Below are 144,179 nucleotides of genomic sequence, written 5' to 3'. Positions count from 1 at the left end.
GCAGGAGCAGCGTGTGGTTGAGCTGGCAATAAAACACAGGTCTCCAGTGCCTGCCCAGTTCTTTATTGAGAAAACTATTCTTTCTTTCCCTACTGCTCCTCATCTATTACACTGGGCATCTTACAGTTTCTAAAATAAAGGATATGAGTTTTACAGAGAAGATTTTCCTTAAAAAAATAAACCTGATTCTGATTTAAGAGCTCTGTTCAGTCTGTGCTCTGAATCTGAGAAGGGTCCAATGAAAACAAGCATGCACCAGGAAAGCAAAGATCCATTCCTAATGTGTTTTGGTGCCTTTGGTTACTTCAGAACAATGTGGGCACATTTAATGAAATGCACTGACATTTTCAGAGCAAACTTCCAGATTCTGCTGCTTCTGTGCAAATGGCAGTTAACTGTGGCTTCCACAGGGAACCACAAAAGGATGTTGGAGTTACACTTTGACTTGTTACAAATCCCTGTATTGAACCAAGGAAGAAGTAGAACCAATAGACAGGGGAAAGGTAAGTGTTAATAGGTTAATGTTATTGAAACAATCTTTTCCCCTAAGCACACTCTCACAAACAGCAAAAAGTTTGTCTAAATTTTCCAAAATGTTACTCTTAAAGCTAAGACTAAAGATGGAAAACACTGGGCAAATGTTTTAAATTTGGCAACTCTACAGGCAATCAAAACCAAGATATTATAGGGAAAGCTGGGCAACCAAAATAATGGAATGCTAAAAGGCTCACCCCATTAGAGTTATTACTAAATAACTCTATTACTGAATAACTCTTATTACTGTCATCATTTGCAGGCAGCAATGGCAAATGTTTGCTTATTTTCTTTCCAGAAGCAGAAAGTTTTAGCAGGCTGGTATTTAACTTTGATGTTATGGCTCAGTGCTTTTTTTTTTTTTTAATACAATGATACATTTATCACTGGAGTCACTCAGGACTCTTCTCTGCCTACTGAACACCAGCACGTAATTGCATACTTTCTGTTCAATCACGTATTGCTGGCTCATTTAGGACACAGAGCACTATATTATCTTTAAAAATAAATGTCTGATCATTAACTCAGAAGATAAATGGTATTAATTTTGCAGATCTGACTGGTCTGATACAGTTGTAATATGCTGGCTTGAAACAAATGCAGACTTTCAGAGGACCGGTATATTTTGGGGCAAAACCTGTGAGTGGGAATTGTACAGCATGGATCTTATTTTGCATAAAGCTGGATTATCTTGACTCCTTTGGCCTTAATCATAACACATGGTGACATAATTCTGCTAAAATTCCCCAATACAAATACCTGCAGACAAGGTATAGTTCAGTTAAGGACTTTCAACTGTTGAAACTGTAAATCTCTCCTTAATTTTCTGGAAACTTTTTCTGTATAAACAGGACACCTTATCCATAGATCACAGCTGAAGCCTTGATCTCTAAGCTGTGTCCAAAGGTAGCTAATTGCCAGCTCAGAGTAACTGAGATAGAGACATCCAATGACTTGCTCATGGTCATACAGCAGATTAGCGACAGCTGTGGGAATATCAAGTCGTATGACTCCAATCTTGTGCTCAGTGCGTTAGATCACAATTATCTTATTCATATCGCTCTATTTTCTGAAAGGTTGGTTTTGTTGTTTGGCGCTTTTTTTTCTTTTCTTTTTTTTTTTTTTTAAATCAGATGCTTGTAAATTAAGTTGCTGGCTGTAATCAGAAATGTATTTATCACCAACTCTGGCTCACAACCAAGCACACTGTTATTTTTGCAACAGGACAGCATGTTCCTCTCATTCCAAGGAAAAGTTAGTTATGAATGGCAGGAGGGTATATCGTGATTTTGTTGTGACCAGTTGTCCTCTATTGTGTCCCTGTGGCAAAAGGCAATTAGTTTCCTAATTCTCATCTGGTGCAACAGCATTGACTTCAATGAGCTGCAGTTTTAGTATGCTGATAAAACGAAGTAGAGTAGTTTTATAAAGCTGGTCACCAATGGCAAGAAATAATTCTAATGGGCATGTTTATAGCAGAGGAAGGATGAGAAGACAAAAAACCCCAACCTACTGCTTATGCTTCAATAATCATCATGTACTCTAGCTACATATAATGTTTTTTTAATCAAAGAAGAATATTTTGTGGTCTATAACCCATCAGGTTGTCAGAATGTGAGCTCTAACCTCTGTTTGCTGTGCTTGTCATGGTAGCAAACAGCTTCCACTTGAACGTTGGCTGTCTAGATTTGCCTTAACTAGGAGAATTGTACTGTGTGCCAAGGGAAAGGTCTAGTAGTACTAGTCATTTGGACAGATAAGATGATGGCACTGGTCTGCTAAATGGAATATGCTGGATTTCTGTTTGTCTGTTTCTGATAGCAGTGTTAAGATACAGTTGAGTGGCAGAGTGTTTCCATGCAACATCAGGTCCCATATGTTATCTCCTCTTACAGTTTGTATACTAATTCATTTAACTTAAGTCTATGAATTCCTGTAAGCTCATTAATTCAGTTTGTATATTCATTTCATGAATTGTGAATCTTACCAACTTACTTTAATAGCTAAATGAGTAAGTACTTGTTTCTGTTTCAAACCATATTTTACGCTAGAGACATGTAATAGAAACACCACTTTTCATAAAAAAATACTAACCCAAGAGAACTCAACCACCAGAGAAACATTGACAAAGATGAGATCTGTTTGGAAATAAATTCCCTAATGGCTTATGGAAGCAACTTTTCCATAGAGAGAATGAACAAAGCCAAATTGTTCTACAATGATGTCGTCTTCCATGTTATGAATTGCCTGGTATCAGTGTTATTGTGTTATCTATACCCTGAAATACCACTTGTAATGTCTAAGTTTACATCCTAGAGATATGCCTTGCATTTAATTAGTGTAAGAAAAATCTATTGCATTGGATTTTCATGGCTGGGCAAAATGTCCATAGTATATCTAGACCACCCAGTAAGTTTAAGGGATACAGACCCCCGCTTCAGGGAAGACCGCTCCTTAGCTTCATAAAAAGCTTGTAAGCCATTTGTCACACCAAAATTCTTGCCACTGGATGGTACAGAAAAACGTGTACCAGTTCCCTGTACCCTACATAGTTCTCCAACACATTCGCAGAAGGTGTTTCACCCTTAACTACCTCTTTGTACCATCATAATATGCCCAATGGCATGCAGCACCTACCCACATATCAATAAATGCCATGAATATACACTCTGAGGGACTGCATGTATCTCACGTTATTTGAGACATTTTGAGTAGAAAAAAGTCAGGTACATAATAATAACGTCTTAGGATCACAGAGGCACTTCACGAGAACCCAGGGCCACGCACAGTGTGGAGGCATCCGGGCTGTACCAATGATCCCTGGTCCTGTTTTACTGAGCGATGTGGTTACAGCTTCCACATCACTGTTATTTATCTGTAAAATAAGGGAAATTTCATTTCCTTACCTTGCAATAGCATTGTGGGGATCAATACAATGAAGGTGTAACCAAAGGTACGTGATTTCTCTTTGACTAAAATGTTCTATTATGCAACAAATGATTAATCTCATTAAATAATTGAAAGGAGGGCCAGATCCTGTCCTAAACTATAGTGATATAATTCCAGTGGAATATTTTTCTCTTTTGGAGAGTCACACAGGCTGCAGTTGGAAGAATATCAAAGGTGAGGCTTCAAAGTGGGTTCAAACGAAATGCAGAGCCAAAGAATGACCTACCAAGGATGCTAAGTGTGTGTAGAGGAGAGAGAATGAAGCACATAGATGATAACTAGCAATAAGGACCAATGACTTTGGGAGAACTGGCAAAGAAAATGGTGGTGGAGAATACAGCTTTCACTTGGACCACCTCTTGGACTGAAAACAATTTTGGGAGCCAAAAAGAGCTGCCAAGGCAAAGTAATTGTGTAGATTGAGATCAGTAGTGGAGAAGTTCCAGATGCAGGAGTATCATGTAGCTGGAAAGAATGAAAAATAAGTTTAATACTGGAAAGGGACAAAGAAGGCAGAAAGTTAGAAAGCACCCTTCTAGACAGCTGTTGCTTCACAGTTTTAACAATGTTGTAATAAAAACCCCCAGCATAGTAACTTGGGTTTTAGGATTTTTTTGTTTTGTTTTGTAGTGGATTTGTGAATATTTTTCACATTTCCTTTGAATTTCCCATGACATTTTTTCTCAAATTCACTTGTGTATCTACCTCTCTTAGAAAAGATGTACTAGATGGACATTTAATACATCTGAAATTAAACACTGTTTTATTTCAACATGTCTACCTTAAGCTTTTTGAAAAGCAGAGAAATTAAGATACAACTTCTTGTGAAAAACATTTAAATGGCTAAAGTAAATTTATGCCGAATTCCAACTCACATCAAGCAGAAATACAGGTTTTAAAGCTATATGGCTGATACATTACTGCCTCTGACATATGTTTCCATACATTACAAACACACCTCATCCATTTTGCTACCAAACCAATCCTGCTCTAGTGCCAGCATCCCCAGGGGAATCATGTTTACCTGTCTGCTGTTCTACAGTTGGAGCTATTTCTGTTGACAACCTCCTCGGTTAAATATACGTTTGCAGTATTCGAATTCTTTATTACCATGGGGTATTGGTAGGATCAGAGGGGAATTTAGGCTGGAAGGGGATTAAGGAGGTCAGAGTAGAATATACATCACTTTGTTTCTTCTAATGGAAGAAGCTGGGCCTTGGGGAAGGAGAAAGCAGGCTAGTTGATTAGCTTGTAAACAGCTTGTTTTACATACTTTAGTTGCAAACCAACCTCTGATTAGTTTGTTACCGAGTTTTCTTCTTTTTTATCATTTCTGCCTCTGCGAAGTTCCCCGTTGATGAGAATTTGCATTTCAGAAATCTTTGTGGAGGTTTCTGCTAAATAACAGCCAGACTGGAAGTTGGGCAATTTTCAAAATCACATACGTAACCTAGCAAATAAAAAATGGTTTTAATGAACTAATTCAGTAGCTTCTTATTAATTACATAAAAAGAGGTAGATAAAGTCTGAGTACTCCATACAAATAGTACTTTAATTTTGTGATTCTAAAGCTCTTCTGCAGAATTCTTAATCTTGCTGTAATTGCATAAAGGAGTAATCTTTAAAAGAACCGGGACTATACTTTCAGTTTACATATAATGTGTTTTTCTCATGGCAAGTTCTCTTTTAACAAGGCAATAGAAATGTTAATTAAAAAAATGTATTTAAATTGGTTCCTGCATTTAACAGTGATTTTAACAATTCTGCAGGTTGCATACGTTTTTAGTAAAAATGTTTCTTTAGATTCAGTAGTGTCATTAATGCATCAATAGAATATTTGTGGTGCCATCAGAATGAATGACATATTATGGTAGTTATTTTAAAAGTAAGAACAGAACATATGTTCAGAAACAGCATTAAGAACAGCTCTGCTAAGTCCAAAAATCAGAGTAGATCATATGTTGCTGTATACCTTTGGAATATCTGAAATAATTAAAAGGCAAGCTAAAGCTTTTGTCAGTAAAAAGAAGCATGAAAATAGATAGATGCAGCCTTTTGAACCTTTATTACTTTTAAAATAATTTTTACAATACTGCTTCTAGGTGCTAAGTCCAATGGGAAAGGAAAGTACTGAGTATTCCACAGGCTTGAGCTCTCAGCGATGCAGAAGCATACACAAAATAAGCCACTGCAATTAGAAAGAAATTAAATGCAGATTATGTACTCTGCACAAGCCTCCCAGTAGGAATGGTTAAGGATACCATTTCATTCCAGAGGACCCTAAGAGGTCTGGCTGTCGCTACAGCCTTATCCCGTTGCTAAGGGGACAGTGTTTGTCAAGCACTTTCTTTTGTTAATAGACACTGTCATCCTTCTCTACAGAGACCAGTTTCTCCTCCTTTAAATGCAGAGCAGCTACGCAAAAGTACTCGGCGCAATCCAGAAATGGTGGCTTTGAGCTAACCAGGTTACAGGTGGGAGGGCAGAAAAACAAAGCAGAGGATCAGAGAGTGCACTAAAGGCAATTAGAGGGTGATGAAGAGTGAGAGTGAAGGAAGCTGTTTCATGGCAACGGGAATGACTTCATCAAGGTTAGCCAAGAACAGCAACCGTGGGTAGATTTGGCCAGGGCTAGTCAATAAAAGAGGACTGGCATACATGCTGTAAGTAACTAACACCGTAAACCACTTTGTGATTCTGTTATCATTTCCCCTTCCTTGAGAGGGCAATTAACTCCCTGTGCTGCCACCACTGCCTATGCATGCACCGCTTTTACGAGCTACCTGGGCCACAGGGAGATGAATCTCTCCCACTCCCATATTCTCAGTGCCAGTTGGAGAACAATCAATCAGCTTTAAGAACACCCTGACAGAAAAACCTTTGTACCATTCAAAGCAATTTGAGATTAAAATGTTTTAGTTACCAACACTGAGACAACTTTGACTCTGCCTCTGTGTATGCTACGGTTTTACAGCTTGATGCAGCTGAGTCTCCATTCAAACCATTTGCAGCCTCTCATTGCGCTATTGGATCGGGTGGTGAGAGCAAGGTCATTTTGTGCTGGCATGAACTAGAGCAGTAGGCTCTGTTAGCATCCAGGATCTTGTTCTTTCTAAAAATAGCCCTCCAGGAGAGCTGGGTTGTATCTTCCCATCCCCTTTTAATATTTTAAATATGAATAATGGAAATTGAACTTGTTTTTGTTCCATAGTATTACCTTTGATGGCTTTTTAATGAAGAAGATACATTCCATGAAAAAAAGTAGACATGACTTTCTGAATGGCTGTTTGCTCATACTTCGTATCAGCCTATTTTCATATCATGCTATGGTTTCTCTAATTAGAAGTCCACATAACTGTTTTGTAAGAAAGTACAGTAATTCCCCTCCACTTGTATGTTGGAAGATTCATATGTGATAACTGTCTTTGAAAAAGCAAGGGGATTTTGTTGCTGTTAATTTGTATTAAATTGTATGTTTTGTTTTGCAAGTGTAGCTGAATGGCTCATTTTTCATATTTTGCTGGAGTTGTGTAGGCCATTTTCTGGGCTTTGAGATTTTTAGCCTGATTTCCCAAGCAAATGAGGCTTACGTTAACATGCTCTCTTTGTCAAATGCTTCTACCTGTCAAAGCTGAGGAAAGCTTCAGTTCTCAAATGGTTGGACAAGTTCACCAAGATCCCGAAAATAATGAGGTTCCTTCTAGTTTCATGAAACTAAGTGCTGTGTAGAGGAAAGAGAATGAAATTAGTCCACCCATTGAAGAAAAGGTGAGGAAAATTAATCAATTATGAGAATTCATCATTTATACTTTTTGTTCAGCAGCTTCTTGACTGTTCAAACAGCATGTGCAAAGCTCTGGAATAACTACAACACATCCTGTTATCACTGGAGATATAACAGAGAATGCGATGGGGGTGAGCTAGGGATGTCCCACTGAGGAGGAACGGAGATATGTGGTAAAGAACTACATCTGCAGGAAACCCGCTTAATTAGTTCAGATTCTCATGGAAAAAATGGTATGTCTGCATGAATTTTGCATAAATTTGGAACAGGATTTTTTTGGCGTAACTCTGGTTTGTGATTTCTGTGGTTTGAGCACACGTGCTCATTGATAGGCACATTTCTTTGGGATTGCACTTAACAGTCCTAGCTGTATCTTCATGATGCTTTCATTTTGGAACAGTGCAAAGCAATGCAGCGGAATAATGTTTACTTTAGTAACTTGAGCCAGTTAAGTTTTTTACAAATGTACCAAGAAGAGTCAGTATCTAATTTATCCAGCTCCGAAGCCTGCATGTGACTTGTGGCCAACTGAACATCAGCTAGAATAATTAGGCACCAAAAATCACGTTTTTATTTATGTTTTCAGTTTGTATTTCTGTAGCAGATGCATTGCCCATAGATTAACAATGTGAAACTGAACAAAAATCTTTGCTTTTTGCCTTAGCTCATAGGACCTTTTCCAACTGTATCCCAGTTGGAAATCTGACCTTGTGGAGTCCCAAATCTGGCAGCAGGAAGGTGCTGCTGGAAATATTCTTTTCCAGTTTCTCAATCATTTATGCATGAATATGAAGTGACACACTGAGTGGTATTTGGCCAAATCATTTGCTTCAAGAGTCAGGTTTATGATCCTTTTCCAACAATTGCAGACTTGAGGGTATCTGGTAGATCGCTCTTACCAGATGTAGCGATGCAATTTCTGTCAGAGGGCCCAGGCTGTCTTTCCTAGCTTTCAAAAACTATGGGAAGTTAAGGAAGAGTCACAGACTATTTATTCAGTGCCAAAAACTTGATAATGCAAACCTTAATATTGAAAGGTCAGGTATTTAATGTCCTAATAAAGAACACTTTGTGTGAGAACCTAATCTGGATAGACGTTAAGTTGCACATCTGATTGGCAATGTTTACAAAGTAGCTGCCAAAAAATTCTTAGGGAAAGCTGTAAACTGATATCCCAAATCAACTAGCACACAGCACTGTATTATAATTCTTAGCCATCTTTTCATCTGCTGGAGCAACTTTGGGAGGTATCTCTTGAAGATGTTTCAAAGGTTATGTTTTAATTCAACGTTATGGATTAGAGCTTTTCAGTTTGTCTGTTTGTCTCTTCATTTCAACATTGCCGTACCAGATTTTTTTGCATTCCTATAAATAATAGGTAGGATGGCTCTACAGGGGGATCTGGATAAGCTGGATCAATGGGCCAAGGCCAATGGTATGAGATTTGACAAGGCCAAGTGCCAGGTCCTGCACTTGGGTCACAATAACCCCATGCAGCACTACAGGCTTGGGGAAGAGTGGCTGGAAAGCTGCCTGATGGAAAAGGACTTGCGGGTAATGGTAGACAGCCGGCTGAATATGAGCCAGCAGTGTGCCCGGGTGGCCAAGAAGGAATAGTGTGGCAAGCAGGACTAGGGAAGTGATTGTCCCATTGTACTCAGCACTGGTGAAGCCACACCTCGAATACTGTGTTCAGTTTTGGGCCCCTCAGTACAAGAAAGACATTGAAGTGCTCGAGTGTGTCCAGAGAAGGGGAATGAGGCTGGTGAGGGGTCTGGAGCACAAGTCCGATGAGGAGCAGCTGAGGGAACTGGGGGTGTTTAGTCTGGAGAAAAGGACACTTAGGGGAGACCTTATCACTCTCTACAACTACCTGAGAGGAGGTTGTAGCGAGGTGGGGGTCGGTCTCTTCTCCCAAGTAACAAGCGATTGGACAAGAGGAAATGGCCTCAAGTTACATCAAGGGAGGTTTAAGATGGATATTAGGAAAAAATTTCTTCACCGAAAGGGTTATCAAACATTGGAACAGGCTGCCCAGGGAAATGGTGGAATCACCATCCCTGGAGGTATTTAAAAGACAGGTAGATTTGGTGCTTAGGGTCATGGCTTAGTGGTGGCTTTGGCAGTGTTAGGTTAATGGCTGGACTCAATGATCTTAAAGGTTCCTTCCAACCTAGGCGATTCTATGATTCTAATTCTCAAGGGTAGAATACCCTAGAACTGCACATCATTCTGCTTCTTGTTGGCACTTTTGTAAGGCTCCTAGTTAAGAAAAAAATAAAATTCAATTTTGCGGGAGTTTTGATCTATTCTTTCAAAATCTGTTTTCATTCCAGATTGAAATACTACTAGAGAAGAGGCACACTAACACACAGAGAGGTGCGGGTGCATGCGCGTGCATATACTCTTGGAACACCTCATTAAGTGAAATTTCAACAAAGGGCTGAGTTTTCTGACTGAAAGATTTTATATTGATAAAATCAAGATGGTTCATTTAAATTTCAGTATAATATGAAGTAAAAAGGCTTCGGATTAAAAGTTTTTTTTTTTTAATGAAAGACTTCGCATGTGCTCTGAATTTCACCCCCCTCCTCAATGGCATTTCAGTGAAATCATCATGTTTCTACAAAGTACCTACATCTGAATGACATGGCAATATTCTACTGGAAAATTTACATCCATCTGTTTGAAGCTTTCTTCCATTGTTTTTTTGTTTGTGAACTCATTCACATCATGACATTTATAGATAGCTTATCTGTCTGGCATCTTAATTAGCAGATTTCTAATCTAGGACTTCAACGTTTATGGTTACTGATAGCCTTTCAGTTAGTCTTTGCATTCATATATGCTCTGGTTTTCATATATTCTATGTCTTCATTAAGCATAGGCCCTTTAAACATATCTGTTTTAACACTAAGATGATGGCTGAGGTGGGACAGAAAATCCAAATAGGTTTGCCATGGATCATGCCTTAAATGTGCAAATAATCAGTTTAAACAAGGATCAGATAACTTGGAATTATGAGGTAATCTCCCATAAAATATTTGCTGGTTTTGAGAAAAATCAGTGCAGAGTTGTACTCAGAAAAAGCAAATATTTTTATATAACAAACACACACAAAAATGTATATAAACGATGGCACTAAGATATATTAAACAGGCTTGGACTTAAAATGTAATAATGTGCCCATGCTATATATAAAAATATCTACATCTCATACATAAATAATATTCTATTAGTGTACTTGTTTTCCCAGTAACTGGGACCTTCTTCAATGTATTTATCCTCCTCTGGCCCTCATGCCTAAGTTTCCAGCAGCTTTCAATTTTAATTGCCAAAGTGGCTTCACATCAGTGCAGTAGGAGAAGTTTCTCCTGTGTAGGGAGTTTGTTGAAAGCTTTAAGCCTTATGGGATAAAATTTATCCTATATGTGTCAGTATCAGTGAGGCAAACTGGCTGTCAGCAAATTTGTCATTGCAACAGGTGATAGTTCTTTCCTTTGAAAGGAAACTCCTGATAACCTGTGAATCGTTTGTACACCACTGATTTATCACTGTTACCTAAGGTCTCGTGTTGAGCTGTATTCACGTTTATGTACAGCTGTCTGCTTCTGCAAATGGCAGACTCATGGCATCACATGTAAATGCTTTCAGCAGAATGAATTGCCCATTGGATTGAGTAGAAAGCCTCTGACCCAGCCACAACTGATCAGCTGCGCTCCTTTTATGTAGGAAATGGATGGAGCTATAGCTTATACTGTTGCAATTATATCATGCGAACAAGCCAAAATAGCTGCTTTTGGAAGTTTGTTCAAGATTTGTCCCTCCTGGTAACACTGAAAAATGAGACTCTTACGGTGGTGGGCGGGAGTATATGATGTTTGAATAAAACATGTGCATGTGAAAGTAAAGCACAAATAGAAATTATTTGACTCAGCATAGCTCTGAAAAGTCACATTTTGTTTCCTCACTTACTTTCCATACCATCTCTTTGTTGATGTGACGCTTGTTACTTTTGTCCCGAAACTGGTTTTCCAAATGGAGCAAATCACAACAACTTTGGTAGAAATTGTGGGGTTTTTTTGTGTTTTGAAAACCAAAAGCCTAGACTAAGAGTTCCAATTGTAACGTTATTAATTTACAAACATATATTCATTCCCCATGCTCAAAAAGAGTTTGTCCAATGATACGAACTTCTGCATCCCACTGTGTTAATTGCATATATGAATCACAGAAATACGATGACATGTGAGGCTCTCCAAAAAAATTTAGATGACTTTTTAAACATCTCATAAACTGAATCCCAGATTCTGTATGGGAGAACGTCTGTGCCCTGGGAAGTTTTGCTGACATCAGTGACAGTTCCTTCATATGGGGATGCTGCCAAAAGTGGGGGAGAGAAGCAAAAAAAAAAAAAAGTAGAGAAGAACAATAACTCTAACTACGTACTAGATCCCACAGGAGTCCTCATGCCTGTACTCAATACTGCAATACTGTCCGAATGACAGCTATCAAGGCAAATTGTACAGAAAACTTCAAGGCTGGAACACTTTCTAGGAACAAACAGAAAATCATTGGGGTATCTGAGGCAAATGTCAGTCCTGGTGCAGAAAAATATATTTGCCATTACGCTCTGCTGACATTTTCTCTTTTAAGATCCTTTTTACAGTTGCTCTTTGTCTGGACAAATATCTGTCATTTGGGACTTGTGTTTTCCAAGATGGCCATTTCGCTCAAGCTGACTTTGCTTTTAAACTCTTTTTAAACTCCTCATTTTTAAGTTGCTTTTTCTAACTGAGGTGCAGAATGAAATTGAGAAAACACGCTGATTTTTCCATATGACAAAACATTTCTGAAGGCTGCTAGGCTGAAGGAGATTAGTGCTTCCAGGATTTGAACAGTGACTTAACATTTGGTAGAAAGAGTATTTTGGTACCAAAGATATTCCTCCTGCCGATCTTGTGAAAATTTTCCTATGTTTGGCCAGTCCATACATGCCTGAAAAATTTGTTTGTGTGTACTGACATGTACTGTTTCCTTATAGCTCTGAGTACTAGTGGGACTTTCCTACACAGGAGCAGAGTTTTACGTACATATTGTTGTCTTTCACAATATAAAATCCGTAACACAACCAGTCTGCCTGGCTGTTTTCTCTGTTGGTCACAGGAGCCGTGCACGGTGTGGCTCAGATGTCCTTCTGGCTGCAAGGATCCCTGCGGTACGTGCCGCAGGGCCTTGTGAGACCCTGTCCTCTCTGCTCACCGTGCTGCTCCGAGGGCAGAAGATGGATATTGTGGGTGGGACGACACATGCAGACCCCCAGGAGAAGCGAGGCTGGTCCAAGCGCAAGGGGGCTGAGGAAAAGGCATGGAAGGGAGAAGAAGTGGGTGGGTCCCACAGGTCCCACCTGTGGCAGGTGGGACCGAGGAAGAGTACCAGCAGAGGCAGGACCTGAGGGGTGGAAAGGAGGAGAGAACAGAGTAGCCACAGAAAAGTGCCTGCCATAGCCAAGTTTCAATGAGAATCGCCCCTCCCCCTGTGTAAAGTACTGCAGATCCATTAACCCCTTTCTCATTTCTTTGAATCCCACTTAGCATTAAATTCCCCTCAAGCATTTGTTGAAGGTTGCTGTAAATTCGAAGGTGTCAGGCGCTTCTGAAGATACATAGCGTGCTTGTGAATGCGGCTCCACATGACAGAATGTTATTTCAGCATTACACCCCCAAAACTATGGGAAATTGGACGCTACAGTTACAGAACGTTACAGTTAGAAATGGAAGCCACCAAACCCGAGATTTACGGTATCTTTATTCACCGCAGGATCCTGATTCACTCTCAGATGCCATCTGTCTTGTGCACCAAGTCAGGCAGAGGTACGGTGGGAGGAAAATAAAGAGTGTGTGATCGCGCAGCAGCAGCACCGTGTCGTGATGCATTACCTGCGCAGGGGAGCAAGCCAAGACCGCACAGGCAATTTTAATTCTGACATTTCCTCTCTTTCAGCTGCTTTACTTAGCAAAAGAAAGACTCGCTTTCACGGGGCTGTACGGCCACTCGGTGCGGTCATACCTGTATGAGCCCCAGGGAAGCTCCACACAAGTTCTGGAGATGTTTATGGGACCACAGCCTGACTGAAACTGGTGGTTTAATAGCTTTGTTTTCTGTTTCAACCAATAGCTATGGGAAGAACACCCACGAAACAGAACCAGGGAAGGAGATGAGATCTCCCGTTGACGAACACCACCATTTTCTGCACCCAAGCCGGCAGGTGCTCGGGACCCTCCACACCACCAGCCGCTGAGGGGCGGGGCGGGGCGGGGCGCTGGGGTCTCCCGCCCGCTGTGGGCGGGCGGGCGCGCGCGCCGGCTGGCGAGCCCCGCCGGTTCAACGGCCGCCGCGCGCGCGCGCTCGCTCGGGGTGCGGCGGGCGGTGGCGGCGGAGGGGCGGAGTCACGCGCCCCGGCACGCTCCGCCCCCCCACCCCGCCCCGCCCCTCCCCTCCCCACCGCCCCCGCCCGGCGCTCCCGTCTCGCGGCCGCGGCGCCTGCCAGCGCCTCTCCTGCCTGCGCTCCACTTGGTACGGCCCACCCCGGGGATCATGGCGATTGATGGTAAGTAGGCCAATAACGGGCTCCTCTCGCCCCGAATCGCTTCCCCAGCCCCCTCCTCTCCCTCTCCTCCCCCCCCCACCCGCCTTCCCGGGCACGGGGAGGGGGAGGGCTCCCAGCGCGGCGTGAGGTGGGGGCGTACCGAAGCCGAGCGGCACCCCCGCCCGGCGGTGCCCGGAGCCGGGCTGAGGAGAGAGGGCGGCAGGGTGGTGCCTCCCCTCCTCTTCCTCCCCCCCCCTCACCCCCCCCCCGCCGGCCCGGCGGCTGCAGCAGAGGGGCTGTTTCGTGCGTGGGGGAGAGGTGAGCGTCGCTGCTCCCTGCTCCCGTCTCCGTGCCGGAGAGCCGGGAAGGGGTAGATAATTCCTGGCGCGGTGGCCGGCATCCTTCCTCGCCCGCCGCCGCCGCCTGCCCCAAGGATGCCGGGCGTGCGCCTGTGGGCGCCGCGGAGGGGACCTGAGGCGGACGAAGCCATCCTCTCCCTGCCGTGAGCCGCCCTTGCTCTGGTGGGGGAGGCGGGGGCGGGCGGCTCGCCCCCGGGGCCGGCTGCGGGGCCGGGTCGGTGCCGCCCCTGCCCGCCGCCGGGTCCCAGAGCGCTGGAGCGGGGGGGGTGTCTCGGAACAACCCGCGCCTCGGGTGTCGATGCTGCTCCCTGAAGGTGCGCAGCCTTATCCCTCCTCCCCGGAGAGACTTTGCCAACTGCTTTGAAACTCGTCGTCCCTCCTGGCCCTGAAGTCTCTGAAAACTGATTCCCCAGGCGAGGGAGGTTCCCCGCTCTCTGCCGGTTGCCCAGCTGCTGCTCGCCGAGAGCTAACAGGCTGTGTAGAAGCTCGTGTCCGCAGATCTTTCTAGTCATCACTTAAAAACAACAACAACAAAGGAGTGAGATGTACTAGACACTTGTTGGGTTTGTTTGGAGATGGTCATCTTGAAAGGCAGGGCTTCTGAGCTTTGTTTCCAAACCTTTCCTGTCGGTTCTGAGAGTAATTTTACACCTCCTTGAAAATCCTTAAAAAGAATAAATCCCAGAACTTTATTTCCAGCAAAAGAAGGTCTTAAGCTATGCTGCTTCCTCAACTGTGATGTTTCTTTTTGAAAGCATCTGTTGTTATAACTTCAAAAATCTAGGAAAACTGTGTATGTGGGGGAAACAAACTGTTCTTGTTTGTTTTGCATGTGGGATGCTTCACTGCTGTCAGTTTCCTTGAATTAGTAATTCAGGCCTCTGTAAGGAGAAGTTGCACTGTGCAAGCAAAGCTGCATGTTCACCCTGTCTTGGAAGCTGTGTGCACCAGGAGTCTAAGTTGGCCAGCTTTAAGTTGGCTAGGTTCTTTTCTGCTGAAAAGCCCTTGTAATATTATCAAGAAGATAGCAAAAATTTCTGCTGGGTCTGCACCTTTTACATAACTCAAGCTCAGAAAAGGAAATCGTCAATCCTTCAAAATCTGTCTCTGTTTTCATTTGAGGCTGCATTATCCCAGAAATCTGTGAGAATTTGTTAGATCTGAAAATATGGAATTCATATTTAATATGTTCAGAGGAGTTAAGGTGTTACTTCTGAAAAGTTAAAGCAAATACTCATGAATGAATTGAGCAATCTAGCTTTTGAAAAGAATTCAATACTTCTCATTAGGGCCAGACTTTAGAAATAGCCCAACTATCTTGTAAACTCTTACGTGGAATTGCCAAAATGGGACTTAAACTCTTGAGAAAATTGGGTGCATAGTTTACAGTTAAATGTGAGGTGGGATAAAAAAAAATAATCCAATCATGTAAGTGATCTGCTAGGTTTCGATTTAGTACTCTTCCTGAAGACAGAAAATGCAATGTATTTTTCTGCTGTAGTCTGTAGCAGGCATGCATTCTACTCTTTGTTTTCAGCCAAATAGCTGATTGCTGTAGATTTGTTAGTAGGTGTTACAGTTGTTATTCCTCATCTCGGTGTTCTCTCCCTCCTGTTTGTGCAACAGTACCTTGCCTTGACTCTTTAGCAGTACTATTTCCTGGCCAGCAGTGTTAAAAATATGAGCAGGTGAATACTGACTCTTGAAGTCAGGATAAGCCACAGGACTTCTAGTCTAAAGTGTCAAAAATCAAAAATTACATTGTGTCCAAGTAAATTTGTAAATGTATTTAATTAAGTAAATAGGGAAAATACTTTGCTCAGTTTTATAGATACTACAGTTGTCCATTTTTTTTTGGTAAAGGCATGGGAAATAAGCAAGGTTGAAAACTTCTAATTGAAGAATAAATATAAAATAGTTCAAAGCTCCATCAAAGCAGGACATAGACAGTTATATGTGAAGAGTGCACAAAAATTAAAAAAGCTCAAATTAAAATAGGATTTGTTAGCTGCAAGAAATTAAGTACCTTTGGCTGTTCTTAAAAATCTGTCAGTACCGTTTCCAATATCACTTTGTGACATACCAGTTTACATCAATTCTAACACTAAACCCCAAAGTTTTTGTAGAAGTGAGGCTTTTTGTATCAAGTGTCATAGGCAACCAGGGAGCCATTGGCCATGGTCAATGACCGTTGTCATTTTGGTCAGTGACAATGATTTGTAACTTTTTTCCATTATGATCACTGACAGACTTTTAAAAGACAAGTATTCTTCATGTGCACAAGTTCAAAGCCCTGATTTAGTTGATTGTAGGAACAATTACATCGTTTTCTTTAGAAAGTTAATGTCATGTTAAAACGTGTGGGTTTTTTTATTTCTTTGTAAGGACATCAGGTATATAGTTTGCGTAGGTCAGGCAATCTCAGATTTGCTGGGAAACAGCAGAGAGCAACCCAATTGGAAAAGGTTTGATGCAAATTAAAGACTTGTATTTACAGTTCTTATTTCTCTATATTTTTCTTCCAAACCAAAATCAGTGTTAGTATTAAGTAGGAGCTCTATTTTAAGATGCAAGGTTATTTATTGCTTAATATTTCCACTTTTTCACAGGGAAAGGTTAAATTAAACTAATACAGAGAGTATCAGAACAAGGAGGGTGGCAAATATGGTAGAGAGTAAGGCCAAACTGAAAGCAGTAGTAAGTCCAGACTGGTAGGCAGTCTGTGGTTAAGATTCTCTGACCTACAGCTACCCAGGCCTGGGGTCTTGTGGCAGTTTGCTGGGATTGGGAAGAGAGTTGAGGATTCAGCATCATCCTTCAGCATCACCGTGGTAATATTCCTCATGGCAATATTAATTTGATTTCTTTATGCTGCTTTTCCTCTTTTAAGCAATAGCAAAACTTTGGCACCTTTGGACCTTTGAGGGTCCAGGTGAGGAGCTAGCGATGGAAATCACATTGCAATTGTGTGGAGGAGGGAAAAGAAATGTAAAGGTTGCAGTGGGATGCTTTTTAACCTGAGGCAGAATTGCATGTCTTGCATATCCTCATCCTACTTTTACCATGTTTTTGGGCTGCACTCGAACATGCTGTAGTGTGGTATAGGCTATACAAAAAAGTATGTTTCTCAAGGAGGAGAATACATTTAGAGATGAACCTTTTCAGACTGAGGTAATTATTTTTTAATTTAAACTCTTTCCTGTGGTTTCCATTGTGAGGAGTTTAGTGTTAAGAACTGAGAAGTAGTGTTAAAGAGAACAATAAGCCATACAGATAAAAGGAACCTAGTAGAGAAGAAATTGCAGGGTGGTGCTGTCATCTACTAAGTTATTGATAGAGTAATGAGGCTAATGAACATAGCTTCCCATCTTTTCCCCCTGTGATCCTACCAGTGTAACACTTGGCCTTCCTGATGTATTATGCCAAGGTCCTCCTCATCTATGTAGGGTTTTGAATACCTTTCATTCTGACCTTGTGTCTCTTGGGTGTCTCTGAAGTGTAGTGAGCTCTCCAACGTTTCTGACAAGATTGTCCCCCTTCTCTTTCCTCATCTGCCAGCTGTTTGGTTGGGAGCAAGCAACTGCAGCAGTGTGTGCTGTGCATGGATTTATTGGCTGGTTGGCTGTCCCTGTGTTTGGTGGGGTTTGGTTTGTGTTTGACTGCTGATTTTTTATGAAACATAGAATCCTAAAAGTATTAAGTTCTTAAAAACTTTCTGTCGATTTTGGCTTATTTTAGCCAGTGAATGTGTAAGCAATAGAAGGATAGGGGAGGAAAAGAACTGTTTTATTATATAACCCTAATTTACTTGGGAAACAAAGACAAAGATTACTGAATGAACCCATTTTTTGTTTAGGGATGTAAGAAGAGAGGATTTAGAACACTGCTTCATATAAGTTACATGAAAACTATGCCTATTTGCAAATTTCCAGAATCCAGAAAAGGAAACAAAAGAGCAATGAGCTGTGTACAGTTCTTAGGTAGGAGTATTCTATATGTGGCTCATAGGTTGAATCTGGCCTAGGGAACAGTTTTATCTTGACTTCCAATTTACTTGGGATATTCAGGTGTCACTGCAGCGTGTACTAGAAGGGTGTAAGGTGACATAGGAATCCTCAAATTAGCGCTGACCTGAATTGGCCGTAGTGCTTCCGAGTCCAGGTTGGTGCAGCCAGGGCAGGAGTTGAACAGCAGTAGCAGCAGTATTAAATAAAGCCTAAACATAAGAAGCCAAATTCTGTACTTAGGCCCATGGTTAAACACATTTGTTAAATGTGAGGTGGATCAAAAGTCAGGGTATCAGATTTGATGAGCCACACAGGATCTGTTTAATGCTGTCTTATGCTCATTCACTGTCAATAGTGGAAACTGTTCAGTGAGTGTTACCTGGTATTTATTATTTTTATTGTCATTGTAAGGATGATTCCCTGCATTATTTGCTGATGACAGTAAAACCTTGTGCTGCATGCAAAATTAAAAATTTCCTGGTTGTATTTGTGTTACATCATCATCGCTGTAGTGTTATGGATCTATTGAAATAAGGAAAACAATTAGGTCTCTATTGCCTTTTAGGTAATAGAATGGGCTACCTTTTTTTAAAAAAATCTAACTTCTAATGCTCTATAGACTTCTTTTTGACAAGCTCCTCATGGGCTGAGATGAAACTATCGTACTGGATATAAGAACAGTTGATGTGTTCAAAGTGAAATTCTTGAATTCTGTTCACTTTTAATGCTTAGCACTTGGAACTCTTGGTGTTCAAGATGGGCATGCAGGAAAGCAAACACACAGTTGCTACCTGATTAAAAATGTTAGCTTATATTACTGCCCATCAAAATACAGGGGATCTGAAAGAGAGGAAAGTGTCTTGCTGTCTTCTGGAGAATTTTCAACTGCTTTAACCATTAGGTCATATTTTCTCTTCACCTTCTTCCAGCTTTTGTAATGAATGATGTGAGGGATCCACAGCTGATACTCTCAGGCTTTTTCCTGAATATTGTCAGTTTTGGACTGCATGAAGCAAAGGTACTACAATGTATATAAAACTAAATGTGCACCTGGGGATTGAAGTGAGGATTTAAAGTCAGCATTTAATTCCTAATTTTTGAGTGTTTAACTCTTGGAGGTAGGAGATGTTTTCTGCTTTCTGTGTAAACCTATCTCAAGAGTGAGATGGAGAAACTTTGGGGTGGTTTTGAAAGTTAGTTGTAAGACAGCAAATGAGTGTTGAGTTTGTGAACGAATAGGTCGCATTCTGCAGAGGAACATATTCTTTGATGTGAAAACTGGTAGGTTTGTTTGACACACATCTTACAGGTATTTTTGTTTTGTAGTCTAAATGAAGCAGTTTTCCTACTAACTTGAATCTTTTGAAATATAAATTCTTGGTAGTAATTTCCCTTTGTATCACAGATTTATTGTTTTATCTGAAATATGCAGAATCCAGTTACTGATACCATTTCTGTGAGCATATTTTTTCTCACAATTTCTTTGAGTAACTAAAATTATTAAAATTTACACTTTTAAAATAAATTATACATACCAGTCCATAGATTATTAGTCGTTTAAAAAAAAAAAGAAATATTTCTCAGCTTACTTTTTGTTGTGAAACTTTGGTCTAGAGTGGTGATTCAGTGGTGTTAACTAAAAACTGTAGGAATTAGCTAAAAGTCATTCTGTTATTTTATCCCTTTTTTACTATCCACTTTTGTTGTTGGCATCTTTCTTTTTATTTCCAGAAGATTTGATAGCAATGTACATTGCTTGATAATATATATTTAATCTTGTCATTTGTAGTGAAGTAACAATTCTTCTTGTAGTTGCTGGTTCTCTTTCTATTCTTATTTAAAAATTATCCACAGGTTTTATATCAGGTCAGGTTTGAACCATTTATACTGATTATTTCTGTTGCTAGTTTTATTTACTGTATCTTTTCATTTCCACTAGTAAGACTTATCTGACAAAGTATTTGAATGAGAACAAGACAAAATAAATAACTTATTAATCGTTTTTTAGTGGTCATTATACTTCAGTTGTCAGAAGAGTAGGGAAAGAGAAGTGTCTTGTCATGCTGGGTAGAAAGGAAGCTGAGAATATTATTTTCATGATGGGGGAGAACGTCCCCAAGAACCTCTCTACTTTATGATATAGTCATCTTAGAAAATCTGTGCTATCTCCATTTCTTTTTGGCTTCTGTAAGTCCATGGAGATGCTTCCATTTATTTCAGTGTGGGTAGGATTGGATGCAAAATTTGTTTGAGAAATGGAAATTGCTATGCTATTCTTGATTAATTGTCACTGATTGTTAATTCATTGATCAGTGTCATTGCTTCTGTTGATTACAAATATAATTAAAAATTTAAATATTTTTCATGAGAAAGAAGTTTTAATGTTTGTCACTGATTTTAAGGTCACATAACAACAAATTAAATATTCTTAACTTAAGTCAGGACAGGTAGATGACCCTATCCTTAGGCTAAGAAATTAATAGATAGCAATCATTCTAAATGAAGAGCAAAGGTGCCCAGGAAGGCTGGGCATACTTCAAGCAGGTGCTCTTAAAAGCGCAGGAGAAGGCCATCCCCTTGTCTCGAAAAACGAGCAGACGGGGAAGACGACCAGCCTGGCTAAATAGAGAACTTTGGCTGGACCTCAGGAAAAAAAGGAAAGTTTACATTCTCTGGAAAAGGGGGTTGGCAACTTATGAGGACTGTCAAGATATAACAAAGCTATGTAGGGGGAAAATGAGAAGGGCCAAAGCTCAATCAGAACTCAGCTTGGCCACTGCAGTTAAAGACAATAAGAAGAGATTCTTTCAGTATATCAATAGAAAAAGGAAGACTAGGGAAAATGTAGGCCCACTGGTGAATGAGACAGGTGCCCTAGTGGTGGAAGACACAGAGAAGGCAGAGTTACTGAATGCCTTCTTTTCTTTGGTCTTCACTGCTAAAGCTGTCCCTCATGAATCCCATACTCTGAAGGCAAAGGGCAAGGTCTGGAGAGAGGAAGATTTTCCCTCAGTTGAGGAGGACCGGGTCAGAGACTACTTGGCCAAGCTGGACATTCACAAGTCCATGGGCCCTGATGGCATGCATCCGCGAGTGCTGAGAGAGCTGGCGGATGTTATTGCTAGACCACTCTCCGTCGTCTTTGAATGGTCATGGAGAACAGGAGAGGTGCCTGAGGACTGGAGGAAGGCTGACATCACTCCGATCTTCAAAAAAGGCAAGAAGGAGGACCCAGGGAACTACAGACCGGTTAGTCTCACCTCTGTCCCTGGGAAGGTAATGGAGCGACTCATTCTGGTTGTCATCTCCAAACACGTTGAGGAACAGGAAGTTATTAGAAGTGGTCAACATGGATTTACCAAGGGTAAATCATGCTTGACCAATCTGATAGCTTTCTATGATGTTATAACTGGTTGGCTGGATGAGGGGAGAGTCATGGATGTCACCTACCTTGACTTTAGCAAGGCTTTTGACACTGTCTCCCATGACATCCTCATTAGGAAGCTGAGGAAGTATGGGCTAGATGAGGTGACAGTGAGGTGGATTGAGAGTTGGCTGCGGGACAGAACTCAGAGGGTTGTGATCAGTGGCACAGAGTCTAGTTGGAGGCCTGTAACCAGTGGTGTCCCCCAGGGGTCAATACTCGGTCCAATTTTGTTCAATATATTCATTAATGACCTGGATGAGGGGACAGAGTGTATCCTCAGCAAGTTTGCTGATGATACCAAACTGGGTGGGGTGGCTGACACCCCAGAGGGCCGTGCTGCCATCCAGCGTGACCTGGACAGGCTGGAGAGCTGGGCAGAGAAGAACCTAATGAGGTTCAACAAAAGCAAGTGCAAGGTCCTGCACCTGGGGAGGAAGAATGCTAGGCACCAGTATAGGTTAGGGGCGGACCTGCTGGGAAGTAGCTCAGAGGAGAAGGATCTGGGGGTTGTGGTAGACAGTAAATTATCCATGGCCCAGCAATGTGCCCTTGTCGCCAAAAAGGCCAATGGAATCCTGGGCTGCATAGGGAAGAGTGTGGCCAGTAGGTTGAGGGAGGTCATTCTCCCCCTCTACTCTGCACTGGTGAGGCCACAACTGGAATACTGTGTCCAATTTTGGGCTCCCCAGTTCAAGAGGGACAGGGAACTGCTGGAGCGAGTCCAGCGAAGGGCAACTAAGATGATTAAGGGCTTGGAGCATCTGCCTTATGAGAAAAGGCTGAGAGAGCTGGGACTCTTTAGCCTGGAGAAGAGAAGGCTGAGGGGAGACCTTATTATGGCGTACAAGTATCTAAAGGGTGGGTTGAAGGAGGATGGAGCCAGGCTCTTCTCAATGGTTCCAAGTAACAGGATGAGGGGCAATGGGCACAAGTTAGTACACAGGAAGTTCTGTTCAAATACACGGAAACACTTCTTTACGGTGAGGGTGACAGAGCACTGGCACAGGCTGCCCAGGGAGGTTGTGGAGTCCCCTTCCCTGGAGATTTTCAAGACCCGCCTGGATGCAGTCCTGAGTAATGTGCTCTGGGCAATCCTGCTTTAGCAGGGGAGTTGGACTAGATGATCTCTAGAGGTCCCTTCCAACTCTGATAATTCTGTGATTCTGTAAATGGTGCTAGCAGAGGAGATAGTCTTTACAGTAGGAGTTTGTATTATAGAACCAGAACATTGATTTCTAACTTTTACTCCTCCAGCAAACATCTGGTCTTGAACACATCTGCTGTTAATTTAATCTGATAATGATTTCTCTTATTAGTGGATTAGACAGTAAATAATTGTTTTCTATTCACCTGCTTATGTACACCATGTGTTGTGTCTTTTTTTTTCCGGTCCAAGAGTCTTAGTCTATTAAATCACTCCTCATATGGAAACCATTCATGTTTTATCCATTTTTATTGACTTTTTTTGCCTTTCTCTGTGACCTCTGTGGTTCTATATTATTCTTTGAGGTAATGGGACAGAGAGGAGACCAAAACTGCACAAAATATACAACATGTGGGCACATAATAAGTATATAAAATAGCAAATTTGTTTTTTTTTAACTTGCTGTCTCTTTTCTAAAAAATTCAAATGTTTGCTTTTTAGTGTGCTTTTTGACTGCTTCCAAGCATTCAACTTTATACGTTTCATTTTTTCCAGATGTAATATTATTTGTAGGCTAAAATTGTAAAAAGGGTACTAAAGGAATGCAGAGGTGATTTTACACCATAGGTGAGGATGGGCTAATGAGTGTTTGTAACCTTTTTAGGAAAAATACCATACTGATGCCAGCTGTAGAGTTGCTGTTCTGTGAGGGTCTCTTCAGCTTTGTTTATTTTCCTTTACAGTTAGCGGTCTGTTCATCTAAAACCAGATTCTTCCTTAAAATCAGTTCATGGTATGAGGCAATTTTTCAAGGAGTAGTTTTGCTGGTATATGTGAGCTGGATCATTATAGTTGTATTTTAGAATAAATTTGTAGTATGTTATATGAAACAGTTTGGCATAAGAATGGGTTTCCTAAGTATCTTGTATTCATAGTGAAAGCATTAGCATCCCACGTTTCAGACACGTTAACATTAACAGTGGGGTAGGCTTTTTCACTTGTATCCCATTTTATGTTTCTGCACCATAATACCTCTGTTTTATGCATTTATTGCACAGCACTGTTGTTTCCTTCTCATTTGACAATCCTGCATGCTTGAGGCAGGTGGCCAGCCTTACCTGAGATCTGTAGATTGATTATGGCTGTGTCTGACATGAGGTCACAGAGCAGGAGTGAAGGAGCTCTGCTGAAATGCGTGTCCCTTGCCATTGCTGTGCGTGGGCAGCAGCTACTCCTCTGTAATTAGACAGGGTGGGCTCTCAAGGGCTGTAATGAATGCTGTGCCCCTCACCCTGTTCGTGCTCCTCAACCTATGCAGTATTGTTATTCTGCACTGGAATTTCATGGATTTGTCAGGGGAAAAAATAGTTGTCTAATGCTGAATAAAATGTTAAGTGAATGTTTGTTGAATGTAGTCCAAACTTATGAAAATACTAATTAAAATACAATACTCAGCAGGAAAGTAATTTATCATATAAAAAGTATGTCCCAAGTTACACTTGATGACAAAGACTTCTGTGATACAGTGTAATGTTCTGCTGCAGCTACTAACATGGATTTGTTGCTGAACTGAAGAATGATGTATTTTATATGCAGTACCCTAAGGTGCACCACAGTATTGATGCTGGAACTGAGACTGTGTGACATGTTTGTTGAAGGGATGGAAAGCACCCTCCCTGAGTTTGTGGGTGATGCCATAGGGGAGCAGTTAATATGCTGGAGGGCAGGGCTGCTATCTGGCAGGTGCTCAGCAAAGCTGAAAGAATGGACTGAAGGGAACTGTGTGGGCTTCAACAAGGACAAATGAAAAGTCCAAGCCCATGCAGCACTACAAGCTGCGGACAGACTGGCCAGGAGCAACTCTGCACAAAAGAACTTGGAGGGTCCTGGTGAACAGCAAGTTGAGCAGGGACTGGCCGTGTGCCTCTGCAGCAATGTGCAACTGACCATGTATCTGGCTACTTTAATGTGGTATGAGAGAGACTGACAAACAGGAGAGACTCAAGCAGGGTGCTGCTAAGATGGTGGGGGAACTGGAGTACATGTCACATGAGGGGAGGCTCAGAAATATGTTTGTGTAGTCTGGGGAAACATGAAGGAGACTCTTATTGCAGCCTTTCACTACATAAGGGGTTTAAGAAATGGAGATGAGTTCTTCAGGTGCACAATGAAAGCACATGAGGCAATGCACGTGAGCAACATCAAGGGAAATCTTCCTGATGACACCATCCCTGCCTTGCCCTCGCAACCCGTGGTGCCTGGAGAGGTCATGGAACCTTAGTCCTTGCAGAACTTGGTTGGTTGAGGCCCAGAGGAACCTCCTGTAAAGATGTTCCTGCTCTGAAGTCTCTCAGAGTGCCAGAGGTCATTCCCAACCTAAATCACTCTGTGATGCCTGTGTTATTATTTTCAGCACCTAGTAGTGGAATTTCAGCTAAAGTCCAAATATAGTAGAACTTTGAATTTTGAGTTGTACTAGTTTCAGAAAGACATATCATTTTCCAGTTTAATCAGTGCAAAATTCAGGTGGTGCTTTATCCTCTTTAATGTACAACTTGTCATCTTTTTGGTGTGGTAGTCATCTTGACAAAACGGGACTTGGAGTACAAAATCTCTGTCTTAAATGGAGAAAATTAAACTTCATGAGGTGTTTCAGCTGTCTCTAAAACATCTGGCCATTCTGGTTTTGCTAAATGTTTGAATGATTTAGACTTTAGGGCCACAAGGTGGTCCTTCTTGCTCAAGAAAATTCAAATGTTTTGGTGAATGTGCAATTCTAAAATGACTTCATCTTTCATTATTTTTCATTTTACTTCTTTTGTCTGAAATTATAAAAAGCTTTATGTCCTCAGGTGGGTTTTTTGTATTCTCAGGTTACATTTTGGACAAAGTATTATGTAGTTTTATATGCAAACTCACTTAAAACTTTAAATTGTTAAATAGAAGATCATGCATATAGTCAAGATTAAATACAATTGCTAATAATTTGTATCTAAATCAAACTTAATTTTTATTCAACTACAAAAGTATGGTGACCTACCACTTTAAATGTTAAAGTAGTTGATTTTAGTAAAGACTGTAAATTTTAAAGAGGGTCACGCCACTGAACCTTTGGGATTTGTGGGCTGACACAAAACCAGTCTTTTCAGGATAAAATGCTAAATTAGCAGTTGACATCTTGCTGTCATGCAAAATGTTTTCATATTTTCAATTTAGTTTCTTTCAATGACTAGGTTATTCAAAGATGAGAGAGTTCTTGGGAGTTGGAAAGACAGAAAAACTTGTGTTCATTTGTTAATCTGTGAGTAAAAACAAGGTGTCAATAGTGTATTAGTTCCACAGCTTTGAAGAGCACTAGAGAAAAGAAGAATCTGCCAAGGTCATCTGAGGATAGTATTTCATGTGTATAATAAATTGGTTAATTTGAAATAAAAGATGCTTTCTTCAACTTTATTTTCAAAACATGTAGGTCACTTGATGTATTTTTATTTAAGTTGATTTCCATCCAAAAGCAGTTGGAAAAAGAGTAGTAGATTAATGACTTATTAAATGAGAAATATAATTCAGCATTTTCTAACAAAATAGGAAAAAATTAAAAACCTGAATTAATGCACGTTCAATTGTATAAATTTATTATGTAGCCTTGTGGCCAATAAAAAGTAACATGAGGATTAAAGTAAAGGCTTTATTTAGTTATTTCTTTAAAATGTAAGTTTATCTACAAATACAGGTATCTTAAAACTTACAACACCATCTGTTAATGTTATCAATTATGAGTTTAAATGTTAGTTGATATTATATCGTAATATCCTTTATTATATGGCATAATTCCTTCATTATGGAATGCATATACCATGCATTTGCACATTTTTGAGATGGGAAGAATTTTGTTATCTAAAGCTTGTTTTAGAGTGTTGTGAAGCATTTGGAGCCCTGTAGTGATTAATGCATGTGGAATAGATGTTTTGTGGGTTTGTGGAACTGTCTGTTTTGTATTTTCATGTGGTTGCAGAGAACTGGGTATGAAAACCTAGGCAGTTCCCTTTGGTTCTGTATTCATACACATGCAGTCTTTTGTTGTCAGTGGAAAAAGGCTTAGTGGGCATTAGGGTATGGTTAAAATAGGCCATAGCTTGGTGTAGCTTAGAATTTTATGGTTTGACTGCAGGGCATGTCGTTCTAAAATATATTGATTTAAAAAAGAGGATTGTGAATACTGCAAATGCATTCAATATAAAGTAATCATAATAAAAAAATCAAGTCTTCCAATAATTTCTACAGGCCGTTTAAAGAATGTCTTCTACAGTTTGTAATTGCCCGTTCCTCCTTCTACAAGGCTTAGCAATAACTTATTTCGTGTCCTGTCCCTGTATCACACCTCCCTCTTTCAACATGGTTGACTGAATGTATTCTCCTTCCTTTGTGGATTCTTTCATTGTCCTCACTAGGTCTATTATGTGTTGGTGTTTTGTTTACTCCTGTAATTTTAACATTAAAATGTTTTTTTATTAAAATTTAAACTAAAGCTTAGTATTTCTAGCAACAATTTTGTTATGTCTCAAATGTGTCTCAAATTCTATATGGCTGTTTTTTTAATTAAAAAAAAATAATCTTAAGGAGAAATTCCAGACAAACTGAGCCTTTAGTAACAGACTTTCTTTTTTTTTTACCATGGAAGACAATCATAACATTATTTGGCATTCTATTATATTACAAATAATATAATTGATATTTTGAGAATTCTTCTGTAGATGGTAGTTCCTTCAGAACAGGAAATTATGTTTTGGGAAATATTGTGTGACTTCAGTTAATTTGCTTGCGTTTGTAATTTTGTCTGTATAAATTCTACGTAAAACTCATCAGACTGCACCATCACTAGCAATATTAAGACAAAGGTACATTTATTGTTTTCTCCAGAGGATATCATGTGTAAATTAAAAACTTGTTAAATCAATCTTTTGCATTTTTATTAAATGACATGGTTTTATAACTTTTTCTTTTACACTGTTTATAAGCCTTATTAAGAAGCCAAATACATCTGATTTGTTAATATTTTCTAATTATTTATTTCCACATAGGTGGAGAACGAACTTGCGGTGTACATGAGCTAATCTGCATTAGAAAAGGTAAGCAGTGATTTGTGAAAGTGAATTTAGCTAGTAAATAGTAAGGGTGAGAAATCTGCTAAATTTTCTGAAGCTTAGTGTTGCATCTTTGTGTTGCAAAATCTTTTGATGCTGACACTTTCACTGAAAAAAACAATGCCATAAAATGAAATTGAAAAATAAAAGTTGAATTATCTCAAGAAGGAAAACTGTGCTTTTCTGATATTCACGGAGTTATATGGAAGCTGTTAATGTTGTTCAGCTGTGATAGGAAACTGCAAAAACCTTGGTCTTTGCCTTGTCCAGGTATTTTTAGGATGATTTGATTTTTTTAGTAGTAATAGAAAGTTGTTAGGGTATTTTAAACAAGTGATGTAATGGACTGATATCTCTGCCTTTGTTTTCAGTTGAGACTATAATGACTCAAACTGCTTTGAAAACAACTGTACTGGTAATGAAACCAGTAATTGATAGAGCAGGAAACAGCAAGAAAGGACCTCAAGAAAGGACTTTTATAGGTTTAAGTCTGAGTTACAATGACTGAAGTTGGAGTTGACAGTATAATTTAGCTGATACAATGACTAGATGCAGTTCTGTTTTCTGTCTCCTTTGCCAGACCTGTGCTCCTTTCTGTGGCATTGCTGTTGAATTTCTGTGTTCTGATCTGAAAGCTAAGCCTAACCAAATAAAAAAAAAAAAAGTTTCTTCAAGGATTAGTTCCTTGCATTGACTCACCGTTAGGTCAGAAGAGTCACAGTGCTTTCAAAAGGAAAGGAGTAAGAAAGTGTGGCAGGAGAGGAGAAAGGCTGCAAGACTCTTTTTACAACTCAGTGTTAGACTGCCTCAATAGTATTGTCCAACCACATCATACTTGTTAGGAAGAAATTTTGTTTGGCCTCTGAATAAAGCTTAGTTTCCATTGCATTCACTTAAAGGGGTTTTAGTAAAATCAGGGTTTTTTTTTAAAACATTTACTTAATATCTCCTAACCTCAGAATTAACCCTACCGGTTAAGGTGAAAAATATCTTTATGGTCACAAGCCATCTTTTCCAAATATCTATTAAGAGAATAATTGCATGTTGTGTGTGGTTTGACAGTATTGTAATTAAAAAATATTTTTCTGCTTTTTTAAACTGTGAATTATTTAATTCTTGCTTTTTTATTACTTTTCTCATTTGGGCAGAGAGGTTACTTTTTCCTTTATTTTTGGTGGTTTTGTTTTTTTTTTTTTTTTAAAAAAAAAACTTCTTTCTTGCTGTCTCTGTTTTTCCATTGATGGATAAGTCAGTACACACAGTGCTCTGTATTCCTTCTGTAATAGGCTCTGTTTTGTTTCTGAATTATGAAGCTCATTGGAAGTTCAGGAAGCCTACTGATAAAGTTTCAAAATCTATTAATCTTGCTAATCCCTATTTATTTCAGGGTACTGTAGAGGTTTTAGGAAAAAACAATTTTTCTGCATTATTAGAGGTGGCTCTGTATGTTTTTTAATGTTATTGCTGGGAAACTAAATCTGAAAGACCTGCATTTTTTTTAAGGTTCTGTGTTACATTTGAACATTAGGTTCTAAGCTCTGCTTGTTATTGATACGATTTTATAAACATTTTTTTTAATTACAATTGCATGGAACCTGTATTTTACCATTGGTGGTTATAAATAAGCCTAGGGATAAGTGTGATTGAAAGAGAACTATCCTCTTAGTGCCATTTATACCTACAATATGTGGGGTTCCTTTTTTCTGTATATGAGTTTCCATGTGTATTCTAACCATGCATGCCCCTATGCCCAGCCATGTTAAGAGATAAATTTCCTCTTGTAACGTGTGGAGTGAGTGCATTCTTTTCTGTCCTCTCTTCTTACTCGAGGTGTACATATAAAGCAGAAAGAGCTTTTCATCATACTACAAATCTCCCAGTCGTGTAGTGTTTTGGTTTATTTATCTAAGACTTTACATCATCTGATATGCATTCAAGATGTTTTTATTGTCTGACTAATGGCCACGCTCTTAAGGATTACTTTATTTGCCAGTTGTTGAGGCCTGTTTGTTTGCCAGGATCAGAGTGCATGCTCCAGGTCCGTATTGACCTCCTTGAATAGGAAGGCCTTTTCAAGCGGAGAATTTCTGGCTGCCAGCAGCCTGGAGGTGGTCAAATCAGACCTTCCAGCTCTGTCCTTAATGCCACTCGGTACTCATTTCAAGCTTATACAGGATCAATTTGAAAAGTTTTGTGGTATAGAGGTCTTCCCCTTCACTGTCTCTTGGCTGTGCCATGAAAGCCAAGGCCTTTTTGGTCTGTGAGCTCACTGTGGAAGTTTGATGGACAAATTAAGTATTCACATTGACACATGGATAGTTCCCCATAGTCTTGTCTGGTGCTAGGTAGGTAAGTTTGCACTATTCCCCTCTCCTTTTTCACTGGTGCCTGTGTGACTGTTGTGCCAGGAGAGTACACCCTGGCACTCCTAGCATTCATTTGCTCATTTTCATTGACAGCTGTCTGTGAGGCTTTGAGAGCTGGTGCAGTGTTTGACAAAATGGCTCTGAATTTGCTAGTTGCCTGAAAGCCTCCAATGCTTTCTGTCAGGTGACGATAGGTAACTGCGACTGCCAGGTGACTGTAGTTACAGTGCCCGTGTGGAACCTCTGAAAGAAAGATTAGTTGTAAATAGCCACTGTCATTAACTGTCTTTCTCATAGTCCTTCCAAGTATGTTGTTGTTGAGAAGCAACTAATGTGATATTATTTAGGATATTAGGAAAAATTTCTTCACCTAAAGGGTTACAAACGCCGGATCAGGCTGCCCAGGGAAAGTAGTTCAACTGCCATTCCTGGAGGTATTTAACAGATGGGTAGACGTGGTGCTTAGGGACATGGTTTAGTGGTGATTTTGGCCATGTTAAGTTGATGGTTGGACTCAATGATCTTAAAGGTCCCTTCCAACCTAGATGATTCTGTGACTCTGTGATAAACAGTGATGTTCCGTCTTATTTGTCCTGTACTGAATAGGGAACAGGGGAAAGCAAGCAAGCAAGCATGTCTCTTCTATGAATAATGTAAAGGAAAACTTTCCGGTTTCAAGTGATGGAGCATGATTAGAATTTATATGGGGATTATATGACTTGAAGAACACCTGCTGCTGGTGATTAATTTTTCTTTCTGGTTAGCAAAGTAACACATTCCTAAATTGTCTTTTTTGTTGCCTGCCCATTCATTTTTTTGCTAGGAAAATAGGATCCTTGGGGTATTGGATGATGAATGTAGAAAGGGACCAGAAAGGTCTGCAAGGCTATGTGTGTCCACAGCATTCAGCTTAAATTATTTAATGAAAACTTCTTATCTATATATGAAGGCATAAATGTAAAAGCAAAACCCAAAGCTTAAAAAGGAAATGACTGCTCTAAGAATATCCAGCTGTTACAATGAAAATAATTTGAAACTTCACTTTTCTTTTTTTTTTTTTTTGAAGTTTTGCATTTCTCAAAATAGCTAAAACCATGGAGGTTTTTTTAATGTTTATCTTCAATCTTTTAGGTACTCTAGGCTGCAATACTGGGACTGCAAACAGTTGCATTTTCATTTAAAAGCATCATTAAAACGTCTTTGATGTTAACAATGCTGCCACTGCAATAAATAAAACTAATTTGTTTTGTAGATTTATTTTTAACTTTCTAAGACTGACAGATTTGCAAGTACCAGTTATAATGCTAATTGAATACCTGAGATTATCTGAATTCTAGTGTAAATATGATACAAATACAGTATTGATACAGAACTTAAATTTGCTAACCAAAGATGTAGCAGTTGTTTAGCACAGGGCCTGCTCCCATGTCACATAATGTTACAGCTTCATAGTTGTCCAAGATAGACTGTGGTGGGTCAACTTGTAGTCTGCAGAAGGAGGTTATAGAGTTTTGTTTGTTCAGTTTCCTTTTAGCAGATTCATACATTTTTGAGAAGAATCTACAAAGAGCTGATCAGGATTAAGAAGATTTGATATGCTTTCCAGAAAGGCATAAAAAACTAATTTGTTTGTATTTTTAAATAGAGACTTCTTCTAAATACATAAATATAAAATAAATATAAAATAAATACATAAATATAAAAATGTTTCTATAAATTCATTAATAAAAAGAGGATTAGGGAAAATCTCCATCCTTTATTGGATGCAGAGGGAAACATAGTTACAAAGGATGAGGAAAAGGCTGAGGTGCTCAATGCCTACTTTGCGTCAGTCTTTAGCAGTGGAACTAGCTGTTCCCTGGACACGCAGCTTCAAGAGCTAGGAGACGGGGAGGGGAAACAGAATGAGAGCATCACGATTAAAGAGGAAGAGATCAGTGACCTGCTATGCTGCTTGGATGCACACAAGTCTATGGGACCGGATGGGCTACACCCAAGAGTGCTGAAAGAGTTGGCAGGCATGCTCGCCAAACCGCTTTCCATCATTTACAGGAAGTCATGGCTAACTGGGGAGGTCCCAATGGACTGGAGGGTGGCAAATGTAACACCCATCTATAAGAAAGGCAAAAAGGAGGATCCGGGTAACTATAGACCTGTCAGTCCAACCTCGATACCAGGGAAGGTCATGGAGCAGGTCATCTTGAGTGCCATCAAAACCCACATAATCGGCAACCAGGGGATCAGGCCTAGTCAGCATGGGTTTATGGAAGGCAGGTCCTGCCAGACGAACCTGATCTCCTTCAATGACAAGATAACCAGAATATTGGACGAGGGAAAGGCTGTTGATATTGTATACCTGGACTTTCGAAAAGCATTCGATACTGTCCTCCATACAGTTCTCGTGGAAAAACTGGCTTCGCACGGCCTGAATGAGCATACGATCCGCTGGATCAAGCACTGGCTGATTGGAAGGTCCCAAAGAGTGGTGCTCAATGGATTTAAATCCAGCTGGCGGCCGGTCACAAGTGGTGTGCCTCAGGGCTCAGTGTTGGGACCATTTCTGTTTAACGTCTTTATTGATGATCTCGATAAGGACATAGGGTGTATCATCAGCAAGTTCGCAGATGACACCAAGTTAAGCAGGAGTGTTGATTCCCAGGAGGATAGGGAAGCTCTACAGAGAGACTTAGGATCATTGGGCCAACATCAATGGTATGAGTTTCAACAAAGGCAAGTGCCAGGTCCTACACTTGGGCCACAATAACTCTATGCAGCGCTACAGGCTTGGGGAAGTGTGGCTGGCAAGCTGCCTGGCAGAAAGAGACCTGGGGGTTCTAATTGACAAGTGGCTGAATATGAGCTGGCAGTGTGCCCAGGTGGCCAAGAAAGCCAATGGCATCCTGGCTTGTATTAGAAATAGCATGGCCAGCAGAAGTAGGGAGGTGATTGTGCCCCTGAACTCAGCACTGGTGAGGCCACACCTCGAGTATTGTGTCCAGTTTTGGGCACCTCAGTACAAGAGAGATATCGAGGTGCTGGAGCGAGTGCAGAGGAGGGCAACAAAGCTGGTGAAGGGCCTAGCAAACAAATCATATGAAGAGCAGTTGAAGGAGCTGGGACTGTTTAGTTTGAGGAGGAGGAGGCTGAGGGGAGACCTCATCACTCTCTACAACTATTTGAAAGGACACTGTAGAGAGGTTGGTGCTGGTCTCTTCTCACAGGTAATTAATGACAGAACAAGAGGGAATGGCTTCAAGCTCCAACAGGGTAGATTTAGACTGAACATTAGGAAAGAATTTTTCACAGAAAGAGTGGTCGGGCATTGGAATGGACTGCCCAAGGGAAGTGGTTGAGTCACCATTCCTGGATGTGTTTAAGAGACGTTTAGATGTGGTGTTGGGGGATACGGTGTAGGGGAGAACTTTGTAGAGTAGGGTAGATGGTTGGACTCGATGATCCCAAGGGTCTCTTCCAACCTAGACAATTCTATGATTCTAAGATTCTATATAGAGGGTGTGTGTGTCCTGAAAATGTGCATATATTGTGGCTGTTATATAACATCTAATAGCTGCAAAATACAGAACAAGTCACTTTCCAGCTATAGAAAAGAATTTGAAGAAGTGTGATCAGTTATTACAGAAACTTGGCAATACAGCACTGAAATTTGTGAATCCTGTGTTTAACATAGTTAAGCGTTTGAACTGTTTGTGTGGTTTTGTACTAACTCATTGTTGAATTCTGGAAATTGGAAAAAGAAAAAAAGATACTTTTGCTTTTATTATAAATGAGCTTCTTGTTTACTTCTATTATTTAATGCAAGTTTATTTTATGTAGACAAACGTATTCAAATTCTCACTTCTTGTCTGACAATACAGATTGAAGACTTAGCTAAGGAAAGAAGAATCCTGCTTAGTTTAGTTTTGTGTCATTTTATTCAGTCACTTAGGGTTCTTGACAGCAGAAGAAGGTGACAAGTTTTTTCTTAAATTACTCAGTTAAAGGTTTGCTGTTTTCCTAACACAGATGTTTTTGAGAGAGTTATGAGAGTTACATTAAGTTATTCCTTTGGTTATTTGCTATGGACATAAAAGAATTTAGGGAACTTAAGATCAGACTTCAGAAGAATGTATCTTTTTTGTCTGTGTAGTGCACTGTAGCTAGGCTGCTAGTCTAACTTGGAATGGCTGTTGTTAGATGTATTAATATTTTAATTAAGTCTTTTCAGATTCTGTACACACGAGACAGACTTGTGATAAGTGTTTACAATATTGAGCTGTAAATGAAGAAAAACCCTATATAATATATTCTGATATGTATAATATTCACTGTGTGACATAGAAGTGACATAAAAGCAGAAAATGCATGGCCATATTATTTTTAGGTCTCTTTAACCTTTCATTGTTTCTTTGTGTATTTTTGAAGTAATGCAAAGTGATGCTTCTAACTCAGCAACGTGTTTTGTATTTAATTAATGGAAACGTAGATTGAGTATCTGAGTAAGGTCTGGGTTGTGCAGATTTTTAAAAATTATTTTTAAGCCCTTTTTTCTTATGCAAGATGTTCTTTCTATTGTTGTGGCAGTCTCGCAAACAAAGGAAATTATTCAGCAAACTGCCTTTGTGACTAATAATGGAACAGAAGTGCTCTTTAATATGCAAAAGAAAGAAGTTGCAAAAAGACAATGTCTATGGCTGACAAGGAATAATGTCACTTTTAATAAGAATTTTGAAAAGATAAGAAGGTATGAATTTTTGTTTTGTCAGAAATATATTTTAACTAGAACTATGTCCTCTTTAATGTTCTGGTCAACTATCCTTATCCATTTGCACATGTCTGAATGTTAAGTTGCCAACTGCATTTAATTCAAATTAAAAAAAATAATTTGTTCATGAGTTTTATTGAAACTCGACTGCATCTGATATTCAAGTTATATTCAGTTTTTATGATAGTCAACACCAAGTAAGTGCCTCTGAAAAAGAAGCAAAATAATTTTTCCTCTTTGTCTCTCCTGTCATCCAGTTGGTAGAACTTCTTGTTTTTCATCAAGAAAAGGTGATACCACAGATGGTAACAAATTTCTTTAAATTAGGTAACCTCACATTAATGTAAAACTTTATAAAGATATGTCATTTCTACTCATTTAAGGGTTCAGATGTAGATAGCACAAAGCAAAATGCATATTCTCTTTTTACAGAGATAGAAATAAAACCTCTTAATTAAAAAGTATACACAATTAAAGCTACTTTTATTATATATGCAGAAAATAGTAATTAATCTGTTTGTAATTGTGCACTAGTTAATTTAAAATGGACAAATACTTTTTTTTTCCCCCAGGCTGGAAGAAATTTTATGTCCTTTATCCTGTGAATACTAGACTTAATAGATGTGGGAAATATTATAAAAGTATGGCTACATATTAAAAAAAAAAAGAGAGAAAGTAATAATGTTAAAATTAACAACATTGGAATATATATTAAATTTTGCACTCTGTTGGAAAGCTAATCTTTATTTATACATTCTGGACTGAAGAAAATTTAATATGAAGTAAATATTTTTCTTTGAGATTATTGGTGCCTGTACAGGAAGCAAAGTTATGTTTCTGTGTGTTCTCCTGTGTTTGGAATCTTTTGGAAAGCAGCAGCTACTGGGGTCACTTAACTCCAGCTTTTGCTCTGCCTTTTCTTTCTTAGCAAGCTTTGTGTGTAAGAACTTTCCTATATCTAAACCCTGGCATTTCTTCACTTAAAATGTTCATTTAATCATTTTTACTGTGCAGTACTTTGTGTATCCTAGTTAATCACTGTGCTGTTCTGAAATCGGGATCCTGGATTGTCTCACACTTTGTTGTTAGTTGTAGTGGCTGACAGGAAAAAAGTGGTTTTAAAAGATTTTTATTACAAAGATTTGTTTTCCCTGGTAGTGGAGCGCTACTTTGTAGTAGCTATGAACTTTTAAACCGCAAGCCTCTAGACCCCTGCAGGTCTTTAATACTTTTGCACAGGGAGTATTATTTGAGAGTGCCATTAAAAATCTATAATCACTGCTGGTTCTCTTACCCACTGCGTGGAGAATACGGTCATGTAATATGCTATGTAATTGCAACATCTTATTGGGATTTGGAGGTAATCAAGATGATACCATGATCTATGTCTATTCCAAGTAGCAATGCGACGTTTCCTTTGCTGTTTCTTTTCAGAGACTTATGTTGTGAGATACTACTTAATAGGAGATGAATTCCATATTAGAGAGAATAGACATTGAGGGACTGGTAAATCAGCAGGGGTAAATTAGCAGGCTGACAACTTCCTCAGCCCATAAGGATTTAGGAATTAAAAGATTTCTGTCAAAAGTTTGAATCTCCATCTCAGAGTATGGCTTCTGTTATTCCTCAATTCTTTCTTAGATCAGTGGTATTTTGGAGCCTAGGGTCCTCTATTTCCTATAATTAAATTTATCTCCAAAAGACAATTACAGCATGGTATTTTAAAAGAAAGGGAAAGGAATCCTGTAAATGACAAACGGCAAAGGTGGTACTGAAGTTAATACAAATATTTTTATGCAGTTATGTATGTGATTAGTTAACTTGCTGAACCAAGACCTTTTTAACACAAACTGTAATTTATGAAGTATATTGAACTCTATTTGATGTAAATATTTAGCCAAATAATTTAATTGCTCATAATAAAATTGAATAAACTGAATTTAAAAAATTAAAGTACATTCTAGACTTTCTTCCTGTGTGAAGAAAGTCCTGGAACCTAGACATTAAAACATGTTTTTTCTTATTAGTCCTTGTAATTTGATATTAAGAAAACAAGGGGGAAAGTCCTGATTTATCTCTGTAGCAGTTCAGATTATCCTTAAACCCATGTGAAGTGACATTAAATAAAATGATGAAAAAAGTTGTTATTCCTGATAACTTTCCACTGGTGTAAAAGTGACACTGGAGTTAGACCAGTGTAGCTGTTGTGATACAGTAATTCCAGTAAATTCTTTCATGTAAACAGGCACACTTTTTTTTTTTTTTACTTAACGTTAGGTGTATGACATTTTTTATAAATTAACCTTTACATAACATCACGTATCGCTTCAGATAATGTAAGTTTTCTGTTTTCCCCAGTATTACTTTGAAAGGTTTATAAGTAGAATTTTTAAAGACCATTGTTATTCCAAATAGAAAGTTAAATAAGCACTTTCATCCTGATTTCATTAAAACTTTCGAAAGGTTCATGTTACTAAAAATTGTTAATGATTTTCTCATTTTGGAAATGTTCTTTTCCATTCTGCATTGAAATTCAAATTGTTATTTCATGTTTTTATGTTCATTTAAAATTGTATGTCACTCAGGGTAATGTACTGGATATAGATATTTAAAGTGTTGAAATACAGGTAGCTCATGTTGCACTTGCTTGTAATTTGTAACAGAGAGTGTGTAAACTTGCTGTGTAACAAAGTGCAAGATGCAGGAGAAACAAACACGTAGGAAGGAACATCCTTAGACTAGCAGCATAATGTGTATTTAGCATAATACGCTGACAAATGTAGCCATTAGTAGTGGGCTAAGTTAAGAAGTCTGTGCTGCAGAAGAAAGGCAAAATGCAAGTTTGAATTGAAGGGGCAGTATCTTTATACAGAAGAGCTAAAAAATTAAAAACATTAATAGATGAGTTTCAATTGCATGTTTTAAGTTGATCTAAAATACTTTTCCTGATGCTTGTTTTGGCAAAACATAAAAGAAATAGGTAAGTTTGAGAAAGGAATTACATAGTTATAATGTTTTACATGAGAGAATGAAAAAAGATAAATACAGAATAAAACAGGAAGCATAGGAAATACATTTGGAGTTTTGTCTTTTGACGCATTTAATAAAACGTTTAGAGGGAATTCTGAGTTCATTGTCATTAATTTTTTGCAGAAATGTCAGCTAGTCAATTTTTCTGGTAAAGTTGCTTCTGTCTTTTATATGGGAAAGTATTTTAACAGTAATGTCAGCTGCCACATAGAGTTTACCTTGTTTATAAAACAGTGCGGGTAGTCAAGAATTTAATTTTCTAAGTTTTCTAACACAACACTGGATAAAATATTGTCCCCCTGTAGGTGTAGCATTTTGTCTAGGTGAACTAGGTTCTGTTCACTTGTGATTGCTTCTTCAACTACTCCAGCAAACAGGAAGATAATAATTCTGCTAAATTATTGTGAAACTTTGTGTAGTGAGTTTACTTTGTCAAAGAAAAGCTGTTTAGAAAAAGCACAAAATCTTCGGTAGCCATTAAGTTTGGTTACTTACTTTTAGAGAAGAGACCATCCTATGTAATTAGTCACAAAAGGAAAAACATAATTACATGTAAACGGACACGTGCAAAAGTACAGTTCTAATTTCTGTTGATTAATCAATTAGATCAAAGTATTTTACTTCTGAGCTGACTCTGAGTTATAGAGGGGTTTGTTTCTTTGTTTGTTTCCATTATGACGTGAGTTGTCTGTGAGAAATAAATATGTGCTGTTTGGAGATAAATAATTCAAGCATGGAGAAAAGGCAGTCAAGGCATGAATCTTATTTTGTGGTTCAGTAACCTGTTCAGCTTTCTGAAAATATGTTAATTTCTCATGCAAGTTGGAAAGTTCGTATGAAGTGACAAGTGCAGTGAATAGCATTTGAATGAAAATATTTTTGAGCTGGACAGTACAAGTTATTTTCATGTAAAGTCAAGATGTAGTGATGTAAAAACTAGTAACATAATTCTTCAGGACTAAATACAAAATAAAAGTCCTCTTTGTTTAAAGGGAATTAAAAGGCTAAAATATCTTAGATCAAGTTGTGAAAAACCCAAAAACATAAAACAGGTTATAAATGAAAAACAAGCTTACATTTTTAATTTCAAGTGTTTTTATGCCAGGATCTTAAAGCTAATTGAGGTTCTTTGGATCATACCTCTAGTTACTTAATTTGTGCACAGAAGAGATAGTATTGCATTTGTATAATGAATAATTAAAACATCACTAAGATAACTGTGTGGCTTTGTACATTACTAGCTAAGTGAGCAGTGTGATGTGGAGTATGAGAGCTCTGAAAATAATTAACTGGATATTAAATAGAATTGGGGGGGATAGATACATATTAAAAAATTAGCTGCTTTTAAATTTAATATTAAAAACATTGAATGCTTTTATTATGTCTGAGGATTTTTGTTGTTTTGGTGATATTTATTTAAAGATGCCATTATTTTCTGAAGAGTTTGAAACATCTTTTGGAAAAGAAAAATAGTTTAATAACAGGGAAGTTATTATTTGAGAAAGAGAAGCTAATTTGATACTTAAGATGAAGAGATGGTAAGTGTCTGTATTCTAATAATTCTAATTCTAGTGATGATGATAATAAAAGTGAATTAGTGATGTTAATGTAATACTTCTGTAATGAATATAGCTTTCTATGCCATTTCCATAGCCAGCAATTCAATTATTCTTAATAACTTTGTAGCAAGACATTTGTTCTTTTAATATTTCTGAAACAGTGTTATATTATTATGAATTTCAAACACTCGTTTTTCTTAAGAACTGAGGATAATTATGAAGTTTATAAAAGTAGGACATTTGAATTTGAAATATGACTATTGAGAAAGTATTGCCTTTCCACTGGTTTATGATTGTAGAAGAAACCACTGGGATAGTCTGAGAGGTTTTTTTTTAATGCTTTACATGGTACGGTTAATGTCCAAACCAATCAGAATTTATGACAGTGTGTTCTGAATCAAAATAATTCTGGTGCTAAATGTGGCACAGATGTATTTTATATGCAAAAAACTATATTTCTTTTTTCTGTCTATGAAGATGATGTATAATGATGTATAAAACCTCTATTCATAGATGGGAATCTGTATACATTTACATGTGGAAAATGGAAGTACAATTTTATTTGGGTTTTTTTCTGACTTTGTAATGGTAATACATTAAAGAATTTGAACTTGATAATATACTTAATCTGTGAACAAGCATTCCAAGGTTCTTTACATGGGTGCAAATTGATATGGAAATAAAAATTTCAAGTCCTATGTTCACACTGAATTACATAAATAATTAATTAATCTTGCTGAAGCTAAAGTTTCATTCTTTTTGTAAGGTATCAACCAATGGTTTTTTTTCACTCCAGAAAGATGTCATCAGATACTGTGTTTCCACAGAGAACTGCACAGTTTGCATACAGTGCCTTTTTAGCTAATTAGTATCCAGGAAGTACTCAAGAAAAAAGCAAAAGCATTGTGTTTTCGAGTTACTTTCAGGTTGTGGTTAACATCGAAGCAGCTTTGATTGCTGAACAATATAAGCATAAGTAAAAAAAAAAAAAAATAATTACAATTTAAACCTACAGTTTTAAACATCCAAATGTGACATAATTGAAAGTGTACTTTTCTCTGAAGATCTTGTACAGTTAATCTATCCTATTAAAAGGAAGCCCAGTGACAGGACAAGAGGCAATGGGCACAAACTGGAACACAGGAAATTCTGTCTGAACATGAGGAAGAACTTCTTTACTTTGAGGGTGACAGAGCACTGGAACAGGCTGCCCAGAGAGGTTGTAGAGTCTCCTTCTCTGGAGACATTCAAACCGTGCCTGGATGCTATCCTGTGCAACCTGCTCTAGGTCAACCTGCTTTGTCAGGGGGTTGAACTAGATGATCTGCGAAGGTCCCTTCCAACCCTGGCCATTCCATGGTTCTGTGAAACATTCACTGTCCTTTACTGTGAGTCATAGAATGATTGAAATTCAGTTCAATCTCCTGCTCAAAGCAGTATTGACACTGAATTCAGGCAAAGCGGCTTAGGACAGCCTACTCCAATAATAAATCAACTATCCCCATAGATAAATTTCTGTGGTTCCATTTTCTTTATCTGTCTAGTTTTCCTAATCTGTCTTCTTTTTCTGCCTTCTCTTCACTTTTCAACTTATTCTGTGTATTCCATCCCAATGTTGCACCTTCTTCGTAACTCATACTTCCCATTTCCTACCTGGGCACCATTAACATGTGCCTAATTACCATATTCCACTTCATGCTCACTTTTGTTGGTGCCCGTGTCCTCGTGAATTGCAGTTTCTTCTTCCTGCTTTTTCTGCCACTGCCTCTGTGTTTGATAGGTGTTAGAACTGGAAGTTATTGAAGAATGAAGATTTTCTGCTCTTGACCCAGTCACTAGTCTCATTTGGGTCAGGATCAGTAATTCAAAGAAAACTGGATGTTGTTCCAGTATCCCCAGATATTCTGAGTCTTGGGAGGGGAGGGAGCATGCCTACTGCCAGCAGAACCTTTGGAGATTTCACCTGTTAAACTTTGAGGTCAAAAATGGATATACACAAACTGAGGCTTTTGTCAAATCTCAGAGCTTGCCCATATTTAGGAAGATTCCTTGAAATTGGATACCTGGCGTGCCAAATTTTCCTTGTTCTAAATCAGGGAACACTAGGGCTTTAAAAAAAAAATAAAATTAGTCACCACTATAGTGTTTTTGTTTTGGTTTTTTTTTTTACCCCGCTTATTTTTAGTTATGGCTTAATTTTTTTTTTAACTTAAAAACATGCAAAAACCCTTCAGAATGAGGCAGAGTTGCCATAAACTTCAACTATAACAAGTGGTTTTAATGAAATTTGAGCAATTCTAAACAGACTTCTGAAGGGAATGTCAGGTAATCTTAGTAGGATGTGCAGTCAAGGTCTTAAGTGAACAAAGGGATTTCTTTTTCTATTTGCTCATGATAATGAAAATATTAAAAAAGTTTTAGGGTCCTTTCCTGTCTGGTCTGGAATAGAGGACCTCTCATCCTGAAGGACTGATGAGGAACTTAGTAACTGTATGTGTCTTTATATTTCTGTTGTACTGTCTGAATTGAAAATCATACACACATGCTTCTCCCTGTTGCACTGTTATTTTTTTATTCAGGCTCTATTAAGCAGTTATACCATGTTCTTGTATTTCTTGTTCTGTCTTCGACTTTAGTGGATTGGAAGGTGAAGGTCAGATTTTGAAGGCTGCCAATTATTTCTAGCCTTGCCTTCAGTTCTTCAAAAGACAGTGTTCCCAACTTAACTCAGTTGCTCAAGTTTTTCCTAACTTTTCTGATATGACCTAATAAAACAAGAAAAAATTTTACTCAAGCTTGATGTTGACTAAATAGAGGTCTAATTGGGTTTCTGTTTCATTCTTTTGGGATTTCTTTGGTTGTCATTCTGGTATTTCTTCAGTAATTTTTTCAGGATGGTTGGTTCAAAGCTATTGGCAGGTTCCTTTTCTTGTGAAAATTTTCAGAGTTCTAGGCACAATGTTACATGATCTGTTCTGGTCAGAGGTAGAAAGTGGAACAAAAATAATTTCCACAATTTCAGATAGGTCTGGATGTCCAGCTCAAAGTAGAAGTGCAAATCTGAAAATTCCTTTTAGATTGTGGAAGGTGCATTTCTTTTGATCTCTTTTATTTTTTAAAACACAGCTCTATAATTATTTAAGAACAGCACCACAAACACAACTATTCCCTATCATCCCAGAAATAATACCACCAAAACAAACTGAGGGGGTTGTGGAACTGTGTGTGTTTCTCAGTCAGTGCTTTTACATAAATGAGCCTAGATTTACAAATGGTATGTGTAGACTCGGAGAATGATTTAATTTGGAGGGCTTCTTCGCACTCATCAGAGAGCAAAGGCTGCAGCTCCAGCTGGGGGGTTTGTACCATCTACCCCAGCGTGACTGATGTCTCCCAGATGGAGGTGCTGAAGGGAGAGGCTGTAATGCAGACCTCAGACTGCAGGAGGTGCCTCGACCTTTCTCCTGGGGCAGGGATAGGCGGCACACCTGACTGCAAAAGGTGTGACCAAGTGGAGGATCTCCTGCAGCTGGTGACTGCAAGTGGACCCACAGCCAACCAACCAAAAACTCCCTCACTGGCAGACACAGAGGGGAGAGGGGCCAGTAATGCAGAAGAATGGAAGCTTGCAAGGAGGAAGCGACCTTCCCTGAAGCCCGAGGTGCCCTTGCAGAACTGCTTCACTGCTCTGGAGACTGAAGAGGAAAGACCAGTCACATCAGAACAGATGCTGGAGCTGAGTAAGGCAACCCGATCTGCTCCCCATATAAAAACCAGTGCAACTAAGAAAAAACAACAGGTGATAGTAGTAGGTGACTCTCTTCTGAAAGGTACAGAGGTGTCCATTTGCCAACATGACACACTCTCTTACTGTGCTGCTTACCAAGGGCTCGTATCAGGGATGTCACCAAGAGACTATCATACAGTCCACTGACTGTTATCCACTGCTGTTTCGTGTGGGCACCAGTGATACCACCAGGGGCAGTCTGAGTAGTATTAGGAAGGACTACAGAGCCCTGGGAGTGGCGGTAAAGGACTGTGGAGCACAGGTAGTTTTTTCATCAGTCCTCTGGGTCAAAGGGAAGGGGTTTGAAAGGGCCAGTTGAATCTGTCGAGTCAACATGTAGTTACAGGACTGGTGCCCCAGCCACGGGTTCTGCTACTTAGACCATGTGACTCTCTTTGAGAAAGGTCTACTGGGGGCTGAAGGGGTCCACCTGTGAAAGAGGGGAGGAGCATCTTCAGTCATAGGCTTGCTCAGGTGGTGAAGAGGGCTTTAAACTCAAGTTGCCGAATGGAGAGGAACTTCAATCCATCCCACTCCTACCAGTTTGATGCCAGTGCCAGCAATAGATGCCTAGAGCCTGGAGAAGGATCACAGGTCAGCAGGAGAGCACCTGGAGTGCAGCACAAAGGAATTCCAGTTTCTGCAGCCAGTAAGTCAGTTTCATTGGGGGCCCAACTTAAATGCCTCTATGCAAATGCATGTAGTATGGGGAAAAAACAAGAGGAGTTATAGATGTGTGCACGCCTGCAGGTCTGTGATCTTCTTGGCATCTTGGAGATATGATGGGATGGCTCCTATGACTGTGGTGTTGGAATGGAAGGATACAGGCTCTTCAGGAAGGACAAGCAGGGGAGATGAGGAGGGGGTGTCTCCCTCTATGTCAATGACCAGATGGAGTGCATGGAGCTCCACCTGGGGATGGATGAGGAGTCAACTGAGAGCTTGCGGGTAGGATTAAAGGGAGGACAGGGACAGGTGACATTACAGTGTGGGGGGTCTGCTACAAGCCACCTGACCAGGAAGACTGAGTGGATAAGGCCCTCTATAGACAGATAGGAGCAGCTTCATGTTCACAGGCCCTGGTCCTCATGGGGCACTTCAGCCACTATTGGAGGGATGACACGGCAGGGCATAAGCAATCCAGGAGGTTCCTGGAATGTATTGACTGCAACTTCCTTTTTCAAGTGATAGAAAAACCAATGAGGAGAGGTGCTATTCTGGACCTTGTTCTCATCAACAAGGAGGGGCTGGTACTCAATGACAGCCTTGGCTGCAGTGACCATGAAATGATGGAGTTCAAGATCCTTAGGACAGCGAGGAGGGTGCACAGCAAGTGTGCTACCGTGGATTTCAGGAGAGCAGACTTTGGCCTTTTCAGGGATCTGCTTAGCAGACTACCATGGGATAAAGCCCTGGGGGGAAGAGGGTCCCAAGAATGCTGTTTAACATTCAAGGATCACCTCCTCCAAGCTCAGGAGCAACACATCCCAACAAAGAGAAAGTTGGGCAAAAATGCCAGGAGGCCTGCATGGATGAGCAAGGAGCTCCTGGACAAACTCAAACAGAGGGTGGAAGCCTACAGAGGGTGGAAACAAGGACAGGTAGCCTGGGAGGAATGCAGAGAAATTGTCCAAGCAGCCAGGGATCAGGTTAGGAAAGCTAAAGCCCAAATAGAGTTAAATCTGGCCAGGGACGTCAAGGGAAACAAGAAAAGCTTCTACAGATATGTCATTGATAAAAGGAAGATTAGGGAAAATGTGGGCCCTCTCTGGAAGGAAACAGGAGACCTGGTTACCTGGGATATGGAAAAGGCTGGTTACTCAGTGACTTTTTTGCCTCAGTCTTCGCTGCCAAGTGCTCTAGCCACACCACCCAAGTCGCAGAAGGCAACATTGGGTACTGGGAGAATGAGGTAGCACCCAATGTAGGAGAAGACCAGGTTTGAGACCATCTGAGGAACCTGAAGGTGCGCAAATCCATGGGACCTGATGAGATACATCTGCGGCTCCTGAGGGAGCTGGTGGATGAAGTTCCTAAGCTGCTGTCCATCATTTTTTAGAAGCTGTGGTAGTCCAGTGAAATTCCCAGTGCCCAGAAAAGGGGAAACATAACCCCCATTTTGAAAAAGGGAAGAAAGGAAGACCTGGGGAACTACAGGTCAGTCAGTCTCATCTCTGTGCCCAGCAAGATCATGGAGCAGATCCTCCTGGAAACTATACTAAGGCATGTGGAAAATAATGAGGTGATTGGTAACAGCCAACATGGCTTCACTAAAGGCAAATTGTGCCTGACAAATTTGGTCCCTCTTTACACTATTGCTAATTGCATACAATTATTGAGTTACAGTTCTATCACTTCGTTGTTATAAATTGCAGCCAAATATTATTTAATTACAGTTCTATAACCCTTCACTTTAACCTCCCACATCACTCAGTAACAAATTTGCAATTCTGTCACCCTTTAACTTCTCACATCAAGTCTTTCAGATGTAGACCAAGTGGAGAGTCCAGTGGATAGCCCAAGGGGCTTTCTTCTGATATTCTGACAGCTTTGGTTAATGAAGTAGGTCAGCTTTGTTATCATCTGTGGGCATCTGTGTTCCTCCTGTCAAAAGATCTGCCCTCTCTTGTTCTTGAACTGCTTTTACAACCTGTTCATTATTTCTCATGTTTCTAGACCCTTCTGTATCCCTTTCTCTGCCTAGTCCCCTTTCAAATAAACAAGCTGCCCCTTAAATGCTCTTTCCCCATTGGTCCAATTTGCTACCTCCATGCCCCAATTTTGTATTTCTAAAACCATTTCCTAGGTAATATTGGTCCTAAACAGTATTACTGATGTTGTTACTTAGAGACTGATGGATTTGCAAGATTCTACCCCTGCAAAAGTTGCCCAAGACTGCCTTTCTGTTGTCTGCTCAATATCAATTACATATTCTTTATTTTAAACACTTTCTAAGACATCAGTCTACTTCAACCTTTTTTCCTTGACCTGGTTTTGATTAAGTGTGCTTTATTTCTATACCACTTAGCTCTTTCTTGGTTTATATGCACAGGTACCAGGTTAAGGAACGTACCTTTATGTGCTTTTTATCATGATGGGGTTTTTTTGCTCACAAATTATACTACTTGTCAGGAAGCAGCGAGGGGAAGAGGAGCCAGGAGCTGACCATAAAAAGGCAGGCAGAGGCAATGGCCTCACCAGCAAGGGCTCAGCCCCTCCCTAGCAGCACTATCTCAGAGTTGGCCCTGAGTCCAGGTTGCCAAATCTCCATCCCCTTCCAGGAAGAGAGGGATGCTCTTAGCTCCTTTCCAGTGCTCTCTCTCAGATGTTCTATCAAAAATCATTAGCCTTGGCATCTGCTGATCATCTCCCTGTTTTCAGCAGAGACCCTTTGTTGTTATGGGGTCCCGTACTCCGGCAGAACTTGTTGCTCATAATGTCAGTCCTCCCTTAGATTAGGACCAGATACTTTTCTGTTCTTTAAAGAGATGATTGGAAGTGAAGAAACTGATGAAATTTAACAGTGTTAAAGACGAATAACTCAAATTTAAATGGTGGCTTTTCAGTTATATCTTGCTTATGTGTTTGGAACTTTAGTAGTATTTATTAATGATCAGTTCTGGTTAAGTATAACTTTTATGAGTTAAACTCTTACAAGACTTTTAAAAATGTGTTTCTTTCTGTTTCTTTTAGTATCTCCTGAAGCAATTGGATTCCTGTCTGCTGTTGGGGTGTTCATCGTTCTCATGTTGCTACTTTTCCTATATATTAATAAGAAGATGTGTTTTGAAAATGTTAGTGGTTTCCCAGATCTTGATTCAGGATACACTACAAGAAAGAATTCACAAGATAAACTTTGTAAGTATCTGAAATACAGTATACTAAACTTAATTAGAAGAATGCTCATTTTTACAAGGTTGTGTAAAAATACACAAATAATCACTTGACTCAAGTGATAAAAACAGACAACGTTGACTTTTCTTGTGACTGTGCAGTATGTGGAAAGGAAGAATTCTTTGTATTCAAAAGCCACAGAAACAGCTCTATAACCAAAGAGTTGACATTTACTGTGGGAAGCTATTTCTCTTGCACTATGAGAATACTCTTGAACTTTTTTTTTTTTTTAAATGTTCCGTAATTGTGTATAATTAAATCTTCTCATGTAAATTTGTGAATGGCATTCTTGGATTTTCACTCAGCCTATTAAAATCCTTCACTGACATTTTGGAGAAGGTCTTGCATTTACATTTTAAAGAAGTAAAACATTAGAAACTAAAGACATCTGATCTCTGGCTAACAAATTATTTCTATTTTTTTTTTTTAATAGAAAAAGGTTTTTAAGGATAATGTGAAATTATAAAAAAATAGGCCTTGAAAAAGATACTGAGGCTCAATAAAATAACCCCTTTCTACTTCTGGGCTGTGGAAATTGAATGGGCTTTGTTAGCTGACTTGAGAGGAAGAGACAGGCACCAGAGAACAGAATGGAAAATTTGAGAGATTTTCTTCCCTTCTGCCTCTTTAAAAGGTGCAGCTAAATTTTTATTTTCAATATGCTTGGAGACAGAAAAAGTTCTCGCCCCCGGAAATTAAGTCTGTCATTTTAATTTTCTTTTTGCTACAAAATAGGTCTTCATGTTCCGAAATATCTTACCTTATGTAAAAGACAACAAATATTTTGGGGTGAAGAAGTCTCCATGATGCATGTTTTTGTTCAGCTATTATGGTAAAAGCTTGTTTTAGTGCGACATTGATGAAAGTATGTAATTTAAATGTCTCACAACTTCTTCTTTGCAGGTTAGAATAAAAAAAAAGTGTTTCCACCTCACACAGTTGTCTTAGTTTTGAAAATAATGCATTTAATTATGGCTAGTTGATGCTGCAGTTGATGAAAGACTATATTTTCCTGGTTGATTGTGGCTTCATTTCAAGATATTTACTTAACTGCTTTCTTATTATTTTCAATGCATATTGAATAGAAAGAGCAAAGATGCAACTTCCCCTGGTAAATGTATTGAGTTTGAGATAGCAAAAGCAAATAGCTCTGAAATTGAACTTGGAGAAATGCAATTGATCAGTTTGCGAAACGGAGGACCTTTCTGTATTAAAAGTTGTTGCTGAATGGATTGGACCAATGGCGTTTTTCAGAAACTTCCACCAAAACCTGAGCCTTCCTTCTGTGTCTTCTCTGGTCGACACGCTTAGCAGTGCTGTGGATGATCTGACCAGTGCTGTTGGAGAAGTTGGCTACAGTGTAGCTGATTCAGTAACAGAACAAGTAACAAGCATGATAAATGGCCTTTGTGCAGAAGATGAAAGCTCCAAAATGCAGAATGATAAACCTGTGCAAGGGAGAGAGGAATATACACCATCATTAGCTCATTCTCAGGAAAGTAATATGAAAGCAAAGAGGGGTATTGCAGAACATAAAGAGACTCATTATACTAATTTGCTAGGTTTTGTAAAAAAAGATACTAGTCAAGATGGAGTATCTGGCCGTGTTGTGGACAAAAACCAGTGCCAGTTACAAGGCAGAGATAGTGATAATCAATTAAGTGACACGGAAGTACCTCAGAATTCGAAGAATGTAGGAGGACCTTTAAAAAGGGAAGCAGTAGGAGGAAATGAGTGTTTTGTAAATGCTAAGTTCTTGAAGGATACGAACCTGAAAAGTAACAAATTTACAATGGAGCAATCTATTGAAGAACAAGACAATTGCCTACGTGCAGTATCACATAATTCGAAGAATTACTTACATAGAAAAATCAAACCACAGTCACCTGGAGTTGATTTTAAGGATTCTGAAGAAGTGCACAGTATGAATGTTCCCCAAGATTTAGAAACAAAACTTGTGGAAGTACAGAAGCAAAAATTATCAGACTCCAGCTTGAAGAAGACACACAATGACCGTCCCAATTGCATTAATGAATTCAGAGAAAAGAAATCTGAAGCCTTTTTTGACAGAAAAGGAAAATCTGTATCAAAGTATGAAGATACTGTGTCAACTACAATTGCAAAAGCGGGTAAAAAGAAGAACTCAAAGAAATCAGAAAGGAATTCAAAAGAGCTATGTAGTAAGAAGACAGCAGGAAAAGGTGAGGAGCCCATCAGCAAACTGCGTTCTTCAGCCTTTCCTGAAACTTATGATACTTCCTACTTTTTTTTCACCTAATTTACACATTTAATAATAGTATTTCCTGTGGATGAAAGTAGGTCTGTGTTGTCAGTGCTTCATTCTCTAATTATGTTGATATATCTTGGAAGTTAATTACTTTTTAAAGTATTACTTAAAGGAACTGATTAATAAATGGCTTTCCTATGTTCTAACTTTTCTTTTTCTATACACAGTTTTTCTTACCTTCTCTGCAGTGCCTTGTGTGGTTTCTGTTGAAAACAATGAATTAATACTGGAAAGAAATATTTGTTCTGTGAAAGTGTTTTTTATCTTGTGTATTTTAAGTGTTGCATAAAATGTGATAAGATGATAAAGAAAAAACCCCTTCTGTTACATTTACATTATAGTAGATCTTCAGAATGTATTTCTGGGATATCAAAGATAATAATTTCAAGACACAAAACTCAATGACAAGTGGCAATTAAGTGATTTTAAGTATAGAAATAACTGAATGAGGCTTGTCTTAAAGGAAGTTGTAGTCTTACAAAGAAAACCTGTGTATTGTTGATATGGATGCTGTGCCTGCCATCTTCAACATCCAGTCAATATGGCAAACAATCCAAAATCCAAACAATATGGCAATGGGATTGCAATAATAGTTTGTGAGTAAGAACTAACACCTTGCATTTCTACACAATTGTTTTGCAGGCTGTGTAGTGAATTTTTAGAAAGCAACACAGGCTTTTCTGGAGATGCTCTTTCTGTAGCGAAGTGAATTATTTCATAATAGATACCAGGTTTGGGGTTTTTTTCAGTGTGTGTGTTTTCCCTTATCTGAAAATTTCAATTATTTGTTTTGTTAGCTCTTGTTTGTATGTTTGTTTAAATTTGATTTAGGAGGTAGTTTCCATGTTTGTATGTTAAACTATGATCTTATCTGTTATTTTTTCATGCAATATAATATTTATAAGATATATTCCCTATCAAAAATGGCATTGTAGGTCCTATAATAAGCAAATGAATAGCCTTCAATAGGTTAATAATTACATATGACCTGTGTTAGCCAAATAGAGGGAAGCTTTTAATAAGTACATGAATTCTTTTAGGCAAGATTCCAACTAAGATACAAAAATCAAAAGAGAAGTGGCAAGGAGAGGCATAAAACCCTGAGGATTTTTTTAAATGTGCAGGAAACTGTTTTTTTTCCCCAGGAAATTGAAATAGATTTGTATTGTTCATTTTGTGTGTATAGCTTGTGTTTTAACTTTAATGATACTTTTAAGTCCTCTGAAGAAATCTTGTTTCATAACTTGTAGTTATAGTATGCATCCTCATTCTTTTTATTTTATGCTAGGAAGTGGAGAAAAAATACCTGCTATCACTGAAAACTTCTGGATGCTTACAAACATCAATGTACTATTAGAGGCATAACTTTCAGCACTTCTTCCACACGTTGCTAGCATGTTTTGTAGTATTCTATTATTTAAACTTTATGCACACTGTTTAATGAACTGAATTTCAGATTTCTGAATACATTTCTTGTCATGATAAATGATGTGTCTAATACTGATGCCTGGCACTATATTTTAGTCCTGGTATGTCCTTCTTTAATTATAGCTGTGGAAATCTGTAAAAGTTTCCCGGGTGGCAGGTTTCAACCTGTTGAGGGCCGCATGAGCTACCATATTTTACTCTGTGTACCAGCAAACAGGCTCCTTTTTCTGGGCAGCTTCTTGCAGTGAATCTGCTAGCCAGAATATATCCTACTTGGTATGATATTTTCAATAAGTGATCAGTGAAATTGAACTTGCTTTATAGCCATCCATACATTGGGAAGAACCATATCTGTCAGACTTGAATTAAAATTGCTAGCCTAGAGTTGAAAGATCTACTTGCTCATTAGCAGTCTTTTAAGCCACCAGTTTTCCTATAAATACTAAATTAAGATTACGTACACATTGCATGTAGAGCTGGTAGCACCATCTGCAGTTAAGGTTTCCTGACATTTTCCATTTCAAGACCTCTCAGTTACTTGTGACTGTGTGCCAAATTTGAAATATTTGGGATGAAATTTGGCATGCTTTCTGTCTGTGATATTTTTTTTTAAGCTATAGTTGAAAATCTTTAGCTGTTTCCAGAAATAGAGTATGGGAAAAACATGCTTGTTGTCTGTGCAAAAAAAAAAGTGCATTTCACATCCACTTCACTAAGATGCTTTGTCACCTTTGTATATTGGAGTATGTACTTGAAATCTGGGAGAGCACTTTTCCCATGTCAGAGATGCCCATGTTCTTCTATGAAAAAAACATGTAAGTTTGATGAAATTGTAAGTCTTTGGAAACTTTGCCTTTGGAGAAGGCATAGTAAACACTTCTTGTAATTTGCTTGTTAAATTCACTGACCATCCCATTTGTATTCATATGCTTCATTGTAGGGGTTGAAGAACAGAGCAGGTCTTATCCTGCTTTTGATACTTACAGTTACTGAAGGACAGCGGAAGTTTGAACAGAAGAATTGAGAATAAACATGACTTATGTGAGGACAGAAACTTCCTGAAAAAATGTGACATGATGCAGGTGGTAGACTGGGATTTGAAGTAGGATGGGTGACAGCTATGGAGAGAACTGATAACATTATATGAAAGTGGAGAGACTAAGGTTACGTGAGTAGTTGATTAGGTGCGAATAAAGAGAATTTGGGATTGAATAGACAAAGAGAATAAAGAGGAAATCCCCATAAGAGACCAAAACCTGGTGCTTGGAGCAGGAACCTGGAGTATGGGGCTGGGAGATAGGAACTTGGGATAAGATTCTACTCGTATAAATGCAACTTTGCAAAAGATGTCTTACCTAAACTTGCAGCATAGGCTTTTCTGTATGAGTACCAGGGAGAAATAGACCTCTAGGAAGTGATTTTACTCATCTACTCTAGAGGCTTACCTCAAAGTGGGAAGGAAGGACCTCTGTCGTAGGAAGAGGCAAACACTTGACTGTGAAAATGGCTGGCATAGGTTGAGTTACTTCAATTTTAAATGGCTGAATTTTGAGTAAGCTGGATACCTCCTTTAGTCGGAATACCCAGGCAGAGGAGTCAGACTGGCTGGGCATGATGACAGAAACTAATGGGAGCAGAAATACAGAACTAGAGCTAGGACAGGGACTGGAGGAGGCCATAAAGATAGGGAGGGGAGAAGCAGTTGAGAGTGGCTGGATGGCATGTTAGACAATATTCCCTTGCTTCAGGAGCTGAGAAACAGCACTAAATGGGTACATTGGCAAATCATATACCATAGGCTTGCTCACAGAGTAGTGGTAATGCTGACCTTTATTGAGTTTACATGAACTCTTTTAATGCCTATTAGAGTTTCAGACCTACAGAACCTCTGCATGGCGTGTTAAATTTGGACAGAATCCATTTGAGGTTTGAAAAAGGGAGGGGGAAGTTTTCCTTTTACAGAAATAAAAATGCAGCTGAATCTTTGACTTGTGGGAGGAAGTGATACTTGAGATGTAGTTAGAAGAAGTTGGCCACAGGAGTGGGCATTATAGAGGAACTAGTATAAAAGAATTAATGAGATAGTTTCTTCTGTGATGTCCACAATGAAAATCTGCATTAATTTCAGTTATTGAACAAGGGACTGTTTATTGTAAGTTAAATAAAATTGTGCATGCAAACATCTTTCACTAGCTTTTTCCCATTTGTTATTGTGAGTTTAAGTACTACTGACATAAATACCCTAAGAAGATTTTGTTGTAGGCTTCTCTTTGTAAATCAGTTTCATTTCTACATTATACTGCATGCTCGCAGCAAAAATCAGCTGGGAATGGAGGATCAGGAGCCGCCTTTTTGATATGTTAGGTATCCAAATGTAATATTGCAGCAGTGTTGGATTTACTTTACATAAATTATTTTGAGCATTTTCATACTTAATAAAGGGTTTCAAGAACTTCAGTGTGTGCTGCCTTACATAAATGGATCCATTTTCTGTTGAATAAGTTTTAGAATGTTTTTTTGGTGCTTAATGATCTTTCAGTTTTTCTAGAAAATAAAAATAGCTCTCACCAATTACAAAATCACATAATACTTATAAATACAACAAGGTGATATTTTAAAAATATTACAGAAATTTTAATTGAAATAGCTTAAACATCTTCAATTATAACCTCTTATGGTTATTTTCTTGTATTCTATTTTGAGCTGTAGTCGATTTGCTTTATTTTATTCAAACAGACAACTCTTATATGAGTAAAGACCAGCATGGTTCATCATCTGAGAGTGAAGATGAAGCACTGGGTAAATATCATGAGGCCTTGTCTAGAACCCAGAGTTCCAGGCTGCCAGTGGTGGATGGCAGACAGCAAAAAAACTATATATGGGAAACCAGACAAAAATATAGTCCCCTGTCTGCAGAATATGATGGATACAGTAGTGAAGCCTCAATAGATGAAGGTAAGAGTGATTTAAAAGCATTCCTTTTATTCCAAATTTCAGAATTATATTCTGGATAAGCAAGTCCTAGATAAGGACAGCTTGACTTACAAATAGTCAATGTCTGCAAGAAATATCCAGATATCTTTTATATTTGTGCATGCTCCAAAAAAAAATGTCATGGACTTGTGCACATTCTTCCTGAAATACTGAAAATTATATAATATCTTGTTTTATTAAGTTTAATACAATTTTATCATTAGTCATTTTATTTTTTTGGAGAATTGAAACTGTTTTGATTTAGGAAGGGAACATCGCAACTCTTGATGAATTCTGTGGTATTAAAGATACAAAGAAGACATGTTATTCCTCTGTTGCTAAGCTGTCATAATAGCAAAGTAAACGGAATTGGTTATTGGTTGTGGTGCATTGCAGTGTGCATTACTGGAATGTTGTGTAGATTTTCTTCTCTTGAAATCATAGAAGGAAATTATTAGATAGATTAGATTAATATAATATTTCCATGGAGATAAAAGTTGGATGTTAGCAATGGATGTTCTCTTTCATCATATATATTTCTTGATTTTAAGTAAGGGCGACAGCCTGGCGTAGAGGCTAAGAATTCTGCTGTCAATATTTTGTCAATATACTTTTTGTGCTTGAAAATAGCTGCATGTGAGAATGGTATCTATAGCCATTTTCTAGCACAAAAAGTAAGCTTTGATTGAAGTTACTTCAAAATCAGACTAATATAGACACTGTACTATACTAAGATATTCATTGGTCTCCCTTTAATATGTTAAAATGCAAGAATTTTTTAGAGAATTGGTATTTTCTAATAAAAAGTGGATACATGTTATTAAAAGTCTGTGTTTAGATGTTCTATACAGTCCAGAAGTGCTTGAAGAAAGTTACATTTTCTTGAAAAGGTTAAATTTTCTACTATGTGATATAAACGTGTTTGCCCCTGAAATTTGAAATTAGTGCATGCTCATTTGTAATTCCAAGTTAAGACACAAAGGACATGATTGAAGTAAGTTGCAGAGCAAGAGGATTGTTTTCTGATCATCAGAATTTTCAGGAGATGCAGATGTGAGGTCAGGCAGTAATAACTGATCCTTGGACACTGTGATGGACAAGGATAACAAGGAAGAGGGATAGCAAAAGATTCGTATTTGGATTTTTTTATATCTACTGAGATCTATCAACAATGTTGTTGGGGGGAATATGAAAGATGAGATGCTAATTTTTTGTATGGCTCATGTCACTGTTGGGAAAGAATGGTGATGTATATTAACAGGAGTTGGAAAACTCAATCGTATTTATTAGTAAATAATACTGGATACATACTACTTTCAGATACCAAGAGTAATGTTTTTGTCGCTTTTCAAACTATTGAGTCCAGTTGTTGAAGTTATCATAGAATAATTCATGTTGGAAAGAATATGTGAAATTCCTCTTTCTACTTCATGGTTCAGATTTTTTTTTATCTTACCTAGTTATCTTCTCAGTGAAAAGTTCTCAGTTCATCTGAGCTTTTTACGTGGGCTCTATAAGAATTAAGCTCCAAAGGCAGTGTGCTAGCCTGTATCCATTTTTGGGGGGAGTTTTTCTTTCTTTATTTAATAAAATAATTGTCTTCCCTGTCATCCTCTCAAATCATAAAAATTCATAGTCACTGACATATATCCTCTTCTGGGGAATGAGAACTGCAGTCTGGAAAAGTATATCATGGTTAGAATCTACGACAAAAGAACCCTGTTGGCAAGTCCAAGTATTGCATCAGGAAAGTTACAATGTTTCCCCCTCCTCCTTTTTCATTTTTTCTTCTATTGCTAAATATATCTGTCACCAGCTGCTATCCCTTTGCATCGCTCTTTCCATTCAGGAAGCTGGCTGGATGTAAAACCCATTTATATATATGCATACACATATTCACTCTAAAATTAGTATGCAAATTGACTTTATTATAATGAAAGAACATTCAGGGTTTTCATAGTTTTTACTTTAAAAAAAAAATTCCAAAGTTTCTAACTTAGAAAATTGTAAATTTTTAGCCACATACTTCTACTTGCAAAAAAGCTTTAATACTGTCAATATTTGGCTGTTGCTGCTGCTTGTGAGAGCGTTCTCTTCCCATATTTTACAAGTAGTGGAGAATCAACAGTGTTATTTGTTTGGTACTCTGCTATCATTCCACAGTTTTCTGCAAAATGCTTGCAATTAGAGTGATGATTTTGTCTCATTTTTGAAATTCATCACTCTCAGCAAATTTATGTTCAGTAGTATTAAAAAGAGTTTTGTGGTATTGGACATGGCAACAGATTAACAACCCAGTATTTTTCACTTTTCAGTGACCTGAAGGTGGCACACTAGAATAATTAGTGTTAGTACTTTTTATGTTCTTCCTAAATTATTTCCAACATAAAAGAAAGAATCTTTGCACAGTGATAAAAATGTGTTCGAATAGAGGAAAAGACAGAGTATACCTCGTTATGTTATGATCGTTGCAGGGGGAAGGCTGCCCAACCTAAAACTTTGATGAAAAGAGAAGGTGGAAACCTTATGAAGAAAATCTGCAATCAGAAATAAATAGTTATCACTACCAAACAGTTCATATGCGTTCAGAGAAACAGTTCACTGAGCACATGAGGTTAAAAATCTCAGATTCCAAGTGGACAGCATCAACATTCTAGATATTTCAGTGTAATTTTTAAAAATCCAAAGCTTTACTGTTCCTTAAACTTGCAAAATAGATCTATAGAAAACTTGATGCAGTATGAATCCTGAAATTTTTCATTAAATAGTTGTTTTTTATGACTGTTGCATTACAAGAAATGTAAAGACAAATGATAGAACCGTTTCTTGATTCTTTGTAGTGGAGGGGGAGCAAACAGTGTGTTCCTCTGTACTTTATTTAATATGAGAAACAATTGTCAATATATCTGGCTTTGTGTGCTTCTGTTTCCTCACATGTACTTTATAATTTCTATTTCTAAGACTTAAACATTTCAGCTGTACTTCCAGCTTAATGCACCAGTCAGTCCATATGTTGAGCAGGGCTTGATAGTGTTACAGAGAAGTGATGAGAGGAGATAATTAATTTTTGTCTCATCTCTGTTTCCCCCCGCTCACTGCTAGTAAATCAGCCTCTGATGATATCATTTAAAAATTCCATCAGAGGTAAAGTAATATGAGCAATGAAAATGGTATTTCATTTTTGGAAAATTCTGTGTTATTTTCTCTTCAGCAGATAATCTCTATCACGTGTTGTATCTTGCAACAGTGTGCTGTATGTTTTCAAAGGAGTCAATAAACAGTTTTACTAATAACTTTTAAAATTTGTTTGTTTAGACACATCTGCACTTAAAAGCGCACACAAAATTTTACAAGACAAAAATATAATCTTGTCTTTATTAATACACCCTGTAAGATTTGCTTGCATTGCTAAAAACATGTATAGTATTAATATGTTTACATTACTAAGACCACCAAAATGTCTGATCATATTATTTTAAGGTTCACTTATTATCAATTACATAATTAGTTTATTACATCTATTTTCTGGCTGCATGCCTCTGAAACTGTTTTATTCTTAACCTGAAAATGTGTGTGGTATGTTTTCACATCATTCTTTTCTCCTCTAGATGGCCATATTAATCTTTCTTTTCAGCGTATACATATGTAGAACTGACATGGCATTTTGTGTAATGTTTTTAATAGTTAAATGAAGAAAGCCAAGATATTTTGTGGGTTTTGTTGGTGTATTTTGATAATGGAATGTTCTAGTAGCACTTTAATTCATTCTATGAAATTTAGGGGTTTAAATTTTCATTCACAAATAACTGCTTATGACCAGTGTCTGATCCACTTTGTATATTTGTATAGCACATTTGATGCACTTAGATTTTAGTGAGTTCTAATATATATTTTAAATGAAAAAATATTGTGCTTAGATGCAAGTATTTCGACAGACTCCAAGCTATAGTAAATACATAACTTTTGCAGTGAGCTGCTCATGGACAGGCTTAATTCCAGAGTATCTCTAAAGGAAAATGTAGTTCATTAGAAAATCAAAATGATGACAAATGTCATCCTCAAAAATAAAATGGTAGAGAATTGCAAAGTAAATGGCACAGATGGCAAAGTAAAATGGTACAGAAGATACTTTTATATCTGAAATTTCCAACTCTTGCACAAATGACTCAAAGCTGTTAATCATAGAAAAGAGGGAAACGCATATAACTACAATGTTTCTTGATACCTATGTGTGGACTTAACCCAGTCTCTGTGCTTAGACCCAGAGTTACAGGGTTGGCTTGAAATTTGAAATCTTATTTTTGCCAATAATATTCTTTGTATTCTTTCTCATGTTACCCAGTAAAGTATTGGTACTTACCGAAGTGACCTTTTTTCCTTTTCCCTGATACGTAGAATAGTTTGGGTTAGAAGGGACCTTTTAAGATCACCTAGTCCAAACCCCCTGCAATGAGCAAGGACATCTTCAACTAGATCAGGTTGCTCAGAGCCCCATCCGACCTGACCTTGAATGTCTCCAGGGCACCTACCATCTCTCTGGGCAAACTGTTCCAGTTTCACCACCCTCATTGTAAAAAATGTATTCCTTCTATTTAGTCGAAATCTTCGGTCTTTTAGTTTAAAACCATTGGCCCTTGTCCTATCGCGATAGGCCCTGCTAAAATTTCTGTCCCCATCTTTCTTGTAAGCCCCCTTTAAGTACTGAAAGGCTGCTATAAGGTCTCTGTGGAGCCTTCTCTTCTCCAGGCTGAACAACCTCAGCTCTCTGCCTGTACCCATAGGAGAGGTGCTCCAGCCCTCTGATCATCTTCATGGCTCTCCTCTGGACTCGCTTCAACAGGTTCATGTCCTTCTTATGTTGGGAACTCCAGAGCTGGACGCAGTATTCCAGGTGGGGTCTCACCAGAGTGGAGCAGAGGGGGAGAATCACCTCCCTTGACCTGCTGGCCACACTTCTTTTGATGCAGCCCAGGATATGGTTGGCTTTCTGGGCAGTGAGCACGCATTGCTGGCTCACATCTAGCTTTTCATCCACCAATACGCCCAGGTTCTTCTTGGCTGGGCTGTTCTTAATCCCTTCATCACCCAGCCTGTGTTGGTACACAGGAGGATGTGCTGGCCCAGGTGCAGGACCCTGCACTTGGCCTTGTTGAACCTCATGAGGTTCACATGGGCCCAGTTCTTGAGGTTGTCCAGGTCCCTCTGGATGGCATCCCATCCCTCAGGCATGTCAACTGCACCACTCAGCTTTGTGTCATCTGTAAACTTGCTGAGGGTGCACTCGATCCCACTGTCTATGTCAGTGATGAAGGTATTAAAGCATACTGGTGGTCCCAATACAGACACTACTTGTTACCGATCTCCATCTGGACATTGAGCTGTTGACCATTACCCTCTGGATGCGACCATCCAACCAATTTCTCATCCACTGAACAGTCCACCCATCAAATCCTTATCTCTCCAATTTAGAGGAAAGGATGTTGGGGGGGACCGTTTCCAAGGCCTTACAGAAGTCCAGATAGATGACGTCTATAGCTCTTCCCTTGTCCACTGGTGTAGTCACTCCATCATAGAAGACCACTATGTTGGTCAGGCAGGACTTGCCCTTGGTGAAGCCCTGCTGGCTGTCTTGAATCACCTCCCTGTCCTCCATGTGCCTAGCCTCCATCCTCCTAGCCGTGGAGGATCTGCTCCATGATCTTCCCAGGCAGAGGTGAGGCTGACAGGTCGGTAGTTCCCAGGGTCCTCCTTTCTACCCTTTTTAGAAATGGGTGCAATGTTTCTCTTTTTCAGTCACTGGGGACTTCATGTGACTGTTGTGACTTTTCAGATCTCATGGAGAGTGGCTTGGCAACTACATCAGCCAATTCCCTCGGGACTCTGGAATGCATCTCGTCAGGTCCCATAGACTTATGCATGTCTGATACATCCTGATATAATTTCCCTTTCATTTTTTTTTATAATGTGCATCCTAGATTTTGTATTATTTCCTACCATTTCAAATGCTCTTATTATCCTATTGAATACGTAGTAATTGCCTTTACGTGCTCCAATTATTTATAATATTTTGGAAGAGGGGATTAATATAGCCTGTGATATTACACATCTGTTTCAGGAAATATGGAACAAAAATAGGAAAAGAAACCCACAAAAAAGCAAAAATAATGCCATAAGATATTTCTGCTAACAAGAAGATTATGAATTGAAATAGTGATCTAAATAAGGAAGTGTATTTGCTTACAAACTTTCAATTTAAAATTGGCATTATTCCTTGTACTTTGGTAATTGGAAATATTTTTTAGTATCTGTATTAGTCGTGATCTTAAATGGACTGTGCTTTCATAGTAACTTTGATTTAAACAAAAATTCCTGAACTTTAGAAACTCAAGCGTTATAGAAGCAAGTTGATGTGTCTTTGTTATCTTGATAAGCTTTATAGACAAGTACAATATATTTTATGTAAGGAAACAGTCCTGTAAATTCCTAAAAATTGAAGTTTTTAAACTTAGACGTGTTAGGGTAAATATACTGAAATTGGAGTTTTGCAGGCAAATGTCAAAAACTGTAGGTTCTTTGCTTTTGAAATCAAGATTCTCTGATGTCATGGTTTCTCATCCCTTGAGATGAGAAAGGCAGAAGGAGGGAAGAAACAGTCTGATTTTTTTTTTTTAGTTAATTTGTAGTGTTCTTAAAGCATGTCTTTCCCAAATCACCTCTTTAACAGCTGTGTAAAATTCCAGATTAGCAAGCAAGCAACGGGGTATTTATCCCAGTTCTGAGGCAGAGTAAGAGACATCATGGTGGAAAAAGTAGTAAGCTTGCTTGCTTGCTTGCTTACTTAGCACACTTGAATGTACTTTATTTGGCTATAGATTACCAGCTCAGTACAACCACAGGTTCCGACTCCAACCTGTTTTAAAGGCTTTTTCTAGCTTCTTAATTGATAAAGCCCTGCAGCTGAGGACATGTTTGTTCAGAGGCTCTGTTTCTGAGATTGGCCCAACTGCCTTACATTTCACAAGGTTTTTTGGAAACATATGGAAGCACTAAAAGACTGCAGTGAGAAAACATAAGTTCTCTTAAATGAGAATCTGCTGCTCTAACAGGCATATGCTACTGGATTTTATCCATCTTTTCCATATTGTGAAGGTAGAGTATGATGTTATTTTTGTAGTTTATCTTCTCCACTTTTATTCTTCTCTAGGCTTTCGGCACTTTATGTTGATGTGTCTGTTGGACATATGTTTGCCTCGCTCCTCAGTGTCAATCTTTGCACGTGAAGGTGACTGTTCTTCTGGAATCTTTTGGATCTGATGCTTTATGCAGCTCTTTGCCTTTTCTTTCGCTCTTGTTCATGTGTTGGGAAATATCTCTTCACTGAACTACTTGAAGAGAGATTTTCTTTCAGTATCTTCCCAACATAAACGCCAAAAGCTCTTTCATATGCACCTCAAAACTGGTATACAGGTGAATCTCCCCAGTTTGTTAAAGCAACCTGGGGAAGTCTTCCTCAGTAAATTCCTCAGTAAATGTAAAGCAGGATCCTACTTCTTCAGACTTGTCAAGCTAAGGTGAAAGCCACTGTACAAGCTGAGAGAGGAAAAATGGATCCCTCAGTGAATCCCTTGATAGTCGTATGTTTTCCAGTTTAGTTTCTATCATTATTCCTTGCATATAAGCAGATCTATTTTCAAGCCAAGTGTGAATGAAGACTTACTGTTTCAAAATTATGGAGTGAGGGCCTCAGTATGATTATATTGTGTTCAGCAAAAAAAAAGGCCACAAGGTTCTCTCAAAATTTGTCTATCTATCTGTACATTTCAGGTGCTAAGAATTACAGGCAAAGAAGATGACTTATGTGGAATGAGAACTATGAACTAGTATTCAGACTGGAAGACTGAAAGCTCAGTTGAGTACTAGATCATAACTTAAATAGTTATTTCTCTTCTTTTTCCTCTAATGTGATTTGAAGAAATGAATTAGAAATACAATGGAAAGACTATTTAGGAAGAGGCTGTCCACCCATTTTTCTCTGATATGTCTTTGTCATATTGGCTGTGAGATTTCTCTGGTATAATACCTACTGGAAGAAAATACTCTTTTTGGCTTGCAGCTTTGGATAGACCTGGGGCTTCGAATAGTACATTCATCGAGACACTTTGAAAGAGTCCTCAGTAAAGGCAAGTCTTAAGTAATCTTCAGAGCAGTACTTCCAAAATGTTTCAGAGTGTATTTTGAAGGCTAAGTCATGTTATGCCAATGAGATATTCTCAGCTGGTAGTACTTGTGTACTATCAATTGGTATTTGACACCATTTCCCACACCATTCTCCTGGAGAAACTGGTTGATCATGGCTTGCACGGGTGTACAATTTGCTGGGTAAAAAACTGGCTGGATGTCTGGGCCCAAAGAGTTGTGGTGAATGGAGATAAACCCAGCTGGTGGCCGGTCACAAGTGGTGTTCCCCAGGGCTCAATATTGGGGCCAGTTCTGTTTAGTATCTTTATCAACAACCTGGACGAGGGGATCAAGTGCACCCTCAGTAAGTTTGCAGGCAATGCCAAATGAGGCGTTGATCTGCTCAAGGGTAGGACAGCTCTACAGAGGGATCTGGACAAGCTGGATCGATGGGCTGAGGACAGTGGTATGAGATTTGGCAAGGCCAAATGCCAGGTCCTGCATTTGGGTCACAGCAACCCCATGCAGCACTACAGGCTTGGGGAAGAGTGGCTGGAAAGCTGCCTGATGGAAACGGACCCCGGGGGTGTAAGTTGACAGCCGGCTGAATATGAGCCAGCAGTGAGCCCAGGTGGCCAAGAAGGAATATTGTGGCCAGCAGGACTAGGGAAGTGATTGTCCCGTTGTACTCAGCACTGGTGAGGCCGCACCTCAAATACTGTGTTCATTTTTGGGCCCCTCAGTACAAGAAAGACATTGAAGTGCTGGAACGTGTCCAGAGAAGGGGAATGAGACTGGTGAGGGGTCTGGAGCACAAGTCTGATGACGACCGGCTGAGGGAACTGGGGGTGTTTAGTCTGGAGAAAAGGACGCTCAGGGGAGACCTTATCACTCTCTACAACTACCTGAGAGGAGGTTGTAGCAAGGTGGGGGTTGGTCTCTTCTCCCAAGTAACAAGTGATTGGACAAGAGGAAATGGCCTCAAGTTACATCAAGGGAGGTTTAGGATGGATATTAGGAAAAAATTTCTTCACCGAAAGGGTTATCAAACATTGGAACAGGCTGCCTAGGGAAATGGTGGAATCGCCATCCCTGGAGGTATTTAAAAGACAGGTAGATTTGGTGCTTAGGGACATGGCTTAGTGGTGGTTTTGGCAGTGTTAGGTAAATGGTTGGACTCGATCTTGAAGGTTCCTTCCAACCTAGACAATTCTATGATTCTATGATATCTTTCTTGATGCACTTCTTAGAGATTTTGGGGAGAGAAAAAGGGGATTTTTTAATTACAATATTTCTTTATTTGATTCAGGTTCCTTATGCTTGTTATACTATTATGTGTGTGGGCACCTACCCTTAACTTTTGAGAGTAATTTAAAATCTTCATGGAATACCAGAGAAAGAGCAATGATGCAATAATAATGATACAAAGTTCTGATCCCTGATTATGTGTGCCTGCCTCCTATTTATTGGTAAATTGGAGTGAGTCTTCATTGGCTCCAGGCTCTTAAAAATTGAAGAAAGAGAAATTTCTTGTGGTTTTGAAGCCTCTGGGGAGTGTGACAGTTCAATCCATAGCTGTATCAAGGGAATATTTTAGGGATACTTTTGTGTAGTACAAAAGATACCTCCCCTATGAGAATAGGCTGAAAGAGTTGGGGCTGTTCAGCCTGGAGAAGCGAAGGCTCCGGGGAGATCTTATTGCGGCCTTCCAGTACCTAAAAGGGGCCTACGGGAGAGATGGGGAAGGACTTTTTACTAAGGCATGTAGTGATAGGACAAGGGGGAATGGCTTTAAACTGGAAGAGGGCAGGTTTAGATTAAACATTAGGAAGAAATTTTTCACTTTGAGGGTGGTAAGGCACTGGCACAGGTTGCCCAGAGAAGTTGTTGAGGCCCCATCCCTGGAGGTGTTCAAGGCCAGGCTGGACATGGCCTTGGGCAACCTGGTCTAGTGGGAGGTGTTCCTGCCCATGGCATGGGGGTTGGAACTCGATGATCTTCAAGGTCCTTTCCAACCTAAACCATTCTATGATTCTATGACACTTTGGTAATTCAAGGATCTGCAGAACACTCTCCAGAGCTAACTTCATTTGTGTTGTTTTCTACTTAATTACTCTGATGCTGTGGTTTGTTTTGTTTTTTTTTTAAGAGTTTCAGCGTAGCTTCCTAGTGCATTATGACCGTCCTCTGTTATTCTTCTATAATAGTGGAAGACAGTTCTGTAAAGTATTTGAAAATATGATGCGTGTTTCCCAAAGATAACAGTCAACTGAGCATTGCAGAGACTAAGTTGATTGAAAGATTTTTTGCTCTTTATTTAGTTTTACAGAATTCAGATCTTTTTTGCTTCTCAGGAATGTGTTACCCTTTGTCTTTTGAAAAGTTCCTGATAGCAAAGAACTTTTCATCTAAGTAATTAATGTGTTAGGCTCTGATCATAGTTATTAGGTTATGGTTCTTTACCTGCATGAATGGCAGACAAGCATAGTGTTTACAGACTCTGGAGGCCTGCAGTGGACAGAATTCACAGATAGGGGTAGAAAGCACATGTGTAATTCAGTATTTTTCTTGTAATTTTCTTGAGGAATATTATGGAGGTGACAAGATGTAAACATGGGATTTAAATGCAAAGGATTTGTGTCTGAGTTTAAACACAGTTTGGAAGAAAACGGAGTTACCTTGAGAACTTTTGAGTTGAAAAGCCAGATAGATGGTATCAAGGCTGTGCACTATAAGTATGTTGTCAACTAAAGGAAACACATGAAAGTGCTTGATGGAATGAATTTGAATAATTCTGAAATCATGGATTTACCCCATGATTAGCAGCAGAGATGCTGGAAAAAGATGTTGCTAAAGCATGCATGTTGTCTACTGCCAAGAGAAGAAAACTAGTAACAAAACTCAAAGTCAGTAATGGTAAGATTTTCAACAGGAAAATTCCTTTTCCAGCTAGACCAACACCAAAGAGGAGGAAAAAGTGTCCTCCAATGAGAAAGGTTTTTTTTTTCCTGATGTACACAAGTGAGCAAAGCATTCTCACAAATTAGGTTCCTCCTGCCAGCATTTTGAAGTCTTTGAAGAAATATCCTTTGCATTGATGTGAAGGCTTTGAAGACAGTCACCCTTAGCAATGTGATGTCTCTGAAGTGATGTAAATCATACATTAATAATTACAGGAAAGTTTCGATTTTATTGTAAACTTATTATTTTAATAAGTCTCTTGTCTATTTGAATCTGGGATTTATGAAAGGATCGAGATCTGTCATTAACTGGGAAAGGTTCACATACATATTTGTGGCTGAAATAGTTCCTTGTGGCATTGTAATTGATACAGATGTTCCACGTTAATAAAATGTGAACTGATTTGTCATATAAACACAAGAGGTAGTACAATATCAGCAAAAAAGATTAGTTCCTTGATGGACCTAGCACTTTTGCTGATTCTGAGAGTTCACATTGAAAACTGAGTATTTCTTTTATGATCTATGATTCTGTTATGATCTAAAAGCTATTGTGTATGGGCATTCTTTTTTGTTGGTATTATGGTAATATCTGGGACCTATGTCATATCTGAGTAAACAACATGAAATTGCATCTGCAGCTTCTCTGGAAGCAAAGATCTGCCTTTTTTTTTTTTTTTTTTCTTGTTAAAATAAGCACTTACATGCTACTTACAACACTTTTGTAACTTTTAGGATTTATTGGAATATTTTCCTTGGGAGAAAGGGAAAGCATTATGTGTTGTAGTGTATAACTCGAAGTATTTTTGTTTGTTTTGTGCTCTTTTGGTTTGGGGGGGGGTTGGGGGGGGGTTGGGTTTGGTTTTTTTTGTTTGTTTGTTTGCAATTACTTTTTCTCCATTGTATTTACAAGTAAGCTGGAAATAGATCATTAGCCAGTGTAATTGCCATGCTTCTGGTCATTTCAGTGTGGCTGAAGGTTATCTGCTGTGATGGAATCAGGGTCTCATGAAAGCACATAGGAAAACACAAAGGGAAAATTATTTTATTATGGAAATTTGGATTCTGTTCCTTAGAGAGAAGCTAGCAGACATGCTTAACTGGGTATAAGATTTTCTGTGTGGAGTCACCTATGCCCAATTCAATTAGAGCTTGGTCTTTAAATTTGTAAATAGGAACTCCTGCTACATTCATCTTCCACATCACTTAATATTCTTCCAGCATGTGTTTTTATGTATATATTTGTACGTTTTGCTTAAAAACAAACAAACAAAAAAAACACCCCAAATTACCCAGATCTCTGTTTGAAACCTTTGTGCTCAGTCTTGTTGAAGCATTCTAAAATTTGTCCTTAAAAGTGTTTTTTTTTTTAAAAGATTTTCGGTTATCGTGATTTTCTATTTGTTTTAATTTTTGAAAAAGATTTATGACATTCCTTTGCAAATATATCAATTTGTCAGATAAAGGTTAAAAATTAGATACATTTTATTCATGTTAAAGTCACACCCAGCTTATTTAAAGTCAGCTTTGACTTAGAGTTGCAAGCCTGAGGATATTGATTTGAATTATGCATGACTGTCTGGTATGCAGTTCCATTAGCCTGCTGGATGGATAATGTAAACATGTTCAGAATTTTAAGTATCCTATATGAACGGCAGGTTAAAAATAGAGCTGATAAGAGCATGTGTATCTGAAAAATCCAAATCTTGGAGAATGAAACTACAAAAGGTTCATCTCTCCAAGAGGCTGATTTCAGGTGTGATTTTCTTTTCTTTGAAAATGCTCAGCCCGAGCAAATACAGCTTATGTATATGACTTGAACAGGTGACACGATTGCTGGTGTTTACTGCAAAGAGTTGACATGTGTACCAGAAAACACACTCGTAACCGAAAGGTCAGGGCCAACTCTGCATCTTTTGGCAAAAAAGAGGGGCAGTGTCTGTTCTTGTTTAAATTGATCAAGATTAACACTAGTGATTAGATTCATTTCTTCATATCTTCAAGGATTCTTCTTCAGAATGTTACTTGATTTTGCTCAACTTTCTATGGCTTCCAGTATCTCAGTTCCTGTTTTTGTTAAATCCAGTATGTTTGGTTATCCTTGTATTTTAGCAATCTGTAGTTTGGTAGTACATGTAATGACTTCCGAAACTTTTTATTTTTAAATCCTCAGCACTAAAAATACTGTGTTAATAAGGTTTAAAACGGTTAGTATCTTTTTAGAATTTTATCTGAGTTCCTGTGAATTTTAATAGACCAAAAGACAACTCTGAAATGAAAAGTACAATGCCGTCTATGTTACTTTGTATTAAGATTTATTATACTTTGAAGTGTTTCCATTGAATATGTAGCATTTGTGGCAATTTGATGAGTTGAGTGAAAATCAAAAAAATCTATTGCGCTTATTTTCAAGATCTGATGGATACAGATCAGAAAACTAGTCTTAATTTTGCATTAATTTGTAACTACCTTCTCAAAATTATTTTGTTTGGAGTGCTTCATATTTGGCTATATTAAATTGTGCACATAATTCCAGAATGGAACTATTTTTACATTATGAGAATAATGAGAGAGAATAATGATGTATTTTCCCCGAACTTTACAGTGTTAATTTGCTTATGTCTTAGTATAGAAATAATCACATGAAAATTTGCGAGTAAGTCTATGGCTTAAATGCTCTTTTTGAAGATGAAGTTGATTGTACTGCTCTGATTTTTTTTTTTTTTTCTTGTCAAATCTTGAATCATGAATTTGTATGTCCACATGTAATTTGGCCAATAGATAACTCTTGAGTAGGTCTGGTAAAATTTGAAAAGATGTTTTGAGTTGATGGTCATTTTCCCTCGTATCTGAGGAAAAATTTATCTGTTAAGAGACTAGTGTCTAATGCTCTCCTTCAGAGAAACTCATCATCCTTGTTTGATAACAGCTGTTATCTTTGACTATTTTCAGAGCAAAATTCCTTTCCCTGACAATAAGAACTGCTGCTTTGAATCATCTACTTTTTGTAGTGCCTTTTCCTTCCTGTTAACAAGAAGGGGCTTTAAAAGAAGAAAATCTTTGGAATTAAAAATATTAGTTATCATTAGTGTTAAAGGTAGAGGTATAGGCAGCAACAGTGGTCATTTCCAGACAACTTTGAGATTCTGTGAAGGAAGAACTTAAGAACCCTTTTTATGAAGGATGGTAAGAATGGTAATTATTTCTTAAAAAATACTAGTTTGCACTTTTTGCAATTCTATTCAGAGATGAATGAGGGATCTCGTGCTTTTCTGCACACTGCAGATAATCCAGGAGAGTATTACACAGAGGAGCTACATACATAGCATGTGTAAAAGTACACAGCCATTGCGTAAATAACTCCACTGTTCCAGATGCTAATATTTTTGTGAGTGGTTCCAACATTAAACTACATGTATGTATTATCAAAATATTACTAGTTGACTTACCATAAATACCACAATATAGCAGTCAATTTTGAGTTCCTTTTCATTGTTCTCTGGCTTTCAATTACTTCTAAATTTTCAGGGAAAGAAAAAAAAGTGAGGTTTAATAATTTAATAATAAGTTGAATAATTCACAGTTCACAGTAAAAGCATTATGTGGATATTTTTGGCCCCAAAAGAGAGTATCATAACCTGAGACAGTTCAAAGTTAAATTTAAAAGTGAAAAGAAATGCATCTTACAAAATCCTTGCAAATCTAAGTCTAACCTACAGTGACACTATTAGAAAAATGAAAACATTTAATATGTCTTTCGTTCATATGTGCTTGTGGAAAATTTACCAAATATTTCATAATGGTAGTACCAACAAGGGTAAGAGTCTGGCTTTTATGCTTCACATCTCTGGCTTGCGTATTATGCTCCAAAATTTTATTTTAAAGCAGTGCTGAGCTTGCGCATATGAAAAAGATAAGGTTTTTTTTTTGTCGAGTGTTTTGCTGTAATACTTAGAGAAGTTTAGATAACTGAGGAAAGGGAGCAAGAAGAGCATTCTTCTCTAGCTCTTGATTGCCTTTGTGGCACTCATTTATGTAGTTGATGTATTTCCAGACATTTAATGGAGTGAAAGTTGGGAGGTGGTTCTGAATGAATCTATATCAAGTTCATATTACAATAATTTATTTTTCCTTCTGGTTATTCCCCTTTACTTCTCATATATTAATTCAGATTATTTTAGTATCAGCACTTGGTTTTTGAATCCTGTGTAAATTTTGCTGTCTAAGTGGGAGAGAGTCTTTTGTTTTTATGGAAGAGGTCAGAATACAGAAACATAATGGGAAAATCAGTTTACTAACTGCCCTCTTCTTCACTGATTAGTACAAATTATTCCCAGCTTGTTGGAATGCAATTTGCATTTGAAAATGCCCATAAGAAATTGGTATAAAGAGGCCTAACAAATTCTGTTTAAGGGAGTTTTATTTACTCTAGTTTATGCATAATCTTGGAGTTGCATGCAATGTTTCTGCAACTCTTTTCTGAAATGCTTGCTGAAATTTGCTGCATTTTATATCTTGAATGGATATATCGATCTAGAAACACTTAAAATCTGTCAGCTCAAAATAAACAGCAAACTCAGAATGATGCTGTGTACTCCCGTTTTCATTTTAATGCTGTTTTGGGATTGATCAGATGAAACTGTTTTCTGCCTGCACCTTTTTTCATTTTGTTTTCCTTGAGAAAAAGGACTAGATTTTAGATAGAAAAGAACCTGCGTGTTTATTGCATTACAAGTGTTAATGTATGGCCTACCACAATTTTTTTTTTTTTGGGGGGGGGGGGGGTAGGGCAGCTGGGGGAGAGGAACGCTTCCAAGAGGTTAGATATTCATCCTGTATAGATGGCTCAGATTCCTACTGTGTCAGTTTTCTAGTGTTTGATAAGGCACACAAAGCAGTTGTGGGAGAAAGCATATCTCTTGTATCCATGGTAACTCGAAAGATACTTTGGAACTCAAAGGGGTAGAATAAGCCAGAGTAATAGGTCTCATTATAAGGGCAAAATACATAAAAGGTTCAGGCATATGCTTTTAATTAGTTGCCAAAAATAGCTAGAATCGGAGATGATGCAATGAAACAATAATTCTTAGTGTTGGAAATGGGTAACATTTGAAATCTAAATATGTGCTCAACTGAAAGGCTTTTATCTTACCATCTTATGGGTATTCGGTCCATGAATACTAATAGATTTGCTATGGTTTCTTAATCATGCTTAGGACATGAGAGCGCACACTGATAAAAGCTAGCGCGAGTCTCGTATGACTACAAGTTTCAGAAGTTCCATAGTGATGTTAATTCTCATAGCTGTGATGCAGCTTCTTATGAATAGCATGGGCAAAGCATTCTCTTATGTTTTACAGGTGCACTGCTGGAAAAATAAATGTAATGAGTGCTTCTATATAGGGATAATAAAAAAAGATTAAAAACACAGATTAGTTTGAGGTTGAAGATACAGTATTTTTCAGAATAAGTCACTTTAATTAATTTTAAAATAGGGAGGTAAGCAATGGAGGAAAGTGCGAAAATGTAATATGAAACTTCTATGGATGCACTAGAATTGAATCCTGGAGAACGAAAATAGAACAATGTATGACATACAAGGTATAGGATATTTGAATAACCATTTTAATAGAAATATTTAAATAGAGTGAATAATTTTGAAGTTTTCTATTTGAACAGCAGTGTTTGTAAGGAATCCATCTTGTATTGCAGTGCAATTCTCCACATTATTTCCTCTGTTGCTATAGAAACTAATTCTAGTGCAGCTGTGATCGCTTATCTAAATTCTAATGTTTCAATACCCATTTCTTATTTTGAGTTATTTAAATAGCCTTGTCTTACTTTGAATCAAACTGCACATTTCATCACTGCTGAATTGTTGACTGGTCAAAATGTTAATGCAAAGTGATAGCAAATGCTGGTTTATTGTTTTGTTTTTTTTTTTTTCTTTCTGCCATCTAAGCTATCATACTTATTGTTAAAGTTTGAATAACAGGCAAATTAAGGCTTTTTCACTTGATAAATTATAAAGGTCAATATTTGCTGTCTTACATCAGCATTTTGTAATGGATGTTACTTCCCCAGTGTAATCTTAATTATGTTTAATATTTAATAAGCCTTAAATTGTTCCTGTTCCTGATATTTTGCCACGGGCTGTGTGTATGTGTGTATATATATATATGTGTTTGTGTGTGTGTGTAAATTATTGTTGGGATGTTTTTAACTTAAAAGTCTGCATCTTGACAAGTTCATTTTATCAAAGTGAAAATTTCAGTGATAGTTCGTTTTCTAAAACTAGTCAGTCGCAAGGTATACTGCAGCAGAATGTTACCAGTTAACAAAGTATTCTGAATCTCTTTCACTTCTTGTACTGTTTGTTTCTTTGGGGTTGGGTTTGGGTGGTTAGGTTGTGGGTTGGGGTTTTTTTTGGTGGTGGTGGGTTTTTTGTTTGTTTTTAGCAATCAAAGTACTACACTGGTAGGTATATGTATTTAATGAAGGATGCAGCAATGTACCTAGCATATGCAGACGAGCTATACTTGCCTGTGAATTGTTAAACTACTGTATTGTAGAAGGAGCTTTATACATATTTGAGATACCTGTATTTGAGACAATCCCCATCCTTGATTATTATAGTACAGAATTGAGTTTTTCAAGATGCATTGTAGACTTGGTGAATAATAGGTTGAAAAGGACCTGTGGAGGTCATCTAGCCTAATCTCCTGATTGAAGGAGAGGTAACTTCAAAGTTAGACCAGGTTGCTCAGAGCCCTAGCCAGGAGAGCTTTTCAAACCTTCAGGGTTGTTGATTACATAGCCCCTCTGAGTAACCTCTTCCAGTCTATAGCCGCTCTTATTTCTACATTATTTCCTTATATTTAATCAGAACTTTCTTTGTTGCGATGTGCACATGTATCAGTTGCATACCAGTTTTATATATAGCTTAATAAAATAGGTTATTAATAAAGTAGTTTACACTCTTAATGCTGAGATTTGGAAAAAATTAACATTCTGGTTATGAACCATGTTAAACATTGTTCTGCTGAGTATATTTTCAATTGTAATGTCAAGATCGAAAAACTTAGCTGACACCAAATTATGGGAAAGGTTGGGATGGTAGTAGGTCTGGAGAAATGTTGTATGCTTTCTAATGTTGTAGCAAAGCTACTGAAATGTTCCAGTAGTACTTTTCAAGATAATCACTGACTTTCTAATGAGTGTACACTAATTTCATGTAGAGTGAAATAAATAATTTTCAATTTTGAAATTATCATACAAACATTTTGCAGCTGTAGCTGTCAGACTGATTACTAATTAACTGCTGTGCACCACCTTTAAGTCTCTTATTTAGCAAGCGACATCAAACAGTAATTTCAAATTAGGTATATAAGTTTTTGCTAGTATTAGAAAGGTCCATGAGAAACAAATTTTCATGGATATGTGTGTTTTCACTCTGTCACAAAAGCTAGTAAGTTTAATGTTGTAGGTATAACACTGTGTTGATGACAACATGATTTTCCAGTTAGTGTTTTGGGAAATTAAATGAGTTGAGAATGATATGCTGCACTCTGATCCTTGACTGTTCAGCGCTATTGTTTCTTAAGCTGAATGACACAGAAGACCAGTTCCTCTCCTACTGTTTGTTGAGGGCTGAAGCATCACTCTGTAGATCTTGTGAGCCCTCTGTATGCAGTATGCAGCTTGGCCACTGTTCTCTCATCCTCATAGGTTCTTGCATAGCTCTTATGACTGGTGCTATGGCTGAATGAAAATATCTTCACCAGCCAGACTCATATTTTTCTAGTCCTGTCAAAATGCAGAAAATTACCTGCTTAGTGAATTGTATGACAACTATGGAAAGAGCAACAACTTATATTACATACAAGCCTAGCAAAGCAGCTCGTCTGTGACAGTGGGAGGTCTCAGAAGTGCTGCAAAGAAGTGCAAGAAATTTATTTTTGAGTAATTGTGTTTCTTTATGCCTGGAGAAACTTGTTTGAGGCCTTGCTGGAGTGAGCAGAACAGACTGACATGCTCCCTGCTGCTTAATCCATGCCTTTTCTGTGAGTTCATAGCCCTCTTACTGGGTGCGTGAAGGAAAGATGCCTTGGTTTCGAAGCATATCCATTTCCTGTGATTTCACAGTGCCTATTTGGCCTTTCTTTTTGTGGATAGTTGGCCCCAAAATCGGTACTAATGCCTTTATTCCTAAGCATACTTTCTACAGGCACTAATATCTAAAAAGTTTTAGAGGAGTTCTTGAGCCTATATAGACAATTTTCTTCTACTGTTGACCTATTAGGTACTCCTGTAAATTGAGATCGTCCTTGATTTTTCTGATTTCTAGCTGCTTTTTATTTGGTAAAGTTATAAGAGCTGTTTCAAAAGCAAAATAATCTCAATTTTCTAGAATCCTTTTTACAGGAATACTCTAATATACTGCAGGAAATACAGTCCATTTTACTAAAGCAAGTCACTGAGACAGTGTGTCAAGGAAAGAAGGGGAAAAGTATCTGAATAGATAAGAGAAATCAAGGTCCTTTGGAATCTCAGGATCTGAATAAATGATTGCCACCGTCTCCCCACTCAAAAGGAAAAATAATAATAAATCTAAAATATAAATATAAAAATAAATGCTTATTCTGGGAAACATCTTGCCTCTCCATAACTAGCTGTGTTCTCTAGGTTGTGCAGATTTTCACCTACAAATATGGATATTCCCACCAGTCAGACATTGCTGATTTCTCTTTTATCTCTTTGCTCTGTTGACATTGCTTTTTTCTTAGATCTGGACTACTTCTTTGCATGTCATGTGTTGTTTTATTTTCCCCATTCCTTCACCTTTCTTCCTCTGTCATTTTTGCTTTGTTATTTTAGCTGTTTCTAATTTTCATTCCTGTTTGCATCTTGTCTGTTCTTTATTCCTCTCTGCTCTTTTTCCTCATTTTCTATACAGATCTACTAAACTACTCTCCCTTTATTCCTTTCCTTTGTTCGTTTACCAACAACCTATCACTTTTTTTCTGACTCATTGCACCCGCTTTCCCCTTTTGCCTTTTTTTTTTTCTTCTTCCCTTTACTTTTTTCTGCACCCTAACATTGTATTTTTTGTTTTCTCTTCCTTCTCTTCCAGTACAGAGCTGATGATAATGGAAAATTCTTTGGGGGTATATCTCTTAAGAAGCTAGTGTCTTGGAGGTTTCCATGTTGGTGGTGGTACACGTTTCAGGTGAATTTTAGATTAATAATAATTTACAAGGCTTGAAGTAAAAACAACAACAAAAAAAAAACAAAACAAAACAAAAAAACCCTAAAAATAAACCCCAGAAGAAACGGCTAGGGTACTAGTCTTATAAGACTTGGTTTCAGTTCCACACTTCATTGGAAGCTTTCTGTGATTATGAGCACTTCTGAGCTAGATTCACAGCAACCTTTATTACCTCTTATTTAAATCTGTACTTTAGTTCTCCATCTGTAAAATGCCAAACACTTAACTTCTATTATAGTAGTACTATTATTCACCATAACGTGTATTTCACTTATATATATTAGCAGTTACAAGCTACCGAAATTGGGATCATATAGATGTCTAAAGTAGATGGGCAGAAAATTTAACTCATGCCCTACTGAAATGGTTCATGCACAGTCATTGTAGTACTGCTCTGTGTTAGTGACTCACTCCCACAGAGTATCCTTTGCACTCAAAATTACTATGAAAATAAGGCAAAGGAATCAAAGCAAGCTTTGTGTTCCTATTCTGGAAGCAGTTCGTGATGGAAAATATCTTTCCTCGTTCATCTTCAGTAGTTAGGGTAGTAATAAACAGAGAGCTAAAATATAGGGAACTTTACACAATTTTTTTGAAAAAATTACAAAATGCAGTTACCGAGGTGAAGCTGTTTTTAAGAAACCATGAAGTTATTGCATTCCAAGTTGCAGAAAGAGTTCCCACTAAAGGAAGTAGTTGTATCCTATTTAAAATAAAAGTATGGAAAAAAGAATGATAGAATTCTGATAATTAAGGAACACATTTAAGTGCAGTATATACTGCTGAACAGATTTTGTTCATATCATTAAATGAATAATTATTGAGATCTTAGCGGGGGTTCTGTATCGCTTAGAAAACTTTGTATTCTCTTTTGTCAAATAAAAAATGAGCTGCAAAAGTATTAAAATATTCAAGAAAATGATACACTTAGCACATTAATCTTGCTTTCTTTCCTCATTTGAGACCAAATAAAGCAAGAGCGGGAACATTACAGGAGTATTAACTTAGTGTTAAACTACTGGGATTTTAGACCTTGGCGGGATCTTTTTCACCTTGTCAGCACTTTATCCTGCTGCTCGACTCCTGTGCTTAATACTGCAGCTGTAGTAGTATTAAACTGGACTGGAATTTGCACTGTAATTTAAAGTTAAAATTGTACTCAAACGAAGCATAGCAATGACAGGAAAATATCTTCTAAGCCCACATCCAGCTGCTATGGTCCAGAGGTATCAGGGGATGCTAGTATGCACACACTGGTCAGAAATGGCGTTTCTCAGGACCTGAAATGGTTTACAGTGGGTGTTGTTTTCAAAGCTTTTCACTGTTAAGCTCTGAATTTTTTTAAAACATCTGTAAATGCTGGTGAAATAGCTGAATTTGGGTGAATTTTCACAGAGAAGATAAAAGGCATTTCCTTGTCACCAAGACACTCTTAAGATTTCAAAGGTGGTTGTCAATCACCTTCATCAAGCAGGACTTCAAGTGTATTTTAAAAAAGGGGGGGGGGGGGGGAACGGGGAGAAGATTCTATGAATTTATTTAGCTCATTATCTTTTTGGAAGTGGTATTTTTCTAACAATTTTGATAACCTGGAAAAAAATTAACAGTGAACAGAGGTGCAAAGGAATAGCTGTTCATTTATGAAGTTAACCAACATAGTGATTTGAAAAGTAGTGTAAAGGAAAGAGATGGCTGCTTATAAAAACAGTAAAAGTGAAAGCAGCCCCTAAAGGGAACTGAAACTAAGTTTTCTACCTAAGAGGTTGAATGAACATACAGAGTACAAATGCTTTACCTAAGGAAATATAAGTATGGAAATGAAGGCAAACAATTTTACAATTTTACTTCTTAAAGATCACTGCTTCCAAAAAGCTTTAGAGCTGGATGTAGTCTTAGAATAGTTTTTGAAGTCTCTTTTTAAAACTAAAGTTAAAAAAAAAAATTAGTTCTGGAAAGCTTGATTTATTAATATTTACAGCAATAAGAAATTAGAATATTGAACCAATAGGTTTAAGCAGTATTTAGATTTATTTTGGTCAGCTGGAAAATATAAATACAGAGCCTGGTAGCAGAACTCCTTCTTATTCAAATCAGCAGAAATACTGTATAAGGAATCAGAGCGTGATACTTAAATTGAAAGAAAATGAATTCAAGAGATGCTAATGTATAATTTTCATTGAAAGGCAACCAAAATATTTGGGAAGAAAACAAAAGAGTGTCTTTGACATTTAGTTCACTATAATGCTTTAATAATCTATTTGTAGTTTAAATGTTCTAATTTGGGCTAATTTTGGAAAGAGAAAGCTTGGAATTTTTCACCAATGCAGTGCTTTTCTGTATTGCTCTATAAAACAGAATGATAAATTCTTAGAAATCAGAAGTGCTCTAGTAAATGCAAAATGAGCAAATTTCTTTTGTCAACAAACAAAACCAAGTTGTAGTTCTGCAAGCTCATGATGTAAACAGACAAATTTTTTTTTAAAAAAATGACTATGCAAGTATCAGTAGCTTCAGTTGGTCTTAGACATTTCCTGCAGAAGAAAATTGAAGCTTGAAGGACTGGACGTAAGGATAATTCAGTAATTTTGGATTAGTTTTATTAAAAAATAAAAGAGAACCTTTTTAGTACATGAATGACCAGTAGAATTAGCCTTAGGAAGTGAGGAAAATGCAGTGCTAAGAACTTGATGTGACATCAGAAGTAAATGGCAGGAATGCTGTTTTGATTTATACAGGTCTGGGATTAAAGTCATAGTGTTTGGAATTTTCTAAATATTAGGAAAAAAAAAAGGAGAGCTATTTTTTACTGAAGAAAAAAACCCAGATATGATTACTTTTCTTCTTTACTGGTGAATTGCTTAATGTAGAAGATAGTTCAACTGTCAATAAAAGTCTTAAATGTGGCAAATGCAAAAAGAAATCTGATAAAAGATTTTTTTTTTCTGTTGTCCATAAAGACCCCATGCCACTCCTGTATTCCCCTTTTTTGTTATGCAAGATTAGTGCCATAACTCTTTTGGAAAAGAAATATAATAGTGCCAAGATAATTTGTTTGATTGTGAAATAATATCTTTTTTTCCTCACAAAGATGTATCTAAGCTTTTCATTTTAAAGGAAGGAGAGCCCAGAGGTTTCATTCAATATTTAATGTTTATATTTTATACTCCTTGTAATATGGGGTAATTCAGTCAACGTAATATTTTTGGATGGTAGAAAAGTTCAAACATGAAAATTCCATTTGGACTGTCTGTGCTGCATATCAGAAATCTCTAAGGGTATTTAATCATTCAGAATAAGAAAGGTTTCTTTAATTTTTAAACATGTATTTCATTTTATGTTTTATTTAAATTGTCTTAACATTTACATAGAACCCCTTGAAGGCTTGAAAACTTGAAATTTACGTTAGATTAAAAAAATAAATAATTATGAAACATAGTGCATGTGGAGATATATTAGAGGAAGAAGAGGTACTGTTTGAGTAAAGATACTCTGATAATTACAAAGTATGACTTGCAGAAATTATTCATTTATATAGTGATTATTTGTTTTAAAGGAACTGGAAACCAGATTCCCAAAGAAGTTTTACGGTAATGCTGCCTCCCACAATAGTATGAATATTTAAAGAAGTAATATATATGAGAAACTCCAAGTTGCAAAAATGTGGTTAGTTACTGCTTATGAGACGGCGGAATTAAAACCACAAGGATAGTTTCTTTTCCCCTATGTTAAGAGATGGATGTTCTTGGAATTACTCAGGAAATACGGGCTAAGAAAGCTAGGTTTGTGCTGCTGCTGACAGTCTTTGGGAAAATTAATTCAGATTCATCACCAGCTTCATGGTGAAATGTTGTACAGCCTAACGTGGTTAGTCCACTAGGGACAAGGACAGAGATGAGAAATGAGGAGCATTGGGAGTAGAAACTTCAAATTGTAACTGAAAACTGAAAGAAAAAGCATTTCTTATCGTAAGTTAGCGTGTCTTTAAACTGTGATTCCACTCAGAAAAATGTCTGAAAAAGTTTGTGTATTTTCGCATAGTTACCAATTGTATGTTCCAGAAATACTCATTTGGGCCATGGTTGCTGTGTCAGGTTTCACTGACAGTCCCTTGAGGTTGATGGCAAGAATATGTATCATTGCCCCTTGGCTTTCAATCAGTCCTCTCTACAGGGACTTCTGAAAACAGATTAACCTTCATTGTTTAACAAACAGTACTAAGAAGAAGGTATTTATTTACTTCTGACTGAAATGTGCTAATGACAGTTTACATACTGTAATTTCTTGAGTGCACCAGCAAAATGCTAATCTGCTTGCGTTTGTAAGGTATTCCGCTTATTTTGCTTGAGTAAGGACTTTACTATTGCCACTGTGTGAGTGTTTTCTGAGCCCACTAAAGAAGGATGAAAATTTTAATTAATGCAGTTAGGCCTTAAAAAATTGATTATTCTAACCTGCCCATTGACAGCAATACACTGCATTCTCAATTTAGAGTTTACTAAGTATTTGTTACTCGACAACTTTGTTCCACTCATGTTATGAGAATGCAAAGTTATTTCATGTATTTTGGGTGGAAAACTAGATGTGGGGGGTCCTTATCCTGTTAACTTTCTTTTGTCTTTCCTTTGTTGTGGCATTTTCTGGCTGGTATGAGCCTCAGGCTAAAGCCAATTTGGTTTCTCTGTGATTATAACTTTCTTCCAGGTTTGGGATATATGTTGGTGTGTGTTTCACTCTGTCTAGTCCAAAATGGTATGGTAACTTAATATGATATATTTCATTGGAGGAATTGGCAAAATTTATTTTCTGTCTGGTTTGAGAGCATCTTGGGAAGCTTCCATAGAAATGATGCAACAATTAATTTTAAATTTTCATTGTAACCATTTGCTTAAGAGTAACTCTTTCACAGATGTTATTAGCCATCTTTGTGGTCTTTGGAAGGTATTCTTTGGCTTTGCCACAGTGTACAAGTATGCGCATATGTAACTGTGTGTAAGTTTACACCTTAAATGAAAGGTACACGGTATTTTATAGAAAGTGGTTCAATATGTAAATATGCAAGCACTTCAGAACATGCTTTTCTTTCAGCTCCAAGTGTTTTTCCCAATATAGTCAGTGATAGGCCAGTATGCATTAGCAGTGGTGTTTTTTGAAAAGAAAACTTGGATACATATGCAAAATGTTGTTGACGGATTGATTGTTGAAGTTAGTTGTTACTTCTATGTAATTTTTAAGGAAAATACCCAGTATCAGATATTTCGTGTTGCTGTATTCATTTCTGTGTGGGATAGCATTTGTCTTTGATAGCGTCAATCATTAGAATGTCTTAATGTAATTCAAATTTGCGGTATTTTCAGAGAGCCATAAAATGAAATGATCATTTTATTGCATCATTTACTGTGGGAAGGGGGGAATTAATTGAAAATGAGACATTTTCACTTTAAAAATTCATTGTAAAACTTTGATATCTTTTGATGTAGAGAAACCTTTTGCTCAAAACCAGTTTATGCCTGTTTAGTCAGAGGTGTCCTTTAAATTTTTAAACCTGGATGTGTGTTTTAAGAATTTATGTGCTATTTCTGTTTGGTAAACTAAACTTTCAGAAAGAAATAGTTAAAACCAGCCCCAGTGTTTCAGCTTTTTCTGAGATTTTTTGAATCACAGCTGGTTAATAAGGATTTTCTTCACTTCTTCCCCGCCTACATTAAGAGTGCCTTTTCTGTCACACAGCCTGTGCAGTTTTCCCATAGGGACATATAATGGAGTTCATCAAAGTGAAAAAAGTGAGTCACACAGTCATTTATTTACTCATGTAAGACAATAATGGTGTTGATAGTTACCCGGACATGCTTTCCTCTCTTTAGATTGTGGAAAAGCTGGGAGTTAAAAAGTCCTTGCAGACTAGACTACAAGTGAAAAGAGAGAAATTAAGTCATAGCTACATTGTGGTTACTGTCTCGTTTAAGGCTGTTTGTTTTCTTTTAGCAACAATGAGCAGAAATGTTGTTGCTCTAAATTTGCTACAATGTTTAATTATATAAATTATGAAAAGGAAGTCCTGATTTCATGGTATAGAGAGTCAAAGGATGTTTACTATTATTTTATTATGATTAAAATATTAGTTTAGATTCTAAAATTATGTCTATACAGTTTCATGGGCACAAGTTATCTAATATTAAAAGAAAAAAAAAAGTGCTTTCCCAGATCTCTGCATGTTTTGCAAATAAAGCTTCTCACATTTTCTACATGGTGATTTCAAGATTCTAATTATCGTACTTAACTCTGTTTCATGTGTAAGGTTTTATGTGCATCTGCTAGACTGATGACTACGTTTCAAGTATACAATTCCCTGCCTGCTCTGTTTTCCTTTCCAGCCCTGTGGGACTGAAGTTTTGAGAGTTAGTGGCACTAGGCTAACAATCAGCAGAAGACCTTTTGTGTGAGTGCTGTAAGAGTAACTTGGAATCACTCTGAATGGTAGTCTGGCTCTGATGGGTTTGTCAGAGAAGAGAGGATTCCTGGCATTGGTATCATCTGGTAGGAGTGCTTTGTGTTGTTTTAATTACTCGTTTGCCTTAGCTAAAGCTAAGAGGAGTTCCATTAGGAGCCCAGTGAAATAGAGAAGAGCCCTGCATTCCCCAGTTATCTTTGAGCCTTCTGCCTGTCTGTGCAGCAGATACGCTCCATAATGAGCTGGCCTGTCCCTGTTCTTCAGTTGCTCAGCTTTGGGGAACTGCAATTCATATGGGCTCCCTTCTGGGTTTCCTTCGTATGGACAGTATGCACCAAACCCACAGTGGTTTGGGCTTGCATCAAATGCCAGAAGCTGTGAAATGTTCCTGCACGCCACAGTCAGAATACAGACCAGACCTCCAAAGGAAAGGAAAACAAAAGGGAGCCTTTTGCAAAAACTGTTTCCCGAGAGAGCCGCATCACTGTGTTTTCAGCCTTGTTCCATAAAGGGTAACTCTTAGGTGTACTCTGTTTATGTGACATGTTGAACAACTGGTAATTACCTCTGAAGCAGTTAAAAGGTGGTGCACTTGATGAGTATTTAGGACATAGGCAGGGCAATCTTGTATACAGAAATTTAATGATGAAACTAAACACCTTTGTTATGTGGGAAAGATCAGTTTCTTTCTTGGATGAATCTGAAATCAAAGCTTATATTCTAATGGTAATACTTTCGTTAATGTCCTTATTTGGTAGATTATTTTCTGTGAGTGAAAGTGATATGTCTGACACCAGAAAACATTGTTGCTTTTATATAAGTTAATTCTACACGTGAGGAGCATCAAAATCTTCATTAAAACCTCTACAGAAGATGTAAACAAAATGTGATACATAGGTTTTACCTATCCTTGGTATTCCTTTCATTTCAGCTACTGCACACCTTGCTGTCATTTCCCAGCTCCGGTCAACTCTGTAATGCTGCCTAGTAAAATATGAGATCAAAAATTGAAATGTGATTATTTTGAATTAACTTTCTGTATCCACAGCCATGCATCCTGGGTTTATTTTCTGAGGAGGTATACAACCACATTTCTACCTGTCTAGCTAGTGTGATTGAGAGGAAAAGAGGGTCAGCATCAAGTATTCATCCCAAGCACAAGATTGCTCATGGTCCTTTTTCCACTGTCTTTAGCGACTGGACCTAGTGTCTAACTTCTAGACACTGGGTACGTAACCATTAACTGTCCTTAACAAGTAATAAAGAATCTGACACACATCTTCCCTTAATAATTTCACCAGTGATCAGAGTTCACTTGTGTGAAAAGGCTTGTGTCTGCCTTTTTTACTGCCTCATTTGTCTTCAGAGTTTAATTTAATATCTCCCTGGGTGAGCAACAACATGGGAGGTAACCAGAAGTTTGATATTGTGGCTTTAGGGAGTGCATTTTGTTTTCTTAATTGGTTTACATTCCACCTGCACAGAATCTGACTTAAGATATCCCAAGGATTGTGCAAGGTAAGCATCCCTGAAATTCAAGCATAGAATTTTTGTCATCTCATATTTGTGCTATATTTATATATGGTTTACACAGTCCATTGTGACTATATACTTATTACTTTGCTTTTTCCCTCATCTCTCTCTCATCTGAGAGGTCATGTTTCCATTTTTAAACAAATATTTTACAGTAGTATTTGTAATCTAATTTAAGATGTAAAGTAAAAAAAGACATTTATAGATTTTAAATACTGTCTCCATATATTTGGACTTACCATTTTCCACAGAACTGTTTCAACACTAAATAATCAGAAAGTAAGTAAAGAATTTTCACTTATTCTCAGCAAACTGCATTCAGAGGATGAGAAGAACACCTCCGCTAGATGAACTGCAGCCGCCTCCATACCAGGATGATAGTGGTTCTCCTCATCTTTCATGTACTCCTTCTGAAGTCGGAGACAGTAAATGTGAATTTTCACAGTGTAGCAACAGTCCAAGATGTTCATATAAGTGTCCAAGTGAGGGAAGCACGGGACATGAAATAGAAAGCTTTCACAACAAAGGATACGAAGAGGATGTACCAAGTGATAGCACAGCTGTCCTTAGTCCAGAGGTAAATGAAAACAGTTGAGTGTTCTGAAGTGTCATGCAGTGCAGCCTTTTGAGACACTTTTTTTTTCCCTAAAGATCAATGCACAGGGATATGAACACTAATATTGCAGCTCGTTCATTAAAAAAAAAAGTTAGTTTGTCAGAAAATATTACAGTAGGATTTCAGATTGTTCTTTATAGTTATCTTTATGGCATCTTAATTTTCAAACAAGCTCCCAGTAAAAGTGATATATTTTTTTTTTTTAACAAGTGAGAAAACTTCATCACACTGTAAGGAATATAGTCAAAATTCTTTTTCTTCCACATAACTTTTCAACCAACTCAAAAAACCCCCAAAACATAAAAACGTGTTACTTTTCAAACTGAACACCCTGTAATGTAAATTGTCTTTTATGAATAAAACAATATTACAAAGAATTTTTTTTAAATTGTTGATGGTAGTAAGGAGATTTGTTCCATTTAATTTTCCTTTTTTTTTCCTGCTATAAACTGTAACGCTATCTATTTATTTTACTATGAAGTAATCTTTTCTGACATATTTTTCCTTCAAATGTCTTTAACAACTAGTTACTGCACTGACATCTATAAGTCTACAATAGTGATGTCGTGCAGAAAAGGCTCTTTTTCGTACAAATTTGTATTTTGTCTCTACCTGTAATTTTGAAGTGGATATTAGGGTCCGCTGCTGATGTGCCATCAGCTGTTCTTTTGTTAGTAGACCTCTTGGTAAGTTGATGTTGCATGCCTGGGGTGTTGGTGCAACATCTGGAAGGCCCATCTGCTGTGTGAATGCAAGGTTCTCCAGTAGCTAGCTGTCTACGTGTATCTGATGATCAGCTAGGACCACAGTCTGTGAGAGCTTCATTGCTGGTAAAGACATACGGTCCTTAAACCCTAACAGATTGCAGCAAATCTAATCCTAGTTCTTCCCGCTTTGTGTCACACCAGTCATTAATGTAAGCATACCCAATAAGAAGTGAGAATACTGCCAACCTTTTTTATCACCACTCAGCAACTTGAAGAATGAAGCTTTCAGAGGAATGAATTCCCACAACTATGTAGCAATCAGTTTAAAATAAGAGCATAACATATTTTAATCCAAAAGGCTTTATTGTTCCACCTGTTCATTTACATGAACAAGTGTATCTTTGATAATATGAAAATGCACAGGAAATAAATTTGTTTTAACTACTTGGAATAACTTACTATGCGAACAGTAGGTTGACCTGTACTTGTAAATATTTTGTGTTTCAATATCGCTATCAAACTAGCTGTTTTAAAAATAAGAGAGGATCAATATTTTGTTCAAAATTTGAAGCGACAATAAAAGATTTTAAAATTAAGTTTAAAATAAAATTTTAGGAACTATGCGATTTACAGAAAGTTCAGAAAGTGTGTTCAAAACAGACACATCTTACACAGTTCTAGTAAAATTACATTAATCAAGCCACGATAATTTTGGCACATTTATAGAGCCCTTGTGGACTGCAACAAGAGCTGCATGTGCAAGTAGGTGTTGTAACTCCAGTATTCTTTACTGGCTCCTCACTGTGCTCTCAAGCACTAGCCAGCTCTTAAAGCACTGTAATATCTTCACTTAAAAATTTGTGTATACTCGCACTCAAACAATGTGGTTCTATCTCATAACAAACGTGTATGGATTTTAACATGTGGGGCACGGAAGAAGAGATCATAAATACAGCCTGATTTAATCTGAGCTCTGTCTGATTGGCTCCTGGCTTTTGGCAGTATTGGCCAGGTAAAGTCTTTTGATTTCTTCTTGGCTGCTAGTCAGCCATCTCCTCAGGCTTTCGGTGTTTAATTACCTTGTTTATGAAGTGAACAAAAAGATCATAGTCACTTCACATTGCTTAGAGAAAGCCATATATTTCCACGCTAGATTTAATAATGGAATACAATAAATAAATAAATTAAAAGCTGCTTTTTCTTCTTCTTTTTCAGGATATGTCAGCTCGAGGATCATCTTCACAGCTTCCTAAACCTTTTGATCCTGAGCCAGTAGCTAAATACGGCACACTGGATGTGACTTTTGACTATGACTCACAGGAACAGAAGCTTTTGGTGACAGTGACAGCTGTCACAGATATTCCCACATACAGCAGGACAGGTGGAAGCTCGTGGCAAGTACACCTAGTTCTTCTCCCTATAAAGAAGCAGAGAGCAAAAACCAGCATCCAGCGGGGACCGTGCCCTGTCTTCACAGAGACATTCAAATTTAATCACGTTGAGTCTGAGATGATTGGGAATTATGCAGTTCGCTTTAGACTGTACAGCGTACGTCGCATGAAAAAAGAGAGGATTGTGGGAGAAAAGATTTTTTACTTAACAAAATTGAATCTTCAAGGGAAGATGTCAGTGCCAGTGATACTGGAACCTTCTTACAATCTGTCTGTGAGTATTAAATTAGGCAGAATAAGAATGCAGTGATATACAGTGTCCTGAATTTTGTAAGGGTAGCGTGTATATTTATAGAGTCATCCCATCCACTCAATTTTTTTTCAACAGTCATAGCACCATATTAGCATAACAATAATTCCCATAGAGTTTCTGTAAGTGCATTCACTTTCCACCTGCCAAAGCTGCCCATATTATTCCTTTTAATTACTTAGAAATTTCCAGTCTATAAATAGGAATATAGTCATGAATATAGGTATATATGTATACATGCAGATACATATGTATATGTATTTACTAGTATAATCTTTACTCTGTTACTCACAGCATTTCAATTAAAAAAAAGGGGGGAGGAAATAAAAAGCTATACCAGCAAGTGCCTTCCATCTGTTGCAATTAAATCTTGGTTGCAATAGGTATTTTTCTTTCAAGAAAGGAAGATAGGAAAGAGGAATTTTGAGAGCACAAAACCATTTTTAATAACTTCAGCTTAGAGCCTTGTAAATAATTGATTTCTGGTTGAGTCTTAAAGGAAAAATAGTGTGAAGTAGTTCAAACTGAAAAGGTTTTTTGTTTGTTAAAAAAAACCCTACCTGTCTGATGAACAACATTTTTTGTCCCCCAAAATAATAAATAATTTAAATATTTTTAATAAAGGAAAGCAACAGTAATTAGGATAAACTTAGGTATCACTATCAAAAAACATAGGAGATCACTGTATGGGCAGTGATCAGTATCTCCTTTTTCTTTTTTGTAAGTAATTAAATATGCTTTTGTCCAGAAAGAGAATGTTTGTGATGTTGTGGTCAGGTCTTCCTAGACTAGGAGTGCTTGAATGTTCATTGCTTAAGAGCTGCGTATGTGCTAAAGAATAGATTTCTGGGGGAAAGATAAGGTGATTTATTTACCAAAGGCATCCTTATTTGGATATTGTATGTGGTTTGCGTTTTTCTTTTTTTTTAAAACTGTCAATAAAAGAAAAAGAAGATGAAAAGAGAAAGAAAGGAAAAGGTTTTTTCAGGTGAAACAATGCAGTTGATTTGTTCTGCATTTTCAAAAACAGTTGGGATCAATTGGTCTTGTGGGGGATGTGACAGTTGGAGGCTGTATTGGGAACAGCAATCATGAAATGATAGAGTTTTCAGTTCTGGGAGAAGCAAGGAGTGGGGTCAGCAGAACTGCTACCTTGGACTTCCGGAGGGCGGACTTTGGGCTTTTCAAGAGCCTGGTTGACAAAGTCCCCCGGGGAGGCAGTCCTCCAGGTCAAAGGAGCCCAGGAAGCCTGGATGTTTTTCAAGAAGGAAGTCTTAAAGGCACAGGAGCGGGCTGTCCCCGTGTGCTGAAAGACAAGCCGTCTGGGAAAAAGACCGGCCTGGCTAAACAGGGAGTAGTCTTGCGACTTAGGGAAAAAAAGAGGATTTATGGCCTCTGGAAGGAAGGGCAGGCCACTCAAGAGGACTTCAAAGAGGTAGTGAGGCTATGTAGGGAAAAAATCAGGAGGGCCAAAGCTCAGTTAGAACTAAACCTGGCTTCTGTTGTCAAGGACAACAAAAAAGTTTCTATAAATCTATTAGCAATAAAAAGAGAACTAAGGATAATCTCTGTCCTCTAGTAGATGGGGCCAGTAACATAGTGACCAAGGATGAGGAAAAGGCTGAGGTACTTAATGCTGCCTTTGCCTCAGTCTTGTGCAGTAGGACCAGTTGTTCCCCGAGTACCCAGACCCCTGAGCTAGAAGACAGGGATGGGGAGCAGAATGAAGTCCCTGTAATCCAAAGGGAAGTGGTGAGGGACCTGCTTGAGCACCTGGAAGTGCACAAATCTATGGGGCCAGATGGGATCCACCCATGGGTACTGAAGGGCTAGCAGAAGTGCTCACCAGGCCACTTTGCATCGTTTATGAGCAGTCCTGGATAACTGGGGAGGTCCCAGCTGACTGGAGGTTGGCAAATGTGACACCCATCCACAAGAAGGGCGTACAAGTATCTAAAGGGTGGGTTGAAGGAGGATGGAGCCAGGATCTTCTCAATGGTTCCCAGTGACAGGACGAGGGGCAATGGGCACAAGTTAGTACACAGGAAGTTCTGTTCAAGTACACGGAAAAACTTCTTTACGGTGAGGGTGCCAGAGCACTGGCACAGGCTGCCCAGGGAGGTTGTGGAGTCCCCTTCTCTGGAGATTTTCAAGACCCCCCTGGATGCAGTCCTGAGTAATGTGCTCTAGGCAATCCTGCTTTAGCAGGGGAGTTGGACTAGATGATCTCTAGAGGTCCCTTCCAACTCTGATAATTCTGTGATTCTGTGGAAGGAGGATCCAGGGAACTACAGGCCAGTCAGTCTGACCTCAGTACCTGGGAAGGTCATGGAACAGATCATCCTCGGTGCCATTACATGGCACATGCAGGAGAACAGGGTGATCAGGCCCAGTCAGCATGAGTTTGTGAAAGGCAGGTCATGCCTGACAAACCTGATCTCCTTCTATGATAAGGTGACCCACTTAGAGGATGAGGGAAAAGCTGTGGATGTTATCTACCTGGATTTTTGCAAAGCTTTTGACACCGTTTCCCACAGCATTCTCCTGGAGAAACTGGCTGTTCACGGCCTGAACAGGTGTACTCTTTGCTGGGTAAAAAACTGGCTGGATGGCCATGCCCAGAGAGTGGTGGTGAATGGAGTTAAATCCAGTTGGTGTCCAGTTACAAGTGGTGTCCCCCAGGACTCGGTGCTGGGGCCAGTTGTCTTTAATATCTTTATCAATGACCTGGATGAGGGGATCGAATGCACCCTCAGTAAGTTTGCAGATGACACTAAACTAGGTGGGCATGTTGATCTGCTTGAGGGTAGGATGGCTCTGCAGAGGGATCTGGACAGACTGGACCGATGGGCTGAGACCAATGGTATGAGGTTCAACAAAGCCAAGTGCCAGGTCCTGCACTTGTGTCACAACAACCCCATGCAGCGCTACAGGATTGGGGCGGAGTGGCTCGAAAGCTGCCCGGCAGAAAAAGACCTGGGGGTGTTGGTGGACAGCCAGCTGAATATGAGCCGTCAGTGTGCCCAGGTGGCCAAGAAAACCAGCAGCATCCTGGCCTGCATCAGGAATAGTGTGGCCAGCAGCACTAGGGAAGTGATCATCCCCTTGTATTCGGCACTGCTGAGGCCCCACCTCGAGTACTGCATTCAGTTTTGGACCCCTCACTACAAGAAGGACACTGAGGTGTTGGAGCATGTCCAGAGAAGGGCTACAAAGCTGGTGAGGGATCTGGAGGACAAATCTTATGAGGAACCACTGAGGGAACTGGGGTTGTTTAGCCTGGAGAAGAGGAGGCTGAGGGGAGACCTTATCACCCTCTACAACAACCTGAGAGGAGGTTGTAGAGAGGTGGGGGCTGACCTCTTCTCCCTGGTGACAAGTGATAGGATGAGAGGAAATGGCCTCAAGTTACATCAGGGGAGGTTTAGATTGAATATTAGGAAACACTTTTTCACTGAAAGGGTTATTAAACATTGGAATAAGCTGCCCAGGGAGGTGGTGGATTCACGTCCCTGGAGGTGTTTAAAAAAAGGGTAGATGTGGTACTTGGGGACCTGGTTTAGAAGTGGTTTTGTCAGGGTAGGTTAATGGTTGGACTTGATGACCTTAAAGGTCCCTTCCAACCTCAGCAATTCTATGATTCTATGAAATGGCATTTCTGTTGAACATGAGTATTACAAAAATAAATACTCAAATTAAATGCCATTGTATTTAATGACTAAAAATATATTAACTAGAATTAGTAAAAGCTGAGACTAAAACTTGGATCTGATAATCAACTGACAATAGCACAGCTTTTTCATAATTTCTTATAGAAGTACCAATCAATCTGTTGCAAGGATGAAGCAGTTCACTTACCTAGTGTGAACTTTCCTAATGCAGACTTTGCTAGTTTCACAGCTAGGAAAAAAACACCCCATGAAACAAAACATTGAATATTTTAAATGTACTTGCTAAATTTGTGTGTGTTTTCAATAGGCTCTGGTGTAAATTTTACCAAAGTCAATGGAAGATGCTTTTGATTGATTGGTATATCCCATATGTGCGTTGGTTATTCTTCTGCATTATTTTCTTGAGCTTTTGTGTCAGGGAGAGTAAAAACAAATTCCGGAAGGCATCAAAGATAAAAAGATTGTTATTTAATTTCTGTGATGGTAAGGAATGCCATATCTGCATTTTACTCTCCTCCTTATTTTGTGGGGAAGGAACAAGCATAAGGAATACTGGCAGGAAGTGAAAGTATCTTCCAAAGTTTGTTGCTCTTCTGGGGTTTAGACAGATTTATTTTAGCCGCCCTGCCTGTCACTGGAAAAGAACTTCATAGTCTTGATAGCTTGAATGAGGATCCATGTTTTTCTGGACCTCCACAAATCAGTTTTTAAACCTTTGGAAATTCATTCACGTCTGAGTTTATTGCTATTTTTCTATTATGACTTATAGCCTGCATCATATTTTTTTCAGTGAGTAGATCTATTACAGGATTTAACATATAGTTATGTTGCAAGAGTGTAAAAATTTATTGCGTTTTTAGGATGTATGACTGGAAGGTGGTGGCATCCTGGGTCACTTGAGTTCAAGTCCTTGTTATTGCAGAGATCCAGGCATCCTGATCACAAATTTTATGAATTTTCATTTGAAAACGTTAGGTCATTTTATTTCCAACCTGAATTTCTTCATGACCAATTTATAACCATTTGTTCTTTTGCCAGAATGGTTCTTAAGCTTAATTAGTTCTTACCCTTCTCAGGTGTTTACCTCGGTCTTTTTTTGTGCATTGGTCATATTCCTTCTCAACTGTCCTTTTGCTAGAACAAACCAACAACCATCTTTATGTCCAGGTAATCATAAATGCCAGGCAGGAGTTATTTAACAGGAGATGGTTAAGTGTTATTTCAGTTTGGAGAGATCCAGCTGTTCAGGCATTTTTGTAATTATAAAATCCATGATAAGGTACATTGTAAATTCTGAATTAAATTTGCCTTGTTCAGTTGCAGAGTGTTTTGTTGCTGTAGAGTGTTTATATTTGACAGCTTTTTTACGCAGCTATTTCTTGGACACGACAGTCGCCCTATTTTTTCCACTGCTTCTCGTTATATGGATTTTATATCTTAAATATACCTTCTGTTACTGAAACTTCCTAATCTATGAAAACATCTATGCTAATCTCTTCTGTAGCAACATATTTTATTTGCTTCTGTCTGTGCCTGATATTATATTAATGTTTTTTATTAGCTAATCAAGTGCCTTCTGATTGTATATGAACAGTTTGTATCCTGTGAAGTTTAGTATTTTTTTCGGTTATACTTTAAAGCTATTCACAAGAGAATCTGGTTAAAAGTTGACCAGCAAGTTCAGTGCCTTTGAAATATAGTGGCATGCTCACATGAGTGGGGCCTGTAGCTCTCTCTTGTTGTTTAAATGTGGACAAGTGCATGTCATGGTGAGTACATGATACTAGTATGTTCCTTAAATAGGTTTCAAAGCTACATGTGGGTTCAACTTTACAAATATATTCACAAACTGTCTTTCTCACCCAAGACTTCACCCTTTTTCTCACCTTCCTACGTAGCATATAATGTCTCGCATTAGCAGCTATTATCCACAGTACTATTGCTGTTTGCCTTTAACAGTTCTGTGTTGCTACAGTTCTCCCACGTAACAGGCAATTCCTCATGCAGTATCCTCAGTCCCCTTATTTATCGCACCCTTCCTTCCAAGTTCAGTGTGGGTTTGAGTGAGGGAGAAGCAACACAACCAGTATGGGCTAGCCAGAGTGTGGTTGTCACTGTGATCTGAGACTGTCCCTTTCGGATTTGATAGAAAGTGGCCATTGCATCAGAAGTAAATAGCAGGGCTGTCCGTTGTGGGTTTTTTTCCTGAGTATAGTTTTCTTAGGAAGACCTTTGTTGATCATTTTAGACAAATTTTCCTCTAGTCTACAATGGTAGGCAAATTTTTTTCGCCCACTTTGGAGTTTGTGATGTTGTTTATTTTTCTTCAAGAAATCCCCATGGACCTTAAAAACAGGTTCCTTTTCGTTCTTCTCGAGCAAAGAAATTTTCCTGGCAGTGAACAACGGCCTCCAGTATGATGTATTTATAAAAACATATAGGCAGTTTATTGAGTGAAATCTGTTTGGAAAAGATCAAGAAAACAAGTGTAATCCTCTTCACCATCCCATTGCTTTTTGGTGTAGAATAACAGCAATCAATCATGTTTGCGCTTTTTTTGGATTGATTTTGGAAGTATAGTTTCGATGACCGAAACACACCTCTTCCTGCTAAGCAAATCTAGTAATTGTTCATCATGTATTGTCAATAACAAGATGTTTGCTGTGGAGAATTAAATTTCTTTTTCTTTCTTTCTTTAACATTCCCCATTTCTAACATATTGAACTCCAAGATGTGATCCTGATAACAAAGAATAGATGGTGTAGACATTCATATGTGCTTAAAGGATTTTTTTTGTATGTTTACTATAAATATCTAGAGTGTCCAAGAATTATTTTAATTATTTTTTTGAGTGAAGGCATTTATGCATGCAGCATATAAAAATGCTCGCTCTTGCACATGCACGTGTGTGCTCTCTCCACTTTGAGGGCGATGGTTAGTCATCTAGTTGGTTTATGCATAGTGCTTAAGGCATTTGTTCCATGTTGCCCTTTGTGTGGCATATCTTTAGTATTCTTTCTATGGATGTTTATTGGTATATAAACTCAGGAAAAAAAGCTTTCAGTGGCATTTCTTTCTTGTGAATTCTTGGCCGTTATAGAGTTGAGCTGTCAGGTTTTGTGCAAATCCTTTTTAGGGTTTGCACCTTTTAGGCCTATTGGTGTTCTTATGGCATGGTCTGTTCAGGATTGTATTTGGAAGGCTAAATACTAAAATTCATATGTATAAACATCTCTTTACTAAATATTAGCTACCAGTACAATACTTTAAAACAGCAAACAAAAAAAATGACCAACATTTGTCTAGAGGGGGGAAAAAAAAAAGACTCAAAAGATTTTGCTCATAGTATTTTATTTAACTAGAAGTCTACCTAAAGGGATCAGTTTCTATGTGATGGTGCATAAATGCTTTCAGTTAGCTTGTAAAAATTACGTCCATCAAAGTAAGGGGCAATTACCTTTAAACGCTAAGCACATCCTTATCTTGGGAATAGCTTTCTGAATTCATTTGAGTTATTAGTGTAAAGTATGGAAGATCAGAGTTAGTCCTTTGACACAGTAAGAAAGATGACTCTTGTGACTTCTTTGAAGACAATTATTAGGTGATTGGAAAATGGTGATCATGTTACTGAGGCTACAGGAGAACTTCACAGTACTTGGCAAATGAAGTGGACTCCCTGTGTTTGGCTGGTCATGCAGGATTTCATGGCAGTATTGGCAAGCAGCAGCTGTTGTCTTCTCAGTGTCATGGCTGCCTCAACTTGTGAGCCTTTGTGTAGTGTTCCCCGAGCACTGCTCCTGGCAGCTCAGAAGATAAGTGCTAACCCATGGTGCTCTCTTATCAGGTCTTCATCAGGATGTGGGAGGGCGGGGAGAACCCAAAGACTACTGTGGTCTAAGACCAGTGTTGTGTCTGCACTGTTCTGACAGATGCAAGTCTCGAAAACTCACATTAGAACCTGACCAGATGATAACAACCTCCCACTAGATAAGTTCAGTTGTCACACTTAAAAATTAATTGGCTTTCCAAATCAGTGCTATTTGCTCCTGATTTTTTTCTTACGTAAAAACGCCTAATCGTTCATGGCAAACTTAGGCACGTAATTAGTCTCTTCATCAAAGCAGCACTGGACTAGACATTGAGACTGTGAGACTGTCTCAGTCCTGTGTAGAACAACCTTGATACTTTTTTAGAACACTTTTAGATAGTTCTCAAGATATTTATTTATTTTTTTTACAATCACAACTTCTCTCAAGTGACTGCAGCCATTCTGTCATCTCAGGAGCAAAATGGTTGACCAGTTTCAACATGTGCTGCTTGGTTTTGATAACCGTATCACCTTCCACAACAGTAATCAATTATTTCTATCACAGATTGAACAAGCCTCTCGAGTGAGCTATCCAGAAACATTACAATGTTTCCTCAGCCTGTACAGAAATTCATATTCGGTTATTTGAATGAACGCAGAGTAAGAGGCAATAGTCCTTGCAAGTTGTTTTAAACCCTATAACTAAATGCAGTGCTTCAGCCCTTTCACGGGTCATTTTTTATCTCCACTGTGGTCAAGAGAAGGATCTTTGTCATCAGAGTGCTCTGCCTTATACCATTGTAGGCCTGGGCCATATTGCTGCTGTTTGTCCATTGAAAATCAAGTCCCAAGATCAGTTCAGGAAGCTTTCCTCAAAGCAGCGCTTCAGGGTTTGTTCTGCCATGCCTATGCTAGCTAGGGTTGTGATTCCTGTTCTTTCAGCTCTTTAAAGAGTATAAACCTTTTCCAAATGAAAAATCCTAATTCTCTGGAACCCAGCTTCTGACTTCTCATGAGGCTGTGAGAGCCCTTAGTTGAATCTTGTACATCCACCACATTTTTCAATTAATTTCCATTTCTTACATTTATTGCTGGACTTTTTTGTAAGATACAAGAAGAATAATTTGATTCCAGTTATTGCTGACAGTTGCGGATAGTAGAGTTAATAAAAATGCTATCAAAGTAGTATTTTTTGTATACCATTTCTGGGATATGATGACCAATATTGCTAGTGAAAGCATTCTGAATGTACATGCCTTAGCCAGGGCAAAGTTAACGAAATCCACCTGGTCTTCAGGTTTTTAGAGGTTTAAAAAAAAAATGCCAGCATAACACTGGAGCTTTCTTCAACACATTAGCAAAACCAGAACTTCAATTTAACATTAACTTTCAACTACCTTGTGATCTCTGGATGGGAGGCAAGTTCCTACTTTGGTAACTAGATCTATTACCATGACCCTGAATGTAGGATACTGGGAGAATTCTTTGAAGTCAGCAATTTAAACAATTTCGTCTATTTGTCAAAATCCTCACTTGGTCACATAGCCAGAATAATGATTATACATCGTCTCTCTATCTTAATATCTGTGCACTGAATAAAATAACAATTAAAAACTGGTATCTTTTGCCTTTAATCAATGAGTTGCTTGAAAAAGTTTACTCAGTTTGATGCCCAGAATCTTTGATATTTGCATCAGCAAATAATGGAACTACATTTCAGATACAGTATTACTATTTTGAGTGTATGATGATACTTTTCAGTCTCTAAAATCTCCCCAGTCAAATGACAGTAGGCTGTGAATGACTGTTCTAGATTGAATCAAAGTAATTCTCTTGAGCAATACTCTTGTTTCCTCAGAAAGTCAATCCGTCAATGACAAACACATTGTATGTCTAGTTTTGATCATCTTCCAAAAAAATACAAAATGGGGGTAAAAAAGCAAGCTCATCAATACATAAAGCTAAAAAAATGAGAATTTCATTGGGTATCTGATGAGATTCTCAAACTATCATTCTCTGTGTCATAAGTATGATCTCCCAACCTGGCTTGCAATTTCAAAAAGCAGTAAGGAACATAATCATACTGCAAAACATATTGTAAATTTCCCAGAAGTGTCTATGTAGAGAGAGTTATAAGTAAAGATTATCAAGGTTGTCACTTACATGAAATGTCCGCTTTTGAAGACTGCAAGCTGCTGCTTAAATCTTCCTCACGCAACTCTTTCAGTGGAGATATATTCTTTAACTTTTGAGTCCAAGTGAAAATTTTGTTTCCCTTAGAGATACTGTGTTTCCCAACTATTTTATTTTCTTATAATTTGAATTCTTCCTTGTCTGCATGTATGTATAAAGGCAAACATCTTCTCACTTTTGTTACTGTCTTTCAAGGGTAAAAAGGAAAAAGGAAAAACACAGAAACAGTTCCTCTTTGCAGGTTTGAGCACACTTCAGCAAAAGCACATGCACTGTTTTCCTCCCTCCGTTGGGGGCAACCCTAAGCAGAGATATTCCACAAACAGATGAGGTTACCTAGTCTGCAAATTTATGACTATGTTTGTGAAACTTTCAATTTTAGGTTTTGGTTTACTTACTGGGTGATTCTTCTTCTCCTGGGTGTTGCAGTATAATGTAAGTGTTCTTCATTAGCGTTCTTCATTTCAGACTTGAGGATCTCCAGATAATCGCTTCTTTTGTATACTCAAGCAGCCTGTATTTGGTATCGGATAAACATTTCTGTTCATAGGGTGCCATTAGCAAGGGATCCTTTTAGTCTTAGTGTGTTAGCCTCTTGTCAGGCTTGGCCCCCACAGTGTCTGACCTTGAGCTGCATCTTTCACAGCTCCAGTCTTTCACTTGGGCTTAATCAGCTGTCAGCTGGCCCGAGGAGAATCTGTTTTATCTCCAATCTCTTGCCCTTCTTTGTGGTGTGTATAATAGCTCTAGAAACTGAAGCAGGTCCCTTCCAACTGCAAACATCTGGTGATCCTCAGATCATGTGATTAAACATGACCTGAACAAATCAAAAGGGGTACCACTAGCAGACTTAATTAGACCTGGGTAGACTGTTAATCGCAAATAGTTTAACTGACAAATGCATTATAAACATACCTTTAATGTTATTGATTTTTTCATTGTGAAAAATAATTTCATGAATGTTTATGCAATCAAATACTAGTCTGTAGATTGACTACTCATAAATTATGCGTACTGTTTGATCACTGAATCTTCTTCTCTTTTCCCAGTTTGAAGGAGTCTAATCAAGAGAGAAAAGAGAAAAATGAAATTATTTGCCATTGATCTCCCTAGTGAGCATAGAGACTAACTCCATCTGGACAGAGCATTGTCATTTATAGAAGTCTGTGGTCTCGGAAGCTGCCCCACAGTACCATCTCCATGGTCTTACAAGTTTGACAGGGAGTAAAGAGAGGGGGAGGTGTGAGTGAGTCTGGGTAGGAGCTGTTAGCGTAGCTTCATCAGGAGTACAGGTAAAATGACTGCATTTTGTGTCAGATGTTCTTAACTAAATTGCTAGCACAAACATCTAACAGCTTTTAGTGCTTGAATGTTTCTTTATGCTACGTCTTGTCTCAGAGAACAGAAGTAAATAGTAAAAGGCCTCTTGCCTCTTTTCCTCGCCTCGCCTGTAGCTTTTTACAAAAAGCTGGTAGACTTTTGCAATATAAAAACAGAGCACTTTTGTAAATGCTGTAAATTCCATTGTATGTTCGTTTCCAATTGCTTCCACTGCTGCTCAGGTTTGCTGTGCAAATTTCAGGCCCATTAAGTCTATGGAACAGTTAGGTAACCTTTCATAACGTGGTAAGGCAGGCAAAGGTGTAATTTAAATACAGACAAATAAAAGTTATAGAAAACTTGAGATGTTTCCCTTTCTGTAGGGAATTAATGTTTTGTTCTGCAGAGCTGATAATTTTAAAAACATTTAGACACAAAGTACTAATAATGAATTCTCATAAAATACAAAAAGCAACACAGAAATCTCTCTGGGAACTTGTTCAAAGTCTTTCAGAAAAGTGGAACGTTGTTTTCCCATTATTAAGAATATATTCATTTTATTTTGTCATTTTCATTTTATGACTATATTATAGTATCCTAAAGTTTGAAAACAAACCTTATTTTAATAATGCTGTATTTTTTCTTACTAGGAAACACACAAAGGCTTTAATTTTTATTAAAATTAACTAGTTTTAAATTACTTTAAAATTGAAATTTATGTAGTATCATCATGTATCTAAGGAGGTTGTATAGCTCTATACATTATAGTATCTATGGTAAATTAAAGTTGTGCATAGAATTTTTAAAGTTTTAGTCCCTTGACTGTAGTGAATGAAAGAATTATTATTTTTGATTTGATCTCCATTTTCTAGTGTTTCATCTGTGAGAAGGGTGTGTTTTGGAAAATTCTGCACCCAGAAGTCTTTTTTTTTCTCTTGAGAGTAAAAAGGAAGGTAGAGCAGAAGCATTTGATGAGAAATGTGAATTTTATCACTTCAGATAATCTGATTTTCAAGTACATTAATATCAATTTAATAACAAAATAAATCCATACTTGATGTGAAGAAGACCATTAATGTTGAATGGATTTATTTGCTAAATATTTTTGAATTGGAATTTGTGAAAAGGATATCCTGGTAATTTTTAAAGCGCTTCATTCTACCCAAAATAAATATGGTTTAAAATCTAATTACAAAATGGAAATATTATTAGAATATTTACTGTCATGTTTTTGATTTAAGTTGACTTAGATATTAATACTGTAAAGCGTTAAGTACACAAATAAAAATGCACATTATACTTAATTGGAACATGCTTCAAGGAAGCTATTAAGCAAAAACCCCAAATAATTACCTGTCATAAATAACAATGCTTTCCTAAACTTGAGTCTTTGTGAGGTGCCTAAAACTGTATGTTTCAATGTTTGCAAGTTCGGGTTATTAGTTTAAAACAAAATACTGATAGCTATAATGTCTCTTAATTTTACTGTACAGGAGAACCAGCTACAAAAGGAATTGCAATTTCCTCCCTAACATGTTGTGAAGATAGGTAGCTGTGTATGATTTCAAAAGTATTAGTTTTCTTTAAAGCAAACAAAGAAGAGAAAAAAAACAAAACAAAACACAACAAAAAACCCCCAACCTCCCCCCCCAAAAAAGAACAGAAAAAAAAAACCAAAACAGAAGTAAACCTTTTTTTAAAAAGAAAAAAAAAACACCCTTTTTGTGATTTGCTTCTTCATTTAATTCTTCTTTTGCAACATCTTTCCTAAATTTTATTATTAATCTTAATAATAATGATATTATTTCAAACATTTAATATTGTTTTGAGCATCATGTAACACTTTCTTCTACCTTTAGAAACAAAAAGTTGATACTTCCTGCAAGTATTAGTATGTGAAAAGATTATCAATTGTTTAGTTTAAGGAACTGGGTTTTTTATGAGTATCCTATTTTTGAGGACTTCTTGTTTTCAAGTATATCAGTCCTCGCAGTTCTTCCATGAGTTAGGGGAAACACAAGCAGAATTGATGTGGAACTGAGGTGAACACCTCCACAAAAGCATCAAAGTGTCCAGTGTAGCACGTGAGTGGGATTTAGGTGTCAGAATTCAAAATTATAAAACTCCGTTGTTTGACATGCCTAGTTATTTTACATCCCTCTGTTTTCAGGTCTGAGTTCTTCAGGTGGTTTAAGTTCTCTTTCCCAGGAATGATCTTGATACTTATCGAAAGTATTTTAGCTTTGAAACATGTTTTTATAAAGTATCTAGTGCTTAAGCCACTAATGAGGGATGTGGAGCCCCCAGGTTCGGTTTTCTCCTCCTCTCTGGCTCTCAGAGCAGAAGTAGGGGATGGGCTTCAGGCTAAGAGCTGGTCTGGGGCTGGTCTGTTTGGTGCCTGGGTGCTCTCATCACCTCAGCGAGCTTTTGCCTCAAAGTGGAACAGTAGCTTCAGGGTTCGGCACTGGGCTGGTGATTAAGAAAGATGAATACTTTTATCTAAAATGTTGGAGACCTGGATTCAATTCCCTCTTTTGCCTACTAGGATTCCTTCCCTAATCTCTCAGTTGTATTGAGGTAGAAGTAGAAGAAGGTAATGTGCAAAAAAGTTCTTTAAGAGATTAGTGGTATAGCATTAACATTTAAAATTTGAGAGAGACACTTTGACAAGTAACATGCTGTGAATCAGATTTTTGTTGCTGAAGGATTGTCAGCAAGGTTTCATCTTTCTTGTGTATATTTTGAAAAGCCAAGAGAATCAGATGTTCTTGTTTCGTAAGCCTACAGAGGCATGATTTTAACCTGTGCAATGATGAAAATAAACTTTTAACTGCCCTCAGAGCATGACCACACTATTCTCTGCGATTAACTCCATTTGGCTTAAGAGCAGAATTCGTAAGCAGAATTTTGGGGTAGAGAAAAATAACAGTAGGAGATGAATATGTAAGTAACAAATATCCTGTTTCCATGGAATTATGGTGAAGAAAGACAAATAAATACATTTTACTTATAATTGTTATAAATACTTATAATTGTAGAGGGTTCTCTGTGTTGTCAAAGAGCAGAGAAAAAGATTATTGAAAATACTTCTGTCCTGGTTTGAGCGACACAGGGCTAATTTATCTTCTAATGCTTGGGAAAACTGCATTTTTAGAAGATTCTAGTGTCTGAATTTGTGAAAATATTTACTTTATAGCCATCTATGGTATGTGGGTTTCAAGGTCTCAGTGTTCTTGAGCTAGCCAGGTGCAGGGATGAGGAGGAGTGAGACCCGGGCACTTGACCCAAACTGGGCAACAGGATTATTTCATACCATGGACATCACATTCAATATAAATTAGAAAGTCTGCTGTGAAGTTCTTTTCTGTGATGGCTGCCATCCTGAGAACTTCTTGCCCTGGTGGCGGACCCCTGAGCCCTTCCCTTCCTCCCAAGCTGTAGCGCTCACAGTGTCCCACATTTGCTGTCCACTGGTGGGAGTGCACCGCTTCCTACTGATAGAATTGGCTGAGTATAATCCTTGTATATTCTGTATTGGTGTCAGGATCAATATTGGTTCTTTAGTGCTATTAATGTTAATTATCTAGTCTTATTCTATTAAATCTGTTTACATTTCAACCGTCAGGTTTCCGTGTTTTTTCCCGATTCCCCTTATGGGTGGGGAGAGGTCATCGGATGATAGAATAATTGTCTAAATGACGATAAATTGTGGGTTTTTCAAACCATAACAGCTTCAGGTCTGACACCATGCATTGTATGTGTTCGCTTCCATTGGCACTAGGGGAAAAAAAAGTGTTCTTTTTTGATTGCTGACTTTTGTACAATAGGAATATGTGAAATACAAATACCACTTAATGGGAATGTTTTTGTTTTTTATATATATGCAAAGAAGTCATCAAGGGCAATAGTTTGGAGAATTATTAATTATGTTTTTGTAGAATATAATGCATGTTATTCTTATAATCAGTAAAAAGCAGTGATTCTTGTAAATCTGCCTAACTTTATAATAAAGTACTGTACTGTGGTGTATATGGAAAGGTTTAGGTCCTGTGCACAAAACTCTGTGTTATAAAATTGAAAAGCTGAAAATTTGTAATTTACTGTAGTAAGACAGACCTTTGAACCAAATATTTGGAATAGACTTTACCTATTTTTTTTTTTTTGCTTGTGTTTACTGTTAATAATATATTTTTGTTATGGCAAAATTGACAAAAATAGGTTAGAGATTTAGCAGTAGTATCCTGGAGACAGCCTCAAGAGACAGTTCCTTGCACTGTGGACGGGCCATCAATACCTTGACAGTTCTTAAAAATCTCAAGGTCAGATTTTAGAACAGTTCTTACTAGGCTGTTCTGGTCCTTCACTGACCTTGAAAGGCATTTGCTATTATGGAACCTTAGTTCTTTTTTTTCCCTGCATATTAAAATACACACAGTTTTTATAAGGCAATGGAGGGAAGAGTTATAAAAATAAACCTACATAGACAGATTATTTCAAACAAATAGTAACTTTTGGTCTAAATATTGCCTTTCCCACAGTGAAACTACAATATCAAAGTGGCCTACAGATAGATTGAATGCAGATCTGTATGGAGATGAAAAGCATCTGTATGTTGTCGTGAGATGAAAGCTTCATTGTAGCTAAGTTTATATTCGTGCTGTACGAATTAGCAATTTCAGTGTTAATATTTTACAATTTGGCATGTTTCATGAAGCTTATATTTTGAGCAGATAAAAATGTAACTTATCTTGCTTTTTTCTTCACGAGTTTGTTAGTGCTTTTCTTGAATTTTGACTATGTAAAGAGACAAAAACTCTAAAGAGAGCCTTGAAAAACTGTTATCTTCAATTCTAGTGCAGCTTACGGACTTAACACAAAGTCAGGTTACTTTCCAACAGACGTGATTATCACACAATACCTTACATAAAACAGTGAATGGATTTCCACAATGTGGGCAATAAACTTGGTGCTGGAGAAAATACTTTTGAGAAGACATCTAATCATACTCAGTATCCCTGATTTTAACTTTGTCCTGCAATGAAAAGTCTTTCTTCAGTTGTTGGTCTGAGCCCTGTTGATCTCAGCTGTCTCTTTACCTTCCCTGATTCCTGTTTCTTCCTCATAGGATCTTTCTGTTTTCTTTAAAAAGAAAACTAGCAAAATACAGCCTCACCTTCCCCTTTTTCTCATGTCTTTTACCTACTTGCCCCCAAACTCTGTTTTCTCCCTTATCATAGACACAGAAATTATAGTTTGGTTTATGCCATTTAACTCTTTTTTTACCCAGTAACATCAGTCTGTCTTCTAATCTGCTTCTTTTTTCTCCTTAACATCTCACCTTCTTTCATATTAGGATTTTCCAGTTCATAACTGAAAAGGAGAGTATTTTTAAAAATATGTTGGGGTCTTTTTTATGTGCAATGGAAAATAAAATACTGGTTAGCATGTTTCTTCAGTGAATTTGGTTGCTTTGTTTTAATGTCTTTAGACTTCTGTCACCACATCATTTTGTAGGAAGGAGATTCATAAGTTTATTACACACTAAGGATTAAACAACATGCTTTTGTTTGTTTCAAACCTGCTACCTGTTGCAAAACAAAAGGCAAAATATTTTGGTTTAGCAAATATTGTAGCAAAACATTTACGTTAGACCCTCTCTCCAGATTTCCATCAAGGCTATATCTACCAATTCTTTCTGTGCAACAGTTCTAAGGTACAGCCGCTTACTGGCATTTCCATCCACTTACAGATCTTCATCACGTAGGTCTTCCTATCCCACCAGTCAGCTGGTGAGATCCTTTTCTCTGGCCTTGACAAACGCAGTCTTGTCCTTCTCACGTCCACTCAGGATTCTCTTGTAAAGGAATGATATTTCTAGCCCATCCTTATGTAACTTTTCAATATCACGCTTATTTAATTTTTCAGTTGTTTCCCCCCTTCTCCATAATATCACACAGACACTGCTTGTCTCCCCTTTCAAGGTACTTCAGAACTCATTCCCACTCAAGTCATCACTCATTTACTGTTTCCAGCATTCTAAACGTTTTTCCAATACCAATTGTAATCAGTTTAACTCTCATAAACCAATTTAGACTGAGTCCCTATTAAAACATCAGTAAACTGTACAAATAAGTCACAATTAGGAAAAAGTGCTATCGTCACCTTCTCTCAGCACAGATGTCAAAGCCCTTTGAGGGTTTGAGGGGGAGTGTTACACAGCTGCTTGCTTTGTGTTATGTCTCTTTTGTGAACTTGCAGCATGATCACAATCAAATTCGAGACCTAAGCTTTGAACAATATCAGGTTGACTGTGGTTAAATTCCTGGCCCGACAAAATAATAAGATGAATAAGCACCATAGAGATAATGTGTTACAATTTTAAAAGAACAGAAGACTTAAGTAATACCCACAGTTGTGACAGGCTAAGACGTTCAAATGTGCAGTGTATACTGTGACTGCTGAATCAAGCCATCTTTCTTTTAAACTTTTAATTTTGTATTCTACTGTTGAAGTTAGGAATCAAACGTTTCCCGTTTTGTGAGTGCCAAGCACCAGAGAATAAATGTATACTTGTAATTCATTTTCAGCAGTTTACAATTTGCAACCCATTTGAAATTTATTCTTGGAATTTAATAATGAACTTCTAGAGAAATAACTGAAGATGTAAATTTCAGAATTTGCAGCTTGGAGGATGGAAGTCAGAATTATGTTGAGGTCCTTTAGTAGTAAGAATACATTTGCTAACAACAGTGAATTTTTATTAATGAGGAACTGGATTGCTACTTGAAGCTTCTGTCAGTCTTTGTGGAAATGTTCTTTTGAGGACTAGTTAAAATGTCAATATGAAAGATATTATTGTAGGTTCATCATTTCTTCTTGTAGGTATCTATTCTATAATTCGAGATTCTGTAATGCATTCGGGCTTTATAGGTCAGATTGTTAGTGGCTTTTAAAGTTAACTTTTATCTTGATGAGGATTTGTGCTATTTAGGTTTTAGGACCAATCTCGCGCCTGTGTCAGCTGTTGCTGGAAATGATAGAGACATTTGGAATCTTGAAGAATCAGCTTCACAAAATCATCATGACTCCTTGAAAGAGTGCTGCCAGATTCCCAAATGACTCAAGCCATATTTGAAAAATCTGTGGATCTAATTTACGTTTTTTCTGTGAGAATCATCAAGAGATGTACTGAGAATTCACAAGTCTCTTCTTGGCTACCAAGCAAATTGCTGTGCCATTGGCTAGATTCTGTCCAGTGCCTTGTTTTCAGTGTTACAACTCTATGTGCCAGCGTCCAAAAGCAAGAAATTAAAGTAGGAACAACTATGGTATGATTAGCATGGCAGCATAAAGGAAGTATATATTTTTTTTCTTTTTTTAAGGCCAATAACGAGTGGTTAACATGATAAAAATTAATATTAGAAGCTCCTGTCAAAGATGTGATATGGTGAGAATGCATGAGAGATCTGAATTTTTCGGAAGCTTGCAGGGTGGAAATTAAAGCATCACTTTCTGAGCCTCAGGATGGCATTCTTCCTTTCCCACCCAAGACAAAGAGTCTATTGCAATTCTGTATCCCTAGAACAATTAAATTCCTTGTAAGCTAATTTATTCTAGACAGAGTTCATTTTTCTATTTGCATGTGTTCTGCTATTTTGCTACTCATAAATTCTCAGTCTAGAGAATAACCTTTACAAAGGATGAATAAGAATTTCCTGCATTTTATTATCTTCAAAGTTCCACTACGTTGTTGTTGGGTTTTTTTCCAGTTTTGGAAAGTAAAAGATCCAAGGTTTAATGCTCTTCAGGATGCTGACAAATTACGTTACAGATCTTATCTTAGCAATTGAAGCAAATAGGGACCATAAAGACTGCTCTTCATCTTCTGCTGTTACTTCTCCTGAATTATGAAGCAACAGAAACACGAAATGAAGAATTATTTTAATTCCAGAGCACTTTAGTCTTTGTTACTTCTAACATGTGCAAAATATATTGAGGATATACATTTCTTATTGGGTGACAGAATGGAACGTATGTTATTGTCAGTACGTTGCTTTCCTAATTTTCTATGCATTATTAAAAAAATTTACTTCCCAGTAACATTGTTGCATAAAATACATAGAACTTTTTATCTGTTTTATAGGGTTGTGACTCTCAAATGAGCATGTCAGAAGTGTCCTGCAGTGAAAGTACCTCCTCTTGTCAGTCTCTGGTACATGGCTCAGCTCCAGAAATCCTCGTTGGCCTCCTTTATAATGCTACAACTGGAAGATTATCAGCAGAAGTGATAAAAGGCAGCCACTTCAAAAACTTGGCAGCGAACAGACCACCCAGTGAGTGAAAATCTTTTTTCATCCTAATGCTTCGGTACTGGTGGGGCTCTCAGTAGCAAGGACTTCAATCCTATCATTTACTCTTACCCAATCAAAATGAAATAGAGCAATGATCAACTAATCTGTTTCATGTTTTTATATTTCTAGTCAGTTGGGAAATAGCAAAAACCTAAAATTCAAAATATTAATTGTAAGTTGACAAGAATCTTTTAATTTTTCATGATGACTGACTAATAAATTACCTTTATCGTAATGATTAATTGCTAAATTACTAATGCCTCACATCCCAGGCCAAGAATAAAAAGTTGGTGTTTAAAGAGAAAGTACATGCCAGCTAATATTAATATCAACACTCTGAACGGTTATTGCTGTTCCTAGAGGGGTTGGTACTGCAGTCTTTAATTGCTTATGTGCCTGTGTATATGCGGTAGTAATATATGTAACTTGGGAATGTCAGTGAAGACAACAGAGAAACAAATCGAGACCTTTGGCATATATAGTCTGCAGAAGGAATGTTCATCATTGGAAAGGACTTGAACTGTGCGTCAAAAATACATTTTTCTGAAATATCTGTGAACTTTATGTACTTTTAAATTGGAGCCAGATGGAATGTCACACACAGAGAATGTTTTTACTGTCTCTAATTCTTTGATATCGCTTGAGAAAGTTCAGTAATGAACTTTTTTGGAAATTATTTTTTATTGTTTTTTTGATGTTGAGTCTGATTTACATAAGTTGTAGCCAAACATACCTACCTGTTTCTCTTGATTTTGTCTGGAGGCTCAGCTTTTAGCCCCTCTTCTGTTTCTTAATCCCCAGATTTGTATGACACTAGCAGATTATCTGACACTACTAGATTATGTAGCAGGCTGCCAACATTTTGTAAGTGGTTTGCACATCTCACTTTGTCTTCAGAGTTTAGGAAGTAAGCCAAACAACTTGAGACTGATGCTCTCCTGTCCTCTTTCTTGACCCATGTTTCATTCCATTCTTTAATTACATTTGGCTCAGCCTTACTCTGCTTTGCTTTCTTTATACTTTTCACACTGATGGAGCCAGATTTTGTTAATATGGCCAGAGAATGAAGGCGAAAGAAGAATCTCTAATACATTTATATAATTAGGTAGCTGCCCCAGAGTCACCTATTTGGAGACAAAGCATAGAAATAGATGAGGGAAGTCAAGAAGGCACAAGGACACTGGAGGAGGGGAAGGAATGAATGGGAGAGAAGGCCTAGAGAGAAGGGACCATGCGTTCCCTTAAAGCAATAAACAGTAGGTGGCTTATGCTTATCTTTCTTCAATCTCTAGAGAAAGCCAAGTTTTCCTTAATATTTATAATATGCAAGTTAGATGGGGATTCTGTACTTATTTTGAAGACAGATATGTTCATTCCCCTGGTATATTAATTCCCAAAATGTGCTCTGTGGGCCCGTGCTGTTTAGCTAACTGTTGTGTGTGTCACTGGGGTCAAAAATCTGTTTCAGACTGCAAGAAAATAGCGTAGCACATGGCACATAGCCCTATAATATCATGTTCCCTCTAACCTTTTTAGAGGGAAGATCTTGTGTGATACCTTTTGTCATCCCCTGTGAAGGACAGGGGGAAGTTTTGTAATAATAATAGTCCATTTCCGTTTAGGCAAATGCAAATGTGGAGTTTTGTTGTTTCTAGAAGGCTAGAAACTGATGAACTTTCTGGGTCTGGTAAGACCATGCACAGAATATTGTGGAATCCAAATTTCTCCTGTGGGCTGTTTTGTGCTCTTCCCCTTGCCCCCCGGCAGTGGTAGCACCTTCTTGGAAGCTCCTGGACACAGGTGCATACCACTGCTATTTCCTAACTCCCTGTTAAGTGCATCGTGGACATGTATGAGCCTCTCTCTCTGCCATCGTTTCCACCAAATGAAAACTAAGGCCCATTGGGTTGATAATGAAGTGCTCTGATCAAATTTCTTGTTTGGACTATCAGCAGTCCAAAATCCTAAGTACCTCCACAAGTCATTCAGGTCTTGAGAAACTACGACAGAAAGAAACAATTATTCTTTCCCACATGCGATCCTTTTTGTAGTCTAGGGGTTGTGAACCTATGCAATTTTTGTGAAATGCTCTGCAGCAAATATGGATTGAGTCCTACATTTCCACTTCTTGGTAGTGTATACTCCTCTGCTAAATATTTATATGCTATATAGTAACTCATTTAGCAACTGAGTACAGGCAAATAGGCCAAATCCCACAGGCAATAACATTTGATGTTAGATTGTGTCTTCGTTTCTCTGTGTGTCATTTAATATTTCGTCTGATAAAAAGATGCTTCTTAGTATCCTTTAAAATTTTGTTGAAATGGGGTATGAGCTTTTGCACATTAAATGCATGTGTGTGTAAGCATGCAAACACACATTAAATCCATAAATACATGGATTTTAACAAGTGAGATCTTTACACTTTAAACAGAGAGGCATAGTTGAATTTCAGATGTAAGCATCCCTCAGCTATTTTTAGATATTAGATCAGAGTAATTCTTGTGCCCAGGTCCCTCACTACTCAAGAACTAAAGTATTGCAATCAAATATCTGTAACTATAAAAGCTAAGGGCAAAACCAGCTTAGTTGTAGGTTCAGTGATTTTTCATTTTATTGCTTTTAATATATGGAGTATAATTACTGTGTGCAGTTTTTCTTAATATGCTGGAGTTTGCATGAAAAAGCATAAGGTTTGATAAAAAGGATACAGTGATTTTTACCCAGTCTTCTATAACCTAATTGTTTGCATGATTCTTTCTATGTTGAGTGTGCTTTAGAACCCAGTAGCTATTAGTGCTAAGATAACCTGTTATGAAAGCGGTGTAATTTTTGTTAAAGATTACACAAAAACTGCACAAAATTTTCATTTCATGAAATTTTACCCAACAATCCTTTTGTTCAATCCTTTTTCTGATCTATGCTGCTAAAGTTTTGTGTTCTTCTACTTCAGTGAATACTGCTTCCTCTTAAACTTTAACCTTTGATCCTCTCTCACCCAACTATTGACATCTGGTCATTATTTCTTTTACTGCTTTCCACCCCCTGTTGTCAGACGGACTGTTCTGTTGTCTAAAACACTTGATAGGTGGACAGGTTTATATAATCCGAGGTGAGTTCCTGTAGAAACTAATTGGATGTTGTCTTTTTCATGCAAAAGAAAATTTGCCAGCAGTAAAGCTATCCACGGCTGCCTACCATATTGGTTTATAAAAGTATATCTTTATTATTTGTGGCACTCTCTAATGCAAAAGTTGCATTTATCTCTGATTATGGATGTTGGAATTTCAGTGTACCTGCAAAGTGAAAATATTCAGTTTGTTTCTTTTTACATAAACTCCAAATCTTTTAATATCATTCATTAACATGAATATGACAGGAATAAAGAATGAAAAAACAGATTAGAAAATACAAAACTGTACAAAACAAAGTCAGTGGTAACTTAATGAAATGCACATCCTTCTGCAGGAGCATGGCTTGCTGCTTTGAGTCAAATGAAAATACAGCTTTAAAAATAAAGTTTTATACCCAAATACTAACACCCAATGTGTGCTAACCACATTTACTTGCATCAGCTTCTTATATGTATTTCCTAAGAGCACGGTACAAGCTATGTTTTAAACAACCATATTGAATTACGCAAAAACTTATTTCTCTTTAAAGGTGTATTAAATGTATTCCTTCATGAATCTAGGAATTAAAAGGTTTTTTTGTATTGTATGAACTTCCACCTTTGAATGCACTTTGCTAAATTTTGGTCTTTAATATAGAAAAAAATGAAAAGCCCAAAGTGAGACCCACATCCATGCAGAGATTATTCTTAAGCATTTCATTCTGGCTGTTTTGATATCATCGCTGCATATCAACGTGGGTTTGGTTTTGTTTTTTTTTGGTTGGTTGGTTGTTTTTTTTTCTCTTCATTAGTTACTTTCATTCTACTTTGTTTATCCTTATTCTCTGAAAATTCAGTGGTGTGCTTTACAGTGTTGTGGCTAGTTGGAGCTTGCTAAGTGTTAATGCAATTTAAGTTTGTGTAGAACAAATAAGGGGGGTCAATGGGAAGAGGATTATGAGGTATACCTTTAACTTAACCCATTTACATAGTACCGAAGCAAGTTAATTTGTTATTGTGTTTGTAATATTCTGCTTACTTGTCATTTTTTCATGTGTCTAAACTAAGCTGTGTTCAGTCAGCCTGGTATACACCATATCCTGTAAATATCTCATTTGGAAAAGCTTTTGTTCTAAGATATCTGACATTCCAAAATATGATTTATTTTGTAGATACATATGTTAAGTTAACACTGCTGAACTCGATGGGGCAAGAGATGTCCAAATGCAAAACTTCAATCCGCCGAGGACAGCCAAATCCAGTATACAAAGAAACTTTCGTTTTCCAGGTGGCGCTGTTTCAGCTTTCAGATGTGACGCTCATACTCTCTGTATATAATAAGCGCAGCATGAAACGAAAAGAGATGATAGGGTGGATTTCCTTAGGTCTCAACAGTTCAGGAGAAGATGAACTCAATCACTGGACTGAAATGAAAGAATCTAAAGGACAGCAAGTATGTAGATGGCATACTTTGCTAGAATCGTAATGGATGGTACAAAGTGCAGTCGTGGTTTTAAGGGAGTTTGGTCTTTCAAGAAGATGATCATCCCTGGTCACAATCGACAGATTTGTTGTGGAAGTAAAGAACAAAAATTGAGGTCAACATTCCATCATAAAGAATGCACAAAATGGCGGGATGTAACATATAACCTTCACTTAGGGTCAGACACTTCCTTGGTGTCAGAGAAGCCTTGCTGTACACAGATACGTTAGCGCTCCTCTCCCATCCACCTGATGCTGTATTCGTTTGGGTTTGTTTTGTGGTTTTCAATTCAGAAACATTTTATGTAAGGTTCTCCAAATTTATGTAAGCTCCTCTTTGTGTACTTTTTGTATTGCTCTAATACTGTGGCTTCTGACCTGCCTGCATTCAGATTAAAGGTCAATGATTTGCACTTTGATAAAAAGTTAATGATCTGTAGAGCAAAAGGGAAAAAAAAACCCCACTGGTGGAGAAGAACACTTGGTAATACAGCATATATGGATATACTGTTGTTTTACACTGAGTTTCTTTCCAGGAGCTTAGTACAATTGAGTTTTCTTTTTTTTTTTTTTTTTTTTTGATATGCAGTTGGTTTGAAAAATACTAGCATTTGGGCATCAGGTGAACTTTGACATCAAACTAATGTTTCTTCAATCTGTGACAGGAACGACCTCTATATATGGCATAAATTGGGGTTTTCCCTCTTGCCTGTAATTCTGCCTGATCCAAAGAGACCAGATCATTAGTTTGGTCCCTTCCAAATCTCCTTAGACAGGTTGTACTGTAAAACTATGTAACTTTCTGTTGAAAGCACTTCCTGTATTCACGTATTCCAATGTAGGAAGCTCGTAGAGCACGACTTTACTAAAATATATTTTCATTAAACAAATGATACGGATTTCTTTAAAATGTCAGCAGTTGGCAGTTAGGTTGAAAGACTGTGAAGGAAGTGGCAGCAGTTGAACTACTCTGAACGAACACAAAATACTGTGACTTTGGTTGAAAACAGGTATCTGTTTGAGTCTCTTCTAAGCTGTTTTAGGGATTACCATATGCTGTTTGTTGGAAGTAGAGAGCAGACCAGGAGTTTTTACCTTTCTTCTTGGAGAAGAGAACATCAGTAAGTTATTTTTCTAGTGATTTGCCAGCAATTGAATGAATGTTGATACCCAAAATAGAAGTTTGCTTTGCTTGTGTTGAGGTTGGGAAACACAGCTTTCTAATGACACGATTGAGAAGCCTCAGTATCACAAGTTTGCCATCAGATAAACACTCATGGGTTCCACTGAAATTAGGGAAATATCAGTGCTTCTGAGATTCCTGTTTGTCCCATATACTTTAGTTGGAATCGCTCTAGTTTACTGACTGCTGAATCTAATTCGGATTACTGAAATTGTGGATTATTGAGTAAATATATTTTTAAAAAGCTTCCCAATTCAAATATTCTTTTTGTCTCTAATTATAAGTTTCATTTACTTTTAGTTGTTGCTGTGTTGAAAGTGAGCAATGTTTTTTACTTATAAATGATGGTTATGTCTTACTAATATGAGGCCTCACTGACTGTTGTAGCATTTGGTGGGCAGAATAGTGAAGTTTTGGATTTTATTGAGAGAATTAGTGGTAGCCTAGAGTGTTCTCATTAGGACAAATGTTTTTTCTCTCTAATTTCTCTAAAATACCTTTGAGCAATCCTGGCTTTAGGGTATTCAGACAGTCAAGTGCAGTGAGATTGGAGACAGTGAGTATGCTATAATAAAGGTATTTCACATGGTTCTCAGATTCTCACACTACTTAAGAATTTCCTTAAGTCCTTTATAGTAATTCCACTTCTTGGTTTATTTGGTGCCTTTTGAGGGGTTTATTTGCAGAGCCGGACTTCCAGTTTTTATTGATTTAAAGATTTAAAGCATTATTACAAGCCTTTTCATTTTCTCTTGGTATTGCGCTGCTGATTCATTTACAGAAGCTTTATTTATTAAATACAAATAATGCAAAAACTTTCTTTAAACAGGAATGGTCTTGCAGTAATACAATACAAGTTGTCTCTTTCAGTCCTTTTTGTTGCTCAGTTTGTGAAATGTAATGTTGAGTGTAGAATTTAATAAAAAACCAACATTAATTTTATATGCATAAGGAAAATGCTCAGATTTTCCCAATCCTTTCAGCTTTCCGTATAATAGAAACAGTGACTTAGAAGCTGATGAAAAGCAATTTTTCAATGGCTGTGGAAGTAGTTTTACCCATGCTGTTTGCAGATATTTGGATGCTCTTTCCTAAAGCTGGAAATTGTCTCTTGATGGTTGTCTCTCTGTACAGGTTTTGCTTTATAAAATAATGTACAGTATTTAACAGCAAGAACTGAGCAAATTAATTCCAGTGGAGAATATACTTAACATCACTATTGAACAAATGAAGAAGTCAATTTGCAAGGTGCAGCAAATGGCCTCTTACAGAACCAAACTAAACTAAACTGTGCCATGACTTGGGTTTCTGTTTGTAGGTTGCATTGCTTCAGTTTTACACCCACCCATTCAGATTTCAAAGACACTGAAATCTTAATTTAGACACAAGAGAGATTCATAGTAATCTGTATTGGGCACATTTGGGAAGAGGAATCTCTTTCTAGTTTGTGTGACTTCTCCCAAGGTATCCAGGGTCCCATCTGTGCTTCACAGAAAGAAGTTTGGCTTACTGGGATTTATACTGTACAAAGGCTGGGAACTGAATGTATAAAGAATGGAAATAAATGTTTAATTTTGAGGCAGTAGAATATGGATTTGCTGTGCAAAACCAGTCACACCAATAATTGGATTCACCCTGGGATTTTTATGATTTAGTTACAGTATCAATAGCTGTCATGTTGTTTTTTCTTTCTAGATCCCATTCTGATGATTTGCTTGTCATTTTGTTTTTCTTACTGCTTTATGCAAACCTATACTTTTGTATTTGAAATCTGCCTTTAGATATTGGGGTTTTTTAAACCCTGCGTAAGGGCTTATACATACAGTGTGGTTTTGTGCATTCAGCTAAATCTTAAGAATGGAACAGAATTTCTAAAGAACAAAGTGTCAGACACAAATTAGAAAGAGACTTTTGTGTTTTCCTCGGAGTTCTCTGTGCTTTTTTTCATAGCTTTTTGTTGTTTACCTTTGTTCGAAAGTATGGTTAGTACTTGAAAGAGTTTATCAAATTACTTCATTACTTTTCTGTGTGCCAATATACCATGTAGAAATTACAGTTCTTGAATTGAATCTGTTTCTTGACAGTGTAGCCTTAAATAATAATAGAATGGAGACGTTTTTACAGGTTCTATTCTTGAAAAAATTGCATCCTTTCTGCATACGATCTGTTTGGTTTAATGCTTAGAACATTTCACAAAGTTTATCTCACAGATAAGCTCTTGTTAAAGTATTATAAATATGAGAAAAGCTCATTAGTTCCTTTCTGTGGTAAGGGCAAGATTGTGAAGGGCATCACAGGCAAGTGTGAAATCGCTGCACAGAAGGATGAGAGGTCATAGAGCCTCTGCGGGACATCGCTGTCTCCCACATATGTGGAGGCAAGGAGTCAGCAGAGCCATGCTTCTGTTCCCTGTTCAGCCAAGCGGCACAGGGAAGGAGGATGGTACTTGCAAGATTGAAATCTGGGTTCCTGTGGCCTCATGCTCAGTCAGGACTTAAGACAGCCGTGTTGTACATACTGTGAGGTCTGACTGCAAAGGCAGACGTTAGGCAAGGTGTACGTTCTGCTGCTGGAGAAATACGACATACTTTCTAAATCCAAGTGAAATCCTCTAACCTTATTAGTAATTAGATTTCAAAATATGGTGAGCCCTTGGAATAAACGTATGTGCTTTCACTGGAGCTGAACATTATTTATCAATTAAGAGAATACTTGAGCTGAAAACAGATTTTATGGCATTTACTGTAGGAGATATTTTCATCTGTAAATTTTTGCAGCCACTCCTGATGGCAAATGCACTGCCAGCATCAGTACCTCCCCATTTTTCACACCCTTGCAGCAATTTTTGTTTGTTGTCAAAAATTCATTTGTATTACTGATTTATTCTCTTTTCTCCCTAATGACTTGCTCCTGCAAACTCCCCAGCACCCTCAGAAGCTGTCTGTGGCAGTCACTGGACCTTAGAAGTGAAGGGCACTCTGCACCTCTTACAATAAGGTACTGGTCCAAAATTTCTGTGACCTGTCCAATTCCCTAAGATTTCTGAAATGCAAACCATCAGGTTTAATATAGTGAAGCAGAAGAAGAAAACTTTTTCTTTGAAGGAGGCATTTTAATGTAGGAATTGAATACAGATTGCTGTTACACCTACAAGTTCTAACAGAAAGCCTGTGGTAAAATCAGAGAATGAGGTTTGAGGGAAGGCCTTTTGGCCTGAGCTGTTCCAACTTGAAACTAACAGCAGAATGTCCTTTCATTTAACTCGGAGTTGTATTGAGCCCGTTACTTGTTCATCGCACTTCTCTGGAGGAAAAAAAAAAAAAAAAAGCTGTCTTGTTGAAAGCAGTCTTTAATATTATGGCTTGTCAGTTGTAAGGCACACTGACTTCCTCCTGAAGCTGAACTCTCAGTAACAGCTAAACATCCATTTAATTCTCCCGCTGATGTGCATGCCTGCCATTAATGTTAATGAGAGGAGCCCAGGGGCATCAACAGGAGAGCAGACCTGACCTGAAAAGTGTGAAGTGCAATAGATTAGAGCAGTGGTACAGCGTGGCACCTGCAACACAACCAAACGCGATTTCAATTATGAATGGAGGTAAAAAAGCAAATACTCGGATACCATCACAAACTTGTTATTTAATCATCATCTCTTGTTTTTGTTTCTTCTTTTCCTCACCTTCTGAAGTATTTTTAAAACTTAATATTAAAAATGTTACAGCAATCCCCAAACATCTTGATCATTTTAACTGGAACATTCAGGAAAGTTGACTGTTAGAAAAGCCGTCAAGAATGTTCTGTATTTTGGTCTATTTAACTCAACTGCCAGATTTTGTAGTGCATCCCAGCTGGATTTCAGACTACTTCGTTCTGATGGTAGTTTTTGAGGGGAAAGTCACAGGAGCGTTTGCTTGTCAGTAAATCGACGTCTGATGAAGAGATGTCATCTGAGAGCGAGAGCATTAAAATTTGAGACAGCCTCATACAGTGACAGCGACAGTGACTCAAATTCTACTCTTGGAGCCTTGTGGCCCTCGGAGGGTCCTACTCAGAGAAACCGCGACATGTGAATCGTGGGAATTTATACATTCAAAGCGGCACAGCTCTGTGTGGGCACTCCATGGCTTCTAACCTAGTATATTTTACAGATGTAAGCAGGGTAGCTAATGTTTATTTGCCTAGTGTGAGTAGGGTGAGTATCAGCTGGCCTACAGTGACATGGATTAGTTTAGCCTTAAGAACTTATCACTGCCCCTCCTTAAGTTCAAGCAGGGCGTCTTCCTTTCTGCAGACTATGCAGAAATCTTATGCACCCAACGTATCTGCTTATATTATGCCTACCCTAAATAGGGCACAATTATATTAATGCTAGCAAGCTTGGTTCACGTGTAACATGGTGTGACTGAATTAATCAATTGGTCGGATACATGCTGGATTAGGATTTGCTGTGCAGGCTTCTGCTGGTATAATGTAGAAATAAGATCCTAATGGGGAGGAATGTGCCAGGAGTCAGGAAAGTAGTGCTGCTCTTGTAGGAATGAAGACCAGGAAACAGCTGCGCCCAGAAAGTGGGCAAGGCTAGCCTAATTGCGAGAAGAACTCCTTCACTTCCTTGGAAGCATCTACTGGTAGAGCTGGCATAAAGCCTCCAAAAGCTGCCTGTCTCTGAGGGCCCTACTCAGGAGACCAGAAGGGGTAATACAATACCACTGAAGGAATACCTCATGGACATTCAGGGATGTAATTAATGTCATCCTTTCTTCTCTTGTATCTGAGGACAGGAGTCTTGCCCATTGTATCAAGTAAACTTTTTGCTGTGTTTTGCAAATCCTGTGGACATTCGGTGCATGCTGAGGGCCTAGATTGGAATGCTTTATAACTTTTGGTTTATTTCCAAAGCATCAGTTTGAATGAATTTACAGAATTAACTAGAAACATTGTCATAGCTTTGAGATGTAATCTCTGGGCCATAGTGCAAGCAAGGAGCAGGGCTTTCAACAAGTTTTGATAGTAAATTTTGCAAATGGCTTATTATGACATTTTAAGAAAATTTCTAAGTAGTTGAATGTATTAGGGAATATTTACAAACACAGAGATAGAGCAATGATCTTTTCTTACTATACAGCTAGTTTGCTGTCCTTTCCTGTAAACCACAAGGTTCATTAGTGCTCAGTACTGTTTCGTTTACAATAACTGTTTTTAATGTGATTTTCATGACAAAGTGTAATTAGTGAAACCTTTTATTCAATTTTTCCCTTTCTTTGCTTTTTTTTAAGGAGATATTTCTCCTTATATAGTATATATACTTTCTTACAGAGCTTTCTTACCTATTTTTATATAAGATGATTTACCAATGTAAAATTAAATGCTCTATGAGCAAGCTATATCACTGTTACACAATCTAAAGTGCTAATATAATGACTAAGGGCCTGAACCTACTGCCTTTTACTCGGGTCCTGGTTTAACCACGTCTTTCATGTTGTGTAGTACCTTTCCCTATAAGCAGTTCCATCTATGTCTCCGGGATGACTCTGAGAAAGGCACAATTAACATGAATAACAGTGGTAAAACTGAGCCTCCTCTCCATTCTTAGCGGGACATCTGTCATGAGTAAAGGCTGCTGGCTCTGTCCCAGAAGTATAGTTATAGATTATAGTTCCCTTGATCTTCAGTAATTTTGAACTTGTTTTCTGGTGACTATAAGCTAATAACTGATCTTTGTGAATACAAATATTGAATCGTGCTGTTATCAGCAAGATTATTAAAATGTGTTTCACATTTTAATTCATTCTTTCATTGGGATACAAGGAATTGGATTTGTGAAGCATTATATTGCATAGAGATAGCACACGTTCACCACATTTTTAAAAAGCATGAAATATACAGTATGTAGCATTTTCTTGCATACTTTTATACTGCCTGTATGCCACCGATGCACTCGGTGCCTTCTTTCTTTTGTATAAAACGAATTCGTGGAGAAACTAAAGTTATCGTGTGTAAGCAATGTCGCTGCAACTGAAGACATGTCTTAACCTGATTATTCCTAGTACAGGGGGTTTGAAATGGCAGTTCAGTTTAACACAATGCATTTCTTTGAAGTTTTCTACTTTCCTTCCTTGCCCCCCTTTCCGAGAAACCTCCCCATACAACTGTTTATTCTTAATCGATTCCTGTGTCTGATGTAAGTCACATGGTGTTAACCAAAGAATCAAGTCTGTTTCTAATTCTTTGGATAAATAATATTTGGACTTGCTACTACTTAAAAGACAGAAATGATAGAATGCATATCTTTGAACAAATATCAAATTGGCGTCTGTAAATGTGACTCAGCTGAGAATTCTAGATGCCTCTTTCCTGACTGGTTATGCATTATTGTATCAGTAGCAAAGTGTTTGAGTTCTATTTCTTTGTGCTTTTTAATCAAAATCCCATCACAAGCAAAAATATAAGTCAGTCAGTGCTGTCAAATTAGCTTGGTTTACCCAGTTTATACCTATATCTGAAGTCTGCGACTTGGAGAACAGATTCGGCTTTTCTGTGTCTGAAGTCCTGATACTATACAATAACTGCCTAGTGTATGCTGGTCTTACAGAAACAGTCTCATGCTGCACTGTATGTACATTTCCTAATTGTAGCCCCTTCATTGTATCATTTATGTGATATAACGCAGTTTTCAACTACTGTTTCAACTTGAAGTTCCTTAAATTTCAGTGCATGTATAGCCTTATCTATTTAAGACACCAAGCACAGTTTTAAAGGGAATAGGTTATATTTGCAAGTCTTGTTTGGCACAGAAATCAGAGAATTATTTTTATATATCAATCAAAGATTGTAGAAAATGGGTATATTGCAGTGATGTTATCAACCATGCTCCTAATTATATGCATTTTTTTAAAAAGCATTTTTGCTGAAGTTTTTGTAAGTAAAATATCAGTGCTCATTTTCTTTCTTGAATTTGGTTGTTTTGTTTTCATACTTTAATTTCTGTACAGAACCTTGAAGCCCTTAACTATTGTCTGTGACTGAATTCATACCTGTTTTCAGAATTCCTTGAGCTTCTTTTCTTTTCTGCTGCATTTTTAAGTTGAATAAGCAGTAATTAAAATTCTCTATTTTTTTTTTTTTTACACATTTTGACATAAACATAATTAGAGCAAATGACTGTTTGCAACTGTTTATGCAGCTTATTAAAGTCTTAGGACTTTGAAACTGTCATTGTAATCCAGATGAAGACATATGTTTCATGGCATTGCGGTCCACAGCAGGTGAAAACAGGAGTTCTGGCGATTAATGTGCAGATCTGCATATTGGGTGTCAGATTGTTAATCCCCAGAGGGATTTATAATGAAGTGTCACATTGTATCTACAGTATCTCCAGTTGTGTGTTGTCAGATACCTGTTGTTTTGCTTTCTTTATTATTACCTAGCAAAAAACTACTTTTATCATTTTGTGCTACTGAATATTAATCTTGAGGGTTTCCAGTGTGCAAGTTTAGTTAATGTTGTCAGTTCTCTTTCTGTAAAAAAAGCTGGACTTTCAGCATATGCATCCCATTACTATTCTGATTTTGGGGAGAGCTAGAATGCCACCAGCTGTTTTTTGTTATATTTACCTGTACAGCACAGGTAACTTTAATCCCATGTTAGTATGATTAAAACATGCTATAGTATATTTTCAAACCATAGATCTGTCACAACATTAAAATAGTCATTTTGCGTACCGAAGCTCTGCAGCTGTGGATTTGTATTTTGTTTGCTCTCTCTATTTGTATTGATTACTCTGTGAAATGTATTTTTGTCAGTTTGAGGACTGGAATCGGTATCCTTTGTTTATTTCAGAGTATTTTCTGTATGTGGAATCAGCTTTTTGCATGTAATCTTAATTGCTGGAAAGTATTTGAAAAAAAGGAAAAATCACTTTTAAAACTGGTTGTTGTCACTTTCCTCTGGAATTCATTAGATCGTAAACAAATGTAATAGACTTCACTGTTTAGAAGATAGTAACGCTTGGTCAACCATTTGAACTGCTGTCTGCATTCAAGAGAAGAAAAACTTCTTTAATTTTGGCAAGTTAACTAATCCTAGCCTTTACACACTTTTTGGCTTCGTTACCAAATTTCCTGAGTTTCCCCAATTCCCTTTCTGTTCCTCACAGTCCTTGTTGATGTCATGAATCTTCTATTTAGAGAATTTTAAATTAAGCAGTGTGATAACGTTCTGACAAATATGATGTGTATACTGGCAAATAAAGACACACTCAGGCGATCATTCTGGTTGACTTTACACAGTTTTCTTCTGGGGTCATCCACAATTCCCCCTGCTTCTTTGTCCCACATATATTTCTCAGAAAAGATCTCATGTAACTTATTTATGCTTAACTTCCACTTTCTAAGGAATAAGTAGGCTGAAATAATTAAGGTTTCATTTAAACGTGACAGAACGCTTTCTGTAAGTAACAATTATAATTTTACTGTGACCCAGCTTAGATTTTCTATAGTATCCTCTAATGTTTTTTGTGGTACATATAGAGAAAAACTCTTTCTGGGGTCTCATGGCAGCTCTGCTTTAGGATGTGCCTGAATATATGTATGGTTTAGTACATATTAGCATGCATCAAAACAAAAATTGTTACAACAATTAAAGCATCTTTTCTTATCTTAAAGGTAGGAAGACTTAATATAAAAAGCTTCTATCATTTCTTCGCATTTCTGCAGCTGAAAGGAGCGTAGCCCGGTGACTTTTACCAGATGAAAGTGGAGAGAGGGGTACATTTCTTTGCTATACGATCCCGATCATCTGGACCCATCCTCATCATCTGTGCAAACCCTAGGACTTCTACAAATAAGATAACACAGCACTTGCTTGCTGTTAAGGCCGGCATTTTCAAAAGGCTATACACTTAAATATAACTTGTCATTCCATATGGCAAGTGGTACATATTCGGTACTTGAGAAACTTTGAGAGGAGCACCTAACCTTGTGTCCATATTCCTTAGAAGATGTCGTGAGACATTTAGTACCCTTGTCTATCAGAAAAAAAACATCCCACAAATGTTTTTCTCCAGATTATGAGATCTATTAAAAGGTGATAATATGAACTATTAGATATTTGTTTAAAAAGTGAGGATTTATGAAGCTGTGAAAACATGGCTGAATAAATGAAATACATATGTTGCCTGTATGGTAATAGTTGTTCACCATTTATGAACAGCCATTTTCTACTCAGAGATCACAGAAAAAAAGAGTTAATACACCTGTGAATCAAAGTCAGCTTTCAGCTGCATGCGTGGCACCTTTCAGTCACCCATGTTTCATGCATGTAGCTGAGCAGAATTACATGTAATAGTCATAGTTGTTAAATAGTTTGTTGTGCAAGAGTAATCGTTTCTGACGTGTAGAGCCAAGTTATGTCACTTCTATGCAGATAAAACTTTACCTGTCAAAGGTTTCCTCCGAGTAGCTGTCTTGTGGCAAATTCCATATTAGATAGTATTTAAAATCACTTTGAAGTCACTAGTTACTTGTTTCCAAACCCTCCTGTGGGTAAGGGCTATTTGGCATTTTTCCTGCTGAAATTTGTAGCATGCATTTTCTTTTTCTCGTGTTTTTGTTTTCACAGTCCAGCAGTGCAGTTCTAATTTAGTGTTTGATTCATATTAGACATTTCATCTTACTTGTAAATTACTCTACTTCCTCAAAATTAAAGAGACCATTACTGAGGCATTTTGTTACCTGCTAATCATTTTGAGTAGCTACATTTCAGCATAGGGATTCTCAAAACCAAATTTGTTGTTGTATTAAGAATAGTAACGATAGAAGGAAGCAAAAAATGCAGAAATTAAATAAACTCTCATCGAGTAAGATCATGCCAAAAATCAGCTGGGCTTTAGATAAATGATTTATTATTAAATTCAAAACCTAATGGGTTTGTGTGTTCTGAGTGTAGATTACACTGGTTTGTTTTCCACTTAATTAGAAGCCTTACATTTCATCTTATTAATAATGAAAATCCTCTTGTCAAATTGTGTAAGATCATGTTGAACTAATGTGTGTATTTTAGAGGCAGAATAAAATCTCCCCTCGTAGCCTTTCATATTATTTCATTGCATTATGCAAAAATGACATTCTGCTTTTAATTTTGCTAGTGTGAAATAAGGAAACTTCAAATCATCTTTCATTCCTGGTTGAGAAAGTCCTGGTTTCAAGAACTACAATGAAGATAGTTCAGTCCCTGTAGCTGACTGTTTACAATTAAAGGTTAACTGTCAACAGAAATTCAGAATAGCAGGCCAACTCAGCTTTATAAATGTAACAAATAAAAGATAATAATCAGTCAGTAATCAAAGCTTAGGTTATATCCTGTTGTATCAGTTCTTGTTGCGATGGTTCAACAGTTCAGAAAAGGAGCAGGCTCCAACACGCCAAAGGAGACCAGATTTTTACCCCATTTGTTTATTAGGGTTAAGTACACATTTTCCATCGTATCACAGCATTTTCATCTGCCTGTGCAGACACCTAAAGTACCAATAGACTGTCAGTCACACAAGCCTTTGCTAATTAATGCCTTCACCAGAAAATGTCTGGCATTCTTAGGAAATCAGGGAGGTATAGAACGTAGGGATCATTCATATTTATATATTTTTATAAAAAAGCAGGAAAAAGACAAGGCATTTAATCAGCTATTTTAAAAAGCTCCAAATCAGTCAGCAAGGCTAAAGGTCATGAAAATGTAGCTAGATCTAAGTGAGCCTCGGTGGCGAATTGTTGCACAAGCTCGTTGCAGTTTTCTGAGACGGTATAAAACACTTTGGAGCACACAAGCCAGGCCAAGAGGCTAAGTAATAGCATTAACCATTCCGCCTTCACCATCTGTTGTGCATACAGCCAAGCCGACAGTTGGGATGAAGTCGTTCGATGTGTTTCCTTATTGGAAAGCACATGGGGCTTTTTAACTGAACTTCACAGGAGGCTTGCCAGCGAATGCAAGCTACTGTCGTCAACAGCACCGGTATATGTTGTAAAGTAGTAGCGTTGATTGGGAAATTGGCAATTGGGCTGTTTCCAGACTCTTGAGCATACCTGTTCATAGAGGGGTGTGGTGGTATTTGTTGCTCTAAGCATGGGACTGGGGATCGGGAATACCCTTTAATTCCACGTTTGATGCAGACTGGCTCTGTAGCTGTAGCTGATTTACTTGGCTTTTATTCTTATTGCCAAAATTCCCATTTTCTTCCATGCCATTGACATATCCAGGCACTAAACAACCTGCCGCAGTATAAAATTAATCAGTAAAACTGATGCGCATCTTTTCTTCTATTGAAAGATAGTATGAAATACTCTCTCTAAAGTATTACTGCTATCTAGAAATTGCTGCATGCGATACTATAATCAGAGGAATGCTTTTCTGCTTATGCTTAAACATGCTGAATATGTATGCTGAATACCTCAGTTACTCAGTCTTTTTGTGATTCTTGCTATCAACAAGAGTCACTGAAGGATCAGGATAAAGCCTGAGAAGATTTTTTTAAAACTTTTCAGTGGGATCAGTTCCTCAATGTGACCGAAATAAAGCTGAATTAAAGCTTAAATGAGTGCCAGTGCCAGCACAAGGAGGGGAGTGGAAGTGCTTGGCTGGAGCTGAGCTGTCCTTTCCCTGGCAATCCATGCTTAGCTCAGCTAAACATGATGCCGAAACCACTACCTGAGAACACTGTTAGGAATATTTAGGCATTTTACACTGCTGGCTGTTGCCTGTGAGGAATCTATCCAACCACTTCTCATCTTGTTTTGAAGGAACCTTGTAAAAATTATTAGAAGTGAAATCCATAGGTGCAGGCAGAAATTAATCTTGATGCTTTTGAAACACCATAGAGAGTCATTTTGATGGGATAGAAATTGCCACTTGGTTCTGGTATAATGCATCCTTTCAAAAAATCAATTAGAAAATGTATAGCGATGTCATCATTTAAAATTCTGTTCCCTTAGTACAGGTGATGTTAACTAAACATCCAACAAAATCCCTCTTTTTTTTTTTTTTTTTCATTCTTCCACCCCCAGAACACTTCTCCCACTGCAGGACCCACTTCGAGGGCATAGGTTGCCCTTATTTTCTTGCACAAGTCACTGCAGAAGGATTGCCACTGTCAGTGCTTGGACCCCAGGGAGCCCTTTGAGAGAAAGGGTGGTGGCATGTGACCAGGGTAGGAGCACCACTAGGGAGCTGAGAGAGGGCAATTGCTGAAGGTAATTCAAAAGCAGGTGTTTCCAGACAATCTGTAAAGATCCAAGGGTGCCAGTACCCAAGCCACTGCACATCTTGCACGCAGATTTGCTCCTCCACTTCCTTCTTGGTTTTCCCGTGGAATGGGGTGATCCGCCCTTAGGCGAGCATTTCACTGCCAGAAGTACTTCAAGGAATGGTTCTTCTCTGAGTGCGTATCCCACCCTCTCTAATTATGCATAATAGTTCACTGAAAGCTTTCTCAAAAGGTAGACGTGCGGCATAAGATCTATTACATCAACAGCCTGAAATACAGAATACACTTAAACTGTTCATTGTCCTTCCAGGCAATCCAAATTAAGCATCCCCAGTAAATGCTGCAATCAAAAGAACAAAAGCTGTAAAATGATTCAATGACTTTATAGTCCGTGTAACCACTGGTTGACAAACATTCCTGCCTTGTACAAAAAGTAGAAATGTTGTCATTTATGCAAAGGGTGGATCTGAAAAAATGTTAAAACATCATGGCGGTGTGCAATTAGATCCTCTGTCTTCGCTTGTATCCACTACCTCTGTTTGTCAGTGGATTTCTCAGCAAGATTTTGCACGTGATCTTACCTGGTTTCTTTTCTGGACACAATGTGGAGCTATGCTTTTCACTTTAATGCTTCCTTTTGTAAGTGGATATTGAAACATTTAACAAATACTAATTGCAGTATGTAGTCCTGTGTCAAGTGAGGGTATTGATATTCTTAACCTAACCCTGAAATGAGCCAGTCTGAAGATGAAGTCCAGAAAGCTCTTAGCAGTTCAAGCCACTGCTGCACACCAGTTTAAGGGAGGAGATGAATACATCAATCCTAATTTAATGGGAGAATTTTCAGGTAGACAGTAATTGAGTTGGAATTTGGCCAAAGCCTGGAGGTTAAAGAACCTACTCTTAGAAATGTGTTAAGGGATCTTTAATGAATACAAACAATTGAGATCACAGTTTCATCTCTTCTGCAAGGGATAGCAGAAAATGCTCCTTTCCCTCCACAAATACTACGGTGCCTGTAATCTGGCTGGGGCATTGAAAGAAATATGCCATCTTCTGAAACACCAGAACCTTTTTCTGATCAACAAAGATCTCAATGTGTTGACCTGTAGGAGGAGTAGCTGGCTCATGTATTTTAGGAATAACCCTCACATCAAGCCACTATGCAAGTAAAGAAATCCCTAACTAAATTAAGTTGAATTACATTGAATTCATCTAAGTTGGGGTGGGGGGCGGTGGGGTCCTTTTTTTTTACTCATAAATCCTGCTGATTTACAGAATAATTTCAAACAAGTTTATTAAGCTCTTCAGGCAGACTAGACAGGAGGAAGGTCTCCAGACTTGCTGCTTTCCATAGATAGATATTTCCATATCCATCAGTTCTCTTGGATTTCTTACATATATTTATTTCTAAATATAGCTAATGGTTGGAAAAAAGAAGCATGACTGGAAGAGTCCTTGGCAGCATAAAAATGAAGGCAAATTGATGCTTTACAATACTAGAATTGTTTACCATTGAAACTCTCCGGGTGAAAAGAATTGTGTCAGCCTGCTTAACCCCCAAATGTAAGTTACTGTATGTACAGAGGGATTACATTTTGTTATATTAAACTACCTTTAGTGTGTGATACTTTATCAGCTGAAATAGAAGTCCCTTTAAAAGCAAAAGCCTCTAAAATGCATATGAAGATATTTACTTCAGAGATTAAAAAAACATGCAATTCAGACTTTAATTAGAGTGCTTAAATCTTTCAAGATGGAATTTGAAACGCTGGTGCATTGTGCTGCCTTGCACCAGGATGGCCTCAGAGCAGCAACGATAGGTGACGAGCTTGGTCGCTTTCATTGACAAGAATGAGAAAAGAGCAAATCTATTAATTTAGATTTTGGAACACTATATGTTAAAGCTGAATTCTTGCAAAACTAGCAAAGAGAATGCTTTGTTTGTTCCTTCTTTAACTATGAATTTACTTTTGGTTTTAACCTCACCATGGGTGTGTAGTTCCTAGCACACGGGCATGGAAGGGCCTGACATACCAAGTATCACTATGCACTCTGGAATTATTAAAAGCCTTAATGTTTACACCTGTGTGTGGTGCTACCAGTGAATCAGACTTAGGCTAACCGGTACCCTGCTGCAGAGTGGAGTGGCCCTGAGAGTGAACCCCAATTCTAAAATCTGCATTCAAATTTATATATTTAACTTTGGGCTTTTCATAAAGTGATTACTTCCTTTGTACAAGTACACTTTGAAACATAATGTGTGTTCCATATTACCGAGATCAGATTTTGGGAGGCAAAATCAACTATATTTAAAAACATACACAGTATGTAAACTGCATAAGAAACTTAATTTTAGTGCCCTGCCTAAGATTCCCTGCATTCCCCTAATGCTTTCCTTTCCAGCCTCTGTACTTAGAAACAAATAGAGAGCAAAACCTGGGTGAGCGGTTAATTCCTTCAAGATGACATGGACTTGGAATCCAAGTAAATAATATACTTGCTTTTGTATTTGATTTTTGGTTTGGATCATTCAAGGATATTTATCCTTCTCTCTTGGAATAATTTCGCTCTTGGAATAATTTCAGACAACAAACAGTCTATGGTTTAACTTACTGTGACCCACTCTGGCTCCCAGAATAATTTCTCCTACCAATTTATTTCTCAATCGTTGGTTATGCTCTGCTGTCTTTAAACTCCTTTTGTGCCCTCAGATTAGGAATTGCTGCCGAGATATTTTTCTTGAGGACCTTTTATTTCTGATTTACTGTGCTTCTCTAACTAAAGAAATTGCTCTCGTTGCTGTAAAGTGGTAGGAAGCTGCTAATGCTTTTTGAGAGCAGAACCACACACAGGAGCCTCATATAATTTACTTTGTAATTGAATGGTACATTTCTCAGCATCCAGATTTTCAGCTGTCGGGATTTCTTTTTTAAGATGAAATATCCTTCAGAGGTTGTGGTGTACTCCTATTAAGGACAACTGGAGTGTATTTCCCTAGCTCATCACCATAAATTGCTTGAGCAGACTATCGCCCTTCCAGTTTTGTGTAATCCTCTGGTAAACTTGCGCAAATTTCTCCCAGGCTGTAACAGAAACTTGGCACCTTGCTTCTGCCTGTCCTCAAGTTGGGCTGGTGCCTCTCGGAGCTGTACCCTGCGACGACGTTACTGCGAGCTTGTTTTTGTCTTTGGGCTGATTGGATCGTTCTTCTCAGGGCCAGGTTCTGCCAGCTTTATTCAGGCTGAGTAGGCCCACTGTGCTCAGTGAAACTATTCATGGAGTGAGGTGAGCTTGAGGAACTGTTCAATGGGAGCTGGGCTGGCACCATCTGGTCCTTGGAAGCGGGGCAAGCCTGTTCCTCCTTTTGTGAAAAGCAGAGAGCGTGTGTAACAGAGAGGGATGGCGAACAGGAATGCATCGGGCAGAAGTAGACATGGGACGGAAAAGAATCTTTAATTCATTGTCATGGAACAGCAGCTAAGCTGGAGCTAAAAAATACTTCATAGATTTAACATGAGATCTACATTTTATTTTAGACTTCATCTTGCAATTTCATTGCAATGACAAAAATGAATCAACTGAATAACTGAACTGAAGCTGAACATTATTCAGTTTTTCTTGGTGTTTTGATGGATGAACAGATAGTGAAGTTGAAAAATCTCTCTCCTTTTAGCAAAGAAAAGTCACTGTTCAGCTCCAGAGTGCATGCTTGTGAAGGACTGTGGATATACAGTGTCTTTGCTATTGCTGCTGGAGATGAAGGTGAAAGCGGATATGGGCACTGGAGTATCAATATGCTGTACACATATAAAGGAATACACAAGTGCTTCCCCATATCTTGCTCTTTCTGTTTTTTGAAATTTGGGGAACAGTGTATTCCATGAAATCATGAAAACAACCTGCATAGGTTTGTTTAAACTAAAGCAATTGCCTGTCCCCAGCCATTACTCATACCAGTCAGAAAACTTCATACGACTTAGCCTGGGCATCTCCCCCAGTCCCTGGAGCTTAGATGTAGTCCAGCACACGCTGTATGGATAAACAAGAGGGTTGACACAGCTGTGCAGTAGCTACATGGAGGTTTCGGAGCAGGCAAGCAGGAATGGCTTTGGGTAATTGCTGTTGCACCAGATCCTGCTCTTAAAATGCCGTCCCTCCCACACATCAACACTGTCTTCCTTTGTGGACATTAAACACTGCGCAGGTCTGTGGCAGAGGAAGGTAAATCCTCTTTCTCAGTGCGGGCCCAGCATTTGGTTATCTGCATGTGGTCCTTCCTGGTCCCTGGGAACGTCATCCACATCGGACCGCGCTATCCTTATAAATGGCAGTAAAAGTACTCCTGAAAAATGCAGCGCTAATAAAGACCAACTTCCAGTGCCAGAGGAAGAACCACTTGTGTGGATCACAGAGCTACGAGTCCCAGCCTTGATAAGGACATATGCCTCAAACCAGTTCTCTAAATGAAAATTAATTCTCAGAATAACTTCATGGTTTTTATGCTACTCTTCAAGTAAAAGGAAAGAAAACATTTTAAATTATGTTTTTAAATCAGCCCCCTATGTCCCATAGAAAGGTGGGCTTTCTCCCTTCCCTTCCCTACCCAGCTCCTCACCGCAGACGTGCTGTGCTGTTGTGGCTGGGGACCTTTATCCTGTAACTAATCTCACTCTTCCTAACCTTTACAAAACAGATGAGAGCGATTCCCAGTATCTCTCCCCAGGAAGGTGCTTCCTGCCGGTGCCTCCACCCAGACTGCAGGTCAGTGTTATTTCCCCTCACTCGGTCTTTGCAGAGCAGCGAGGCGGAGAAGCGGCAGTGCCAGGGTGGGATCAGGTCCTGGCTGGCCTCCCGCAGCTGCGGCTACTCTGTCCACTTCGGGGGCCTTCTGGAAAACGGGAAAAGTTGAGCGTGGCAAGAGGCTGAGAAAGGGTGTAGGCAAAGTGATTACAGTGATTTTTGACTTGTGGATAACTACATGTTTTCTATCATGTGCTAGCATAATGAATATATTCCTAGTGATTTCTTTGTCTTTATGAAGTCCATAGATTACAGAATGAAAAACCTGGGGAGTAGCAAGACTGCTACCTTTTTGCCTTTCTTCCCTTTATCCACTCTTGTTCCCGCTTGTCCCATCCTTGGCCTGGTGTTCGTCCCTCTGCATCACTTTACCCGCAGCAGCCGGCACTTCCCAGCTGATCCCTTCTTCTTGTCACTAAAATGACCAGCTGTGCAATTATGAATATTAAAATTCAGCCATTAACATAGCAGTGAGGTGGGGTCCGAGGAGCTCCTACCTCCCAGCTTGCTATGCCACACTGCCAGCAGATTTGGGAAGGCGACACCACACTGGTTTATCCTGGTTCTCTTCCCAACCCTGACAGCTGGTTTTAACTGGTTGAGCGATGGCTGCAGTTCAGCACAATTCAGATGTCTCAGACAGTCTATATAAACATCATTCCTACTTAGAGGTCCTATTGGAAGAAGTGTCTGTTGGGCACTTAGTGAATTACAGGCTTAAGAAACTACCTGGCAATGCTGGAGACCTTGAACCAGACGCAAAACTTCCACTAAAGCAGCCTTTAGCGTCTTAAGTAGGTACTTGGCTGCCAATCAATTTTAAGCATGCTGTAAAGGGACTTTCTAAAAAAAATCTGACTCTGGACCAGCATCCCAGTTTGTTTCATCTCGATTTGGAGTGGTTAAATAGGAATTTGCAAAGGAAATGAATAAGGGGACCAGCTTCTTTCATTTAAAGGGCTTGTCTGAGTAGAACCAAGCAACAAAGGAATTCAGTGTAGGGTTTGCAATTTTTGTCGCTCTTGTCTAACCAGATTTACGTCGTCAAAAACAAAACAAACAAACAAATCCACCAAACCAACATGAGAGCGCGCGAGCATTTTAGAACGTGTGCATTACAAGTGATACAGAATATGCATTTATGATGCAAAATTTTAAACAGCTGAGAAATAAATATGCAAAGTAGATTGTTCTGTTTGCAGATGGTAATCCTGCCACACTGATTTTGCTCAGCTGTCTGATTTTTCAGTGTCTGCATTCCTGGTTCCTGGGGTTCCTGATTAAGAAATAAAATATGAGTCACGGTGCATAGTTACCTTCTGCACATCTGAAAGGGTAACTTGGTGACTGAAAACAGATTATTAGAGCCTGATCCTGCCCTGCTGAATCCAACGCAATGTCAGGGGATTGAAAAAATTCCCTGCTCTGCCCCTCATTTTTACAGCTGGAGGATAAAGGTTCCTGCCAGCTCTTGTAGATTGGCTTGTAGCAGGTCGGCTGCCCGCCCCGGCTCTCCCGGGGGTCTCTGCGGGCAGGGAAGGCCGGCGGGGAGCGCACTGCGTGGCAAGGTGAGGCGCATCCCTTTCCCTCCTTCTCCCGAGGATGACTCAGTCAGTTATTAAAAATTTCCAGCTTCCAGCTAAAAATGGCATCAGAAGCGGTGCCCCGGAGGGAAGAGGGGGAGACGTGAGAAATGGGTTCTGTTCCTGTCTCCGCTTCCGAACACACACACGCGCACACACACACACACACACGCAGAGAGCTGATGTGCAGCTCGTCTGGGAAAAGTTTATTTTGCAATAAGAGGGGTTAGTATTCTGCTAAAGGCTTTTGCAAAGACTGGATCCAATTTTCGGAGCCTGTTGCCAATATTTGTGAGTCATTTCCTTGGAATCCTACCTTTGGTGTTTATTTCCCTTAGAAGGAAACTTGTAAAAGAATAATAATAGCTCTCATTCTTCGGGGAAAGTAGCACACAGCAAAGTGGGAGACAACTCGCTCTTTGTTCCAAAACACTTTTTTGTTTGTTTTGTTTACTTTCTTCAGCAAACTAAAAGTGAAGACGGCAATATAATTAACCCCGTAAACCATCTAATTTACGGTGCCAGTGACATGCGTGCGCTGCTGCACAGGAGTGAAAGTTAAGTGGGGAAGCGGTTTTAATTGGTACCCTCTCTTAAAGAACAAGTGAGGAGAACTGCCTTGTGCTTTGGGAAGTCTCCTTATGTAACAGAAGGGCTTTGCTTTCCCAGCCCTGCCTGGCTGCTGAGGCCCCTTTTTCTCTCTGACTTCGGTCCCAGCACAACATCCAGCACCTATTCAGTGTCAAAGCCCATTGCAAAGGTTAACTAATCATAAATACTGTCAGCTAGAGTTTGCGCAGCGATAGGAGCACCTTTTGCCCTCAGGATGCTGAAGTGTTTTGCAAACCAAACTCCCACAGAGCGGAGGGGATCCTGGATGGAGCTTTGTATGCCTAGCAGAGCCACGCAGCCACCGGCGGGGTGGAGGCAGAGAGCATATGAGATATTTTGGCTAAGAACGCTGGAAAAAATATTTGTGCTTACTGAAATAAGTACCATGGGGCTTTATTGTTCTCCTGGAGCAGGCAGACAAAGCAGACGTCAGGAGATAGCTGCAGTAAACTCCATGTCACCTTTTCTCGTATCTGCTGGAGCCCCGTGGCAAAGAAATAGGTTGCAAATTTGCTTGTATTTTCATATATTTGCAAAAATTCTAGCACAAACTATAACTGTTAGAACCACCATTTAAGAGTTCATTGCATATAGGCTACCAAGAGTACTGACAGGTGACGTAAACCTACAAAGAAATAAAAGAGGAAACCTCTTTTCTGTTGGTAGAGAAACCTCCTCTAGTTCTGCTTCACAGAGGCCAGAAACAGGAGAAAGCACAACTGCTAAGAATTCAAAAGAAAATTTTCTTTTTTCTTTTCTTTTTTTTTTTTCTCTGAAAAAAATACTTGCTAAGAAAATCAGGGGACTCTTAACAAACTGGGACAGAGTAACTCTGAAAAGTCTTTCTGGGAAGAATTCAACTGCAAAGTATGAAAAGAAAAAAAATAGTATGTGGGAATTAGGAAAGTTAGAGAAATATTTGCTTGGAATTCTGTCTTGAGAAAGAGACACTTGAGCATCTGGAGTTGTATAATCTAAATTAGGACAGAAGTTAAGTGAAGATACCTTTGAAACACTTTCATGGAAAGGCTGTATCTTGACACAGAAATCAATTTCTGATTTCGGGTTAATTCCTTTTCCACCAAACAGTAAGTCCAGCTCTAGAAAAAGAAGGAAAAAAAAAAAAAGAAAGCAAAAAGAAAAAAAAACCAACAGTGGATTCCTTGAAATTCCCTGAAGTGAGGGCCAAGAAATACAGGGAAAAACACTAGACTTGGCAGGTCTATAGTTTATCTATACCTCCGAAGGATGAAGAGCTGAATTGACCCCATTGGCACACAGACCTGTTGTTCTACCAGTCTAGTTATTTCAGCCAGCCTTAACTCTTTCATGTCGCCTTTGTATCATGCTTATGTTAGATGGCGTTATACACATTTCTGGTATGAGGTGCAGCTGAAGAAACAGAAAATGATCATTGCCCGGAGCCCGCACTGTCTCGCTGCCATCTGTCCTCATCTCCTCTTCCCTCTGCCTCCTCCCTGCAGCCTCCGGCTTGTGCCTCAGCATCTCCCTCACCGCAGACCAGGGACCACCCTGTGCTGGTGCGATGAGATACTGCCGTTCTTCTCAGCTATTTATATCAACAAAAGAAGGAGGAGATCTCTCTCTCTCTGTCTGCTCCCAACCCATGGCCTGTCTCTTGGAAGTCCAATTTTCAGGTTAAATCCAGTGTGGCCGATTCCAGACGCTTTTCCACTTCTTGCAGCCTCGCTGCTCGCCTTGGGTCCACAGCCCTGCGCGCAGGGATCGTCTTTGGCTCTTTGCTTTCATTTGCTGTGATTGCCCCAGCGTGCTGCGGTTCAGTGTCCCCAGTGTTTCCACTTCTTCATTCATAACGTTACTATAATTCCATGCATATCTGTTCAGACAATAAACGTTTGAATCAAGGCCCTTGTTATCTCCCATCTCTGTTTGTAACTTCCTCCTCCTTGAACTTGTGACATATCAGCCAGTTTGATCTATTTAAACACAAGCTCCCAACATCCTCTTCCACGTCCACTGCTGTGGTCAGAGCCAATCCTCCTCCTGCCTTTCCTCCTTACTTGCCTGCGACTAGTCTTTATTTTCAGGTGCTAGGTTGTCACAGCTCCGCCTTAGCTGTCATCGCTCCACCATTGTCTCGACTGTATGGCTCTGCTCTCTTTTTGCCAGTGATGCTGACGTCCTCGTGCTGTTATCTGCTGCTCCCAGGGGAGCCTTTATGCCCTCTTCCATGACGCTTTCGCCCGCAGGACGCCCTGCCTCCCTCAGCTAAGTTGGCGATACCAAACTTTGTTGCAGCAACCATCAAGGGTAGATAGTTTACAACGAGGTCAGCCTGGACTTGTTTACATGTGATACAGTTGGGTTTTGGTGTTTTTACTGTACGTACACCAGTCTGGGTATGCGATTGTGCCTTTCCCCTTCCTCTCTCCGGCTGTCACTTGCTTTCTCAGAGCGTGGGTCTGCGCAGCCCACGTGCAGTGCTCGTGCAGTGGGATTTCTGATTGCTTCTGCAGCATAAATTTTCTGTAACGCCAGAAAGGTAACAGCTACCAAAGCGATGGCAATTTTGTTTTCTAAGCGCCGCAATCCAGATGTTAACAATGGTCTAGCGTGGTTAAGAAGTGCTATTGCCTCCTCAAGTCATGTTGTTGTGCAATGGAAACGCTCCAGCATATATGATAAAGACTGAAACCGCTGCAGTACTTGGGTACAAACCCCGGAATTAAGAAAGTAATAGCCATCTTAAGTCTATTCCCTTGTCTTTATTGATCTTGCTGAGACCTGCAGCATTATTGTCACAGGCATTTTGTATTTAAGTTTGGGTTTTTAGAGGCATTCTGGAACTGTATAAAGAGCCCTTTTCACTGACATCGCATCAGGCTTGTTATAATGTGAATGGCATCATTACAGTTCTCTCATTAACATCATAATGGCTCTGGAGGAATAGTGAGTGAAAACCCCAGCAAATGGAGTAGAGTAGCAATGTATAGTAGTCTTACTGCGTAAAACTGCATATGGAAAAAGTTTGACATTTTAACCTTCAGGCTGCTGTAGATGCCTCGGGGTGTCCTCACGCTGCATGCATTTGGCTGACAAAACGGAAAAATCGTGGTAGCCTAAGGATGGAGGGCTGGGTTCAATAAAAAACTCTGCCTGGCTTCCATGCCACTGAAGCCCACACAAGGCTCCCAAATGGGTTTTTCAAAATTGAATCCAGCCCTAAGTGTCAACCTTTTGCTGTAATTTTGTATAGTAAATGTATTGTATGCTCAAATGTACATCTTTCATCCTTTATTTCCAGTGGCATTAATGGAAATGTAACAATGCGTGTGCTGTTCTGCAAAGTCTCATTGAAACGAATGGGATTTTGGATGAAATCCCTCCATTGCATATGATAATGTAATATAAAGGGGTTGGGCTTATGGCTGGAGGACGATGAGATCTGGTTCTATTTCTGGCTCTGACACTGATTTGCTGCGTGACTTCTGGCAAGATACTCAGGAGTGGATTTTGCCACCCTTAATGGGGAAAAGCAGTAGGTTGGCTCTTCGGGAGCAATGCCAGCAGTCCCGTTTGTGGAGCTAGGCTCGGTAGTGCTTTTTCAGTAAATACCACCTCGTACTTCAGGCTTTCAGTTTTGCCGTGTCCAACTTTACCTTCGAGGAGGCTGACTTTTCCCATGTGCCGCATACTCGCAGCTCCCTTCCCACTCATTTGCAGCAGCTGGAAATCAGTGCTTCTGAAAACCAAATGGGAACAAATAGCATGCCCGGAGTCACAAGCCCTTCTTAAAAGCCTGGTTTCTCAGCTTCTGTGTGCTGAAGCAATTCCTTCGCTACAAAATGGGGTTTATTTTGTAGCTGAGTGCCACCCATACAGCTGTGTAATGCATGCTGAGACCTACAAGCTTGGGTTGGAGCTTTGGTTTTCTGAATGTTTGGGTTTGTTGGGATTTTTTTTTAATCCTAGGGAAGCTCTATTATTTATGCCTTGTTTTTATACAGTTTGGAAACATGGAGAATGTGCATGGACAGTAGCTGTTTATAGAAGCTAACTGGCCTGCCTCTATTAATTTTGCATGTTGTAAATAGCAGAAGCAGTTCATTTACTTTACCGGCTGTCCAGAGAACTCAATTTTTCAAGATAAATCAGCAGCACTGTGCAGAAGGCATCCTGACACTTCCTTCCTTCCTTCCTTCCTGTGTGTTTCTGCTTAAGCATAGAAAGACCTATTTGTGATGAAATATGTAAAAGGAAAAAAAAAGCACAGTTGAAATCTCCGATTCTCATAAAAAAAATCCCACAAAGAGACGCTGAATTCATTATGTGCAAAGAAATCCTGACTTTTCCAAAGCAGCAGTGAGTTTCTTCCAACCCTTATTCTCTAAGGACAAACACTGAGCGTTGACATCATGCCAACATGAGAAGATTGATGTCTCCCTGTGAGTGATTCCTCAGTGCAGATTAATGAGAAGAATCCGTGGGTGCTTTCTAATGATGGCGTAATCTTTTCAGCCACAAAATATATGACTTTTTGGCCCTGCTCTTAGGTCAGCAGACTGACCCGCTTGTTGTTTTGACCAGTCTTTCCGTGTGTCGGTACTCAGCTGGCAACAAAAGCTGTGGGGAATAAAAAATATACACTGGCTGTGTCGGGGATAACTTCCAATGGGGCGGCCTAGTGGCTTGTCACTCCCCGTGTCATTGTTTCTTTGCCCAGGAAAAGCAAGATGGCATTAATGGGCTACTGCAAGAAAAGGACTGAGGGCCATACGCAGCAAATTGATTCCGAGGAGGGGGTTTACGCACCCCTCAGTACCATTGCAGCAAGGTCTGGTGGCCTTTACTAGGGCAACCGGGGGTTTACTGGGGCTTGGGGATTTCCCCTTCACCTCCCGTTTTCTGCCCCACTGAGGAGCAGAGAGAAGACCCACGCATGAATCCAAGGAACCGAGAGTCAGCGCGCGCTGGAAGCCCGTTTCTTAATAAAGTAGCAGCCTTGTGCATTCTTCCAGGATTTAAGAAAACAACTGGCAGATGTGAATGATTTATTTTTCCTCCCTCTTCTGCTGCGGTTTATTTTTTCCTCTTGTTAGCGAGCGCTGGGCTGCTAACACAAACAATTGCCGAAATTCCACCTGCCCACCTGCGGCCCCTCCTTCTCGCTGCTCGCTCGGGCCCCCGTCTTCCTCCGGGGAAGGCTGCACCGAGGGGAAACTACATCCCGCTTTCTTAGAGAGAGGAGGAGGAGGAGGAGGAGGAGGAAGGCGAGGGAGGGGCCGGGCCGCGTCTGGGCGCATTGTTCCGCGCTCCTCTGCCAAGAAGTAGGTGACTATGAACTCATCCCTTGCCCCTCGCAGAAAGTTTGCTCCCTCCCTCCCCTCCCTCCCCTGCCCTCCCCTCCCGCCTGCTGTCGCGGCAGGAGGCAGCTCGCAGCCTGGCGCTGGCCCTGGAGTCCCCGCTCCTGCTTAATATTCCGCCCGCTCCGCCGATGTTGTGCTTGGCTCCGGTGGGACTGCAACTCACGGCTTGAAACCGGAGCCAATTTTCTGTCTTAGTCTCGCAGTGTTTTGACTGGAGGCAGATCCAGTTCAGTCCGATCGGGGCTAGTGGAAACAACTACCTAAGTCTCTGCTGTCTTGTTTCGTTTGGGAGGGAAGAAAGAAGAAAGAAAGGCGATCCCCGGCTGCCGGGCGCGCTCTCTCTCGCACACACGCACACCCCGCACCGCACACCCCACACCCCACACCACACACACACCCACGCTCGCACACACACACCGGCTCGCACACCCGCCGGTGCCGAGCGCGCCGTGCCAACGCCGCCGGGAGAAAATGGGAAGCGAGTGAGCGGATCCGTGCCGGTGTGTGAGCGGGGACGGGGACGGTGGACGGGGCGGCGGCGGGGGGCGGCGGGGCCGCAGGGTCGGAGCCGGGGGGCGGGGGGGGTGAGGGGGGGGCGGAGACCCCGCGCCCTTTGTGGGAGAGGGCTCCGGTCTTTTTCCTGCCATAAGAAGGGGGGGAAAAAAAAAGAAATAATAACTGTGTGTCTATGTAAGCTATATGCGCGTATATTTTTTTATATACGTGTACCTAGAGGTGTGCCTGCCCAGGGGGCGCGGGGGGTGAGGCGAAGGGGGCGGCGGGGTGCCGGGCGCTCACCGCGCTGCTTCGCTTCCAGGTGCCGGCGCCCGCGATGACCCTGGTGCTGCCCATGCAGCGGCTGGGCCGCCCCATCGCCGCCGACGGAGCCGCCGACCTCGCCGCCTACCGCGCCCTCTGGCAGCCGCCCTGCTGCGGCCGCCCCGGCCCCGGCCCCGCCGCCCCGCCGCCGCCACCCCCGCCGCCGCCGCCGGCCCCGGGGCCTCCCGCCGCAGGTAGGCACCGCGCCGGTCCCCGCGGCGGGCGGGGGGACGGAGGTTGGTTTTGCCCGCGGAGGGAGGTACGGCGGCTCCGGGGGGGAAAGAGGGGGGGGGGGGGGAGGTGGGCGGGGGCGGAAGGGGGCTCGCCCACGGGCGAGCGTGGCGCGGCCGCGGGGGCCGCAGGTGCGCGGGGGTGGCCGAGCGCCGCGGCGGGTTGTGGCCGGGTGAAGGCGGGCGCCGGCCGGGAGGGAAAGTTTCGGCGAAGGCGAGCGGGCTGAGGCCGGCAGCGGTGCCCTGCGCGGGCGGGTAGGTCGGCCTCCGGCTGCCCGAGCCCGGAGAGCCATGTGTGAGTCAGGTGAGGGGGTTGTTTCTGATCGCTGCAAAACGTATGTGAAAATATGCGGTGGGGTTCTCCTGTAGCGCGAAGGGAAATGAAAAGTATTTTGTTTGGAGAACCTCCGGCAAACCGCATGTCATTTGTCATATCTGATTTATTACCCGCAGGATCACATTACAGGGGAATTTCAAATCCTGTAACAACATCCAAGATCACATACTTTAAAAGGAAATATGTGGAAGAAGAGGATTTTCATCCACCGCTCAGCAGCTGTACACATAAAGTACGTTTTCTAATAGTCATTATTTTTACTCCGAGTTTCGGATGCTTAGTAACACTCCATTGACCCGTTTCCAGAAGGCTGAAATAGTCTGCTGAAATTAGGAGAATGATCCAGCTGTTTGCTCAGAAACAAATAGTTGTCACTTGTTCACATTTATTGTTTTATTGTCATCAAATTGCTTAAGAAGCAAAGGCGGTTCTTCATTTACAACAACTGTAAATGGAAATGCTGAGAATGACTCTTTTTTTTTCAGATTATTTTGTTCTTAGCTAGTTTATATCATGCTAACAGGAACAGCTCCGTAACAGCGTTTGAACAGCAGAAACTAAGGACATAAATAAAAAGGGCCCATGATTCCTCACTTCATTCACAACTTTTTCCAAGGCAGAAAATAGTAATAGGTTCCATGTACCCCAAATGGGTTACAGTTCCTCTAGAAAAACAGAGTGATTTGGAAAGCGAGTACAAGCTCCTTCAATATTTAATCCTGTTTATTAAAAAGCTAATAACTCCAAAAGAACAGATTAGTAAATGAAAGAATATTTTTTTTTTTAATGAAAGCGGTTAAAGGAGGGATTAGAGCAAACATTTCCCAGGCCAGTGAATACGTAAATTGAAATCTAACTTTCTTTATGAGAGATTTTAGGCTCTTGTTCATTAAGGGCTGAGGCCTTTAGGGAATCGAATGCCTGGAGTGATGTCTTTAAGGACGGCTCGTGCCTTGGAGACACCATCCTTACCTTGCTGGATCGTACCTGGCCCATGGCACTCCAGTGCCACCCGTGTACTATTGGCGATAGAGAGGACACAATATAATCTGGTTAAAGCACAGCTTATGGGAGGCATTAGTACCACAAGAGCCGCAGAGACAGAAAGCTAAAACAGATCAAGAAGTGGAGCGAGTGTATACGCTATCTTTACCTGCACCGCAGCGGCAGCCTTCTGAGATGCGAGGAGAACCGAGCGTCTCGTCCCTCCCAGGGACACTGGGCAGGGAGGTCTGCTGGGGGACACACTGTTTCCCTGGAGGGATTTCTGCAGAGGAGAAGTGAGCAGTAACGCCGAGCTCGCTTCCCAAGGACCTTAGAGTAGCTGAAGGAATTTTCAGCTCCAGATAGTGTTGGCTGGAAGTATGGACCTGACCAGGAAGGTGAGAAACTGCCCCGTCGTTAATTCCAGAAGGTGTCCGGTCTGCTGCCGGAGCAATGACTAAATAGCACCGAGGGGGTTGAAAAATGTGCTCTGCTTAGTGAGCGTTTCTCCCACATGTCACATCACTCCCTGATTCCAGCCAGATTCTTTCTTGGCTAGATTGTTGGATTTTTGTATCAGCAATTATTTTCCTTGCAAAGAGGAGGAATAGTTACTTATCCCTTTCTAACAGCGTAAACCCCAGATGTAGCGGTATTGGTGAGGTAGACCGGTCCCAGACATCATTTTGTGCTCTTGTGCATAAATGTCTTTTGTAGTTTGCAGCACTGAGCTCTGGGGGAAGGAGGATGGCCTCCCAGTTTCTTTGAATTTCTTACACGTTTTTATACCTCCGCTGCCCAGTAAAGAGTGAGTTATGTTCTGAGATTCCTTGTCCCACAGAGGGCGTGACATTAAGGCCCAGAGCCCCTCTCCAGGGCTGTTGGCAAACATTTGTAGTAGAAAGCTTTTGACAACTTGTTCCTACTGGTGGCCCTCCAGGAGGTATCTCCAGGAGGATCGCGGTTCATGGCTTACCGGTTTGCTCCAGGCTTTTTTGGGTTCACTGACTATTGCTGCCGCAGGTATAAAGGACGCAAATTAACCTATAGGCTTAATATAATTTAAAATGAGTCATTTATTATAGAAAATTACTCTCTCTAACAAAGAAGAGCTTCAGCTGTGAACTCATATGAAAACACGGCCAATTTTTGGTTTTACGAGGCACTGTGCTGCTTCTAAGCCCTGCAGACAGGACCAGGCTGTGGAAAGAGCTGGAGCGCTGAGGAGAGCTGAATGGATGTGAAAAGCAGCTGTGCTTTATGCTCTTTCAGTCCTCATAGCTACGACTTCCACTCTGCAAAAATGCTGTAACCGTGTGGGAAAGGGAAGAATGATCAAGCCACAGATGGGGGGGATTTCGAGCAGTGTCTCTTTGTGCTGTGCTGCTCTCCTCCTACGCAAACCAAATTCTTACTAAAAATGAAAATTGGTTAATAGTGCTTTACAGTAGCATGCATCGCCCTTCTCTTGATTCCCAGGGTAGCGATTACAGAGCAGAATCCGGGGCCTCCCGGGGGCAGTAACCTGCTCATGCTGCCAGTGCTGAGAAAGGGAGTCCTGGAAGGACCGTGGAAGGGAGAACAAATCTGTGGGCGGCGAGCCAGGATTTCTGCAAATCCCTATCCTCTCTTCACTTCCTGACCTTGTCCCTGCCTATCTGCGTTCCCACCGGTCCCGTAGAGCGCAGGGTGTAGTACGCGGGCCAACAGCTGCTCTCCAGATGCTGCGATGCTTTGAGATGGGTTTCTCCCTGCCTCCCTCCCTGCCTGCACTTTGGTACACAAGAGCAGTATAAGGGAGCTTGGCAAACGGAGACCACCTCGCCGGAGGGCCTCTTCCACTGGCAGTGGATGAAATGCTCCGACGCTTTGCTGCGTGAGGCAATGGCTGCTAGCTGCATCTTGCAGACCTTGAGGCTGCAGGAGGGGGACCTTTGCTTGCCTTCAGAGCTTTGTAGAAGCCCCCCCGGGGACAGAATTGGGTCCATTTACATCAAAAAGCCCCCAGCCTTCACTGGAGCAAAACTGCACAACCATTTTGTGTTTTAAACCCAAATGCAAATAAAGGGCCACCAGATGCGTGCATCTGGATTTCGCTCTCCCATCCTGGATTCCTGCCCTGCGTTTGCCTCCGTAGCGTACTGCTCAGCTACTACCTCCTAAACCTGGGTGAATTCTGTGGCCAAGAAAAAGCAGGTTCCCAGCTACATGGGTGTGCAAAATGAAAAGCCAGTTTTAGGCACCTCAGAAAGAGAATGAGAAAAGTAGTGGCACAGGGGGAATACTTGCTTTCCTGTTCTTTCTCCTTGCCTGGAACAAAACTGGTTGCCTTCAGTTCCATATCTTCTGTCTTTTGCATTTTCAGACAATCTCGGTGTTTGAGGAGCGGGCCCATATTCTTTACATGTCTTTGGAAAAGCTGAAGTTCATTGATGATCCTGAAGTCTACCTGCGGAGATCCGTCCTCATCAACAATCTAATGAAGAGAATCCATGGAGAAATCATCATGCAGAACAACTGGTGCTTCTCCGCCTGCTCCTTCAGTGGCACGTCGCCACAAGAGTGGTTTGTGCCTCAGGACTGTCCATACAGAAAACGCCTTCGGATGGCGAAGGAGGAGTACGAGAAGCTCCACACGTGCTGCTTCTATCAAGAATGTGGCAGTCACTATTTAAATCTCCCCTACTCTGTTAATGCTACTACAGAAAATACTTCCTCCTCTTCCTCCTCTTCCTCCTCCTCCTCCCCCATTTCTTTGCCAAGCTGTTCCCAGCAGGTGGATTATGACATTGGCAGCGCCCCTCCTTACAGGAGTGATGACCAGCTACCTGCTAATGACATGTTCATCACTAATGCCCGGTCTCATGGTAATCAGGAAAAGGCGAAATTTAATGACGAGAAAGGAGGTAACGAACCTGAGCGAGAGAGCGTCACCCTAAACTGTGAACCTGTAAGAGGCACCCATGCTCTCGAATCTAAAGGCAAATTTTACGACTGTTTTGAGACTGGATGTAATGACAAGAGCAACGTAAGTGAATCTTGGAAAAAATCCTTAAGGAAAAAGGAGTCTTTACCCAGTAATAAAATGTGCTGCAGCAAAGGAAGTAAAATATGAGGCATCTTTCTTGCTCTGTTGAAGCATGCGCAGCATGTTCGTTTGTCTATCAAATTTTTATTTTGAATGGATTTTTTATAGTTTTCTACAAATGATACAATCATGCCACAAACATTACGTGTAGTTTTAAATGACTGGAGAGCAGATTGTGTAAAGCATCTCTGCGATCTGCATCAGCGGGCTATTTATAAACACGGAGACTTCATAAAGAACGCAGTTGCGTTACTGCTTAGCGCTATAGTCTGTACAGCTATGGTGCAGCTTTCGTTACTGAAAATACCAGTCAGCCAGATGGGGAAAACATATCGTTTTATATATCCCCGCCCCCAAGAAGTCTGCCATTAATTAAGAAGAATCTCCATTATGTTTACCGAGGAATTAGAAGTCTGGTAACCAAATTGATGCTACCAGCAAGGGTGATGTGCTCCGTGTAACTCAGTGTTTGTTCTGACAAAGGACTGTCTTCATGGACTGGGAATAAACCATCCTCACGTTTTATACTGATACTCATGAACTCCTGGATTCAGCGTCTTGTTCAACTGACAAAATAGGACGTAGCATAAAGAAATAACCTGTTTATGGGATCTTAATCAGAAACGCGACGTGCAGCTCAAGTACTTGCACGTTTTCACCTCGGCTGTAATAACTAATGAGGCTTGTTGTTATACAGGGCAGGTTTTTTTTTGGTGCCTTACTTTTTGTCTTAATTTTTGCCAGCGTGAAAATTAAGTATAAATCGGTGATACAGCAGGGATTTAACCTAAACAGAGAAAAAAAACAACCCACAGGTTGGATCAATATTATTAAAAACCTTTAACCTTTGAAGTACTGAGTTCAACTTCCTATTCAAACATCTCTGTTCTTCCTTTTTGATGCTCAATTGCTTTTTGATTTGCCATCCTTAGGAAGGGATTTAAGAAACAATAGAGAGATGTCTCTTGTAAACAAGCATTCGATGCTTGAGTGTTTCTATGGCAACTGTCTGTTGCTGGGGCTCTTTTTTTTCCTTCTTCGTATAATGAAGTTCATGAACCAGTGGCATGTTTTATACTTTATTCTGTTTTGCATAATTTCTCTCTTTTAGATTGCAAAAGCATGCGGGAATTTTCTATCACTTTTGCCGTTGATTTAAAAAAGACAAGAAAAGCAAGCAAAAAGCACAATGTTAATCGATAACGTGGCGAGAAACATGATTTTATCTGAATGAATGTAAGGGGTGTAATTTTAAAAAAGAACATTTTGGAGAAATGAGCTGAGATTTCAGTGGCTAGGGACAACATTTAGTCATCTCTAGGTAGACCGCTTGCAAAAGTGTGCTGCTTAAAATGCCCAGAAGACAGTTGGGGTTGGACTGAGAGTACTGTGAGTCTTAGATCCACCAAATTAATTAGTTCCCACAGTCCTCATAACAACTGGCAGGGTGTGCTCGGCAAAATAGCCACATCCAAGCCACGGCTGACTCATAATAGCTGCTTGTTCCCACAGCATCAGGCATCCAAGTGACATCTTCTCCGCTTGGTTCTTGTCCAAAGGGTGAAATTCACCTCTGTGCTGGGGAAACGGCCAGCTCGGTGCAGGGAATGAGGGTCCCCAGGGGGACACCGCCCCGGGCTGCCCCCAGCTCGGCGCTGGAGTCAGCTGGGTCTCTGGGTCAGAGACCTCCTGCTCTGCGTTTCACGGGTTCAGCCCGAGTCCTCCTGGGCCATGGTTATTTTGGGTAGTGTGCACACCCCGCAGTCACGTTTGCAAACTGGACGGGTTTCGTGACTAAGCTCAGTGGTCGCAGAAAAAAACTTCCCCCCCAGCCAAAGTGACCACAAAGAGAGGATCTAGGACACAAATCAATGATAACATTTATGCGGTCAGGTGAGCTGGAACTGACAAGTTTGTAAGGGTCACCATTGAGAAGAACGAGAAATAAAGAAAATACAAATCCCACCTGATTTCTCCAAGACAGAAGCTTTTTTATTAATAATAATAATAATATTAAATATAGATCTCATTCATACAGTGTATGAGTAGGATCATCATTTAGACATTTGTCCACAAGGACCAATTTTTTAAAAAAAAATGATTTTTCTTGTGTTATACCCAGATAGTCTAGTAATGTCTGCTCTTTTCCAATATTTGATAAACACTTGATGTTTTAAGCTTAAATATTAGATGCTTGTATACTAATGTGTTGTTGTAGTAAAGTGAAATTTCCTTGATATATATTTATTAAAATGACCAAAATTCATTTTAATTTTACATCTCCAATGGCTACTGGGTCCTTTCCCCCATGTTCCCCTCCCTCACCCAAGGAAATGCCATTTAATCAAACTGCTCCCTGCCTAAGAGGTTAAGCTGCAGTTGACTGCACCTCACTTTGAGTCCGTGATGGAGCTCAGCCTTCTCGGGGTTTCAGGAGGCTTTAGGGCAGTCTGAAGGTGCACTGAGAAGCAACAGACTTCTCTCTGGATCTGCACGTACAGCTAAGGGTAACGCCTGGCCACATGCTGCCCAAGCCACACATCAGCTAACATTTTGCAGGGGGCTGAAAGCTTTTTGACCCCAAGGGGCTCCTTGGTCTTCAAGAGCAAGCCATTACACAGCCCATTGCAGAGTCTTCCAAGTTGAATTTGCATCAGCTGAAGCGATGGATCAGCAGAACTCTCGGTCTACTCTGGCCTTTCCAACAGCTTCTTTAATTCCAGGGACACCTAGAAATTAAGCCATTACAGGTCTGGACAGTCTTATTGAGTGTCACCAGGGTCTGTAAGGGGTGAAATGTCATCTTATTTATGAAGGCTGGCCTAAGGGTAAGTGGTCTTTTCTGCCTTTCTCCAGACCCCGCCTCACAAAATAATGGCAAATACTGGAAATGGATGTATTGGACTCAGGAGTCAACTAAGTCATCGTGTTTGCTTCAGAAGAGACAGAGGTATTTCATGTTAGAAAAGGGAGTTGGAAACACCCTTGTCCAATTGCCAGAAATGCAATAGACCTTGATGGGATTTCCAACACGGGCTAGGCTGAATGGATTTCATGGTTTAAGTTTGTTTTGATTTATGGCATGTGGAGAGTGTAAACCTGATAGGCCTTTTCCCCATTGCACACTCCAGTACTAAGGACGTTTTTGCCAGTATCACAAATTTTCAAGAACTAGTCCTTTTCCAAGATTATATTAATGCCTGTCATCTGTATGTCCCACGCATAACTGCTAAATGAATGCTCCTGAACATGATTCCGGTCTACCTGCCTGGAAGAACTGGACAGAAAAGCTTCTCTCTAGGGAGATTGTTTTACTCTGTATCATAAGATACTTTGCTCCTAGAGCGTAAGACTATAAAGTACTGTGCCTTTCAGCAGGCTAATCTCTGCTTATAATAGTACTTCAAAAATACATGGAAAACAGCAACAGAAAAAGATGTTTCTGTTGTCAGGTCTATTTTACTCTCACTAAGAACAGAAGTGCCATTTCATCTTCAGCATCGCTTTCCACCAGGTAATACATTTCCCTTGGAAATGCGTAGTTCACTTCAGTTGGAAAACATCATGC

At 39.0% G+C, this 144,179-nt stretch overlaps 2 protein-coding genes across 4 annotated transcripts; both read left to right on the top strand.

Annotated features, from left to right (window-relative positions):
- Window positions 1–47,169: 47,169 nt before the first annotated feature.
- On the top strand, window positions 47,170–109,384 carry SYT14 (synaptotagmin 14; the record flags this gene model as incomplete). 3 transcript variants are annotated; one of them, XM_082481465.1, is made up of 7 exons in its annotated part: window positions 47,170–47,296; window positions 53,784–54,002; window positions 82,716–82,984; window positions 84,946–85,395; window positions 104,567–104,756; window positions 107,830–107,886; window positions 109,059–109,384. In XM_082481465.1, 7 exons carry the CDS (start codon window positions 47,185–47,187, stop codon window positions 109,370–109,372), a joined length of 1,611 nt encoding a protein of 536 aa, XP_082337591.1. In that variant the 3' UTR covers window positions 109,373–109,384. The 3 variants fall into 3 exon arrangements, with proteins under 3 accessions (XP_082337591.1, XP_082337590.1, XP_082337589.1); XM_082481464.1 differs by lacking the exon at window positions 107,830–107,886 and having other exon boundaries at window positions 47,185–47,296; XM_082481463.1 differs by lacking the exons at window positions 47,170–47,296; window positions 107,830–107,886 and adding an exon at window positions 48,573–49,533.
- Window positions 109,385–135,323: 25,939 nt separating this feature from the next.
- SERTAD4 (SERTA domain containing 4) lies at window positions 135,324–142,864 on the top strand. Its single transcript, XM_082481446.1, has 4 exons — window positions 135,324–135,653; window positions 135,971–136,166; window positions 136,656–136,771; window positions 139,889–142,864. The coding sequence occupies exons 2-4, from the start codon at window positions 135,986–135,988 to the stop codon at window positions 140,636–140,638; spliced, it is 1,047 nt and encodes a 348-aa protein (XP_082337572.1). The 5' UTR covers window positions 135,324–135,653; window positions 135,971–135,985; the 3' UTR covers window positions 140,639–142,864.
- Window positions 142,865–144,179: the final 1,315 nt, after the last annotated feature.

This window comes from Vanellus vanellus (assembly GCF_965231255.1).
Source record: "Vanellus vanellus genome assembly, chromosome: 3".
Taxonomy (NCBI): Eukaryota; Metazoa; Chordata; class Aves; order Charadriiformes; family Charadriidae; genus Vanellus; species Vanellus vanellus.
Note: the sequence above shows the minus strand (reverse complement) of the source record. Positions and strands in the feature narration are given on the sequence as shown.

What these genes read in the sequence shown, in the direction of transcription:
- SERTAD4 (XM_082481446.1), top strand. Translation starts at nt 135,986, where the DNA reads ATGACCCTGGTGCTGCCCATGCAGCGGCTGGGCCGCCCCATCGCCGCC. An exon ending in CCCGGGGCCTCCCGCCGCAG is followed by an intron (nt 136,167 to 136,655) that starts GTAGGCACCGCG and finishes TATTACCCGCAG; the next exon opens with GATCACATTACAGGGGAATT. An exon ending in TCAGCAGCTGTACACATAAA is followed by an intron (nt 136,772 to 139,888) that starts GTACGTTTTCTA and finishes TTGCATTTTCAG; the next exon opens with ACAATCTCGGTGTTTGAGGA.